The sequence below is a fragment of the Lontra canadensis genome, unplaced genomic scaffold, assembly GCF_010015895.1.
Source record: "Lontra canadensis isolate GAN:19392208 unplaced genomic scaffold, GSC_riverotter_1.0 scaffold1, whole genome shotgun sequence".
Classification (NCBI taxonomy): domain Eukaryota; kingdom Metazoa; phylum Chordata; class Mammalia; order Carnivora; family Mustelidae; genus Lontra; species Lontra canadensis.
In genome coordinates, this window is record NW_022630995.1 from 12,826,564 (window position 1) to 12,970,742 (window position 144,179).

At 35.5% G+C, this 144,179-nt stretch overlaps 3 protein-coding genes across 7 annotated transcripts in view; 2 read left to right on the forward strand and 1 right to left on the reverse strand.

Moving 5' to 3' along the window:
• Nucleotides 1-9,034, forward strand: part of GNRHR (gonadotropin releasing hormone receptor) — a 15,347-nt gene extending 6,313 nt beyond the window's left edge. Inside the window, exons 2-3 of one of the 2 annotated variants that reach the window (XM_032847787.1) lie at nucleotides 5,469-5,688; nucleotides 8,712-9,034. In XM_032847787.1, coding sequence (XP_032703678.1) covers nucleotides 5,469-5,688; nucleotides 8,712-8,956 — 465 coding nt within the window. In that variant the 3' untranslated portion in view covers nucleotides 8,957-9,034. The remainder of the gene's footprint in view (nucleotides 1-5,468; nucleotides 5,689-8,711) is intronic. The other variant, XM_032847852.1, reaches the window with a different exon arrangement.
• Nucleotides 9,035-25,047: 16,013 nt separating this feature from the next.
• UBA6 (ubiquitin like modifier activating enzyme 6) lies at nucleotides 25,048-108,654 on the forward strand. Of its 2 annotated transcripts, XM_032847603.1 has the most exons (33): nucleotides 25,048-25,118; nucleotides 27,497-27,559; nucleotides 48,461-48,555; nucleotides 49,493-49,521; nucleotides 53,603-53,697; nucleotides 54,239-54,350; nucleotides 61,058-61,138; nucleotides 64,154-64,276; nucleotides 66,128-66,251; nucleotides 67,930-68,033; nucleotides 69,773-69,835; nucleotides 70,754-70,830; nucleotides 71,453-71,519; nucleotides 76,237-76,380; nucleotides 77,986-78,053; nucleotides 79,365-79,443; nucleotides 80,536-80,616; nucleotides 84,423-84,500; nucleotides 85,783-85,964; nucleotides 87,245-87,350; nucleotides 89,615-89,704; nucleotides 89,805-89,885; nucleotides 90,651-90,779; nucleotides 92,403-92,454; nucleotides 92,543-92,606; nucleotides 93,583-93,652; nucleotides 94,780-94,851; nucleotides 98,464-98,581; nucleotides 99,749-99,942; nucleotides 100,747-100,874; nucleotides 104,556-104,643; nucleotides 104,804-104,898; nucleotides 107,046-108,654. In XM_032847603.1, the coding sequence occupies exons 1-33, from the start codon at nucleotides 25,048-25,050 to the stop codon at nucleotides 107,179-107,181; spliced, it is 3,159 nt and encodes a 1,052-aa protein (XP_032703494.1). In that variant the 3' UTR covers nucleotides 107,182-108,654. The 2 variants fall into 2 exon arrangements, with proteins under 2 accessions (XP_032703494.1, XP_032703581.1); XM_032847690.1 differs by lacking the exons at nucleotides 25,048-25,118; nucleotides 27,497-27,559; nucleotides 49,493-49,521 and having other exon boundaries at nucleotides 48,456-48,555.
• A 12,840-nt stretch (nucleotides 108,655-121,494) lies between these two features.
• The window catches only part of STAP1 (signal transducing adaptor family member 1), a 31,078-nt gene continuing 8,393 nt past the window's right edge, over nucleotides 121,495-144,179 (reverse strand). Inside the window, exons 2-8 of one of the 3 annotated variants that reach the window (XM_032848012.1) lie at nucleotides 139,316-139,429; nucleotides 136,570-136,626; nucleotides 134,110-134,279; nucleotides 132,473-132,601; nucleotides 126,749-126,818; nucleotides 123,847-123,943; nucleotides 121,495-122,214 (exon numbers count right to left, since the gene is read on the reverse strand). In XM_032848012.1, the coding sequence (XP_032703903.1) occupies nucleotides 122,180-122,214; nucleotides 123,847-123,943; nucleotides 126,749-126,818; nucleotides 132,473-132,601; nucleotides 134,110-134,279; nucleotides 136,570-136,626; nucleotides 139,316-139,429 (672 nt within the window). In that variant the 3' untranslated portion in view covers nucleotides 121,495-122,179. The remainder of the gene's footprint in view (nucleotides 122,215-123,846; nucleotides 123,944-126,748; nucleotides 126,819-132,472; nucleotides 132,602-134,109; nucleotides 134,280-136,569; nucleotides 136,627-139,315; nucleotides 139,430-144,179) is intronic. The other 2 variants (XM_032847939.1, XM_032848090.1) reach the window with 2 other exon arrangements.

The window sequence follows — 144,179 nt, forward strand, 5'->3', positions numbered from 1 at the left end:
GCATTATCTCATGTAAGGCTCCCCAAAACCCTATATATTATATACAGTTATAATCTTCATTCATACAGAAACTAAGGTTAAGAATGTTCTATAAAACGCCCAAGACTGGGGCTCCTGGGTGGCTCAGTCCATTAAGCATCTGCCTTCCGCTCAGATCATGATCCCAGGGTCCTGGGATCAAGTCCTGCATCAGGCTCTCTGCTCAGCAGGGAGACTGCTTCTCCTTCAGCCTGTGTCTCCCTCTGTCTGTTTCTCCCTCTGCCTGCTGCTCCCCCTGCTTGTGCGCCCTCTCTCTCTCTGCCAAATAAATAAAATCTAAAAAAAAAAAAGCCCAAGATTACCATCTAGTAAGTGCAGATGTCAGTCCATTCAGTTGACTCCATACTCAGAGCTTTTAGCTACTACACTATATCACACTATGCAATGTCGTCTATTTCGTTTTTTTTTCCTGTAGGAGACTAGAGAAAGAAAAGGCAGGAAAGTCTTAAGTTCAGAATAGATGGCTAAGAGCGAGCAGGTAAAGCTATATGGTAAACATTTATAAATATATAAACAAATATCTATGGATACACATTTACAAGTTGTGTGGTGTGCCTTGCAATTTTTACAATAGTAATGGTTTCAACTTGCACAAAGCTGTGTGCCAGGCATTATTCTAAGTGCCTTGCAAGCATTAACTCAAGTAATTGTCTTGACAGTTCCTAGCGGTAAATAGTATCAATGTCTCCATTTTATAGATGAGGAAGCACATCACCTAACGATAATCACCGCCGGAAAGGATTAGGTAATAACGCAGTTAGTCTGGGGTAAAGTGAGGGTCAAAAACAATACTCCAAGAAGCATCTGCCAACGGCTTTCAAGAAGGAAAACAGATGCTCTTGTTTATGGCAAAATAAAGCACACTTTGGTGAGAACTGGCGCCAAGGATGAGAAAGGAGAAACTAAGAAATTAAAGAATTATAATCCAAGGACAAAAAACAAAACACTGGAAGTAAAGTGGATCCCTATATTAATCATTCCAATGAACACGGCCTTGGAGCACAAATAAGCTAGGTTCAACTTATCCATGGGCAAGTGAGAACCTGAGTTACCCTAACACTCTTTGAGAACTTACAACAGTCTACCTTGTGTGGCCAGTGTCACCTACATGCTATACCTCCCCTACCTAATTTTAAATTCTCTGATAGCAGGACATGTCTGGTTCATGTTTCATGACAGAGAGCACCTACTATAATTCTTGACCAAGAAACGGCTTTAACAATAAGCATTTGGAGTGCCCTGGTGGCTCAGTTGGTTATGCGTCGGATGCTTGATTTCAGCTCAGGTCATGATCTCAGGGTTGTGAGATCGAGCCTCATGAAGGGCTCTGCACGCAGCGTGGGGAGTCTGCTTCAGATTCTCTCTTCCTCTCCCTCTGCCCTTCCCCTGACCCCCATGCACGTTCTCTCTCAAAACCACAAAAATTAATTAAAAATAAGCATTTATTAAAAAAAGATAACCATTAGCTCAAATCATAGTACTTTATTTCAAAGTAATTTTTTTGAAAGTTTCATCATTATGACTTAAAAATATGAAATATTACGGGGCGCTTGGGTGGCTCAGTGGGTTAAGCTTCTGCCTTCAACTCAGGTCATGATCTCAGGGTCCTAAGATCAAGCCCCTCATCGGGCTCTCTGCTCCGCGGGGAGCCTGCTTCCTCCTCTCTCTCTGCCTGCCTCTCTGCCTACTTGTGATCTCTGTCTGTCAAATAAATAAATAAAATCTTTAAAAAAAAAATGAAATATTAAAGTGAAATTTTGGCAGAGCAGCGCAGAACAGAAAGTCAAACTTGGCTCATCCGGGTCCAAGTGTGACTGGGCAGATGGGGAGAGAAGTAGCTAAGGTTTTAAAGAAATACTAGATTTTCAGGTTCTATGTGAAGTAAGCCCTCCAAAGCCCTCCAGCTCACAACATCTGTTAGGCCAGATTCGAAACTAAACTTTAAATAAGTTCAGGTTGCAAAGAAGTATGGAAAATTTAAATGGTTACTTTGTGATGTGTTAAAGTCGGTCTGGATTGTACAGTAGAATTAGCTGAATAGGTGTTTGATTTCTGAACTTTTAAATTTGATTATATGCTCATTGGGCGCCCTCTAGTGGATTAATTTTAAAATACTATTTTGCCCTTGAAAAGAGATCTGAAACTGAAAATCAACATTTTGATTAAAAATAAAAGATACAGGGGCGCCTGGATGGCTCAGTGGGTTAAAGCCTTCGGCTCAGGTCATGGTCATGGTCCCTGGGTCCTGGGATCGAGCCCCACATCAGGCTCTCTGCTTGATGGGGAGCCTGCTTCCTCCTCTCTCTCTCTGCCTGCCTCTCTGCCTACTTGTAATCTCTGTCAAATAAATAAATAAAAATCTTTAAAAAAATAAAAGATACAGCATTATATTCTATATTATGTTTACTATATTGTTTATTATATTTACATTTTATTAAATTTTTCTACTGTACAAAGAGAGTAAATAAAAGTGTTCTTTTTTTTTTAAGGAACACTCCACTCCCATTCCAATACCTCAAAAAAGAAAGAAATCCTAGACCTGTGGAATTAATTAAATTAAATTAAAATTTATTAATTCAATCAAAAAGTTTAAAAAATAAATACTATCTCTCCTTTCCCTTAAAATTTTAAAAATCCTGTAACATTTTTGCTTGAATTTACTTGCTATTAGTTTTATAGTGCTTGAGCCCTCTTTTCATTTTAATAATGTATATAGTAAAATGAAGTTTCTCAGTAGAAAAGCTTAGAAATGACTGGACAAGAAGTGTGCTTGATAAATGTGGAAAGAATGAGTGAATGTCTATTAGAACTTGTTTTTGAAAACCATTTGCAACATTTCTTTAATAGTTGATGTAATTTGTAATGTTTTAAAAAAACACAATTTCGGGGTGCGTGGGTGGCTCAGTGGGTTAAAGCCTCTGCCTTTGGCATCTGGGCTCTCTGCTCAGCGGGGAGCCTGCTTCCCTTCCCCTCTCTGCCTGCCTTTCTGCCTACCTGTGATTTCTGTCAGATAAATAAATAAAATCTTCTAAAAAAAACATAATTTCACATTTAAAGAAAGATTGCAAGAATCATACAAAGATTTCTGGAATACCTTTCCCTCAGCTTCCCCAAATATTAACATTTTACTGCCTCTGTTTATTTGTTTTATCTCCTATACGCATTTTTTTCCTGAATTATTTAAAAGTAAATTCACACATGATGTCCCTTTTAATACTTCAATGTGTTTTTTCTGGCACATACAGTACAAAAATCAAAATCAGGAAATTAACACTGAAAAAATACTGTTATTTATGGTTGTGTGAGCTATAGGAAAAAATTTCCAACCAAATATGCAGAATTCCAATAAAAAAGACTGAGTAAGGTAAAAAACAAAACAAAACAAAATCCTGTTATTTAATCCATATAATTTATTAATATCTCACCAACTGTCCCAATGACGTTCCTTTTAACATTTTAACAAAAGAAAATCCAAGATTGTACATTGGATTCAGCTGCCACATCTCACTAGCCTCCTTTCAGTTGGAACCATTCCTCAGTCTCTCTTTGTGTTTTATAACATTGATATTTCTGAAGAGCTCAGGACACTTATTTTGCAGAATGCCCCTCTATTTGATTTTGTTTGATGTCTTCTCATGGTTAGATGCAGGTTATGCACTTTAGACAGAAATACCAAAGAAGTGATAGTGAGAACTTCTCAAAGCATTATATAAGGAAGCAGCTGCTGTCCATTGGGCCCATTATTGGCAATGCCAATTTAATTATTTTGTTCTTTCTCTACTATTAAGTTATTAATTTTACTCTTCATAATGAATAAGTATCTTATAGGTAGATACTTAGAAATTATGTAAATCCTGCTTTCCTCAAACTTCACCCATGTTTTTACTATCCATTGATGATTCTTGCCTAAATCATTTATTATTACCATTTGGTAATCACTACTTTCATTATTCCTTATACATTTATTCGTTGGTTTTCTACAATAATAAAGAGGTTCCCCCCCCCATTTCTTTGTTGTTACTGTTTTGCAACCTATTATCAGCATGGACTTGTGGATCCTTAATTTATCCAACAGTTAATCATTCCTCTTTATGAGGGCTTTGTTTTTTGGTTTTGTGGTTTTGTTTTCAATGCTTACACTGTCCCAGATTTTCTTTCAAGCTGGCTCTAGAGCTCTTCTGACATACTCCACTATTCTTTTAGTACTTCCTGGCTTTTTGGCACAAGCTGTTCTAAGTACATATTGTAGTTTGCATGTGTCAGCCTTGGGAATCACCCACTTCTCCAGAGAGCTCTGGTTCCTTTTGGTAGAGAATGTATTTGTAAACAAGATCTGGGTACAAGAGTGCTGAATGTGCTTATTGCCACTAGGAAGTCATTGTTCCTAGGCTCCCAGCAGATAGACGGAGCTAGAAAATACACACACAGAGAGGCACACATGCACACGTGCACAGAAATCTACATGGAGATCTTACTCTTTTTCTGCAGGTGTACAAACTCCATTGTGCGGGCCAAGGGATTGTATTCAGCTACTGTTGTATGCATTGGTATTTAAGCTCCTTTCAATATTTTTCAATTAAAAGCAATGCATCAAAGAATAACCTTGTGCCTGTGTATTTTTCATATAATGGAAGTAGGAGTGTATCTTCAGAGTAAATTCCTGGATGTCAGATGGCTGGGTCAAAGGTAAATGCAGACGTAGTTATGCTACTTATTGCCAAATTCTTCTCCATAGGGGTTGTGCCAATTTCCATGTCTACTAGCAATGTGAGAGAGTATCTATTTCCCCACAACGTGGCCATGACAGTGTGTTGCTATTTTTCATTTTTGCCTGTCTTAAGAGTGAAAAATGCCATTTCAGTGTAGCCTTAATTGGCATTTTCTTTATCACAAATGAAGTTGAACATCTTTTCACATGCCAAAGCACACTGCTATATCTTTTTTCGCGAATGGTCTATTCATGTCTTTTGACCATTTTAATGGAGTTGAGTGTCTCAAAAATAAAATTTAAATATGAATTTTGGGGGCACATTCTAACTGTTAGACACAGGTTTGGGTGCTGCCGTAGAGTGATAGACAAAAATCACTTGCAAAAACTTAACTCAGCATAATTGCATCTGAGATTGAAATACAAACGGTGTTTAAATCCTTGGTTGATGATTGTTCTGCTAGGTTGAGATAATTTCCAAAAAATCCAAAATCCCATAGATCCATTCACATTACCCAATATACCCAAATATAAGTAAAGATCCACTTAAAACTCTTCACCAAAGCGCCGAAAGGGTAACAGCAAGGGGCTGAGCCGTTGCTTTGGGCAACACGTTCAAAGGCCTGCACAATGCAGAAGGAAAAAAGCTTTCAAGAGAACATGCAAATACTGTTTGAAAGAAAGTAACGCCATTTTCTACTTTTTTTTTCTTTCCTCACAGTTATATATCTTCAGGATGATCCACTTAGCCGATAGCTCTGGACAGACAGAAGGTTTCTCACAGTGTGTAACACACTGCAGTTTCCCGCAATGGTGGCATCAAGCCTTTTATAACTTCTTCACCTTCAGCTGCCTCTTCCTCATCCCTCTTCTCATCACGTTAATCTGCAACGCAAAAATCATCTTCACCCTGACGCGGGTCCTTCATCAGGATCCCCACAGTACGTATTCCTTGGATTTGACACTAATTGTGGATAAACAGGTTTTAAACGGCAATTTTCAGCGCAGAGTGGCTCCTACTAGGTGCCAGATACTATTCTAAGCAGTTTACGTATTTAATAATCACAGTAACTCCATAAGGTGATATTTTTATTACACTTTTATGATCCCCAATTTACAGATGAGGTAATTTGGTATCTCCCAGTGTTCCAAGTTTATATCATGAAAGTAAAAATGAAAGAACAATTACCTCATTTATCCAGTATAAGCATCAGCAAATTGATCCCCCTGGGCCCACCACAACACTGTACCAAACACCGGATTTCTAGAATATTGCAAAGAACACCTCATTAAAATGGTAGTCAAGAGACTCCTTAAAGTTAAGGTGTTCCGCTTCTCACTCAGATCCCTTTTCCAGACAACATAACCGTGCACCCGTGTGCCTGCCTGTGTTGGTGTGTGAAATACTGTTGAATATGTAACTGGCTCTTTCATCTGAATCTTCACAGCTGTGGTTGTGCCTTTTTTGCTTCCATACTCTGGTGCAGTCTCCCAAACTAAAATGTAGGACTTTGCAAAGTAAACATGGCAATGTTGGCATGACATCCAGAAGACATGTTACCGATGGCATGGCACATAAGTTATACGTGGTACAACTTAACAGAGAATCATCTTAATTATTGTAGTGTGATTACTCTCAGCAGACATTTTCTCAGGGAAATAATTATGGTAATGCTCTATAGCAGATACTTGGGCAGTTCCTGGCACAAAATGATATTTGATACTTCTTCAGAAATATACTGCAAAAACATTTGCCCTGAAAATCTTATCCCAGAGAAATTCAGTTCAATAAGGGGTGTGTAAGAAGGACATACGGAGAATAAGAAGATAGATCTCAAATAGGGATTAATCTGGAAAGATGTGAGCCAGGCAGAAGCAGAGAAAAAAAACAGTGGAGGCAGGGCACCTGGGTGGCTCAGTTGGTTAAGTGACTGCCTTTAGCTCAAGTCAAGATCCTGGAGTCCTGGGATCAAGTCCCACATGAGGCTCCCTGCTCCTTGGGAAGTCTGCTTCTCCCTTTGACCTTCTCCCTTCTCATGCTCTCTCTCTCAAATAAATAAGCAAAATCTTAAAAAAGCAAGAAAGAAAGAAAGAAAGAGCAGAGGCAAGGACCAATAGACCAATAAATATTACTAAGATTTAGTTAATTAATATTTTTCTTATTCAACCAATATGTATTACTATTCAGTATTGCTGGAAATGGTGATAGATACAGATACCATGGTGAATAAAACAGCCCCGTAACTATCCCACTTTCATGGAGTCTACAGTCTAGAAGAAGACAGACAGTAAAATAAGGAAATATGATGATATCTCAAAAGAGGTGGAAGGACCCTATGTTACAGAAGATCCAACATTTTTTCAGATTCAGCCCCTGTGCTAAGCCAAGATACTTTTTTAAATGTGTTCATTCCTACTGATAGCTTTATTACTTATGTCACTAAAGTTTACAGATATTGAGGATTAAATGAAATAACATGTGAAAAGAACAAGGTACATAGGAAATGATAATTAGATTTGTATGACAGAAATCTACAACTAATCTGTATTTAATAAATTACTGATGGTAACATTTCTAGTCAAAAATTAATTTTATAATTAAAATATCACACATGTAAATGTTTTCCTCCATATTTCCACTCTTTTGTGATCAATGAGTAAGTTGCAAAATGGCTACTTCTGAAATGCATGATCTATTTCCCTCAGGAAAAAATACAGCATGTGAAGGGTATTTTTTATTTTAAAATAGCAGTTCTGGGGGCGCCTGGGTGGCTCAGTTGGTTAAGCGACTGCATTCAGCTTAGGTCATGATCCTGGAGTCCTGGGATCGAGTCCCACATCAGGCTCCCTGCTTGGCAGGGAGTCTGCTTCTCCCTTGACACCCCCCTTCTCATGCTCTCTCTCTCATTCCCTCTCAAATAAATAAATAAAATCTTTTTAAAAAATAAACTAAAATAAAATAGCAGTTCTGGATTATGAAACATAAGAATAGATTTTGGGTGCTTTAAAACCACAGGTAAGAACTACATGCTAAACATCATGCAAGCAGCCTGTCAGCAATTCCATTAAACTCCAGTGAATTTACACACACACACACACACACACACACACACACACCCAACACCCCACATATACCACAACACATCACATATGTAACAAACACAGACACACCTCACCTACACCACACAGATGCCACACACAGGAGCTCCACACATACACCATACACACACCACACGCACACATACACATGAACTTTAAATGATTTATTGATATGAAAAGGGAAATTGTTTTGAATATCATAAAGAGAAGCACATGGTTGAGAAAGATAACTTTGGGCAACACCCTTTCATCCCTGTGTGATTTTCATCATCCTTACTGTCAGAGATACTCAGATAATAAGTATAGTTCTGTGTAAACACATAATTCAATTCAGCTGAACTTTAGTCTACTCTCTGAAATTTGTGTTTTAAGAGTTTGAGTATGTACACATTTCAGATCCAGATTAGTTTGGTGGAAACTTATTTTTAAGAGCACTGTCATCTTTAATCTTCTCTATTCGTTATATGACATAGTGGAAAACTTGGAACATTCATATCCTTTTCAAACAAATTTCGATTATTGGGGCACCTGGGTGGCTCAGTGGGTTAAAGCCTCTGCCTTCAGCTCAGGTCATGATCCCAGGGTCCTGGGATCGAGCCCCACATCGGGCTCTCTGCTCAGCGGGGAGCCTGCTTCCCCCCGCCCCCCTCTCTGCCTGCCTCTCTGCCTACCTGTGATCTCTGTCTGTCAAATAAATAAATAAAAAATCTTTAAAAAAATTTTTTTTTAATTTTGATTATTAAGGATATTGGAAATTTATTCCTATTTCATTAATTAGTTTGAATTAGTGACTCTTCCTTTTTGTCCTTTATGGTTTTGTAATAAAACTGGTCTTTAAACACCTACTTTTTTCTCTATCTAACAGAGCTACAACTGAATCAATCCAAGAATAATATACCAAGAGCTCGACTGAAGACCCTAAAGATGACGGTTGCATTTGCCACTTCATTTACTGTCTGCTGGACTCCCTACTATGTCCTAGGAATTTGGTACTGGTTTGATCCTGAAATGTTAAACAGGATGTCAGAGCCAGTAAATCACTTCTTCTTTCTCTTTGCTCTTTTAAATCCATGCTTTGATCCCCTTATATATGGATATTTCTCTCTGTAATTGATAGACTCTGTAGGACATCAGATAAAGAAGAGCGAGGTAGTGAATTTCATCAAATGGGAATAATAAACACAAAGGTGGCAGCACACGTACATACAAACAAAGCAGAGTTTACGTTTATATTAACACCCTTCTTCTTGTCAGAATCACATTGTTAGAAACTCAAATGCAAATAAAAAATACAAACACAAAGAAAAAGAAATTTCAAGAAAAATAATAAAATATCCCCTCATAATCGCAAACTTCTGAATTAACATCTGTCCTTTCTGGACTCCTATAACACATTATATAGGTTTCTTATCACTTTCTCCTTGTCTATTAATGTCTATAGGTTTAAAACAGCCACGGCCTAAGGCAAAGAGATTCCAAAAAGTAAGGCTGAGAAACCATAACACAGCTTTAACCAAGGCATGCCTTTGAGGGTTTTCCCCAAGGGGCTTAGCAGCAATTATATCTCATGCTACAATAATATCTAAAGCAGAAAGAATTTCCCCTGCCCTTAAGATCCATCTTCCTTCCTCTGGTTTAAAAAAAAAAAAAATGCAATGAATCTAATTTTTTTTTTTAAATTTCAAAAGCATTCTGAAGTTTGAAGTATTCAAGCAGCTTGCCATCCATTCCACTGTAGCTCCCCAGTGGAGAGTACATCCCAGTGTAGCTCCCAGTCTTTACATGGAACAGTGAGAAATGCCCTCCTAGAAAGGGGAGGCCTAGAGGGAGTAGCGTTTGGACGGGGATTAGAACATTCCTCTAGGCTGCATGGAAAATGGAGTTCATGGTAATTAACTGGAGTAATAACACCATTTTTAAATACAATAAAGAAAAGGCTGATTATGTTTTATACATAATATACCCTCTGTTTTAATGTGAGAGATTTTTTTTCTATCTTCTGATCTTACTGAAGTAAAATCAGAAGTTCCTGAGAAAAACAAATAAGAAATAAACCAAAAGCATAAGGGAAAAGATATTTGATACCTAAGAACACTGAACAACTACAGTTTTAATATATGCAGGTCAAAGAGACCAACAAAGTATTGAAAAAAGGAAAAGAAAAACTGTAAATGTGTAACTAACACCTACTAATATTCACATTAAGTGGTATGGTTTTCAAAATATGTGGGCATAATACCTCTTTTTTTTTAAGATTTTTTTTTTTAATTTATTTGACAGACAGACCACGAGTAGGCAGAGAGGCAGGCAGAGAGAAAGAGGAGGAGGAGGCAGGCTCCCTGCTGAGCAGAGAGCCCCATGCGGGACTCGATCCCAGCACCCTGAGATCATGACCCGAGCCGAAGGCAGAAGCTCTAACCACTGAGCCACCCAGGCGCCCCCACAATACCTCTTTTAATTCAGGCTTATTTCTACCTGTTCCATGAGAAAGGGGAAGGATGAAAATTATGAGAATATCATATACATGACAAGAAAAGTTTATAAAGGACTTTAAAGAAATTCAGCCTTCATTTAACTTCTCTAAAAATAGGCAAAATACCATTATATTCATATGAGATACGTAGTGGCACTCAAAGATGAAATGTAATTTCAAGTTTTCCAGAGCAGTGAAACTGTGGAAAGTAAATTACTAATTAAACTAATGGTAATCTTTCCTAATTTTTCTCTTCTCATACATACTCTTCAGTGTAACTGTGTGTGTGTGTTTCCATATCTTACATTATTTTCCGATTCTACTTTCACTGATCCTATTTGCCACGATTCAGCTCCTTCCTTCTACTCTTTCATTCATATTTCCTATTTTACTAAGCCCATACCTTTAATTAATCAATCCATGTGCCAACTCTACAGTTGAATTGGGCAAGGCTCAAAATTTGTAACATGCTAAAATGCTCGAAGTTAACTTTTAAGTCATGTATATTGATGCAAAGATTTAGGGTGCCTAGGTAGCTCAGTTGGTTAAGCAACTTGCCTTCAGCTCAGGTCATGATCCTGGAGTACCAGGATCGAGTCCTGCATCTGGTTCCCAGCTCCATGGGGAGTCTGGTTCTCCCTCTGACCTTCTGCTTTCTCATGCTCTCTCTTACTATCTCTCTCTCTCTCAAATAAATAAGTAAAATCTTTTAAAGATTTAACAGTTCTACCAGGTGACACAATACCATTGATAAGCCACATCAAATCAATCTTCTTCTTTAATCTTTATCATATACTTAATCCTAAATTGATGATAATTCTTGCTTCCAGATTTAAAGGCAAAATAACACACATATATAAGACGTAATTTAAGGGCTTCATTAGATATGTGCTTAATGAACACATACGTCAGCTTGGCTCTTGGATGTTTAAGAAACTGTTTTCTTTAGATATGTTCTCAGGCATTTTTTATACATTAACTAAAGGGCTATTCAAAATTTGGTGCAGGGGTTTATAACCTATGGTCCATATACAAAGCTGTATTTCAAGGCAACTGCTTTCCTCTTATTTCTATTTGTATTATTTTATGCATTCAGAAACATTATCCTGAAAGGGATTTATAGGCCAAACCACCTGCCGAAGGAGTTCATGTCACAAAAAAGGTTGAGCCCCTCATCGATTTTGTATAAGAAAGTTTCTTACAATAAAATTGTATCAGAACCTATTCATTTTAAATACATAAAAATCTTTAAAGGGGGGGGCACCTAGATGGCTCAGTCAGTCTTAGCTAAGCATATGCCTTGGGCTCAAGTCATGATCTCAGGGTTCTGGGATCACCCTGCATAGGGCTCCCTGATCAGTGGGGAGTCTGCTTCTCCCTCTCCCTCTGTGCTCTCTCTCACTCTCACTCTCTCTCCAGTAAATAAATAAAAATCTTTAAAAAAAAAAATGAGTGTATTCATTTGTTTATATGCATGCATACTAATGGTACAATTAAACTGGATTGTTTCAATTTGGTTACTCACTATTTCAGACTCAGAAATTTTTTTAAGGCTACTCATGTAATGAAAAACTTTTCAGAAATAAGTATATTATATAAATATTGCAGTCCACAAATTATAATACGGATATGTAAATTAAAATTTATAGCTCAAAAGGTAAATGTGGCATTAAATTAAAGATATACCATTCAACAGAGAATATTCACTATTTGATATTATAGTCATTTGCTCTATTTCCAATCCTAATAAAAGATGAAGATTTCTTGTAAAAAAAGGATATGATCTGTAGAGTGAATCCAATATATAGATAATTAAGATTTTATCTAGGCTATCTTCTTTTACTTAGCATATAAAACTGGCTATAATTTGGGTTTCCTCTTGCAATTCAATTTAGTAAATAAATGATATAAATGAATGACAATGAATTGAACAATGATTGCACTAATTCAATTTCAGCTTAAGAAACAGAGCTGTAACAACTAAGAAGGAAAAAAAAATACCGGAAAAGGAATGGGTATCACAAACTTTACTTTCTAAAGAGTATATATATACACATATATATATATGTATACGTATATATGTATATATATATATATAGGTGTAAATGAGGTAGGATCACAAATGAGGTAGTATCACAAACTTTATTTTCTAAGGAGTATATATATACGTATATATATATATGTGTGTGTGTGTATATATATATAGGTGTAAATGAGGTAGGAATTTCCTTAAAGTGACATGATCTCAGAATTTACTTTGTAGTCATAAAGATAGTATTTATGGGCAGTTAAAATACATTTAGAATTTCATCTGTTTTATCTTTAGCCTAATTTCAAATGTTGAGCCAATTCTTTGAGCTTGTCTAATTACTAAAATTTGTGTCCATAGGAAACTAAATAAAAGAATAAGGTTGAGTTTAATCTCTAATTAAAACTAATTTATTTAAATCTTCAATTGTTAGGGTTATTAAGTTTAAAAAATCAAGTTTAAAACTATTAGCCTAATTTTTAAAGTTATGTAATATATAAAATGTATGTATAGGTTCAATAGAATATATATAAAAACTATTGATATCGTTATCTCTGAGTGATTTTTTTTAACCTTCTTTCTTGTGAATTCCTATAATTCCAAATTTCCACAATGAACATATATTGCTTTCGTAATGAGAAAAAAATAATAAATGTTATTTGTGTGTGTGTTTGTATGAATTTTACATGTCACTATTTCTGTTAGAGTGCTTTCTGCTGTATTAGAAACGTCAGATTAGAAGTGACTTTTTTAAAAATTTTTTACTTTTTTTATTAACATATAATGTATCATTGGCCCCAAGGGTTCAGGTCTGTGAATCGCCATAGAAGTGACATGTTTTCATCTCATGTTACAGGACGTTCATAGGTAAGCATGCAGAATTGGTTAATTCAGAGCTTTGAGTCATTTTCTCTGCTTCCACAAGGCTTTCCTTAGGAGTTGGTTGCCATTCTAAGTCTCAAACATGGCTCTCTCCTTCCCAGAACTTTCAGCACCTGCTTTTAAATTAACTAGAATTGGAACACATGGCCAACTCTAAACCAATCACTAGCAAAGGAGAGGGGGATTACCTTAAACACCTTAAGGGTATGTTTCATTTCAGGGAGGCAGGGCTCATTTCCCTGAATATTTAGTTATCAGATAACAAAAATAAAGAACGCACTTCATTCTCTCTCTCTCTTTTCCCACTCTCTCTTTCTCTCTCTCCCCCTCTACTCTCCTCCTTCTCTTTTTCTCTCTCTGTCCCGTCTCTCTCTTTCTGTGTCCTAAGAGCAGAAAGAGAATGTTTTGGAGGCCAGAAAGCAGCAGTGATTTCTACTATCAAAATAAAATTGAAAATACATATACCACAAAGTTTAAATAGAATACAATTTAACACAAAATATACAGACTAAATATAGTTATCATAACATAGTCATTGCATAGTAAATGTAGCCCTAGGGGAAAGAACAGATTTTATTTTTTTTCCATAATCTAAATCCAAATATTTTAAACTCCAGTAATTGGAATGTTCAGTAGATGCAGAGGATGGCTTCTGCTCAATTTACTTTCTTGGGAACTCTTGGTCCCTGTTTTTCGTTTGCCTGTTTTTTATCATTCCACTGGGTCAGAAATTTTCATAAGTTTTTAAAATTCTGGCTATCACTTCAGATCCAGAGAATAACTGTCAAATAAATTAGTAATTTGGTAATCTGATAATTTGGTAATCTACTAATTAGTAATGTGGCAATCTGAAGCAGATTTTCCATGACACTAATAAAACTTAACTTCAAGTTCCTTACTTATTCAGTTCCCTCCTGAGGCCCTGGGAATGTCATATATTTTTATAAAATTCATAAAAATAAGATATTATAATTGCAATGGGTTAAGACTATCTCTTTCCCTTTTTATTTCCCTTTGTTGCACTCTTCCCCTCAGAGGAGTCAGTTTTGGAATGGCCATGGATATCTTTAGGATCCTGCCAAGGGTGAGTTAAAATAGGAATATATTAACATTGAATCTAGAGGGATATTATGTGGCTCTTGGTCACTTTCATGTACAGTTAAGTTACTGCTAACCGTCATAGTAAGCTCCTAGGCATAGCGCTAGATAAAATATCGGTAGCCATCATACTGATTTATCTCTCATAGTGGCAGGAAAGTGTAAGGTCAGAGGTCATGTCATGATATAAATGTGTCCAGACATACAGTACCAGAACTATGTGGGTCATGGAGGGAAAACAGGATATAAAATGTACAGAACCTGGTCTGTGGAAAATTTTTCCAGTCCTCAGAATGAACACCTTAAAGTATTTCCCAATAAATCACAACTTTGTATAATCCACTCTGAGGGCAGATGAAGCCCGTGATTTGCTTCCAACCATGCTTTACTTAAGGCAAAGCTCATGGGATGTGACCCCCTTGGTTAGGTTATAATATAAGGCAAAGGCGATGGGGTGTCATTCCCATGATTATGTTCTGTTATATAAGACTCCATCTTTGCTGACTGGAACCAAATATTCTGCTGCTCTTGAAAAAGCAAAGAGCCATGCTGTGAACTACCTCTGCAGAGAAGATATCATGGGCAGCCGCTAGGACTTATGGGTAGCTTCCCATGATGGTTGGGTCCTGTCATACAAATGCAGGAAGATGAATTTTGCCAACACACCTGAATAAACTTGGAAGTGGATTCCTCCTTAGTCCATCCTCCAGAGAAGAGCACAGCCTGGCCCACGTCTTACAACCTGATGAGCCCCTGAGCAGAGGACCCAGGATCACTCCAGGACTGTGCAGCCACAGAAGCTGTGAGATAAGAAATGTGTGTTGCTTTACGTTGCTGTTTGTGGTAATTAATTATGCAACAATAGAAAACTAATTACTCCACATGGAAAATTATAAGGAAAAGATTTGGTCCTCATCAAATCCAAGTCAAAATGGAAATTCTCTGTTCAGAAATATACTCAACAATGCAGCATATACAAATATAAACTCCCCTATATTTTTTCCTTTTTGACTGAAAATGTACAATGTACCTGAATTTCTGTATTTGTAGGACACAAGTATATGCAGTACCAAATACATCAAGTATGTCTGTTTTATGCATCTCAATGTATCAGAGGTCATTACTAATAAAGAATTGTGAAATTGAAAGAAAGCTTTTAAATTATAAACATATAGAAAGTTACATTATAAAACATTATTACATAAAAACATAATTAGAGAGTATACATTCAAAATAGCTTAGGGAAAAAAGTACTTTAGATTATGGCAAGGAATTAATGATTAAAATTATTTCATTATTTTTATAAATTGATGTTTATGGTATTTGTCAGCTTTTTATAATTTGTGATTTCCTTTCTCATTCTAACAATTTTTTTTTTCTTTTATACCCACTTATGTATTACAGAGAGCTCTCAAAACTATAAAAACTTCAGGCCCCAGAAAACATGAATCCTCTGATAGGAAGGAAATAAACCCTGCATTCTTTTTTTTTTTTCTTTTTTCTTTTCTTTTTAAGTAGGCTCCAAGCCCAGTATGGAACCCAACACAGGGCTTGAACTCAAGACACAGAGATCAACACCTGAGCTGAGATCAAGAGTGAGATGCTTAACCAAATAACCCATTCAGGCCCCCCACCCTTATGTTATTTCTAAGGTCACTTTCCACTTCCCAAATTTATACATTAGTCTTAGTAAAAGGATAAAATCTTATTTTCTTGCCAAGTTCACCATCTTGATGACCTCTCCAGAAAGTTATACTTGCTAGAATGAGGTCGTGCCTCATATTTGCCATTCTAACGCCTTCTTTCCATCACACTTGGGACTGAACTCTGTTCCTAAATCAGCTTTAACTAGGGAAGGACATGCTATCTGATTTCAGACATCACAGCTGCAAATTATATGCCAGGCTGTGTACCAAAATTTTTAATGCTGCCTGCGTTTATATAGTTCTAATTATTATGCTCCACCCACCTGATAGGATGTATCTTGCTATGCTCTCAACTACTTCTTTCCCCATTATTAGCAGTTCCCCTGAACTTCTCATTATTTATCACTAAATATATTAGATGTGTTCCACTTTCTAGGCTGAGCTTTCTATCTTTACTAATAGCTGGTTTCTCTACAAACAACTGCTTACCCCAATAGATGTAGTTCCCAGAACTACTTCACAAAGTCTTCCCAAGTCTACTGTGATAACAATCCCATAACCTGCTATTTGACAAAATACCACCACCATCAGAATAGCACTTTCACATTCAATAGAAATAGATCTCAGAGAAATACAAATGCAGAAACTGACAAAGATCCATCAGAGGAGAGATCTCTCAACTTCTCACTACTAAATCTATAAACTTTCCTCAAGGACATCTCATTCTCTGTATTCTCCTATTACAATGGAAGACTTACCCTGCTCCACTTAAAGGCCAATCCATCTCGCTCTGTTCTAGATACCATTCCCTCTCAACTTTCAAGGACATAATTTCTTCAGATCTCTTTCCTACACCATCAATCTTTCCCTCTCTACTAAATCATTCCCATTGGCATAGAAAAATACTTTATCATCTCACATCATTTAAAAAAAATCCTCAATTATGTATCTGATTCACTATCCACAATCCATTTTTCTATTCTTCACAGAAAAATGGACAACTCAAGAGTTGTCCACAGCTGATCACTCCTCTTCCTTACTTCCCTTTTAATCTTCAACACATGTTAACCTGGATTCTGTTCCTTCTACTCCACTGAAACTCTTACCAAGGTCACCAAAAATCACCCTACTATCAAAACTAATGGTGATTTCTCTATTCTTGACTTACTGTAGTGCTCACCAATATTCAAACAATTGTCCATTCTTTTTTTAAGGAGCTCAGGTGGAGAAGGACTTCATCATATGTGGGAAAATACTGGAGTAGAGAGAGATGGAAGAGTAGGCTTGACTTATGAGAAACTACATGACATGGCAGTGGGTCAGGAGATTGCCAAGCACAAGGGAGCTTCATGGAAGCTAAACTGATGTCTGAAGACCATCCTTCTTCCTTCAACTGAGTAAAGCACATTGCCCTCATGGAGGCGACCTATTGATGGTTTCCTTATCATTATCTAGTGATAGCCTTCCATTTTCAGATATCTGCACATCCTCCCTTGATCACTCATGAAAATAGTCAATGCCCTCAACAGTGCTGAGCCTCTATCTGATTAACCACTCTGTGTGGATATCCTACTTTTCATTAGTCTAGTACATTTTTAATTCCCCTTAAAAGAAAGAAGGGTAAGTTTTTAAGAATTTGAGGAGAAAGCCCAGCATCAATGCGTGAATGGAACTGGATAGTGATGGAATCCTACAGCTATTCACTTCCCAGGTGAGACACTCTTATTTCTGTGAAACCATCCCCTCTTGGTTTTCTTCCCATGTCACTCACAGTTCTTTCTCAGTTCCATTTTGTGTTCCTTCTCTTCTACCTGATATTAAATGGGCTCAGGGCTAGGGATTCTTGTTTATCTGTCTGTCCTCTCTCCCTTGGTAGTAAAAGACAGGCAGAGAGAGAGAAAGAGAACGTATACACCCATGTGCAAAGCATACACTAGAGAAAGTGGGTTAGAGCAGTGCTAAATATGGTCATAGGTCTGGCAGCACCACAGCAAACACATCCGCAGGGAATGTGTTAGAAATGCAAATTCTCTGGCCCTATGCAGGCATACTGAAGCAGGAATGCTAGGTGGGGTCCACAATCTGTGCTTTAACAGGCAAGCCAAGTGATTCTGGTATGTGCTGAATTTTGATGGCCCCTGGGCTAGAGGTTCTGGTTATCAAATTGAAGGTGGGAAAATAAGCCAAAGATGAGGAGGACCATGTGAACATTGTTTCAGTCAAGGAAAAAAAAAAAAAGGTGTAACTCTGGGAGGTAATCTGAGTGTGACAGTGAACAGTGACTGTGGCTGAATTTGGATCTTTGGAATAGGGCTTTGAATGTCCTCTATTATAAAGGGCTTTTAAAAAAAAGATTTTTATTTATTTACTTGACACAGAGAGACATAGCAAGAGAGGGAACACAAGCAGGGGAGTAGGAGAGGGAGAAGCAGGCTTCCTGCTGAGGAGGGAGCCCTATGTGAGGTTCGATCCCAGGACCCTGGGATCATGAGCTGAAGGCAGCCGCTTAATGACTGAGCTACCCAGGCTCCCCATAAAAGGAATTTTCTTTACGAAGGTGACCTTATCCTCCAATTAGGGCAGAATCTGATGCACATACAGGACATTTCCTAGAAAGCCATAAGGATCTGAAGCCTCTCTTAGGGATTTTTAGGTTTGTTACCTGTTTTCTATCAATAATAGCAGGTTAGAATTAGGAGTATCATTTATTACATTTTACCTCCAGTTACTGTTGCATAAGTAGTTAAGTCAAATAAGAAAAGTGTCTTGGAAAGTTATATTTAATTTTTAATCTATGATTTTCTATTTATTGCTCTGCAGGCAATATTTTAAAAATATTTCAGTTAAATGTATTATGTACATATCCTAATTCATAGACCATTTAAGAGAATATTCGCATTTTGTAAAGGTTTATTTCCTTCACAAAGGAATTTCTCTGGGTTCTTCTAAATAGTTAGCTTCAAGCCAGTTCAAGCTACTGTAACACCTTTGGGCAAAGAAGCCTGCCTCAAAACTCAGGAGGTTGGCTGTTTTCCAACTATGTTCATGAAATTCTGACCTCGGGACTCAGTACTTCCTATATGTGAACTATTTGATTTATAGAAATCCAACTGGTATTTAAGATTTCAGGAAGATATTCATAACAATGTACACTGTATAATGATCAAGATGGGGAGATTTTAAATGCATTGCTGTATCTTGGATTGGATCCAGAACAGAAAAAAATAACATTAGTGAAAAACTAGTGAAATACAGATAAAGTGTGTAGTTATTTAGGAGTATTGTACCAATATCATTTCCTTTGTTTTGGGGCACCTGAGTGGCTTAGTCATTAAGCATCTGCCTTTGGCTCAGGTCATGATCCTAGGGTCATGGGATTGAGCCCCGCATCGGGCTCCCTGCTCAGCAGGAAGCCTGCTGATCCCTCTCCCACTCCCCCTGCTTGTGTTCCCTTTCTCGCTGTGTCTCTCTCTGTCAAGTAAATAAGTAAAATCTTTTTTTAAAAATTCCTTTGTTTTGACAAATGTACCATGGTTATATTAGATGTTATCATTAGAGGAAGCTGAGTAAAGTGTATATAAAAATTCTCTTTCTGCAAAGACGACATCCAGATGGCCAACAGACACATGAAAAGGTGTTCAGTATCACTTGGCATCAGGGAAATACAAATCAAAACCACAATGAGATACCACCTCACACCATTCAGAATGGCTAAAATTAACAAGTCAGGAAATGACAGATGCTGGCGAGGATATGGAGAAACAGGAACCCTCCTACACTGTTGGTGGGAATGCAAGCTGGTGCAACCACTCTGGAAAACAGCATGGAGGTTCCTCAAAAAGTTGAAAATAGAGCTACCCCATGACCCAGCAATAGCTCTACTGGGTATTTACCCTAAAGATACAAATGTAGTGATCCGAAGGGGCACGTGCACCCGAATGTTTATAGCAGCAATGTCCACAATAGCCAAACTATGGAAAGAACCTAGATGTCCATCAACAGATGAATGGATTAAGAAGATGTGGTGTATATATACAATGGAATACTATGCAGCCATCAAAAGAAATGAAATCTTGCCATTTGGAACTAAAGGGTATTATGCTTAGGGAAATAATAGGAGAAAGACAACTATCATATGATCTCCCTGATATGAGGAAGTGGAGATGCAATGTGGGGTGTTAGGGGGGTAGGAGAAGAATAAATGAAACAAGATGGGATCGGGAGGGAGACAAACCATAAGTGACTCTTAATCTCACAAAACAAACTGAGGGTTGCTGGGGGGAGGTGGGTCGGGAGACGGGGATGGGGTTATGGACATTGGGGAGGGTATGTGCTATGGTGAGTGCTGTGAAGTGTGTAAACCTGGCGATTCACAGACCTGTACCTCTGGGGCTAATAATACATTATGTGTTAATTAAAAAATTTAAAAATTAATAAAAAAGAAAAAACTCTGCCTTGCATTTGCAACTTTTCTAATTTTAAAATTTCTAAAATTATGCCAAAATATTTTAAAATAAATTATTGTATTATGCATCAAATTATAACTATGAATATATATATATGTGTGTGTATATATATATATGCAGCACAGGGACACAGAAATAAAGGAAAGACCATGGATCTTTGACAGATCAAAATTGAGAAGGGAAGAGTCAGGAAATCACAAAATCAAACCACCACATTTTTTTTAATATTTCACAAAAACAGCAGAAAAGAGAGCTTTTTTTTTTTTAAGATTTTATTTATTTATTTGACAGAAATCACAAGTAGGCATAGAGGCAGGCAGAGAGAGAGGAGGAAGGGAGGAAGCAGGCTTCCCGCTGAGCAGAGAGCCCTGATGCGGGGCTCAATCCCAGGATTCTGGGATCATGACCTGAGCCGAAGGCAGAAGCTTAACCCACTGAGCCACCCAGGCGCCCCAAAAAGAGAGCTTTTTGATGTTAGATAAGTTTTATTGAAAGCTGTTGATAAGGGAACAGAGTCAAGCTGAGGACAAAGCAGAAGATGACACCCTGCAACACCCCCACACACACACCCCCCTACCCCCCACACACACACCCCCCTGCCATGGGATATATGCGACATTTCCTCAAGCATTCCTGGATGCCCTAAAGGAAAAACAAATAGTTAATTTATAGAGATCACAATCCTGCAAGACCTGAGTCTCCCTTAGTTTACAAATACCCTAGTGATTTACAAAGAGGCTTTCTTATCAATAGCCTAACTTCCAAAGACCCATAACTCAGTTCCTAAAGCCTTAATGTCATCTTCCCCTCCATAAAATGGAGGGAGGCTGAGGCACAAGTAAGTGTAAATAAAGTTAAATTTCTTCCAAACCTAAAGCTAATTTTATAAGGACGTGTAATAGCAGGAGTGTGACATTCCTCCACAAAGCTCTCAACTATCTTACTACTAATACCTTACAAAAAGAAAAAACAACCTTATCTAGACAAATAGCAAAGCTCTTGTATCCTGCGTGTCTTCTTTAATATAGGAAAGTTCTTTCAAACCCTCCCTTTTCCTTACCTCCTCCAACACCATAGTATATAATCAGCCACCCCTCACAATCCCCAGGACAGCAGCTCTTTCTACCCACGGGGCCTGTCCCCAGCTTTAATAAACCATCATTTTGCACCAAAGACGTCTCAAGAATTCTTTCTTGGCCATCAGCTCCAGGCTCTACTCCACTGAAACTCACTTATATTCTAAAACTTCATCACTGTGAGAAAGGAAAGATAAACTTGGACTAAGAATGCATAAATCTGCTTTGCCATTCATCAGGTATAGATAATAGACGCAGGTAAAGCCAGCTGTAAAGTTAACAGAAGATAATATTTTTCCCAAAAACATTCTGTAAAGTGTCAGAAAACCCCCTGACTTTGGGTAAACTGCTACTCTTTTTTTTACTCACAAAGAATCTTTTTCTCTAAAATCACAGATTGTCAAAAAGCTTGCTCTTTGAAATCAATCCATTAAGATTAAAATATCCTAATCTTAGCTAGATGACCTAAATCATTTAACACAGAGCAGCAGTCTCTACTTCCAACCCAGGGGCAGAACTTTAAAAAAAGGGATTTGTGGACAAAAGACACAACTATTTTAACTGCAGTTTCCAGGAAAACTACAGCCTGTGTCTATGTTGGAGTCCAGAAAGAATGGAAACCCCTTTACAAAAGCCTCACTTTCTTTTGAGCCTACACACCACTACTTCATTTCAATTTCTCCTAAATTCCACACTTCCCCAAATTCCTGTAACAAAAGAATTCCTATCTATTCCTTTGTTTGGTGAGGCATCCCATAGTTCTGGAATGTGAACTCCCTCCCTGCAATAAATTAGAAACTTGACTTTCTTAATATATGTTCTTTTACTAATGGACTTAGCCTTCTTGAATGAGGAAGCCTGGCCCTTACTAAAAATTTGGGAGTAATAATTTGACAAAAATGAACAACAAAAAAAGCTCCAAGCTCAAATACTATACAAAATTACTATTTTAAAAAAAGAGCATAACATCATCATTATAGATGATGAAAACATACCTGAAAGATGTGCCACAAAAATAGATCAAAACTTGTTACTACTTTTAAACTACCTAAACAAAAAAAAAATAAAAAGTAGCAAAGAACAACACGATTCAGAATTAGAAAAACTCAGCTAGATGGCAGGAATCCTTTTACAATGTATATTTTTATCAAATCAACACATTGCACACTTAAAGTATCTTACAGTTTTGTTAATTATCTCAAAAAGGGTGGGAAAAAATTCACAAATGAGGTGATAGATCTCAGAAGAATTAGTAATAAAGAACAAATTAAGGAGTGCCTCAGTGGCTCAGTCAGTTGAGCGACAAACTCTTGATTTTGGCTCAGGTTATGATCTCAGGTTCCTGGGCTTGAGCCCTGTGACGGTCTCTGTGCTCAGCGTAGAGTCTGCTTGAGGATTCACTTACTCCCTCTCCTCTGCCCCTGCTCCCAACTGCATGCTTGCTCTCGCTCTCTCTCTAAAACAAATCACCTTAATAAAAAAAAAAAAAAGAATAAACTAGAAATGGAGTGGGTAGGATGAGTAAAATAGGTGAAGGGAATTAAGAGGTACAAATATCCAATTATAAAATAAATGAGTTACAGAGATGAAAAGTACACCAAAACAAATATAGTCAGTAATATTGTATTAATATTATAAAAGAAAAAAAGGATAAACTAGAAGGAACACAAAACCTAATGCATGTAACAGTTTATGATTCCCTAGAAAGAACCTGAGCCAATCCTTAGGTCCTCTAGTCATTTTGGTTGTCTGATCTTCATTCTCTAGTAATTCTTCAGGAAGGTTTTATGACAATAGTCTCATCAAATATTGATATCATATCAAGTGTTGATAATAGTTTATATACTTTGTACATTGGAGTTGCTTTTGCTGGATAAAAATATTTAGCCTACGTTTAACCCTGGGGCGCCTGGGTGGCTCAGTGGGTTAAGCCTCTGCCTTCAGCTCAGGTCATGATCTCAGGGTCCTGGGATCGAGTCCCATATCGGGCTCTCTGCCCCGCAGGGAGCCTGCTTCCTCCTTTCTCTCTCTCTCTGCCCACTTGTGATCTCTCTCTGTCAAATAAATAAAAAATCTTAAAAAAAAAAAAAATATTTAGCCTACGTTTAACCCTTAAGTATCCTAAATATGCTGTTCCACTTTCTTTTGACAAAAAGTTTCACTGTCTAAAGTCTAGTGATATTCCAATTTTCTACATTTTGTGAATGTAATAATACCTTAAAATACGTTAAACTGGGGGTATCTGTTATACTTTTGAAGTAATGCACACTATATTTCGCTAAATCTAAGATGACCTCAAATTTAAGAGTACCATTTTTTCTGTATTGATGAAAAAGGTAAAAAGTACATTCCAATTACAGGGATATTAAACTGTAAAGAAATGTGGGTTGTGGATGAAATTCAAGCTATCCATTTTCTATTGTATAACAATGTGCCATATACATAGTACAAGCTTAGCACTACAGTAGAATGTTGGAAGATGGGACATAGACCGAGTTCCTTTTAATTATTATGTAGAAAAGGTACAGAATTAGATTAAGAAACCTGAATAATGCCAGAGACAAGCAGCATCAAGTTTCCAGGTATTTGGAAATGTTCAATTTTGAAATGAGAATGAAGAGAACAAAGGATAATGCAGTTTTGCCTCGACCCTCTCTCCACACTAGAGAGGAAGAATATTCCAATTAAAAAATATCGTACATTACAGAAGCTGATATAAAGTCAACGTACATTCTAATCTTTTTAAATTCTACAGACGTTTCTTCAAATGTAGTTGAGAATGAAAGACAAATCTTAACGTTGGGTACCACTAATTCTTGTTGTTTTCTAAGAAAGGGGAAAGGGGAACCAACAGAAAAAAAAATGGATGAGACGTCCTTAGGTGTTCCAGTACATTTTAATCTGACATGACTTGTCTGTGACCTTGACCAAGTCGCTTCGGCGGTCTGGAAGTTCTTTTCCCTCACCCATGAAGTGGAAGCAAACCGGATGACAATGTCATTCATAGCTCTAAAAATCACGACTCTATTAAATCTGTGGCAGTGCCCGGCACGTAGTAGACGCCCACAATTGTACGTTTACGTATAACGTTTTAAAATGGAATCCCGGAAACCCCGAAAATCGGGAGCTACCTACTACAAACTTTCGATTTTATATTTAATAAATGAAGGGGCTTCCTCTTACTGCTACGCAACCCATCACCTTTGCCGGCCACTGGAGCCTCTGCGCTTGCCCACAGAGCCAGAGGCACCGCGTAACTTCGGTACCTCGGCCCATTCCCATCCGCGAGAACGTCCGTCGCAGCCGAGCCGCTCACGGACCACACCTGCGGTGAGGCCTATCCCGCTCCCCCGCGGCCACACCCAAACCGGAAACCAGGACACGCCCGGGGTTGACCGGAAGGCTCAGGCCGGCGGCGTGCTTCCCCGGCCCCGCCCCCTCCGGTGATGTCATCACCCGCCCCTTGACCCCGCGGTCCCACCCCCTTCCCTGCCTACCCGTATCCAGCGGCGGCGGCGTCTCTTGGAGGCAATGGAGGCGTCCGAGCCGGTGGCCGCACCTCAGAGGGAAGAGGCGTCCTGCTCTTCCTGGGGGGCCGTCAGGTGAGAGGAGGAGTGTGAGCGCGAAGCAGCGAAGGGTGGCGGCCGGGAGTCGGCGCTGGCTTCTGCGGCTCCCGCTGGGGCGTGTAGGGAGCGCGCGCGAGGCCGCGGAGCCTGGCAGAGCCAGCCCTGGGAGGCGAGAGGAGCGCGCGTGGTGGGTGTGGCGCCGTGGGTTCGGACCTCGGCGGCTCCCCGCTTCGCTGAGGAGAAAGGCCTCTTGTCGGTCCTGTGGGCGCTTTCTCAGTTCCGGCTGGGGTCTGCCATCTCTCAGTCACCGGACATGTTTGGGGGGAGGGGACGCGAGGTGGGGGGCGGAGTGGAGCGAGCTCCGTGGCGAGTTCTGGCCCGGGTCGCTCGGTGTGAGCTTCCCAGCCTTGTTGCCAAACACCGTCCCTCCTTCCTTCGGGAAAATGAAAGCGAACAGCGCCGCTGTGCGGGATCCTGCGCCAGAATCCTCCTTTGAAAACTGTTACCAGAGGGAACTTGGTAATGATGAATCACGGGCGGTCAGGACACCCTGAGGCCTCTGTTGACTACGGTTAAAAAAAAAAAAAACAAAAAACGGGAAAAAACCCACGAGTTACTCATTCTTATTTGCCTGTTGGTCTTGAGGTTTCTCACATCTTTTGCATGCCTGCAAAATCAGGGGTGGAAATGTTCGTGTGCGTCCTTTTCAGTCGTCTTGTAATTAATACAGCGGTTAGGTCCATACCGCCCACCACCAGAACACAGTGTTCCAGAGATAGAAGTGCTGGGTACCTGAGTTTGAGCTAACGTGAAACTGTCCACAAACCTGTAGCTCTTCCGCGAGTTGGATGTTTTCAGTACCGTGATAGTGCGCAGGCCAACACTGCCACATTTACGTGGGGGATATTATGTAATACAGACAAAACCTCCCCTTATTTCAAGGATTTTTGATTGCCATATAGACGTTATTCCGAAAATGACTTTTGAAACGTTCCAGTAAGGCAGGATTTTGTGAAGAATAAGTGCCAGTCAGATCATTAAGTGACAAGGCTGGTTAGAACGGAGCTGTTCTCACCTTTACTTAGGAGCTTTGCCCACTACACTGTTGTCGTCCATGCAAGGAAGACAGTGAAAGTGTACCAGGGATAAGAAAACTGTGTAAGGAAATTTTGCTTATTTTCATGTTTCATTACTATGCCAAAACAGGGCATGTTGTGTATGTGTCTGTTTTTATTAGGTGATCTAAATACAGCGATCGCTTGGTTTGCTTTCATAATTGGAATCAAGTATTTCTAAGAGTTATCCATGTATCACTTAGGTAGAAGCTGATAACATTTTGATTGACTCTGTTTACAGATCTTTTGGCTTTTAAATCAGTACCAGGCTTAGAAAATTGGATTTCAGAACCTAAGTTTTGTGCCTTCACATTATTTTTAGAATCCTATAATTTATAATTAGAGCTTCCCAAAACTGGAATGGATTACATTTTTGCCAAAATGATATTGATCTTAGCTGTCACTGTGTCTCAGGCCAAAGTGCCCCACCTCTGCCTGGGAACCATTTCAGTTTCCCAGTGTTTATCCTGTTCTCATTTTCATTTCATTTTTGTATGCCATGCTGTGAAAAATTTGAGCTATGGTCAATGATACGTCACTTTAAGTACATCTTATCATGCTAGTGTGCTGCTTTTTAAAAAATTTTTTAATTTCCTTAAATAATCTCTACACCCATCATAGGGCTCAAATTTATAACCCTGAGATCAAGAGTCTCATGCTCTACCAACCAAACCAGCTGGAGCACCCCCCCCCTTTTTTTTTAATTTTTAAAATTTATTCAAATGATACCTGTTGAGTGTTTTCATTATGCCTACTATGAGAGGCAGTAGGCAGTAGAGCATGGTGATCAGGAGCTAGACTGCTTAGGTTTAGATTCTGGGTCTACCACTAACCTACTCTGGAACCTTGGGCAGGTTATTTAAATTAACTTCTGTGAGCCTGTTTTACTCCTCTGTTCAGTGGAGTTGGTAATAGCGCCTGTCTCATTAAATTGTAAGGGTTAACAGAGTTAGTACATCTAAAGCACTTAAAACAATGTATGTATGCTGGAGAAGGTGTATGGGGCACTCCCAACAAAATTGCTAAAATAGAGATCCATCAGATATATGTAAAACAACATCTGCTAACACCTAAGAATAAAAGCACTGCCTGTAATTTTACAATACACAGGGAGTAGGCAGTCAGTGAATTTAATTTTGACCTATTTTTTAAATGGAAATAAAGGGACGGAAAACAAAATATATATCTGGTTTGTAAAATCCCCTCTAGTAACTGCCATGTGTAATTGAATATTAGATTATAGAATGTGAATATTGAATAACCATACTTGCCCTTATAAGTTGTGTTTTATTTTTTCAGTACAAATACAAATTTGCCCATCGTATCAGCAGAATCTGTGGAGATTGATGATGCATTATACAGGTGAGAACCTTAGGGAAACTGAAACTTATTTTCCTCATTTATTGTTCTATAGTAATGGAACACTCTATTTGAAAATACCCTTAGGCCTATGCAGAGTTTTGTAAATATATCCTAAGAGTTCCTCTGAGGTTATAATCAGGGTTTTCTCTGATTTATTTTTTTCCTGCAGTTTGAAAGCTTGAATAATATTGAAATCTCAGTTGCTTTAGGTTTAGGTGATATGACAAAGAATGATTTTGTTACCCACTATAAGATATTCCTCTTGTTTTGGGATAGGAGTACATATTTATGTTCTTGATAGTGCAAGAGTCTCATGAAAAACAGTCCAGCTTTGGTTATACAGTAACATCTAGAGAATATATTTACTTCATTGTGATCTCACTGACAACATTGCATGTTTGTATGATAATAGACAGCAAGGAAATATTATGTGGTTGAAGATGATTTGAATGGAATTTAGTGAGATTCTTATATACTGTACCTTTTTATGAAATGAAAACATTTTTCTTAGAATTAAAGAGAAATTAAAAGTGTACACAAAATTAGTACTTTTTTTTTTTTTTTAAGTTATTGGTTTATTTAAGTAACCTCTGTACCCAGCATGGGGCTTGAACTCAGGACCCTAAAATCAAGAGTGGCATGTTCTTCCAGCTCAGCCAGCCAGGTGCCCCTATATTGCTATCACTTTTAAGCCTTTTTTTTAATACTTCAGATTGTTTGTATGGAAGATAGTATAATCTCGGTTTTGATGTTTTTAGATTTCCTCTCTATATAATTATGGAAAATATATTTTATGTAGAAAGAATTGGAATAATGGGCTATTTATTTTTAATTCTTTATGTTTCGTGTGGGATGCAGAGTCAATTTTGAACATTTTAGGAAGAGCTGAATCAACTTAGTAGGTTGATTTCAATTACTGCTTTGTGTTGTACGCTTGGAGAAAGAGAGAGAAAACGAAACTTAATTTTGCTTTCTGAAAATTATTTTACCATATGGTTTCCTGATTATAAATATACTTTAGAAATCACCTTCGGGAGAAAGTCAGTTATCATATGGTTTCACTTACTTGTGGAACATAAGGAATAACATTGAGGACATTAGGAGAAGGAAAGGAAAAGTGAATTGGGGCAAATCGGAGGGCCAGACAAACCGTGAGAGATTCTGGACTCTGAGAAACAATCTGAGGGTTTTAGAGGGGAGGAGGTGGGAGAATGGGGGAGCCTGGTGGTGGGTGTTAAGGAGGGCATGTATTGCATGAGCACTGGGTGTTATACATAAACAATGAATCTTGGAACACTGCATCAAAAACTAATGATGTATTTTATGGTGACTAACATAAAACAATAAAAAAAAATTTTTTTAATGACCTTAAGTTTGGACTCTGAATGTATAATTATGTTGTTCTTTTTTTTTTTTTTTGGTTAAGATTTTATTTATTTATTTGACATAGACACAGCAAGAGAGGGGAATATAAACAGGGGGAGTGGGAGAGGGAGAAGCAGGCTTCCTACCCAGCAGGGAACCTGCTGTGGGGTTCATTCCCAGGACTCTGGGATCAGGACCTGAGCCAAAGGCAGACCCTTAACTGAGCCACCCAGGTGCCCCTATAATAATGATGTTCTTAACGTCCTTTCGATCATATCCTTGGGATGACAAATGGCAGCTTCTTGGAAAAGCATTGGCTCATTTTATTCATTGTTCAGTTAAAATCCTTATGACACTTTTTTATATCCCTCCAACCCTGTAATGATTAATGATCCTAATTTTCAATAAACCAGAGATTAAATTTTCCATTTGCAGTGTTGTATAAGTAGGGCTGCAGTTTGCTTGAGTGAAAAATACAGAATATAGTAGTTTATATATGATCACATATTGCTGGATCATAAAGTAGTTCTACTTTTAATTTTTTGAAGAACTTCATACTGTTTCCATAGTAGCTAGACTATTTTGCATTTTTTTAAGATTTTATTTATTTCGTTGACACAGAGAGATCACAAGTAGGCAGACAGGGAGGAAGCAGGCTCCCCACTGAGCAGGGAGCCCCACGCAGGGCTTGATCCCAGAACCCTGAGATCATGACCTGAGCCGAAGGCAGAGGCTTAACCCACTGAGCCACCCAGGCGCCCCCCATTTTGCATTCTTACCAACAGTGCACAAGGGTTCCGATTTCTCCACATTCTTACCTTTTTATTTTCTGACATTTTGTTTTTTATAATGGCCATCCAAACAGGTGTGAGGTGATATCTCATTGTGGTTTTGCATTTCCTTGACAATTAGTAACATAGAGCACCTTTTAATACCTGTTGGCCATTTGTGTCTTTGGAGAAATGTCTGTTCTAGTCCTTGCTCATTTTTTAATTACATTCCTTGGAGGGGGGTTGCTACTGAGTTGTAGTTCTGTATATAATTCAAATATTAACCTATCAGATACATGGTTTGTAAATATTCTCTCCCATTCCGTAGTTTGCCTTTTCACTTTGTCGATAGTCTCTTTTGCTGTGCGGAGGCTTTTTAGTTTGAAGTCATCCCACTTGTCTACTTTTGCTTTTATTCCCTCTGCTTTTGATATCATATCCATGAAATTCTTGCCAAGACCACTGTTAAGAAACTTTTCTCCTGGGACACCTGGGTGGCTCAGTTGGTTAAGCCGCTGCCTTCGGCTCAGGTCGTGATCCCAGGGTCCTGGGATCGAGTCCCGCATCGGGCTCCTTGCTCAGCGGGGAGCCTGCTTCTCTCGCTGCCTTTGCCTGCCTCTCTGCCTGCTTGTGTGTACTCTCTCTCTATCTCTGGCAAATATATAAAATCTTTAAAAAAAAAAAAAAAAAAGAAACTTTTCTCCTATGTTTTCTTCATAAGTTTTATAGTTTGGCATCTTAAATTTAAGTCCTTAATCCATTTTGAATTGATTTTGTATATGGTGTAAGGTAAAGGTCCAATTTCATCTTTCACATGTAAAATTCCAGTTTTGCCAATACCATGTATTAGCCCCAACTTTCCTTTTCCTCTGACTTCACTGGCCTTACCAGATTGCTTTCTTACCAAACACAATTTATACTTTAACACCTCATTGTCTTTTCTTTAAAAGCACTCAACACCATTGGATCCCTTTTCCTTCTTCCCTCTTCCCATTCCCAAGCTTAATTAAATGCTGCCAAATCTACTCTGAACCTAAACTAGAAACCTTGATATCATCTTAGGTTATTCCCTATTTGTCATCCTCCAAATTCAGTTTTGTAAAAATCCTTTTAGTTCTTTCTAAACAACTCTTAATTCCAGCTCTTTGATTCTCTCTCCCTGCATTCAGCATCTCTCAGTTGAACTATTATTATAGCCTCTTATATGATCTCTTTAGAGCTACTGAATCTTTAATCCACCTTCCATACTTTATTCAAAGTGATATTTTTCAAATTTACCTCAAAGCTCCTGGTTTCTCTATTTAAAATACTTAGATGGTTCCCTATCATTTACAGTAGTGAAGCCAAACTGTATAGTATGCATTTAAGTCTCCTTTTCTATACAACGTACCAGTGGCTGAGAGGATAATTTTTGGTATTAGATCTGAATTTGAATTATCCTTAACTGCTGATGCTTTTGGATTGTGTCCAGGTTTGCATTATTACAAATAATGTTGCTGTGAGAATTTATATACGTTTTAAGGTCTACATATGTTATCATTTACTCTTTAATAAATACCTAGAAGTAAATGTCTGGGATGTATGGTAAGTGTATTTTTAACTTTTTAAGAAATGCCAAGCTGTTTTCCAAAGCAGGTGTACAATTTTACCTTTGTACCAGTAGTGTATGAAAGTTTGAGTTACCCCACATGTTTATTCACCACCTGAAATAGTCAAGTCTTTTTTAATTTCATGCATTCTAGTACATGTATTGTAGTATTATATTGTGGTTTTAATTTGTATTTCCATAATGACTAATGATCATGGACATCTTTTCATGAGACTATTTGCTGCCTATGTTTAGGGAAATATCTATAAATCTTTTGTTTCTCTTTTATTAGCTTGTTTTAATGAGTTCTTTATATACTATATATATCATGTCCTTTGTTATAGTTGCACATGTTTTCTCCTAGTTTGTGGCTCATCTTTTACTTTTCATAACAGTGTCTTTGGCAGAGCAGAATTTTTAATTCTGATCAGACACAACTGATGTTTTTTTGTCCTATTTTTTAAATTTTTGCAAGACTTAAAGATTTTCTCTGATGTTCTGTTCTTGAAGCTTCATAATACTAAATCTTAAACTTGTGTATGATTCATTTTAAGTTAATTTTTATATAATGTGAGGTGAATATCAGAGTTGTTTTTTTTTCCCCATATAGCACTAATGTTTTAGCACCCCAGTTGAAGATTATCCATTCTCTTTGAATTCCCTGGGTATCTATCTTTGGCAGAATTTAATAGAGTATGTATCTGTTGACTTATTTCTGGAATCTTCTTTTTCAGTGATCTGTATGTTTTACTTTACAACATCACACTGCCTCGCTTACTATAACCCTGTCATAAATCTTGGACTCTAGGAGTATAATTCCTCCAACTTTGGTCTTCTTTTGCAGAGTTGGTTTCAGTCTTCTATGTCCTTTGAATTTCCACATACATTTTAGAATCAGCTTGCCAATTCTTTAAAAAAAAAATCCTGCTGGAATTTTGTTTGAGTTTGTGTTGAATCTCTAGTTCATTTTTGGGAATACTGACATTTTGACAATATTGAATTTCAAGATCCATTAATAAACATGCTATGTCTGTCAATTTCTTTCTTTAGTCTCTTCTTGTAGTGTTATATAATTACCAGTGTGGAGATCTTACACAGCTTTTATCAGATTTGTCCCTCAGTAATTTGCATTTTTCTACTATTGTAAATGGTCGTTTTTAAATTTCAATTACCATGTATTCATTATTCTTAAATTCAAGCTCAGTTGATTTTTGAATAATATTCTTATCCAGCAAGCTTGCTAAACTTACTAGTTCTGGTAAATTTTTTTGTAAACACCATAGGATTTTTTAACAGTCATGTTTGAAAATAAAGAAGTTTTTACTAACTCCTTTCCATTCTAGATGTGTTTTGTTTCCTTGTCTTAATCACACTGATTGGAACATCCAATACAATGTTAAGCAGAAGTGGTAAAGGTGGACAGCCTCACTTTGGTCCTGGTGTACATTGGAAAACATTCATTCTTCCATGGTGGAGTATGTTGTTAGCTGTAGATTTTTCATAGATGCCCTTTATTAGGCTGAGGAAATTTCCTTCTGTTACTAGTGTGCTTAGAATTTTGTTTTGGGTTTGTGGTTTGTTTTTTTTTTTTAAGTCAGAAATGGATATCGAGTTTATCAAACACTTTTTCTTCATTTATTAAGGTGATCATATGGATTTCTTTTAGTCTTTTAATGTAGTAAATTATAATGATGGCTCTTAGATTATTATATGGCCCTTGCATTCTAATTCTAGGATAAAACCCATTTTGTCATGATGTACTTTTACAATATGTATAACAATTCTGTTAAGTTTTGCTTCTGGTTACAAAAGACTGATGAATCACTGAACTCTACCTCTGAAACTAATAATACTCTATATGTTAATTAGTTGAACTTAAAAAATGGGAAAAAAAAGAATTTTTGCATCTGTGTATGTGAGGGATATTGTTAAGTATTTTTTAGTTCAGTGATTTTGTGTTTTGATATTAGGGTGATGCTAATCTCATTGGATGAGCTGAGTATTTCTTCAAAGTTCTAGAAAGTGTATAGAATTGGGTTTTATTTCTTCCTTAAATTTTTGGTAGAAATAACAATGAAGTTTGGAGGTTTTTTGTGGGAAGGTTTTTAACTACAAATTTAACACCTAATAGACATGGTAACATTCAGGTAATATATAATTGACCCTTAGCATAGATTTTAAACTGCTCGGGTCCATGTGGATTTTTTTCAGTAGATATATTGGAAGTTTTTTTATAGATTTGCAACAATTTGAAAAAATTCAAACCACACAGCCTAGAAAGACTTAAAAATTAACAAAAAGGTATGTCATGAATGTATAAAATATATGTAGAGACTAGTCTGTTTTATCATTTAATACCATGAAATACACACTAATCTATTATTTAACAAATTTCTCAAAACTTATGCACGGGGGCGCCTGGGTGGCTCAGTGGGGTAAGGCCTCTGCCTTTGGCTAAATCCTAATCCCAGGGGCCTGGGATTGAGCCCCAAATACAGGCTCTCTGCTCAGCGGGGAGCCTGCTTTCCCCTATCTCTCTCTCTCTGCCTCTCTGCCTGCTTGTGATCTCTGTCTGTCAAATAAATAAATAAAATTTAAAAAACAACAACAACAACAAAAAAACTTATGCACATAAACACAGAATATTCACAGTGCCATTTATAGTCAGGAGAAAAGTAAGCCAACATAAAAATGCAGTATTAAATCATAACTGCATAACTAATATAACACTGTATGTTAACTAATGGGAATTAAAAACTTAAAAATCTTAACTATATAAAATTAACTATAGTGCATATACTAGTGTAATAATTTTGTAGCCACCTCCTGTTGCTATTGTGGTAAGCTAAAGTGTTGGCGAGTATTCCCTTAGAACACCATGTGATGCTCGTCATCTTCGTGCGAGCGGTTTCTCTCTTTAGTAAATTGTGTATCTCAGTAAAAAGGGATCTCACAATTTTTCATTGTGTTTAGTGGAATACTGCAGACCTTGAATAACACTATGAGTCCCATACAGGGTATCACTAATGATGCTGGAAGCACTCCCTAGAAGTAGAGAAAAATCATGACAGTACAGAAAAAGTTGAGTTACCTGATACGTACCATAGATTGAGGTCTGCAGCTGTGGTTGCCTGCCATTTCAAGATAAATAAATACAGCATAAGAACAACTGTTGAAAAAGGAAGAAGAGGGAGGGGGAGAAAGAGAGGAAGGGAAGGGAAGCTGAAGCTTACGCTCCATCAACAGGCACAAAAACCTTACAGTTTTTGCAAAATTCCTTTATATCTTGCATTGAAAATGCAGCTTTTTATGTAGGTATGAGACTTGCTCTCAGAAAAACATGCTGATACACTCTAATACGATTTGAGAAAAAGCAAAGTCTTATAAGACAACTTAAAGCAAAAAGAAGGTGAAGGAGCTAAAGCTGGAGAATTTAATGCCAGCAAAGGATGGTTTGATAATTTAGAAAGAGACTTGGCTTAAAAACGTCAACAGGAGGCAGCAGTTGAGTTCCAGATGCCTTTCAGAAAATCATTATGGAGAAAGAATATCTACCTGAGCAGATTTTTAATGCGGATGAAAGTAGCCTATTCTGGAAAAAAATAATGCCACAAAGAACATTTATTAGTAAGGAAGAGAAGCAAGAGGATTTAAGGCAGGAAGGGATGGGCTAACTCAACTATTTTATGCAAATGCAGTTGGGTTTTGATTAGCACTGCCCTTACCTATAAAGCTGCCAACCCCACCCCCCCACCTCCCCACCCCTGTCCTTGAGCCTTAAAGATAAAAAATAAACACCAGCCACTAGTCTTTTGGTTGTACAACAGGAATGCCTGGACAGTTCAACTCTGTATTCTGAATTGATTCCATCAGAGTTTTGTCTCTGAAGTTAGGAAGTACCTTGCCAGTGAGGGACTGTCTTTTAAAATTCTTTTGATATTGGACAATGCTATTGGCCACCCAGAACCCTATGAGTTCAATACGAAAGGTACCAAAGTGGTCTACTTGTCCCCAAATATAACGTCTGTAATTCAGCCTCTAGATTGGGGGTCATATGGACCTTTAAAGCTCATTACACATGGTACTCTATTGAAAGGATTATTAATACCATGGGGTAAAAACCCAATAGACCATCTTGGGAAGGATTACACCATTGAAGATACTGTTATTATAGAAAATGCCAGGAAAGCATTCAGGCTCAGAACAGTAAATTCCTACTGGAGAAAACTGTGTAGATGTTGTGGATGACTTCACAGGATTTACGATAGAGTGAATCAAGGAAATTAGTCAAGAAATTGCAGATATGGTTAAAAAAGGTGGGGGCAGGTGACAGGTTTTAAGATAAAGATTTTGGAGAAATTCAAGAGTTAATAGACACCATACCAGAGGAATTAACAGAAAATGACTTGATGGAAATTAGTGCTTCCAAAACAGTGCCAAGCGATGTGGAAGAAGATGTAGAAGAAACACTGCCAGAAAACAAATTGACATTTGACAATCTGGCAGAAGAGTTCTGATTATTCAAGACTGCTTTTGACTTCTTTTATGACACAGACCCTTCTGGGATACCAGTACTGAAACTAAAGCAAATTGTAGGAGAAGGATTGGTACCATATAAAAACACATTTAGAGAAATGAAAAAGCAAAAAACAGACAAATCATGATGTATTTCCATAAAGCTACACTGAATGTGCTTGTATCTCCTGCCTACCTTTCCCCCTCTACTTTTTCCACCTTTGCTGCCCTGAGGCAGTAAGACTACCCCTCTTATTCCTCATCCTCCCATTCAGTGTGAAGACAGTGAGAATGAAGACCCTTATGATCTGTTTCCACTTAATGAGTAGTACATGATCAAACTGCTGCACAGTTAATAAGCTGATAGTTGTACAGTTAATAAGCTGATAGTTATATATGTGTCTTCATATGAAAAACTAATAACTGTACAGAAAGAACTGTATGAGACATTTTTGTATCACCATCAGGTATTCATTGTGTAGAACATCATATACAAAACTCATAGAAGTGGATAGCCTGTCCTTACATAGGCCTAAGATGAATATGTAATACAAAATTAATATGTTATCTTAGTGTTTCATATCTTTGCTTTCAAAGAATTGCATTACTCTACAGTATGACCCCCTTTCTCTCATCATTGAGAAACTGCTTATCAGCTTTCTAATTACAAGTAAGTGGGTTTTTTAGAAGATGTAACAATGTTTCCAGTACTGTCTAGATGTATGGCTACAGTAATATATGCCATAAAAATTTTGTAAGGATTTACTCATTAATATGTAAGCTACACTACCATGAAGCAATTGAATTGTTTTTGCTAGGCTACCAAAAGCAATCCTAGTGCTGCTGCTTTGTTTTTAATATGGATTGTTAAACCTATAAATAAATATGGCTTGTTTTCACGTTATCTTTTTATTTTTGATGGCTAATGTTAATAATACAGTATCTACAGTATTTTGTATCATGCAAGACAATAAGACAGCATTGATATAGGTACTGACAGGCAGTTCATCTTATAAACAGATGATAATTTACAGTATCAATAAATATAGTACAGTACTGTAAATGTATTTTCGTTATATGATTTTTTAATAACATTTCCTGTAGCTTACTTCATTGTAAGAATACGGTATATAATACACAGAACGTACAAAACATGTTAATTGACTGTTTTTGTTACTGGTAAAGCTTCCAGTCAACAATAGGCTATTACTAGTTAAGCTTTTGTGAGTCAGAAGGTATACACAGATTTTTGACTGTGGAGGGTTGGTACCAGTCCCTAACCCTAACATTGTTTAAGAATCAGCTGCCTTTGTTTTTTGAGTGACCTTTGAGAGTTTGTCTCTTTCGGAGAATATGTTTGAATCTCAGTGGTTGAATTTAGAGGCATAAAATTGTTTTTAGTTTTCTGTGAATACCCTTTTTAATGTCTATAGAATCTGAAATGATGTTCCTTCACTCATTTCTATTATTGATCTTTTTTTTTTTTTCTCCTGATCATTCTGGCTAGAGATTTATTGATTTTATTTTATTCTCAAAGAACCAGCTTTTAGTTTAATTGATTTTCCATATTATTTTTCTGTTTTGTATCTCTGTGATTTCTGTTCTTTGGGGGATTTTTCTTTGGCTGGCTTTAATATTAATTTGCTTTTCTTTTTCTAATTACTTTTTTAGTTAAGTTTTTTATTTAAATTCCAGTATAGTTAACATACAGTCTTATATTAGTTTCAGGTGTAAAGTACGATGATTCAGCAATTCTATACATTATTCAGTGCTTATCAGGTTAAGTATACTCTTTAATCGCTATCACCTATTTCACCTATTCCCTCCCCCCCACAGACCCTCCCTTTGGTAACCATCAGTTTGTTCTCTATAGTCTATTTCTTTGTCTCTGTTTTTTTTTTCCCTTCAATTTGTTGTTTTCTAAAATTCCACGTGATTTCTAAAGTCATAGTGTTTGCTGTTCTCCGTCTTACTCTGCTTGACCTTATACTCTCTCGCTTCATCCATGTTGTAGGAAATATCATGATTTCATTCTTTTTTGTGACTAAATGGTACCCGATTTTATATACGTACCACATCTTCTTTATCCATTCATCTATAAATGAACAATTAGGCTACTTCCATAATTTGCCTATAGTAAATAATGCTGCAAGAAACAGAGGTGCATGATGAATGATGAATTAGTGTTTTGTATTTTGGGGGTAAATAAACAGTAGTTTGATTAGTGAATAGTAGAATAGTTGTATTTTTAACTTTCTGAGGAACCTCCATACTGTTTTCCACAGTGGTTGCACCAACTTGCATTCCCACAAACAGTGCATCAGGGTTCCTTTTTCTCCACATCCTCACGAACATCTGTTGTTTCCTGTGTTTTTGATTTTAGCTATTCTGACAGGTGTTAGGTCATATCTCATTGTGGTTGATTTGCACTTCCCAGATGATGAGTGATGTTAAGCATCTTTTCACGTGTCAGCCATCTGTATGTTGTCTTTGGAGAAAAGTTTGTTCGTGTCCTCTGCCCATTTTTAAATTGGAGTATTTGGGGGTTTTGGGGTGTTAAGTTCTATAAGTTCTTTATATATTTTTTATACTAGCCCTTTATTAGATATGTCATTTACAAATAATTTTGTCCCACTCAGTAGGTTGCTTTTTAGTTTCGTTGACTATTTTCTTCACTGTGCAGAAGCTTTTTGTTGTAGTTCTAATAGTTTATGTTTGCTTTTATATCCCTTGCCTCGGGAGACATATCTGGAAAAATGTTCCTATGGCCAGTGTCAGAGAAGACATTATTGCCTGTACTCTTTTCTAGGATTTTTATGGTTTCAGGTTTCACATTTAGGTGTTTTATCCATTTTGAATTTATTTTTGTGTTTGGTATAAGAAAGTGGTCCAGTTTCATTCTTTTGCATGTTGCTGTCCAGTTTTCCCAACACCATTTGTTGAAGAGACTTTTTTTCATTGGATATTCTTTTCTCCTTTGTTGAAGATTAATTGACCATATAATTATGAGTTCATTTCTGGGCTTTCTATTCTGTTTCTTTGATCTATGTTTTAATTTTTGTGCCAATGCCATATAGTTTGATTACTACAGCTTTTTAATATAATTTGAAGTCTGGAATTGTGATACCTCCAGTTTTGTTTTTCAAGATTGCTTTGGCTATTGAGGATCTTTTGTGGTTCCATACAAATTTTAGGATTGCTTGTTAATAGTTCTGTGAGAAATGCTATTGGTATTTTGATAGGGAATCTAAATTTGTAGATTGCTTTGGTAGTATAGACATTTTAATAGTATTTGTTCTTTCAGTCCATGAGCATGAAATGTCTTTAATTTCAATTTATTACATCAGTGTTTTATACTTGTCAGATTACAGATCTTTCACTTCTTTGGTTGAGTTTGTTCCTAGATATTTTATTATTCTTGGTACAATTGTAAATGGGATTTTTTTCTTAATTTCTCTTTTTGCTGCTTGATTATTAGTGTATAGAAATGCAGCAATTTTTGTATGTTGATTTTATATCCTGCAACTTTACTGAATTCATATATTAGTTCTATTTTTTTTATGGAGTCTCTAGTGTTTTCTATATATAGTATCCTATCATCTGCAAATAGTGGAAGTTTTACTTCTTACTTCTTTACTTCATACTTCTTTGATTGCTGTGGCTAGCACTTTTAGTACTGTGTTTGAATAAAAGTGGTGAGAATGGACATCTTTGTCTTATTCCTGACCTTAGGGGAAAAGCTCTCGGTTTTTTCCCATCATATATGATGTTCACTGTGGATTTTTCAGATAAGGTCTCTATTATGCTGAGATATGTTCCCCTCTGAACCTACTTTGTTGAGGGTTTTAATCATGAATGGTTATTAAACTTTGTCAGATGCTTTTTCTGCATCTTTGAAATGATCATAATGTTTTCTATCCTTTCTGTTGCTGGTGTGATGTTCTTTTTCTAATTTCTTAAAGTGAAAGTTGAGATAATCAATTTTTGAGACGTTTATTCTTTAGTAATATGTCCATTTCATGCTAAAAATGTCCCTCTAAACACTGCATTGTGGGGCGCCTGGGTGGCTCAGTGGGTTAATGCCTCTGCCTTCGGCTCAGGTCATGATCTCAGGGTCCTGAGATCGAGCCCCGCATCGGGCTCTCTGCTCGGCGGGGATCCTGCTTCCCCCCTCTCTCTCTGCCTGCCTCTGCCTACTTGTGATTTCTGTCAAATAAATAAAAATAAATCTTTAAAAAAATAAAAAAAAAACACTGCATTGTATGTGTCTCACAGATATGTCTTCATTTTCATTCAGTTCAGAAAGTTATAATTTTTTTTTTTTTTTTTTTTTTTTTTTTACTTGTAGGTCATTTAGAAGTGTATTATTTGGTTTCCAGGTACTGAGAGATTTTTCAGAGACTTTTCTGTTGTTAATCTCTAATTCAGTTCCATTGGTATCTGTGGATAAGCTTTGCATGACAACTTTTTTTTTTAGTGTTTTGCTGAAGAATATGGGTTATCTTGCCATTGTTCTATGTGCATTTGAAAAGAATGTGTGTTCTGTTGTTTACTGGATTGTCCTATCAATGTCAAATTGATTGATAGTGTTTTTCGGATATTCTAGATCATAATTGATTTTCTGTCCACTCTTTATACCAATTGAGAAAGGCATGTTGTCTTTCATTTTGTATTTGAACATTTCTCATTTCAGTTCTATCAGTTTTTGCTTTGTATAGTTTGAGCCTCTGTTATTAGTGCATGAACTTTTAGAATTGTGTCCTCAAGATTTATTGATCTTTTATCATTTTGAAATGGCCGTCTTTATCCTGGTAGTTTTCTTGGTTCTGAAATCTATTTGTCTGATATTAATAGAGCCACTCCAGTTTTCTCTTGGTTATTGGTAGCATGGCTTATCTTTTTATACTCATTTATTCCTACTTGTGTATTTAAATTTGGCTCCTTGTAAATAGAATATAGTTGGGTTTTTCTTTTTCTTCAGTCTGACAATCTTTGTCTTTTAATTGGAGTGTTTAGACCATTTACATTAAATGTGAAACCCTGATACTATTTTTCTTTCTAATTGTCATCTCTTACTAGTTTTCCATTTTTTCTGTGTTTTTTTAATAGTAGAGCATTTTTTATCATTATATTTCATCTTCTTTGTTGGCATATTATTATACTTTTGCTTTGTTTTGTAGTTATTTTATGGTATGTACCATATATTAATATATTAAAATAATCTGTCACTTCCTGTATGTTATGGGGATGTTAAAACAATATACTTGTTTCTCCTGTCCCAGGATTTCATTTATTGTTGTCTTACGTTTTACTTATATATATGTTACACATTTGCAGTTCGTTATTGTTCTGGGCTTAAATAGTCAACTGTCTTTAAAAGAGAATTTTTAAAAAACAAGAAAGTGTTTTATATTTATTCACATATTTGTCATTTCTGGTATTCTCTATTCCTTTGTGTAAGTTAAGATTTCTGCCTAGTATCATTTTTCATCTCCCTGAAGATTTAGTGTAACATTTCTTATTGTGAAGGTCTGTCAGCAATGAATTCTTTCAGTTTTTGTATGTCTAAAAAACTCTTTACTTTCTTTTTTGAAATTGAGTATAGAATTCCACATTGACAGTTTTTTCCCTTCAGTGCTTTTAAAATGTTGGGCCGCTATTACTGATCTGTAGTACTTCCCTGGAAGAAAGTCAGCTGTCATTCTTATCTTTCTTAGGTGAATAATCTGCCCTCTTTTCTCTGATTGCTTTTAATACTATCTCTTTATCCTGGTTTAAACAATTACAATATGCCTTGGTATAGATCCCTTCATATTTCTTATTCTTGGATTTGTTCACATTGTGGTGTGTGAGTTGATTGATTGTGTTCCTGGAAAAATTCTAGCCATTAGACCTTTAAATTTATTTTTATCTTTTTCTCCAGTCTCTTTCAGGGACTCTAATTGTTGTTCCACAACTCATTTATGCTCTGGGCTTTTTGGGTTTTTATTCAATCTCTGTGTTTATTTTGGAAGTCTTCTGTTCCTGTATCTTCAAGTTCACTTCTGCAGAGTTGAGTCTATTAAATCCATCCAGGATTTTTTTTCATCTTAGATATTATGGCTTTTATCTTTAGAAGTTTTGCTGCTCATGCTTCCCTCTACCTTCTTGAGCATATGGATTATATTTATAATTATTTCCAACATATTTGTCTATAAAATCTGTCATCTGTGTCATTCCTAAGTCTGTTCTATTGTGAATTTTTCTATTCATTATAAATTGTATTTCTCTACTTTTTTGAAAACCTTTTTCATATATGTCAGACATTGTGAATTTTTACCTTTTTTTACCTTTTTGGGTACTGCATCATTTTTAATTCCTCTAAATTCTTAAGCTTTGTTGAGAGACCCAGTTAAATTACTTGAAAATAATTTGGTTTTTTCAGTTTGCTTTTTAAGCTTTGCTAGGCACGATTAGAGGAGACCTAAGTCTGAGGCTAAATTTTTGCCCACTATTGATATATCCTTCTGAGTATTCACATTTTCCACTTGGGTGGAGAGGAACACAAACTATTTCTGCCCTGTTTAAATAACCATCATTGTTTCACCAGCCCCTCTCAAGTAGTTCTTTCCCCAGCTTGATGTTGTTTCTTCATATGCATTTGCTGATCTTACTCAGCTAAAGACTCAAGGAGAACCCTCTATAAATCTCTGGTGCTCTATCTGTGATCTCTCTGCTTTCAAATTTTAGCCTTCTTGAATTCACAGCCCTATCTGTTCAATTCAGGGAGACCACCAAGTTCTATTTGGGTTCTCCTTCCTCCACTGCAGCCTGAAAAGTAAGTAGCTAGCACATTCGTAAGGCTCACCTCATTTGTTTTTCTTTGAGATTACTGTCCTGAGATGCCTGTTCTCTGTGTCATAGTTCTGTTGTTTATTTATATTGTCCAGTTTCCAGTTGGTTAAGGTTGGCAGAGGATAAATCTGGTCCTGTTAATTCACCATGGCTAGAAGTAAAAATATTATATTTATTATGTATCTCTTACATGCCATTCTTTTCGATGATTTTCTTTTTCCTGTTACAGAATGCTTTTCCTTTTTTGATTATTTTTTAACTCCTATTAAGTCTTCAGAGTTTAAGTTGGCTGAAAGTCATTTGTGAAGCTTTCCATGACCTCCACTGATAGAGATAATTACTCTCTGTTCTGTATTTCAGATTCCCTTAGTTTCTAGTACTTTTGTATATAGTACTTGATAAAGAATTATTTGATTATTTATCTATCTCTCTCAATAACATGTCACAGGCATTCTGCTAAGTATTCCATATATTTTTTCTTACTTAATTTAATCCTCATAGTACCCATTTGATGTTGTTAAGGTCTCCACACAGTGCCAGTGCCTGGTTAGAGGTAGATATTTTAATAAATTTATGAGTACCTGACAAAGATAATTGAAATCCATCCAGAAGAAAGTGATTAGTGTGTTGAGGGGGCCTCAAAGTGATGTTATGTTTGGAATGTTTAAGGAACTGGAGATGTTTAGTCTGAAGAAAGAAGACTCTGGAACCCGAATACCATCTTCAAATGTTCGGAGGGCTGTCACATTGAAGAGGGATTAGACAAGTTCCCTATGGTCCCAAGGAGGTAAAATTAGGACTAGTGGGTGAAAACTGTAGGGAGATAACCACACCTTTATGAAAGGGAGAATCTTTAATGAATAGGGCTCTCTAAAAGCAGAGTAGATAACTTGGTAATTTCTTTCCACTGAATACTCCACTAATATTTTGAGTATCAGCTTAATAGAGTTAACTGTAATATAACAGTGCTGGACTTGAGGTTATACTCTAGGCTCTTTAAATCCCATCTCTACTACTTACTAACAAAATGAACTTCATGAGATTTAAGTGTCAATCTCAAAGTACCTGACATTGCCTAACACAAAATAGGTACTTAATTAGTACCCTTCCCCTTGGTGGTCAGACATTAAAAAGGTAGATAATTTAGGTAGCTGCTGAGAATCTGTCTGAGATTTTATGATTCTTTGGAAAACTTTGATTCATTTATCTTTGTTTTATCCTTTTGTCTGTAAGTTCTTTGTCATTTATAACCAAATTTGTGTCATGGCTATTCATTATTTACCTAAGTAACCTTCAAAATAATTCATGGGAACAAGTCTGAGATGAAAAACATTTTTTTAACCTAGTTCCTCTGACTCTGAACATAGGAAAAAAAGGACTCAAGTCCTCTGCCAAGTAGAACGTAAACATGTTTTTGTTTTTATGTGCCAATTTTTAACAAATTGTTTTTGTGTGTGTTTAATGTGCCAGGCCCTGTTAATCCACTGAGAATACAGTAGTAAATAAGGGAAAGGCCCTGCCTTAAGGAATCTGCAGTCTCCTAGGAATACTAGACAAGTAGCAAAATACTCTGTGATTAATGTTGTAATAGCTTGAATGTAGGATGTTATGAATGCACATAAAAGATGATCCAGCACTGTCTTGAGTAAGTTTAGGTGTCGGGAGACATATCAAGGGGGAAAGTAATATATAAGCCAAGACTGGAGGATGAGCAGAAGTTTTTCAGGCAGAAAATATTGAGGGAGAGGGATACTCCAGAAAAATATCTCATGGCCAAAGACAACATACCACGTTTGGGGAACTGAAAAGCCTAAGCCCACCTAGAACATGGAGTTTGATGGAGGAGTGACAAAAGATGAGACCAGAGAGACAAGCAGAGACTAGCTTATGAACAGCCTTGTGGCTAATATTAGAATCTAGACTTTATCATAAGGGAAATAGGAAACCATTGAAGTTTTTAAAGCAGAAGAATGATTTGACCAGATTTGTATTTCAAAAAGATTATTCATAAAATAAAATTTAAAAAAAAAAGTGACTTTAAAAAAGTAAAAAAAAAAAAAAAAAAGATTATTCATGTTAGTAAGAAGTTAATAGATTATATATAAAACTGAAGAATATGGGGCGCCTGGGTGGCTCAGTGGGTTAAAGCCTCTGCCTTCGGCTCAGGTCATGATCCCAGGGTCCTGGGATCGAGCCCCATATCGGGCTCTCTGCTCAGCAGGGAGCCTGCTTCCTCCTCTCTCTCTCTGCCTGCCTCTCTGCCTACTTGTGATCTCTGTCTGTCAAATAAATAAACAAACAATGGGGCGCCTGGGTGGCTCAGTGGGTTAAAGCCTGTGCCTTCAGCTCAGGTCATGATCCCAGGTCCTGGGATCGAGCCCCGCATCAGGCTCTCTGCTCAGCAGAGAGTCTGTTTCCTCCTATCTCTCTCTCTGCCTATTTCTCTGCCTACTTGTGATCTCTGTCTGTCAAATAAATAAATAAAATCTTTAAAAATAAATAAATAAATAAATAAATAAACAAAATCTTTAAAAAAAACTGAAGAATATGAAATAAAAGTGTAACCATGTTACTGAAAAAAAGGGGGCTAACTTTTTAGAAGATACAACTTAAAGAATTGAGAGTGGTTGCCTTTGATGTATAGAAATCTGGATTAGGAAGAGTTAGGGAACTGATTTTTTTTTTTTTTAATTATTCCTCCGGTAAACCTTATTGGAATGATTTGACTTTCTTAATCTACATTGTAGCAGAGTGGGTAAGAGTGGATGATCCCAGTGTCTTGTGATCAAGCCCACATCTGGTTCCCTGTGCAGCGGGGAGCCTGTTTCTCCCTCTTTGACTCCCCCTGCTTGTGCTCTCTCTCTCTCTCTCAAATAAATAAATAAAAATTTTAAAAAAAAAGTATGGATGCTAAGACCAGACTGCCTGAATTGAGTCTTATTTCCACTATTTATAAATTAATTAATTTCTCTGTGCTCAAGTTTTCCTTTCTGTAAAAATGGAAAAATAATAAAATTTGTAGAATTTAGTGAGGATTAAATGAGTTAATACAAGTGAAAACCTAAAACAGTGTGGTGCATAATAAATACTCAGTGTTAGCAGTTTTGCTTACATGTCAGCACTGCTGAGGTACTAATATACAAGAATAGACAAATTTACTATTATATTGGTGGAGGAGTTTAAATGTTGCTTTTAGTAATCAAGAGAACAAGCAGACAAAAAAATCAGAATGGGAATAGAATTCATCAACAGGGATATTAAAATGAATGTAACAGTGTATATAAAGAATGTTGTCTCATGACCAGCTGTTGAGTACATTCTGTTCAAGAGCACATTTGCAACATTTGCAAATTTGCAAATACTAAAAAATGAAATCATATGGATTGTGATATCTATTCACAATGCATTTAGGCTAGAAGTTAACCCAAAAGGTAGCTAGAATATTCCCCATGAAATTACAAGTTTAAAATACACTTCAGATTAACCCAAAAGTTAGAAAAGAATCGTAATTAAAACTGGAAAATAATGAAGTAGTATGTGTCAAAACTTGGGATGCTGTTTAAGATCAGTTCAAGTTTTACATGTGTATTTTAGAAAAGAAAACGTGGGCTGCCTGGGTAGCTCAGTGGGTTAAGCTTCTGCCTTCAGCTCAGGTCATGATCTCAGGGTCCTGGGATCGAGTCCCACATCAGGCTCTCTGCTAGGCAGGGAGCCTGCTTCCTTCTCTCTCTCTCTCTCTACTTGTGATCTCTCTCTGTCAAATAAATAAAATCTTTTAAAAAAAAAGAAAAAAAGAAAACCTGAAAACTAATAAATTTTTATTTCAGGAAATAGGAAAAAATAAAATAGAAGACACCAGCCAAGGGCTAGCCTTGTCAACAGGCTAATGATCAGATCTACTGTTAACTTTTTCCTACATGTTAAGGATGTGAAACTACAGGGAATTTGATAGTTGTTTGGTACACTTAAGAAAAACAGTATGGAATTATCTAATAAAGTTATCCCTGCATTTCCTCTCCTAGATATATAATGATATCTGTCTATCTGTATCTCTGTAGAAACAGCTGTGTACACATGTGTATCACTAGACATATCTAAGAATGCTGATAGTCCAACTATAAGTAACTGTCCAAAAATACGGAATAGCAAGGGTGCCTGGCTGGCTCAGCCAGGAGAGCATGTGACTCTTTATCTCAGGGTTTTAAGTCTGAGGCCCACATTGGGTATAGAGATTACTAAGTAAATAAATAAACTTAAAAAAAATTCATTCTACAAAACTATAGAATAGTTAAATTATGTTATTGCAGTAGAATAGTACAATACAGTAGAATAAAACTGAAAATCAGTAGCCATGTGCACTGATAATAAATAAATCTCATAAATACAATATCATTCAAAAGAGGGATGGCACAGAAGACAATATTCAAAATGATCCCATGTATATAAAGTTCCAAAACAGCCAATACTTAAATATATTGCCTAGAATTATACAAATAAGAGTGGCAAGACTGTATCATACACAATTCCATACATATCATAGTAGATGATCAGCAAGTATTTGATGAATAAGTGGATGTTTTAGCTCTCTGAAACAGAAATGGTAAATACTGATTTAAAAAGAAAAGTCTAAGTTTTATTTTGCAGGAATAAGGAAGGAGGGGTGCCTGGGTAGCTCAGTTGTTTAAACATCTGTCATGGACTCAGGTCTGATCCCAGAGCCCACATTGGGCTCCCTGCTCATCGGGGAGCCTGCTTTTCCCTCTGCCACTCCCCCTGCTTGTTTTCTCTCTCTCTTACTGCATCAGATAAATAAATAAAGAAATAAGGAAGGTAATAACATATAAATGATGTTTATAAAGTTTGTTCTGACTAGACAAGAAAACCGTTTTCAGGCTTTTAAATTGAATATAAATAGCTGAAATACAGAAATTAAATAAACATCTATATACTAAACAAACATACGTTAAACCAGCATGTATATTATGAATTCAAAAAAAAAGTACTTGTAAACCAAGGGATTCACTTACTTGTACTTAACTCATCTTTCGGTGATTGTTGTAAGAATCCATTGGAATGTCCATTATCTTCAAAAACTTGATACAGCATCAAGTTTTTCACTGTTCTTTCAAGTTAATTTTCTATTGCCCTTATTACTGTATCTGACTTTTTAAAATAGCCAATATGTATTTTTTGAAGTACCTGTTCTGATGCTACCTTATGGCTATTAGTATGGATGGCTTAATAAGATCCCTTATATACTTTATCAGCATTTGTTTTTAAAGTAATGTTTGGGGGAACCTGGCTGGCTCAGTTGATAAAGAATGTGACTCTTAATCTTGAGGTCAGGAGTTTGAGCCCTATGTTGGGTGTAGATATTACTTATAAAAAGATATAAATAAAATTACATTAGAAAACTGCTGTACGTCACCTAAACTCCAAGAAGGAAACCAAATTTTTGGCTCAGAAATCCCATTTATAGTGAAAGGTCTACAGGGGAGATAACAAACTCAGATGGTTGTAGTGGCCCCTGAGGTAATAAATGAAGGGAGCAGAATGGGGACTATGTCAAATCTAGAGCACATAGTTATCCCTGTCTAAACAGGACAACTCAACTCCATCTGTTTGTTGCTATGAAAGAAGAAGGGCCAGAACTTCAGTTTTCTTCAAAATATGTCATATATTTGGCAGTTAATTTAGAAATATTAAATACTGTGATCCAAACCATGTCTGTGACAGGATCTAGTTGCTATGCTATTCATTTACAAACATCTTTAAAGGATATGTAGTTTTGGTGAAATAATTTATTGTTTTTTATTGTTTTACCTATAGTCGACAGAGGTACGTTCTTGGAGACACAGCAATGCAGAAGATGGCCAAGTCCCATGTTTTCTTAAGTGGTATGGGTGGTCTTGGTTTGGAAATTGGTAAGTAGTATTTTTACATACAATTTTAGATGACACCTCGAGCAACATAAATTAAAGAATTTAATTTCTTTTCCTTGTATGTATTATTTCCTATAAAGGAAATTAGATCCAAAACCTTGAGAAGATTCAGTTTTGGGTCTTTTTCTTTTTGGGTCTGTTTCTTTTTTCTCTTTCTCTCATTTTTTTTTTTTAAGATTTACTTATTTATTAGAGAGAGTAAGCACGAGCAAGGGGAAGGAGCAGAGGGAGAAGCAGATTCTCTACTGAGCAGGGAACCGGACCTGGGGCTCAATACCAGGACTCTGGGATCATGACCTGAGTCAAAGGCAGACACTTAACCAACTGAGCCACCCAAGTGCCCCTTGACAACACTATTTCATAACACTATTTTTTTTTAAAGATTATATTTATTTATTTGACAGAGATTGCAAGTAGGCAGAGAGGCAGGCAGAGAGAGAGAGGTGGGGAAGCAGGCTCCCCACTGAGCAGAGAGCCCGATGCGGGGCTCGATCCCAGGACCCTGAGATCATGACCCAAGCCGAAGGCAGAGGCTTTAACCCACTGAGCCACCCAGGTGCCCCTCATAATACTATTATATTCTTCCACAAAGAACTGGTAATGACTCTTTCGCTTTTCTTTGTGATGTTAATGGCCATTAATTATCATTTCTGTATCTTTGATTATGATAGAGCACATACACATATATTTATAACAACCTGTCTGAAATAATACAGTAAAACTTTAGTGTATATATACCTCAGTGTGGTATGATTATAAAAAATTTAACTTTTTCCTTTTTGTTCATCTGCATTTTCTAAGGAACTAGTATTTTTTAGGTAGTAAAAAAATTAAAATTCTCCAGAGTTGTGACCAAGCTCCATCCAAATGATCTAATATACATTCCTAATATTAAGCTATTTTTCTTTCTCCTTCATAGCAAAGAATCTTGTTCTTGCCGGAATTAAGGTAAGTGAATAAACGTCCTTGATTAAAGTAGTTGTTTGTTGTAAATTTTTTTTTTTTTTTTTTTTTTTTTTTTTTTTTTTTTTTTTTTTTTTGCTCATCATTAGTGGCAATATTTTTTACACTTTGGCCTAATTATTGCTGCTGCTTCGTTTAGTAGCAAAATTGTTTTAATTCTGTATTTTCCTCTTTTTAAAAAAAACTATTATAGAAAATTTCAAAATTTTATGAGACTAGAATAATCTTAACAAAACCCCATGTACCCAGCATGCAACTTCAGTTACTTGCTCATAGACAAATTTGTTCCATGTTATCTCTTTCCCATTCCCCATTGTTCCCAAGCCACCAAATTATTTTGATATAAAACTCAAACATCCACATAGGGGAAGGGAAGGAAAAATAAAATAATTTATTATTTTATTGAAAACTGAGGAGGATACAAACCATAAGAGACCCTGAATTCAATGAAAAAGACTGAGGGTTGCAGGAGGGGAGGTGGGAGGGAGGGGATAATTGGGTATCAGCATTAAGGAGGGCACTTTGATGTAATGAGCACTGGGTGTTATTTGCAACTGATGAATCACTAAATTCTACCCCTGAAACTATTTAAAAAAAAAAAAAACCCTCAGACATCCTACTATAGCATCCTTAAATATATTAGTATATATCTCTAAATGATAAGGGTGCCTTGTGAAAACATAACCACAATACCATTTTCACACCTAAAAATGTAACCAATTCCTTAATAGCATTGTCTTAGTTAGCTGTTGCTGAAAACAAATTACCCCAAAACTTAGCAACTGAACACTTATCAGGGAGCAACTTAGCTGGTTCGTCTCTTTGGGGATCTCTCATGAGGCTCCAGTCACCATATTGGCAGGGCTGCAGCCATCTCCAGGCTAGGGAAAGAATCTGCTTCCCAAGCTCCTTCACATAGTGATTGACAAGATTCAGTGGCAGGGTAGTTCCACTTCACATTCTCACTTCAGTTCCTTGCTGGCTCTTGGTTGGAGGTTACCCTCAGTTCTTGAAATGTTACTTGTTCCATAGGACAGCTCGCAGTGTGGCAGTTTGCTTCATCAGAGTAAGCTAGCAAGAAGACAAGAAAGGGAGTGTCCTAGCAAAACAAATCACAGTCTTTTGTAACCTAATTTCAGAGGTGACATTTCATTATCTATGCTTGTTTGCTAAAAGCAATTCACTAGTTTATGAATGTTAGGAAAGGGAATTACACGAAGACCTGAATAACAGGAATTGGGAGCCATTAAGGCTTACAGTCTTACAGCCTGCCTACCTCAGTCATCAAATATCTAGTTAGAGTTCTAATTTTCCCAGTTGTCTTATGAAAATTTTATTTGTTTTGTTCTAATCAGGATCCAAGTCAAGTCCATGTACTGAACTTGATTTCTTTCAATGTAGAGATTGCCCTTCCCTGATTTTTTCCCTTACAATGTACTCGTAAATGAAACCAGGTCATTTATCACATACACATCTGCCCTTGTATTTCCTGTAAACTGGTAAGTTCTACCCAAAGATTCAAATTCAGATTTGGGTTTTTTTGGCTTTTTATTGCTTCACAGATAATTTTGTTTTCTCATCAGGAGAAAATCATCTCCTGTTGGCATCTGTTGGCCTTATTTTTCTGATTATTACTAGCTATTAATGATCATTGCCTAAATTCATTATTTCATTAGGGCTAATGACATTCTAATTCTGTCATTTTTTTTTTATTTATTAGCTAGAATAATATTTTAGACTATTTTCCATTCATCACATATTTGGTTTCACTAAAGTGTAGTTTGTACATGTTTAAAAGGCAGAATAGGGGCACCTGGGTGGCTCAGTGGGTTAAGGCCTCTGCCTTCGGCTCAGGTCATGATCCCAGGATCCTGGGATTGAGCCCCACATCGGGCTCTCTGCTTAGCAGGAAGCCTGCTTCCTCCTCTCTCTCTCTCTCTCTCTCTGCCTGCCTCTCTGTCTAATTGTGATCTCTGTCTGTCAAATAAATAAATAAAATCTTTTTTAAAAATAAATAAATAAAAATAAAAGGCAGAATAAATACTTGATTTTTTTTCACCCCTTATTTACCAGGTTTCAAAATCATTAGTTTCCTGTCATCCCCCAACAGTGACTAGTGAAATTGTGTGGCATGTGTGTGCATGTGAACATCATGACAAACATGGATTTAAACGTGTATAATTTGTTTTGATCAGTGTAGTTGTTATTCTCATTGATGCTCAAATTGTTTCATCTTGCCTTATTGGGATCTTCATCAAGTTCTGGAGTCCTTCAGATACAACCCTAGTAGCCTTTGTCACTGATGGTAAAGACTTTTCAGTGGACAGAGCTAGAAAATTCACCATGAGTCAACACTGAAATTTCTGAGTTTCAAGTTTAGGATGATAGCATTTTACCTCTTTAATTTTGTGATTTTGTATTTGTATCTCTTCTCTTACTCTGAGGGTTTGAGTCTTAATGACAGGGACCTAATTATGTATTTGCTTTATCCTATGTTGTATTATACCTATTTATGACATAACTTTAGGTTAACAGTTTATTGTTAATAACAATATAATTATTTAACTCACTTTATGATTTTCTTTTTTATCCTTAGGAAAAATCCCATCCAGATTTGGCAGGCAAATTAACTACTTTTTAGAAAGTAGTAGTAGTAGATTCTTAGGGATCACTTTTTTAAATTTAACTTTTACTATCATAAGACATACATAATTCAAAGTGGAAATAACAGTGGCACCTAGGTGACTTGGTCGGTTAAATGTCCAACTCTTGATTTTGGCTCAGATCATGATCTCAGGGTATGAAATCAAGTCCCACCTTGGGCTCTGTGCTGGGCATGGAGCCTGCTTAAGATTCTCTCTCCTTCTCCCTTTACGTACCCCCTCCCCGGCCGTATGCTCGTATTCTTTCTCTCTTAAAAAAAAAAAAAAAAAAAAAAGACAGTAGAAATTATAAAGCAAGGTTTATTCAGGTTAGTCTACTTTCTCTCTATCAAACTCCCTCCTTCCCTTATTAGATTGCCCGCCTTTTTTTCATGTTTTTAAATATAAGCAAATGCATACATACAAATATGCAAATCCGTATATGCATGTGTATACATATTTATCCCCACTTGCCTTTCTTAGATAAAGTGTCATACTTGCCTCCACCTTGCTCCTTAACACTTAACAACATATCCTGGGATTACTCCCTAATGATAAATATATATATTTCAGTCTTTTTTTATAGCTGCATGGGTATACGTGTATGGATGTATCATATATTATTACACAGTTCCTTGTTGGTGGACATTTTTACTATCTTCAGTCTTTTCTATTACAAATAATGCTACAGTTAATACTCTTGCATGTATGTCTTTTTTGTATCTTTCCCAGTGTGTCTTTGTGATAAATTTTTAAAAGTGGGATTTCTGTATCAAAGAATAAAAGCACACTTTTGCTGGAGATTGCCAAATTATTTCCCATTGAGGTTATGCCATTCTATATTCCCACCAATAATATATGAGAATGCCTGATCACCTCATTCACCAGTAGAGTATATTGTTGAACTTTTGGATTTATACATTCTGATGAATGAGAAAAGGAATTTCATTCTTGAGCAGGGTTGAACCTGCTTAAATTCTTTAATAAAAGGCCATATGCATTTCTTTTTCAGTATACCCCATGTTCTTATACCTTGTCCCTTTTTCCGTAAGATCTCTAAGTAAGTTAAAAATGTTCTTTCCAATTAGTCAGTTGTCTTTCTTACTTTGAACATAGAGCATTTGGAAATGTTTGCTTTTGTGAGTTCTTTTGATTTTTTGTATTTTGATTAATATAGCATGCTACTTTCCTAAATTAAAATTCTCTTATGGTTTAAAGTAGTTTTTCCTTTAATTTTCCTGGATTTCCAGGTGTATATGGTCATACTCTGTGTGAATGAATCCAACTTTGTATGCTTCCCAATTCTAAAGCTTTTAATTACTTTGTATTGTTTATTACACAGGATAATTCTGATACAATATAAATGGTATTGGAGATAGTTGTCTTATTCCTGACTTTAACAGAGATTTTTCTCTTTTTCAAAGGCACTTACCATTCATGATACAGAAAAATGCCAAATGTGGGATCTAGGAACCAACTTCTTTCTCTGTGAAGATGATGTTGTTAATATGAGAAACAGGTGAAGATAGGATATTTTGATGTATTATTGTAGGATTTTTATTTTTACTCTTGCAATTACTTAGAATATTTTCTGTGTCCAGAGCACTAGTTCATTCAGAGTTGTTTAACTCATCCATTTATGGTTGTGTTTAACTCAACCATAAATTCACATCACCGTAGAAAAATAAGTGTTAATATATACGTAAATAATTATATATTTGTGAAATTTTTAAGATATTCATATTGCTACCTAGAAATGAATTTAAGATTGTTAAGGGTCTTTATTATTAAAAGACTTAATATGGAACCATAGGGGTACACTTTGAGATTAATATGGTTTACTATGGAATATGACAGTATGCTACATCTCAGGATTGTATAGTTATCTGTAAAATCTTATCTTCTTTCTTCCTTTATAGTTTTTTAAATTTCCACTGAAAGTTTCTAACATTCAGGTTTCTCTGATGTTGTCAAAGTGTCCAAGTATGAGAGATTGGATATATTGAAGGAAAGAATAGTAAAAGTCTTTTCTTTTTTCTTTTCTTTTTTTTTTTTTTTAGGGCTGAAGCTGTACTTCAACATATTGCAGAACTAAATCCATACGTTCATGTCATATCATCTTCTGTTCCTTTAGATGAAACCACAGATCTCTCCTTCTTAGATAAATACCAGGTTGGTACTCATATTATATTTATATTTTGTATGTTTTATACTAGATGTTATTGACAGATTATAAGGCAAATTGTTACATGTTATTTTAGTATATAATTAATTAAACCTAGTCTTTTGAACAGAACAGAAAATTTTAAGTTAAAAGACTTCCTTTAGAATAACATTTTTCTAATGCCTCATTTTAGGGAACACCCTGAGAACTACTGACAAAACCATTACATTTAACTAATGGTTTTGAGTAATGACCATATACATGTGGAAACCCAGCTACTGTCACAGTAATGTTCATAAAAAACTACCCAGCATGTATTTCTAGCAACATGTATTTCTTTCTCCTGCACCTACACGTCAGTTGGAGTTCAGCTGTTCTAGGCTGAACTCAAAATTGCAGAGTCTGTGTTTTGTTCTGTATGCCTCTCTTCTAGAACCAAGAGTCCACCAAGGACATGGTTTCATGGCAACAAAAGAAATGTATAAAGTCCAACTATCTAAGCACATTTCAAGCTTCTGTTCATGTTACTTCCATTAATATTTCATTGGCCAAGGCGAGTCACATGGTCAAGCCCGAAGTAGAGGAGCAGGAAAGTAGTACACTGCTTTTCCTAAGGCAATAGGCAAAGGATGATGTATAATCCAATGGCAGAGGAATAAAAAATGCAGATCAACATTCAGTCTACTTTAGTTAAGATTAACTTTAGTTAACCTTAAATAGTAACAACAATTCTCCACACCTTAGATGTTTCAGAAGTGACTATGTTAACCCTGATTTTCTCTGCAATTAGATTATGATATTAACCCATTTAGAGAGAAGCACTCTGTTTCTCCTTTACTCAGTACTTTTGACACTGTGTGACCATGTGTGTGGGTTTTTACCCAACCAAGCAGTTCTCCAACTCCCAGGACACCTAGTTCAGTGTCCTACAGTTCAGTTCAGTTTTGACACTATACCTGGAGAAGATAGCTTCACATCCCATACAGTAAGGATTCATTTCCATGACAGCTCCCTTTTTGCCCCGTTTCTGACATGAATCACAAGTCAAGGTTGTTATCCTGTGCTTCTAAAGACTGGCTATAAATCAGAGATTCCCACACCCCCCTCCCAGGGTCTAATTAATTTGCCTGAGCAGCTCACAGAATGCAGGAAAACAGTTTACTTACCAGATTGGTTTATTTAAAAAGCTGTAATTCCAGAACAGTCAGATGGAAGGGATGCATAGACTAATGTATAGGAAAAGGGGCACACAGCTTTCATGCCCTCTCCAAGTATGGCAGCTTCACAGCACCTCCATGAATCCTGAAAGCTTTCTGAGCCGCTAGTTCAGGGATTTTTATGAAGGCTTCATTATGAAAGCACAATTGATTACATGATTGATCTTTAGCAGTTAAGTATATCTCCAGCCCCTGTCTTCTCCATAGAGGTCTGAGATGTAGGACTGAAAGTTCTGAATTTTAAATCACAAGGTTGGTTTCCCTAACAATCAGCCCCCCATCCTTAATGACATCCAAATGTCATTTCATTAATCTGAACTCAGGTGTAGCTGAAAGAGGCTTGTTATGAATAACGAAAGATGTTATTTCACCTTTATCACTCTGGAGCTATTTCAGGACTTGGGACAAAACTAAATACTGTGACAAAAGATGCCTCGAATGCCTCGACAGCTCTTACATAGGAAATTACAAGAGTTTTTGGCTCTATGTGCCAGGAACTTTGGATAATGACCAAAAAGTATATTTATTATTATAATATCACACCAATTTTAAAACCAGCATAGGCTTCCATTCTGGACTAGATAACTTGAAATCCATCCTCTACAAAGATGCATAATGGACTTTCTAAGTAAAATTGTTTAATAGACTTCCTTGTTCTAAATTTTTTTATTAAAGTATAATTAAAATTATATTAGTTTCAGGTATACAATATAATGATTCAACAATTCTGTGCATTTCTTAATGTTCACCATGTTAAGTGTAGTCACTATCAGTCACCAATGTTATTACAATATTATTAATTATATTCCCAGTGCTGTACTTTTCATCTTTGTGACTTACTTATTTTAGAACTATAAGTTTGTACCTCATACCTCATCATCCTCTTTACCTATTTTACCAATCCCCCTATTCATCTCCCCCCAACAACAACCATTTTGTTCTTTCTGTTTGAAGGCCAGGATTTTTGTTTGCTTCTTTGTTCATTTCTTTTATTTTTTTGGATTCTACCAACAAATGAAATCATAAAGTATTTGTCTTTGACTTATTTAATTTAGCATAATACTGAGCAGGCCCATCCATGTTGTTGCAAGTGGCAAGATCTTATTCTTTTTTATGGCTGAATAATATTCCATTATAGCTTTTCCTCCAGTTTGCATTCCCACCAACAGTGCAGAAGTTTCCTTTATCTCCACATCCACGCCAATACTTGATATTTCTTATCTTTTTTATTCTGACAGATGTGACATGGTACCTCGTTACAGTTTTCACTTGCATTTCTCTGATAATGAGTAACGTTGAGCATCTTTTCATCTGTTGGCCATCTGTATGTCTTTGGAAAATGTCTGTTCAGGTCCACTGCTCATTTTTTAATCAGATTATTTGGAATTTTGGTGTTGTGTTGTATAATTTCTTTATATACTTTGCATATTAACCCCTTATCAGATAAATCATTTGTCTTTTCATTTTGTTGATGGTTTCCTTCACTGTTCAAAAGCTTTTGATACAGTCCCAGAAGTTTATTTTTGCTTCTGTTTCCCTTGCCTAAGGTGACATATCTAGAAAAATGTTGTGGCCGATGTCAAAGAGATTACTGCCTCTGTTTTCTTCTGGCAGTTTTATGGATTCGGGTCTCACATTTAGATCTTTATCTATTTTGAGTTCATTTTTGTGTTTGGTATAAGAAAGTGGTCCATTTTGATTCTTTTACGTGTAGCTGTCCCAGTTTTCCTAGCACCGTTTGTAAGAAAACTGCCTTTTCCCCACTGTACATTCTTGCCTCCTTTGTTTTAGATTAATTGAACATAAGGGCATGGGTAAGCATGGGTTTATTTCTGGGTTCTTTATTCTGTTGATCTGTGTGTCTCTTTTTGTGCCAGTACCATAGTGTTTTGATTACCTCAGCTTTGTAGTCTATCTTGAAATCTGGGATTGTGGTACCTCCAGTTTTGTTCTTCTTTCTCAAGATTGATTGAACTGTTTAGAGTCTTTTGTGGTTCGTAGTATTTTTTAGTATTTTTGGTATTATTTGTTGTAGTTCTGTGAAAAATGCTGTTGGTATCTTGAAAGGGATTGCATTAAATCTATAGATTGCTTTGAATAGTATGGACTTCTTAACAGTATTAATTCTTCTAATCCATGAGCTTGGAATATCTTTCCATTTGTTGTATTGTGTCTTTAATTTCTATTGTCAGTGTTTCATAGTTTTACCTCCTTGGTTTTATTTTTAGATTTTTTTTTTTTTGGTGCCATTGTAAATGAGATTGTTTTCTTAATATCTCTTTCTTCTACTTCATGTTGGTATATAAAAAGAGATTTCTATATTAATTTTGTAAACTGATTTTACTGAACATGAGTATCAGTATCATGATGTATCAGTTCTCATAGTTTTTTTGCAGAGTCTTTAGGGTTTTTTATGTATGGTATCATGCCGTCTGCAAATAATGACAGCTTTACCTTTTCTTTACCAGTTTGGCTGCCTTTTATTTCTTTTTCTTGTCTGATCGCTACAGCTCAGACTTCCAGTACTGTGTTGAATAAAAGCAGTAAGAGTGGGCATCTTTAACTTGTTCCTGATCTTAAAGTGACAGCTTTCATTTTTTTACCATTGAGAAGAAAATGTTAGCTGTGCGTTTTTCACATATGGCCTTTATTATGTTTAGGTATGTTCCCTGTAAACCTACTTTGTTGAGAGTTATTACCATTAATGGATGTTGTACTTTGTCAGATGCTTTTCCTATATTTGTTGAGATTTAAATGATTGTAGGGTTTTTATTCTTTCTCTTGTTAATGTGATTTATCATTTTGATCCGTTTATAAATATTGAACTGCCCCTTGCATTCCTAAAATAAATCCTACTAATCTTGGTAGAGAGGGTTGTTGTTTTTTTTTTAAAGAGTTTTTTAATTTATTGTTGAATTCGGTTTCCTAACATTTTGTTGAGGATTTTTGCATCTCTGTTTATCAGAGATCTTAGCCTGTAGTTTTGTTTGTTTGTTTGTTTTTATAGTATCTTTGGTTTAGAATCAGGGCCTCACAGAATGAATTTGTAAGTTTTCCTTCCTTTTCTCTTTTTTGGAATAGTTTAGAAAGAATATATATTAACTTCAAGTTTGGTGGAATTCACCTGTAAGGCTATCTGGTCCTGGCCTTTTGTTTTCTGGGAGTTTTTTGATTATTGATTTGATTTTTGATAGACTTCTTTTACATGAGTATCTGAGCCTAAAATAATGTAAGGGGTGTGCTCAGAGACCAAAAATGTACATTAGCCAAAGGAAATGAACTACTTATTGGCTATGGTCACTTTTAGACAGGGGTTGCTGGTTTCAGTAACCACATTTCTTGGGAATTAGTGATAATGCAGAAACAGAAGAAACAAAATAGGTTTACACGAGAGAGAGAAATGGATTTGCAACCTACCCCCTTTGTAAAGTTAGAACCTAACTTTCCTATACAAGGAAAGTGTGGATAAGAACAGTCTTTTGCCTATCAGAACAAGAAGATTGCCTGTTTTCTTTTGAGCTCTGGATGAAAAAAATAATGATCTTCTCTGGGAATTCACAACCATATGCTTGTCCTCACCCGAGTTTGGAGATAAACTTTACTATTCATGTAATCTAAAATTTCCCAAGCTGAGAATTTAACGTACGAAGTAAACTGGTGATATCCTGGAATGCCAGAAAGAAACTAAACAAATACAAAGGAATCTACCTTCAAATAAACCATGGTATATTCCAGTATATAAAGCTCCTTTGAAGGTGAGTTCAGGATACAAAATAACAAGACAGGAAATGTAGTGCAGTGTGATCAAGAGTCAGCGGATATAACAAATAATAGAATTAACCTCCAGGAATTTCAGATAATAGAATAATTGGATACAGACTAAAAAATATAGGTGTTCAAACTGACTGAATCTTAGAAGAAGGAATTAAATATACAGTATGGAAATAAAAAACTATTAAAAACAGGCAGATATGATAAAGGATCACTAGAACTTTTAGAAAAGAAAATATAGTCTTAAAAATTAAAATTCACTAGGTAGATTAAGCAGTGGGTAGATACAAATGGAGTAAGAATTAGTGAATTGAAAGAGCTAAAGAGATTATTGAGACTATAGCCCATAGAAATTAGAGTTAAGTGTGAAAGAGAAATTAAAAGAAATGAGAGCTTGGGCCGCCTGGGTTGCTCAGTTAAATGTCCAACTCTTGATTTTGGCTCAGGTCATGATCCCAGTGTCCTGGGATCAATCCCCCCCCCCCCCCGCCAAATCTGGCTCTCTGCTCATCAGGGAGTCCACCTCCCTTCTCCCTCTGCTCCTCCCCCCGGTCATGCACACTATCTCCCTCTCTCTGTCTCTCTCTTAAATAAATAAATAAGATCTTTAGAAGAGAGAGAGCTTGAATGAAAAGGTTCAGTTCATCAGCTGAAAGGAGAGTATTAGGAAAGAGCAATATTCAAAAAAATTATGGCTGAGAATTTTCCAGCTTTGATGAAACACAAATTAGATTCAGTGAATGATAAGTCTCAGATTTTATTCTGTTTACAAACTTAGTAAGTTAGCCTGTTAATATTACTGGTTGCTGGCAGAAAACATGAGATTCCTGGGTCAGAGACTAAGGACTTTATTACTCAGAACATGGTAAGAAGTATGAGTGTCATGAGATAACTGAGTGGTTCAGTCAGTTAAGTATCTGATTTGATTTCAGTTCAGGTCTTTATCTCAGGGTCGTGAGTTCAGGCCCCACGTTAGGCTCCACACTGCATGGAGCCTACTTAAAAAAAAGTTCTATTTGCTCCAACCCAATTATACAATTAATTCATGGGAATGAGCAGCAAGAAAAAGTCTGGAATGAGAGTCTAGTTCTGCTTTTGCCACTTGATAGATGAATAACCTTAGGAAAATTTTTGACCTTTATGAATCTAAGTTACTTAAGATAAAATCTAATTATAGAAGCTGTAATTATCTCACAGGGTGATGATAAAAAGGTAAGCATTGAAAATTACAATCTGCTGGGGCACCTGGGTGGCTTAGTCGTTAAGCATCTGCCTTCAGCTCAGGTCATGATCCCAGAGTCCTGAGATCGAGCTGCATACTGGGCTCCCCTCTCCAGCTCTCCCATGCTTGTGTTCCCTCTCTCACTATCTCTCTCTGAAATAAATAAATAAATGAAAAAAGAAAAAATTATAATCTGCTATTTTAAAATAACAGAAATTGGTGGTTTCACTAACACTGTCATAAAGCAAAAGTCATATTGTGAATCTGTTGAATATCTGAAGTAAAAGCAAGCTAAGCCAACTAAGGTAACATGTTATTTTTACTTTTGCTATTCCATAACTCTGAAGGTTTTAACCTTAGGATGGACTACAATAGAATAGTATTTTTTAATAAGGAAGACAATGTGTTTTTAGCATGATACAAACTGAAATGCTTCTGATTTAGAAGTGTATTTTTCCAAACTGTTTATTTTCTAGTATTTAATTTCTTACGTTCTTCTTAACAGTGTGTTGTATTGACTGAGATCAAACTTCCGTTGCAGAAGAAGATAAATAACTTTTGCCATTCTCATTGCCCTCCAATTAAGGTAATAGTATCATTTAATAATGACAGGTAGTTAAACAAAGAAGGAACACTTCCACTATTAGAATTTGTAGTTTTTCAGTGCGTTGTATAAAAAGTTTCTTTTTATATGAGGACACTCACAGTAATATTTTCCTCCCTTAATTTTGGCATCATGTTCATTTCCTATTTTCAAAACCAAAATCTAAATTTGACTTATAGCAAATTGCCAAAACTAAGGAAGAAATAAGGTTAGGAATGGAAAGAATAGTAAATATTGACTTCATCATTTAACTTTAAATATGGCATAATGGTGGTTTTCAAGACGTTTATTGGTTCTTGTAAGAAATACTGATTGAGTATCTGCTACAGATACATTGGAGGCAGTAGGAATACATTAGTGAATAGGACAAACAAATTTTCTTACTCTAGAAAATTATCTAGTAAGGAAGATACATAGTAAAAAAGCAAAGAAATACCTAGTTTCAAGTCCGATGAAGAAAAAAGCTAGGTAAAGAGTAGAGTATAATGTCTGCATGATGTTGGGATGGGCACTAGTGCTGGTTCTCTCAAATTAAAGGTCAGGGAACTCCTTTTTGGAGAGATAATATTTGAATAGAACCCTGAATAATTATAAAGAGCCAGCTATAGAAAATGTGGGAAAGAGCATTCAAAGCATGAAGAACAGCAAGTATAAAGACTTACAAGTATAAAAATTCGCTTGGTGTGTTTAAGGAACAGCAAGACGCAAGCAAGACCAAAACGGAATATGAGTACACATTTTCAGAGGATTAGGTTAAGAGAAGTAATTAGAAGGCCATAACTTACATAACTTTGAGGATAGCTGAGTTTTAAGCCCATGATTTTGGCCTGATGTATGTTTTTTTAAAAGATCACTCTGGATATGCTATATGGAAAATAGTCTAGAGCAGTAGTTTTCAAAATATGGTGCAAGGATACTGAAAATTCTTGACATCTTTTCATGGGATCTGCAAAGTCAAACTATTTTCATCATATTATTATAAAATGTTATTTGCTTTTTCACTCTGATTTTCTTATGGGGTACAGTAGAATTTCCAAAGTCTAGATGATGTGTAGTGATACTATTGCTTTGACAGCTAATGGAATGTGTGTGTATTCTTGCGTTTTAAATGTTTCTCAGTTTTAATCTCTAACACAGCAAATATCAATAGTTATAACCTATGAAATAAAAACTCTTTCGGTCCTCAATAATTCTTAAGAACATGAAGGAATTACAAAACCAAAGAGAAAAAAGAGCCATTGAAATATAAGGGTAGAGTAGAGTAGCCCATGTGAGAGATGCTGGTGCCTTAATCAAGACAGGTAGAAATAGAGATTGTAAGAAATCACTGAATTTGAAATATGAGAATAGATGAATATGAGTTGTGAAGAAAAGAATAATCAAGAATGACTTCTAGATTTTTCTGGAGTAATTGAGTTGTGCTGACATTGGAAAGACCAGAAATAGGTTTAGATTGGAAAAATCATAATTGATCCTGTGCAGTTCCATACATATTACTAGCTCCACCTCCTTTGTGGGATTATTTGTTCCTTTGGAAAAAGAAAAAACTGTTCGTTCCTTTGAGGTAGGCACTAAGCCAACAGTCATACTCTGTTAAATAGATGTGGTGAAAATTTTTGGATTGTGGTGTTTACATAACATATTTACATTCTGTGCAACATTTATGCTGTGGTTCACAGTTTAAACAGATGAATAAGACATAAGATAGTAAACTTAAGACAGGGCACAGAAGTTTTACAAAATAATTACACTGAGTTATGAACTAAAATCTTTATTTATGTAATTGATATACACAGTCTTACTTAAAAGTTGTTCTCGAAAGAAAATGTCCTCAAGTTTACAGCTTTTAAAGTTAAAAAGTTTCTAAATTTTTGCTCAGTTTTATTTCATAAAAAATGCTGCGTGTGTCCATTTTGATAGTAAAGGCAGTACATGATCCAGTAGGAGGTAGTCTTCTATTGACTCTTTCACTACTTCATGTAATAAGTGGTATAAATTACTTTAATGGGCTACATTTTTATATCCAAATATGAATATACGAGTTTTTGTTAAAGAAAAATGACTTTATACAGGATCATATGTGATACGGAGTAAGAATTTCCCTTTATTATTTTTAACTCTAAAAATAATTTTGAGCACAAAAACAGTTTCTTTACAGATTTTTGGAATGGAGAGTATTATAAAAATCACTTTTAATAAAACAGTGATTAACAATTGTGTGTAAGAATCTGATTTTTGCCTCTCTTGACTTCGATGTATACTGTCAGTACCTCAGCCCTTTTCTGTTTGTGGCCTTCATTTTCCGCTTTTAGCTCTGTTCTAGTTTCCATTAACTCTACTTTTAGTGAATAGGCACTCTTTTTATTTTCTGAAATGGAAAGTAAAATTTCACTGCTAAGACCATTGAACCAAAATAACCATTTCTTAAATATTTTACTTGATTTTTAGGGCAAGGAAAGAATTTTTGTCATTTAAAAATCAGAGAGTGTAGGGGCCCCTGGGTGGCTCAGTGGGTTAAAGCCTCTGCCTTTGGCTCAGGTCAGGATCCCAGGGTCCTGGGATCGAGCCCCCACATCGGGCTCTCTGCTCAGCAGGGAGCCTGATTCCCTTCCTCTCTCTGTCTCTGCCTGCCTCTCTGCCTACTTGTGATCTCTGCCTGTCAAATAAATAAATAAAATCTTTTTTAAAAAAAATCAGAGAATGTATAATGATGATTGTGCCATCTTCTAATTGTGTAATACTTAGAAATATCCAGTCCCAAATACCAATATCCTTGATTCCTGAAACAATTTACAATTAATGTATTTTATTTGTGATTCATTTTATATCCCAAAGGATAATCTTTTGTTTGTTTTTGTTTTTGTTCTTTTTTTTTGTGGAGTTTCTTGGATAATCTTAATTACAAATAAACATGTTGTGAGGGGGCTTAAAATAGAGGTGGAGGTTTTTTCTTTACATAAATAGATAAGCTTGAACTTGTTTTTTATCATTTCACAGTTCATCAGTGCAGATATGCATGGAGTTTGGTCACGGTTGTTTTGTGATTTCGGTGATGAATTTGAAGTTTCAGATACTACAGGAGAAGAGCCAAAAGAAATTTTCATTTCAAATATAACACAAGTATGACTGTGTATATATATATATATATATATATATATACATATATATGTAATTGTATGTTTATATGATTAATTTTTTAATGTTGATGTGAATATAATTTTTCAAATAGTGATATTAGCAAAATGCTGTAATATGCAGTATTTTTCATTTGTTTTATAATATTTTAAGATAATTTGTAAGGGACTATTGTGTTAATCTCTTGATTACATTATAAAGTTAGAATAGACAAGAGTATCTGGATTCCTTCTAACATTAAAAATTGGTACATCAACATTTACTTATGTCATAATTTTAACTTTGTTCAGTGTGGTGCCCCTATTGGACATGAAGTGTGATTCAGTGTTTACTGAACAGTGTTTATTGTGTCAGATTGTAGATGTACTAAGTATGTCACAAGTCACCTGGCCCATCACTTGACTATAGGAGGATACATAGACAAGAGCTTTTCTAAAATTTGTTATATTTCTAAAACATCATTTGGAGGAGGAAAAAAGTTAAGAATTACCCTTAAGATCAAAAAGTATGTACTTTCTAGCCACGTTAGAAAGTTCATATCAGCCTAAGTTTTTAATTCCCTAAAAGAATTGGAGAAATCATCATGATTAATTTCTTACTTGTATTTTTTAGTTCTTGTTTTGTTTTTTTTTTTAGTCTAAATCATGACATTTATTTGCATCCTTTCTAGTCAGTTTACATTAAAGCTCAAAAAGAAGCCAAATATAAGGGAGTAATATATTTTGACCTGATAGTGTTTGTGCTTCTATCTTTATGCTTGATTTTTAACCCAGTGTAATGTTGCCTTTTCACCCCTTAGGAAAAATGCATTTGAAAAAATCATTTTCTGTCTCTCTACTTACAGAATGATTTTTTTTATTCAGCCTTTAACATTTGTCCTTGATTTTAGTTTGTCCCTGCAAATATCATACAGTTAGAATATGCTCCACGGTCTAGTATGGATGCTTGTATTACATTGGTATTTTCTTTTATTGAATAGTGCACAAAGTATGAAGGTTATCCATAAAGAATTATAAAATAACCATAAATGTTCCCATTTAACTTAACTGCAGATTATTCCTCTTTTTCAATAAAGTCCTTATGAATTTTATTCTTCTTGAGACATTAGTAAACCCACATTAGGTTAATTTTATCTACATGTTTGTGATCATGATTTTATTCTTTTCCAAATTATTCAGTCCACAAGAGAATTTTTAGAATCTTCACAATTATGAAAGACAGAGTGACAATTCTTTAGCTTTTATTAGATTAAGTTATCATTACCTTATTCAAGAAGCGTGTTGGATTATATGTAGTTGGGAAATTTTGGGGCCTTTGACCTATCACATCCATCCTGTTTGGTAAGATAAGCCAATTTCTTCCTATTTTTATCCTGGTAAGCTGGGCTATGTATTTTTTTCCTTTAAAGTGTTGGGCAAGCTTTAAACTACCAGTTTTCTGTCTTTTTAAATTTCTGTCCTTCTTCCTTCTATTTCCTTGATCTTAAAGTTAGATTCATCATTTTTGTACAGTTTTTTGTAACAAAACTTTAAAATTTAAATTTGATGACTTGAATGTCTTTCAGAAGTCACAGAAATCTTAATATCTGTGAAATATCCGAACTCCTTTGTAGAATCTCTGTCTCCCCGAAATATAAAAATTCTATTTTAAACATTGATAGTAAAATAAGATGATCATTATTTTGCAAGAATTCTTAAAAGACTTTTACCAAAAAAGGAATGTCCCAGTATTTTGACTATTTTGAGAATTTTATTTTGAGAATTTTATGATAACATGGTCCCTTTTGTGAGAGATTTAAAATTTGTACAAAAAAGGTATACATGAACTTGTTTTTAGGCTAATCCTGGCATTGTCACCTGCCTTGAAAATCATCCTCACAAACTTGAGACAGGGCAGTTTGTAACATTTCGAGAAGTTAATGGAATGATGGGCTTAAATGGAACTACACAACAAATAACTGGTAAGTTCATGTGTTTTATTAATTCATTTATACTTACTCATTATTTAGCACTTTAGTAGTTCAGACAATCTACTCAGTGCTGAGAACTCAGCATTTACTCCAACATGATCTAGTTCTTGGCCTCAAAACATTCAATCCAAGTGAGGAGATATTTACCTTGAGCAGTGATGGTATAAACAGAGTACAGGCATTCTGGGAACTCTAAATATAGCAAGGAAATCTACCCAGTCTTGGTACAGCAGCAGTAGGGACAGAATATCTTGATATTGGATTGACTTAGGAAAGTGGTGAAAAGAATATTCTATGCAAAGCCAAATAATAAAAGGCAAAACAATTCAAGGGACAAAAAGATGTAATATGGCAGGGTGACAGTGGGAGTTGAGGTAGGAAGGCATTTTATCTTAAGGCATTTAAGAGGAAATTTCATGATCTAATTTAGTAAGGAAGCAAATATTGCAACATGGGCAACTTACTCATTTAGGGAGTGCAAAAAGGGAAGTTTTGAAGAGAAGGTAAGGTGGAAGGACAGTTACGGCCCGTTGTAAGGTGGCTATGAACTATACATGGAAACATGTTTTTATTCAGTGGCTTGGATGGATAAAATGAATGGCTGTTATTGCAGGCAAGTTTGTGGGTTTGTTGGCAAAAGCCGAAGGAATTTGTTTTTTTTTAATAGACTAAGATGAGGTCATTGACCAAAGGAGAGGAAAGGTGCCACGGTTAGAGATTTGAGGAGAGTAAACATTTTAAAAAATAGAAAGATTTAAAAGAAAATAGATTATCAGTCTTCATTTAGTGCCCATTTGAAGTTGAAGATAGTGAATTTTTAGCAGTGTTAATTTGCATAGTTTGTGATTTTCCTCCAGCTATGTTTAAAAGATTTAAAGACATTGCTAGACATCTTGTAACTCAAAGGTGGCATGTTTACACCTGTTAGCTAAGAACGATTCATGTTAATCTTTAGGACATTTGAAAGTCTAATTACGTAATTACTGTATAGACTAGTAAATAGATTACTTTTTTTTTTCTTGTAATGACTGCAAAATGGATCCTTAGGAGAGAAAAAAATTAGCCCTGTTATGAACTATTTATACTAAAACAATTTTGGATCTACAGTTAGTTAAGCATTCTTTGGTAACAAAATTACTGGATTTTGTTCCCCAGACTATATCCAGATATGTAAAATACAGGTTAGATCATTAACATGAAAGAATTTTTATCTGCTTTTGCAGAAATCGACTCAGCTAATCATTTAGAGTTATTGTTATTTTGGGTTCTATGCCATGGGGGATTGTGATAGTTCAGAATCTTGAGGCGACCATTTGTCTGCCTATGTACTCATTAGCCAGTACCACATTATATTTTAGTATTAATTGTATATAATTATTAGTTATCAATATTAGTTATTGATGTTTTATAAAATATTTTACTATTAAGTAATAAGCATCCCTCATTACCGTTATCCCCTCTGAGTTTTCTTGGTTATTTTTAAGTCCTTGAGTTCACATTGGAAAAATAGTGTGTCTAGTTTTCCACACTTTCTGCCCCCTCCAAAAAAGATTTATAATGGGATCTTCTAATTGTATAAATTAGGGAAAATTAAGATCTTTATTATGATAAGTCTTCAATTTTTAAATACCTATATCAGTATATAATGGTTTTCTTATTTTTCTTTTAGTGGTATCACCATTTTCTTTCAGCATTGGTGATACTACAGAACTGGAACCTTATTTACATGGAGGCATAGCTGTCCAAATTAAAACTCCTAAAACATTTTGCTTTGTAAGTATTTTTTTTTTTTTGCTTTAAATGTATTTCTTTGCAGAAGAATGCGAAGAGAAAAAAAAGTAATAGAATAGTTAACCAGACAATTAATTCAGTAGATTTAGTAGCTGAACAGATTTTTGGTTTTGATTTGTACATACTTGGAGGGAAATGGGATCAATTTAGGGAAATAAACTGATAACAATAAAATAATTTTATATCTAGAAAAAAATATTTTATATCTAGAATACCAATTTATATCTAGAATACCAATGCATGTAATTGAGGTATAAAAATTACCTCAGAGGAACTCTACTTTTTTGAATCATCAAAGAGTTGATCATTCTTCTTATTCCCTAAGACAAAAGATAAAACTAATATATGTTTGAAGGATTTAACAAGCATTGAAACTATGTTTTATTACTCAATTATTTACATTTTTAAAGTAAAAGGAATATTTTTCATACTTAGTTCAAGTTTTTAAATTTTAATTCCAGGAAAGAGTGTATATGTTGGAAATATAAAATAAGCCTATACAAACTGGCGTTGAAAGGAAATTTGTAAGTTTCTAAATAGAATATAGCAGGGACATCTGGGTGGCTCAGTCAAACATCTGCCTTTGGCTCAGGTCATGTTCCCAGGGTCCTAGGACTGAGTTCCACATCTGGCTCCTTGCTCAGAGGGAACCTGCCTCTCCCTCTGCTTGCCACTCCCACTGCTTGTGCTGTCTGTCTCTGTGTGACAAATAAATAATATCTTTTAAAAAAGAGACAGAGAGGGGCGCCTGGGTGGCTCAGTGGGTTAAGCCGCTGCCTTCGGCTCAGGTCATGATCTCAGGTTCCTGGGATCGAGTCCCGCATCGGGCTCTCTGCTCAGCAGGGAGCCTGCTTCCCTCTCTCTCTCTCTCTCTCTCTGCCTGCCTCTCTGTCTACTTGTGATCCCTCTCTGACAAATAAATAAATAAAATCTTTAAAAAAAAAATAAAAAAGAGACAGAGAATATAATAGCTACTGTGTACTGAGGAACTAAGGAGTTTCTTGCCACTTAAATCCACAGGCCCCTTCTCATTATAAGCTGTCTACTACATCTCTATATTTTCTTGTAAGTTCTCAAGGTTTAATTTGATTGCCTCTTCTTTCCAGAACAATTATTAACCATAGTCCTCTACAAGGCTTAGTCCAAGCCAAAGTTTGAAGAAAACAACAGATTAAAATATAGTTCATCAAATCTGCCCCAGCATTATTTCCTCTTGGCTCTGTTCCCAGTTTTTAATAATGCCTCAGGTTTAAACCCCAAGTAAATTTGAGATTGAGTAGGTGTTTGAGGAGATGGTTGGTTGATTGGCTGGGTTTTTTGGTCTTCGTGTGTTCTTTGCTCCACGCAGAAAATTTCAGCTTTGAGTATTTATTCAAGTCTTATCAGGCATAACAAATCTTGATAATTTGATATCAAAAATAATACGGTAGTTTTTTGATTAAAACAGTAGTTTTTTTCAAGTATATAGGTGTTTTCACCAATTCTTCCCAAATATAGTAGCAGGTTGTCTAATTGAATTTAACATTCAAAAAAATGAGGTACAGTTGTTAAAACAAGGGACAATAGGGAATAGTAACTCTTTTATATTTCAATTAAACCGTATTAGCCCAACCATCCATAGTTATTTCAGGTCTTTGAGATAGATGTATTCCTTTTAGTGCTCTATATTTTGTCAAGGAATCACTCACTTGCTCTGAAGTAATAGTTTTTGTTTTTTTAAGGAGCCATTGGAGACTCAGATAAAACATCCAAAGTGCCTTATTGCGGATTTTAGCAACCCTGAGGTAAATAAACACTTTGTAGTTTTTAAAGAGGAAGCAAAGTGGGGTTGGGAATTGGTAAGAGACATTTTAAAGTTGAAGTAGGCTAACCATGTATATACCTTTCTGTGAGGTTTTTTTAATAAAGGTTGGATTCACATACCTAGAGTTGATTCCCAAGGATTAAAAACAGGAATTTATTTCATGGAAAACTTTTTAAAATAATAGGAATATATGTTAGTTTAATAATGATGTATTAGCTTTGGTATTTAAAAAAATGATTTCAGTAATTTATGCAGATGAGTTTACTAAAAGATTTTCTGAACCATGTAGGGTTTTTTTAATTATTTTTAGTAACATATAATGTATTATTTGCCCCAGGGGTACAAGTCTGTGAATCATCAGGCCTTTCACAGCACTCACCATAGCACATACCCTCCCCAATGTCCATATGACCCATGTAGTTTTATATGATACATGTTTCTTCCTAAAAACCTTGGAAGCATTTATTCTATACTTTTAAATCCCTGAATATAATTGTGTAGCAGTGAATTTATTTGTGGTAAAGAAAGAATTATTATATGAACAGTTTCCAGATTTATAAACATTGATCAAGGAAATGGATTTGGTGATATTGATTTTATACAAATTTTTGTTGTTGTTGTTAGTTGATATTACTCTGACTTTCATGCAGATAATGTACTAAAACCTGGGATTGACACTCAGATATGTTATTTAAATAATAGCCTTATGGCCTTGAAGTCAACTTGCTTAACTTCTCTAAGCTTCAGCTTCCTTATCTGTTAATTAGAGATAATAGTAGTATTAAGGTAATTGATTTATTTTAAGAATTAAATAATGTTTACAAATTTTAGCACAGTGCCTGTCTAGCACATGTTATGCTGTCAATAACCATTGAGCAATTTTTAATGTTCTAAACAGGCACCTCTAGAGATACACACAGCAATGCTTGCCTTGGACCAGTTTCAGGAGAACTATAATCGCAAGCCAAATATTGGGTAATGTTTTCTGTTTTAAATAACTTTTTTTGTATTATAAAAGCAGTATTTTGGAAATGATAGTTTAAAAAATTTAAAAAGTAACTAAGGCCCCTTAATAGTTGCAGTACTACTAGATACACCAAACTGTATAAACGTTTATTATGACATGTTCTTTGTTCTGGTGGATCAATTTATAAAAATGGATTTATGCTAAATAAGAATTTTCCCATTTTGAAGTCTTCAGAAGCTACAACTTTAAAATAAAAAATCTGAGAATTACTGAATTATGAGTCCACTATGTAATTTTTTCCTTTCTAGCCTATTAAGTCAGAAGTATTGTTGCAAATAGTTTCTTCCTTGTCAATTTAAAACTAAATCCTATTATAGGATTTATAATAGGATTATATACCGTCATGATTTTTAATTAATGCACTTATTAATCAGCTACCTTTAAGTCATGATTTTTAATTAATGCATTTATTAATCAACTACCTTCAAGTCAGAGAAGCACTTCATGCTACCTGGTGGCAAAATTCCACTTTTTTTTCTTACATATTTCTTAAATTTTAGTTTTGAATATGACTTACTATTTATAGCATTTCAGAAAATTAAAATTAGGATGCTTCATTTTGAATCCTAGATGCCAAAAAGATTCCGAAGAGCTTTTGAAACTAGCAACATCTATAAGTGAGACCTTGGAAGAGAAGGTGAATATTCAAAGTTAATGGCCATCAAAAAAGGTGTAACAGAGATACATTCTATATATTAATATTCTCTTACCTTTCAGATCCCAGCTTTGCTGCTTATTGACTCTGTGACAGTAGGCAAGTTACTTGAATTTGTTCTGCTTTAGTTTATAAATCTATAAAATAGCATTAATCTGCCTTGGGTTTATTATGAGCATCAAGTGATTTAATTTTGTGACATGCTTAGAAGAGTATGTGGCATATAGTAATTACTATTTGCTATTGCTGCTATATTTTTAGTATTAATATTATCTCTTCTGATTTACTTAGTTGGTTAACCCACAGAAACTCACTGTATAAAGTTGTAAGCTCTCTTATAAATCATCTCTCATCCATTATATATTCATATTTCTTAATTGCATTTTGCATATCATGTTTGGACATTTCACCTAGAAAATGTCTTTTTCATGTTATGATGCCAGTGCCTGCTGGCCAATAGTTTTATTTTAGTAGATACCAAAATAGCAATGTTTGTGCAAATTCAATTTTTTTGTTTTCATTATTATACTATAAAAGTAAGAAGGAAATGAAAAGTCTTCACATTTGTGGTTAAGTGAATATGATCTCATGTTCTACGTGATTAAACAAAGAAGGAAATAATGTACTGAAAACAGTGAGTCATTAACCACAAGTTAAAGACCTTTTATGCATTTAGTGGTTACAGAAAAAGTCTGAAAAGCTAGAAATAGATTGATGAAGTCTGTGATTAAAAGGAAGGATATGATTAAGAATTCATCAGGTTTATTGAGATAAAACCTAAAGAAAATTAGACCCTTTTTAGATATTATAGTACACAAAATTCTATATGCAGTTAAACTGTGCACAGTTAAGTCAAAGTGTACAGTCATGTCACCACCACCAGCATCAAGATCTAAAACATTTTCGTAGTGCCAAAAAATTCCCTTATGCCTCTTTATAATCATCTCCCACTCCCCCAACCAATCATGCCTTTTTCTTGGAATGTCATGTAAATGGAATCATGTAGTATGTAGCCTTTTGAGTCTGGATTCTTTTACTAAATGTAATGAATCTGAATTTCATCCATGTTGTTGCATTTTCATTCCTATTTATTGTTGAGTAGTATTCCATTATGTAGGTATACCACAATTTGTTTTCCCCTTTAGCAGTTGGTGGACATTTGGATTTCCAATGTGAGCAATTACGAGTAAAACTCCTGCAAGCATCCATACAGATTTTGGTGTGGACTTATGTTTTCATTTCTCTTGAGTAAACACCTGGTATTGTGTTAGAGACTGAAATGATGGGTATACGTTTAATTTTTATAAGAAACCGCCAAATTGATTTTGCAGAGTAGCTGTACCATTTTTTGCATTTCTACCAGAAATGTATGAAAGTTTGAATTGCTCTGTATTATCTTCATAATGGTATATTATCTGTTTGTTTGATTTGAGCCATTTTAAAGTTTATGTATTGATCTTGTTTTGGTTTTAATTTGCATTTCATAGATGACTTTGCATTTGGTATCTTTTCATATGCTTTTTTGTTACTCCTATCTCTTCTTTGATAAACTGTCCTTTCAAATCTTTGTTTTTTAATTAGATAAGTTGTTTTCCCATTGATTGAGAAAGTTCTTTATTTGTCCTGGATATCAATCCTTTATGGGATACGTGTTTTACAAATATTCTCTTCCAGTCCATGGGTTGTCTTTTCATCTTATTATAGTGTGTTTTAAGGAGTTTTTAATTTTGATAAACTTCAGAGTACCAGTTCTTTTGTGTGGTTTGTATCTCTTTTTAAATCCAAGGTCATATGTTTTCTTGGAGAATTTTTCTTTGTCCTTTGTTTTCTTTGGAAATTTTTATGGTTTTATGAGTTCATTTTTGTATACATGGCAAAAGTATGGGTCAAGTGTATATAATTCAAATTTTGTATTCATTGGGTACAGTTTTGTGCTTTTATGAGATTTTTTTATACCCTGCCAGGCATAGATTAAGGTTAATTTTTAAATATATGAATATCCAGTAGTTCTAGCCCACTTGTTGAAAAGGTAGTTCTTTCCTTATTCAATATTCTGGGTATTCTTTTTCAGTAATTTATTGAACACCTATGTGTAGGACTACTTCTGAACTCAGTGTTATCTTCCATTGGTTGTTACTGTCCTTTTGCTAGTACCATCCTATCTTGATTACTATAGCCGTATGTTAAATCTTAAAATCCTAGAATATTTCTTAAAGCTCAAAATTATGTATTTTTCTGATTCTTACATGTTTTAAATGTTTTCGGTAGTCTCCATGCTTGAAAGACAACTTGGCTGAATATAAAATTCTAGGCCTTACTTTCTTCAGTGGTATCTTGCTTTGTGTCTTACTGTTGAGAAATTTTGTTAAGAAATACAATGCCAGCTTAATTTTCTTATTCTTATAAGTAGTTTGGTATTTTTGCCTCGTGACTTTTTATATTTTTCATCTATAAAGTGTAATAACTTTACCTGGTTATATCTCAGAATTGATCATTCAGTCCATTTTCTCAGATATACTGAGTCCATTTTGATACATAGATTTAGATTTTATTTATTTCTTCCCCCTTTTGATCAGTTAGGGGGTGTTTGCTGGTGGAATGGATTATTTTGATACTTAGTTATTAAATTTCTGATTCAAAGTGAGGTGTTTTGTGTTTTCCCACATCTCCCAAATGTTGGTTAAGGATGTATGAGTCACTCAATCAAATTTCATCTGCCTTGTGATTAGTTTGGAGGAGAAATTTTCAGTAGCTGCAATGTTTTGATTCTAATTTTCTGTTTCCTACTTACATTACTTTGGTATAGTAAATTGGTTTTTCTCCATACTTTTGGTTCAGGGCAAGGGTTTTGGATGCTTTTTCAGATTACTACTTCTAAAACCCTTATTCTTTTAGGATACTGGAGTTTCTTTAATAGATTCTTTAATGGGTTTTTGTTTTGTTTATTTGTTTTAGAGAATAGGTGTTGGTGTCTTGTGGATCTCTTTGATTTCTGTTAAATTCCTTAACTTCCTCTCTTTTTGTTTTAGCCTTTTGTGTCAAAGGATGTCTCCCTCTTTCTATTTACAACATTCTCTCCCAGATAAATTCTTACACTATAGTCAGTGCTGAGATCTGGTAGATTTCATAGGTTTTCAGTATTTTTTGCACCTAATGTGGGGCTTTCTGTTTTCTTAGAATGATTTGTAACTGTTAGGCCTTTCATTCTGTTTTCTGTGGTTACACACTTCCTGCTCTCTCCACAGCCTTGCAATAGTATGATGTCCAAAGTAGTTTTGTTGGAGCTTAGTACTTATTTTTCTATTTACAGGTAATTTGAAGTTCATAATGTTCTGTTTCTTAGTAATACTGAAACTCCGCCACTGGTTTATTTCTCTTCTTACAGATACATACCTGTTTTTAGAGATTGTGTGGGGAAGTTTAGATTTAGGCTGCTGTCATTATCCTGAGGCAACCAAATATTCCCCAGATTTGGCTGTTTGTTAATTAAATAATAGTAGAATCTTGGGAGATAGTGTAACCTAATGGTAATTTGCACTTTTGGGGTTCAGATTCTATTTTATTAGCTATAAAATCTTAAGTAAATTCCTTTTTCACAGTTTCTGTTTTCTAATTTGAATGATAAAAATTATATTTCCTAGGATTATTTTATAAATTACATGTGAATTTAATATAAACTCACAGTACGTGCTCAGATTACCTACTTCTATTCGCATTCTCATCGTTTTTAATATTGTCACTACCACCAGAATCTCTGCATTCAGAAACGGCACAGCTTAAATGAAATCATGATCTGAGTTGCAGTTAGTGCTAAGTAGTTGAAAAATAATGAAATCTAGAATACTGAAATGGAGTGGGTGGAAGAGTAAATAGATAGTAACCTCTTTTTGTATCACAGATGTCTTTGAGAATATGATAAGAGCCTTCCCTGTTTCCCCCCAAATACACAAATAGTGTTATTTTACATAGGGTTTCAAAGCAGTTGAGCCCTATTTGATTTTAAGGTTAAGATTTAAGGTTATTGCTATTGAAAGAATAGGAAGAGAAAGAGAAGCCAGAGCTCATGAAAAGATCTTTCTCACAAATAAATTATACTAATAATAGCTCCAGAATCCAATTCCCCAATATTTCCTTAAAAATACTAATATATAAGTCTTATTTCAAGAAACATCATTTCAGCTTTAAAATATGATAATGATAACTTCATGGTGATTGGTCCTTAAATTAGTGTGGAAAATTGCCATTACTCTCCATTTTTTTTTCTAACAATGTATTGCCTCATTATTTTTGACCCTTTTACTTTTTATTCCTGTAGTTTTCATTAAAACACTTTTCTTAAAATTCTGGTTGTTTATAAATATTGACTGACATCACAGAACTGCTCTTTAACAAAAACTGTAATGGTAGATATTCCAGTTAATCTTAAACCTTGCCCTAGTGAAACATAAAGATTCAAAAACTAAAAATGGGCAGTTATCGATATAGAGAAATACTGCTTATGGTAACTAACATGCAATTGGATCTTTTACTGTGAGATTGGAAATTTTTTAGGACTTAATATCTATTTAGTAGGGAAATTGAGTAGCTTTTTACAAAGTTAAGCTACAATAATTTAATAATTCTCACAGTAAGCCATTGAAATTTTGAGTGTCTCTGTAAAAACTGTTAAGATTGTCATCTTTCATGGCTTCTGTTTCAGCCAGAAGTAAATGCTGACATTGTGCATTGGCTGTCTTGGACTGCTCAAGGTTTTTTACCCCCACTTGCTGCAGCAGTAGGAGGTGTTGCCAGCCAAGAAGTATTGAAAGCCGTGACAGGGAAGTTTTCTCCGCTGTGCCAGTGGGTTAGTTCTGTATTTTAATATTGTTTTATACTTAAAGGTTGAATTTCCCACCCATACAATGAATGTTTGTTATGAATTATAGTATTAATATATTATAAAAGCAACCTTAAAATGTTTTTTGATGCATGAGTTAGATGTGATATTCCACCAAAGTTTAATTCTCTAATTGAAACTGACAATATCATTGGTTGAGGCTACTGGAATATAACCCCAGGTTGCATTCTAGGGTATATTTCCCTCATTTGTGAGAGTGAAGGAATGAATTTTCTTTATACTTAATTTTTAGTACTATTAGCTTAGTATTCACGGGCTCTCGGGACTTTTAAACAGTTCCACGGAATATTTGGGCATCAGGAATCTTTAAAATTCCTTCCTAGTTTTAAACTAAAAGTAAAAGCATGGGAATGGTATAAGTATGAGAATGATATATATAGGGTAAAAATATCTCAAAAAAGAACTAAAAAAATCCTTATTTCTGTTACCAAAAGGAATAATTGGCAGAGGGTATCAAAGGATACTCTTCAGGCCCTTTCCTTTTTGAAAACACTAACATTTTGAATATAACATTTATGTTTTAAAAAGTACCACATAATTCTATTTTGCTGCTGAATTACTTGATTTATTTTAACACAGAGTACAAGTTCAGTTGTAAATGTCTAATTTAGATACAGCGGTTAACAGTATGGGGAATATAAGTTGTTATTAATAGGGATTCTGTGTTGCTATAATAAACAGCCATTTAGGGGGTTAAGGGGGTAGGAGAAGAGTAAATGAAGCAAGATGGCATTGGGAGGGAGATAAACCATAAGTGACTCTTAATCTCACAAAACAAACTGAGGGTTGGGGGGGTGGGTTATTATGGACATTGGGAAGGGTATGTGCTATGGTGAGTGCTGTGAAGTATGTAAACCTGGCGATTCACAGACCTGTACCCCTGGGGAAAAAAATATATGTTTATAAAAAATAAAATAAAATAAAAATAAATAAAAAATAAATAAATAAACAGCCATTTAGTTATGTTCAAATTTGCCACATAAGTTACCTAAATGAAAATGAGAGTGAATTCTTTTTTTAATGAACTTTAACATGGTATTGTTTTAAATGCTAAAATTGTGACTTCCTAAATCATTTCCCTTCTGGTATATGTAATTATAAATCACATAATATGCCCAAACTGGAAAATAAAACAGAGTAGGTACTTTCTTATCTAAAAGTAATCAGATTATTTATTCAAACGTAGCTGAAAATGAATGGGGCTTCCGGAGTTTTTATGTAATTATAAATAGATTTGGAGGTGAAATTTCCTTTGGTTTGTTAAAATTAAAATGTATCAGTTTTAAGATGGGTAAGTGACATGAATCAAATTATATCTTTTTAACAGTTCTTCAAGTTTAACCATTGTTTTAATAAAGTAATATAGGGATGTATATCGTATAAAAAGCAACAAATTTTTTTTAATGTATTGTTTTACTCGGGATTGGTATTTTTATCATTGTTTTCCTTAATGATTATTCAGTAACTACAGAAGAGAAAAATTGCTTTTTTTTTTTTTAGCAATTTAATGTTTATACATAGTAAGTTGTGTTTTTATCTTCTACTTTAAAGTTATACATTGAAGCAGCGGATATTGTTGAATCCCTAGGTAAACCAGAATGTGAACAATTTCTCCCACGGTAATTCTGAAATTTTTCTTGCATTTTTCTTAGTTGAATATTTATAAGAGATAACAAGGCTAAAAGAGTTTCTGCTCAAATATGCATTTGTTTTAGAGGTCTTTTCCCGTAAGTTGCTGACTTCTACAGTTACTTTTTTCTCTACTTAGAGCTTATTTTTAAGTGTCAGAATAATGCAGAATCTCTTTATCACTTTATAAATAATGAATATAAAGTTTTAAATTATATGCCATGAGAATAGTTAGCATTTAAAATACCATTCCGAATTTAGATGAAAACAGGGGCACCTGGGTGGCTCAGTGGGTTAAGCCTCTGCCTTCGGTTCAGGTCATAATCTCAGGGTCTTGGGATCTAGCCTCACATCGGGCTCTCTGCTCAGCAGGGAGCCTGCTTCCCCTCTGTCTCTGCCTGTCTCTCTGCCTACTTATGATCTCTTTCTCTCTCTCTGTCCAATAAGTAAATAAAATCTTTAAAAAAAAAAATAGATGAAAACAATTGCTATCTGCACCTTTTATTTGTATCATTCTTCATCTTTGAGTCACAAAGCTCTGAGAATCTGATAGAAGCTTATGGATTATTCCCCCCAAAATTCACATGTCCCAAAGTTCTGCCTTCAATTTAAGTGCATTAACAACTCCAAAGCGCTACCGTAGACTTCTCTAGGAACCTTTATTAAAAGTCCCTACCTGGGATTCCTGGGTGATACAGTCAGTTAAGTATCCAACTCTTGGTTTCAGTTCAGGTCATGATCTTAGGGTTGTGAGATCAAGTCCCACATCAGGTCCACATTCAGTGTGCAGTCTGCTTGAGATTCTCTCTCCCTTAAACCCTCCTGTTCATACTCCGTCTCTCTCTCTCTCTCAAATAAATAAATCTTAAAAAAAAAAATTCTCCCTTACTTGATCTCAAGATCATGAGATCCAGCCTGGCTTCAGTCTCCATGCTGGGTGTGGAGCCTGCTTAAGATTCTCTCTCTCCCTCTGTCCATCCCCCTCCATTTGTGTGTGCATGCACTCTCTTTTTAAAAAAAAAAAAAAAAATCCCTGCTTTAGAAAATTGTCTTTTCTAGATAAACTGAAGTCACCTTTACTTAAGTCATTTGGATATAGGATATTAAATGGAGAAAGAAAAACTGATTTCTTAATATGGTTTTTGTCTTTCAAATAAGATAATTGCCTTTTAGATTGGAGGAAGTTCAGAGTATACTATTTAAAGTACAACATTAAGTTGGTATTAACATTAAGTTGGTGAAACTAATCTTCATAATGTTTTTATGCCTTTCTGGTTTTTGGTATATGTTATTTTCCTCAGAGGAGATAGATATGATGCCTTACGAGCTTGCATTGGAGACACTTTGTGTCAGAAGCTACAAAAGTTGAATATCTTTTTAGTAAGTATAAATAATGATGAGAATAAACAGTACAACCAAACTCCTATTGTGTATCCTCAAGTTCATTTATTAAAGCAAATTTGAGTCTAAGTGAGTACAATTCCTGACAGAATAGACATTTAGTAGAAGTTTAAGATAAGCCAGATCCATTCTGCTGCCTGTTTTTGTAAATAAAGTTTCATTTGGAACACGTCCAAACTTACTAATTTATGTATTGTGTGTGGCTTCTTTCATGCTATAATAGCAGAGGTGAGTAGTTGAGAAAGAGACCATATGGCCTACAAAACAAAAAATATTTACTATCTGATCCTTTACCAAAAAAAAGTTTGCCAACCTCTTGTATAAAGAATTAATACATTCAGAATTAAAATATGAGTATAATAAGTTTTGAAAATTAAATGATTTTCTAGAAATACATTAAAAATTAGATTTGGGGTGGGTTTTTTTCCTCCACCATTTAAATTTTTCCTTACCAAATCAAGGAAGATGTAGGTAGAATCTGTCTTTCTTGAATCTTAATTAGTGCTTTGGCAGGATATCTCTCCTCAGAAAAAAAATTCCTTTTCCTGCCATTAATGGGGTTTTTATTATTACAATCGGTTGTGAAAATACTGCTGATTTTGTAGTAATTGTTTTTTAAATAATGTTTTGAGTATTATAGCTGTTGCTGAACTATGGAAAGTCTTAGAGTATGTAACTTCATCAACTGAATTTTAAAGATTATCTATAAACAAGGAATCTTTTTCATCAAAATGTTGCACTGGTGTTTTGTGTTTGTTTCTATTTCATACAAATAATTAGCTCAATTGTTTGCTTTTGTTGGAATAGTAAAATGTCTTCTATTTAAAGGAATTGTAAATATTAAGCTTTTCCCTACTTGATTTATACATTTTTTTCCTTTAAATGAAACAGTTAAAATAGTATAATAAACTAGTTATGTACTCTAAAGTGAATCACAAATGTTCAAATTATTTTAGAAATCATATGTATATATTAAAAATTGGCATTTGAAGAAAGTTAACATGAAATTTCCTTGTAGTAAGTCATCTTAATTGTATTTAATCTGATATATTTCATTTTTCTCCTATGTAGGTGGGATGTGGAGCCATAGGCTGTGAAATGTTAAAAAACTTTGCTTTACTTGGTGTTGGTACAGGCAAAGAAAAAGGAATGGTAAGATATAAATCCTTGAGAATTAAGTTTATATTTCTGTTGCTGTTCGCTTTTGTACTATATTTGACTGCATAGATCTGAAATACTAATTTTTGAGGAGAGAGAATTATGCTAGAAATTGGGAGATTCTGATTCTATTCTGACAACTTTTTTGAATGTTACATGATCTTGTGGCAAAATACTTTTTAATTCTCTGTTCCTCAGTTTCTTTTTCTAATACTATGAAACTGATATCTCTACTTTCTACCTCATAATGTAATTATGAAGATCAAATTCTTTTGAAATGGGTTTGCAAACTATAAAGCATAAAAGAATTGTTATTTCTACTAAGATTCCTTACGAATTATTAAATAAATCTTAAAGATGGGAGCAGCTAACATTAAAGTGGCAGAGTTCTCAGATAAAGTTTCAATTAGTGATTATCAAAAGAAAAGGAAGGGGTGCCTGCGTGGCTCAGTGGGTTAAGGTCTCTGCCTTCGGCTCAGGTCATGATCCCAGGGTCCTGGGATTGAGCCCCGCATGGGGCTCTCTGCTCAGCAGGGAGCCTGCTTCCTCCTCTCTTTCTTTGCCTGCCTTTCTGCCTACTTGTGATCTGTCAAATAAATAAATAAATAAAATCTTTAAAAAATGCAAAACACATTTAAAAAAAGAAAAGAAAAGGGAATAATAAAAACTTCGGTGTAGTTTAAATTCTTAAGATGGTAAATGTGAGTTAATTGGGAAGCCATGTCATATATTTAAATAAGAATATATTTCACTAATTTGTTTTGTCTTTGATATATAAACTAGCTTCCAAGAGTAGTAATTTCATAGATTTTTCATAGTGATTACTAGTAATGAAATGACTAAAATTTATATGCTAGTTCACAGTTTATAGTTATATTAACATTGTCTTCATATTCCACTTAAAAACTTACTATCACAGTTATAGACTGATATTCTTACATACATATTTTTCCTGCTTAGCATTTCCTAAATTGTGTTTCACAAGCCACTGTTAGTTCTAGTGGTTTTAAAAGGTATTTCTAATTTAAAAAAAAAAAAAAAAGAAAATTAAGAAATCTTGGTTACCTAAGTTTGGGAATCACCTGAATATCTTAACTTCTTGGAAATTCATAATGCGTATCAGCATATAAAGGTACTGTAGTAAATGTAGTAAATAATCCTACTGATTTCAGATGACAAAGCACAGTAAGTTAATGTGCACAGATTTCTATCCTGCAAATACATAGACTTGCCATATAAATTATTCTCTTTTATAGTGTTTATAAGTGTAGCCCGACTAACTGGGAAGAAGGAAGGAGAGATCCCCAAGTTCCAGGAACCAAGAGAGAAATTAATTTCTGAGCTAAAAGCTGTGGTTATTCACAAGTATATATGAGTATATGTCTAAAACATTAAATAGAAAAGGAAGTAATTTATGAGAAACTGTTAATGAAGAGTATGTACCATACTGGTGTGTAGAATCCAAAATTATATCTTACAAAAACTTCAAAGAGAGAGATGAATATAAAATTAAGATCATTGAAATCTCCAGAGCGCTGACAATAACAAATGTGGAACTGCATTGTGGTGATAAATAAACACCGAAAGTATATAGAATTATGCGAAGAAATTAACACCCATTCAAGACAATTTACAATAAAAAAGGAGAATCCATGAGAAAAAAAGTACCACCTGGAAGAATAATAAGTTAATGAAAATAGACGAACTAGATTACAGGAGTGCTACAAATAATAGATCAAACTTTAAAATAAACTTTAAAATGACCAAAGATTTAAAAAAAAAAAAGGGAGGGCTCCTGGGTGGCTCAGTGGGTTTAACCTCTGCCTTCAACTTGGGTCATGATCTCAGGGTCCTGGAATCAAGCCCCACATCAGGCTCTCTGCTCAGCGGGGAGCCTGCTTTCCCCCACCCCCATCCCACCTCTGCCTGCCTCTCTGCTTACTTGTGATCACTGTCTGTCAAATAAATATTTTTTTTTTTAAAAAGGAATAGAAACACGAGAGAGAGAAAGCACTAAAATTTTTACAGAAAACCAAATAAGACTTTTTGTATAGTCAGTGAACTTAAAATTCACATATAACTGAAATGAGAATTGATGCATAGAAGTTAAAAACCCAGAAAGCTATCTTTCTTTTTTTTATGAAAGCTGTCTTTCTTTAATGAAAGAGGATTCATTTGCATAGTCAAACAGAAGTGTAGTAGAATTTTCAGAGAGAAAATAGTATACTATTTAATATTAATTATATAATAATAATTATTATTATATAATTAATTAATATACTATTTAATAGTATACTACATAGTATAGGGGGAAATTATTATCAACCTAGATTTATATACCTAGCTACGTTATCTTTCAAGAGAGGTAAAGATAACTGACAGGTGAAATGATGAAAGATGATCATTTATTGGTTCTCACTGAAAGAACTATTAGATAACATGTACAGTGCATGAATCAAGGGTAAGTGGAGGCATTTGTCAGCATTCTTAGATTTAAATAAACATTGGGGTTTTTTAAGCTTTAATTAAAATATTGACTTTGGGGATGGGATGATTAAAAATAAGTAAAATGTTCATTGATATTAAAAGAGAGAGTTCAAATATCCTCTAATTATTCGGGAGGAAGATACTGTCATTAATTTTAGAGCTTAAGTCACATGTGTGTGTGAATATTTTGAATATAACTGTATAAAAATAGATGGTTAACTTCCAAACCAATTTAGTAAGGATTGAGGGGGGACTGGAGTTAAGAAAACTTAAGACTCCCCCAAAAGGGAGTGAATAAAAAAGTGGGGTGGGGGAGGTAGAAAAAAAGCCTTATATCAGTAATCACATAATTATATATGATTATAAAGTTTTTGTTAAAAGACATTTTCTATTTGATGCCTTTTCTTTCCTATTTTAAAGAGACACTCTAACACATAATTGTATAGTGATGTTGAAAACAAACCCCCCAAAAAACAGAAGTATTCAGGTAATACCAGCTAAAAAAAGTGAATATGAACATCAGTCAATACCTAACAACTCAAACACAATATAAAGTTGATATATAAACTAGCTTCTAGCAATACTGCTCCTAGTCAGATCTTGTACAAATGCTAACCTAAGTGACAAATGCATACTTTTCAGATTATCTTGGATCTGTTTATTTTCATTTTGCATCCCTTAGAATGTCTGCAGACTTCTTCTTAAAGGACCAGATTGCAGCTATTCTAGACTTGTGAACCAAGGATCTCTGTCACAACAAGTCCGCTTTCCCATTACAACATGAAAATAGACATAGACAGTACTTAAAACAAATGGCATGACAGTGTTCCAACAAAATTTATTTACAAAAACAGGCAGGCCACCTACACTGTAGTTTGTAGACCTCTGATGTAGCAAGAGTTCTTTCTAATTGAAACATGGAGACATTCTTTCCAAATTTGTTGCAATTGAAAATAAATATGTTTAGAAAGAAGAGCTAATTAACTTCTTTATGGCTAGTCCATCACATGTTTCTAAAATGTGGTGACGTTTTAGCCTCTTGTTATGAATAATTAGAAAAAAGTTTTGAACACGAACTGTCATCAGTTTTAGCAGTTTTGTTTGACATGTTCCCATGCTGAGCATTAATTATAGATGAACATAGTATATAAATATTAATATTGGTAACCATTGGAATATTTGTATTATAACTTCTACCAGCTAAAATAATTTAGAATAACTTGTGGGAATTATTTTAGTTTTTCTGAGAAAAGCAAAATAGATGTAAATTTTTCTCTTACCTAATGTTAGCTTTTTTCTATTCTTGACATTAGGTTACAGTTACAGATCCTGACCTGATAGAAAAATCCAACTTGAATAGACAGTTCCTATTTCGTCCTCACCACATACAGGTTTGTTGCTACTCTGTTTCAAATTTAAAACATCTTTTCAAAAAAGAGGGTTTCCATTTTATAAATAGAAAACGGTGCATGAGCAAGCATAAGGTGTTTTTGTATTATTAGACTCTCTCAAACTGTCAAACATTGGGAATGACATTTGCGACAAATATAAAATTTAATGTAAAAATTGGTTTTTATATTGATTTTGGATATAAAATCTAAGTTGTGAATCATGGGAAGTATTTCTTTCATTATATAATCAAGATGTATCTACATATTTAATTTTAGAAACAAAGGGTACAGATTTCCTAATTTAAAGTTTTAATAGCTCACACATTTGACAGTGTCTTTTTTGGAGTCTTTATTACAAAATAGGTAAAATTTCACACTTAGAATTTTTTTGCTCTTTGATCTTACTGTTTAACATCCTCTTTATTGTAAAATAATGCCGGTTTTCAGTCTTTTTATGGAATTCAAAATATTGAGGAAAAGAAGCATTTTAGTCAGTGAAACATACTTGCTTTCACTTTAAAAATATTTTTGCAATTTATTTTTCAACAACCCATTGATAATCTTGGTCAGCTAGGGAATGTAATTAACCAAAAAGTAACTACAAAAGCAGGTGGCATAATTGCCTCACCTATCCAAATACAATAAAAAAATTAACAGCGTCTGTCAGGAACCAAAATGTATGTCACACAATTCCTTCACTCTGCATTTTACTTGTAGAAGAACTTTTAAGGTCTGTTTATTTTACTGAGTTCTGACAAAACTTATAATTTGTATACTTAAAGAGCACTGAGAAGTAAAAACGTGTCAGGGGAACTCTTATAAAACTGAAACATATATAATAGTTTTTTAAATATTTCCATCCAGAAATAGTAATATATTTATAAGATTTCAGTACCAAAGTGTTAACTTCCCATACCTCTTAGAGCTCATTTTCTGCAGTTAGGATTGCTAATTAACTGAATATGTTCTTATTTTTTTCTAGGCACTTACCAGGTTCAAACCTTAGTCTTAGGAAAAATGTACTTTTAATAACTGATATTTTAAGAACCCTAAAGCACATGGCTAAAATAGAAGTTGTTTAGGTTTCCATTAATAATGTGTTAATTATTCAGACTAACGTGGGTTATTAAATGTAATGTGACCATGGTGAATGTAATTTCCATTTACTCTCATATGAATGTAATTTCCAATTACTCTCATATGAAAAATATGTAAGTTCAGTGATGGCCTGGCTTTTCTACTTAACATTTATTTCTTCTGTTCTTATTTGTTACTTGTTTAGAAACCTAAAAGCTATACTGCTGCTGATGCAACCCTGAAAATAAATCCTCAACTAAAGATAGATGCACACTTGAACAAAGTATGTCCAGCCACTGAGGCTATTTACAATGATGAGTTCTATACTAAACAAGATATAATTATTACAGCACTAGATAATGTGGAAGCCAGGAGATACGTAGACAGGTAAGTTCTTGAAATTCAGGTTCATAAAAATTTTTTCTTCTGTTTGCTCTCTTTTCTACACCTGTTTATTGAAAAGTTACCCATTTTTCTGATCATTCTTTGTGTTTCTTTTATAGTTATCAGGCCCAAATCCTTTGTGTGATTTCCCATTATACCTAGTATAAAATTCAAAAGTGTTACATGGCCTAAATGTTTTTCATAGAGTGTCTGCCGTCCATCTACCACTCTAGCTTAAAATTTACCTATCTTCGCTGGCTCCCCTCATCCCAACTATACATTCCTTCATTCAGTTCTTCCAGGGCATCCAGCACTTTCTCACCTCAGACACTTCTACATACTCTCCTTCAGACTTGGGAAATCATGCTTATCCTGTTCTAAAAGTCCCAACCCCAAATCTACCAGGTTTGGTTTTTTTGTTTTTTCCTTCCAGCCTTCCAGTTTCATCCTAAGTATCTTTATTCAAACAGACTTTTGTTAACCACTAAATTCTGTAGATCCTCCTATGGCAGTCTTTCACAGCACTCTGTTTTTTCCATTATAGTGCTGAATTTTATTGATGCACTTACTTAATTAATATTTGTTTTCTCACTAAATCATTTCTTCAGGGACCATTTTTTTTCCCATCACTGTATCCTCAGTGCCCAACATATGTCATTCAGTAAATAGTTGTTAAATAAGTAAATGAGTGAGTGACTATAATGTGTACATCTTACATAATTTTTCTTACATCTTTTTATGACTTGAGCAGATTTATTAACAGAAAAATTGGCCAGTGGAGAGTGTAGTTGAAAGTTTGTTACCTTGGGCAGAGGAAGGAAGAATTAACACTTTAAGAAATTAAAGTATATAGAATATAGGTATTATAAGTATTAAGAAAGAATGTTAATACTGTTTGAGGTAAAGAGAACATTGAGAAGATACAGTAGGACAGAACTTGTAGTCAGAAAATAACCAAAGAAGAAATAGAAAGCAAGACAAGAAGGGTCAGTACATTAGTTAAGAGTTAACCTAGAGTAAAAGAAAGTTGAAGCCCAAAATCTAGTAGTAGTGGTAGTAGTAGTAGTAATAGAAGAAGAAAAGGACAAAAATTAATAGGTTGAGCAACAAAATTTGTGGGAGGAGGGGGACAGAAAAGATAAATGCATTATTTGGAGGTAATGTATCTGTTCCCTGATATTACATTCAAAAAGTGATCACTGTGTGAAATGATTAACAGAAGGTGCTAAGATGTTCCCTGCTTACATTGTTACTGCTCACTTAAATATTACCTTTTCAAATAGCCGTTGCTTAGCAAATCTGCGACCCCTCTTGGATTCTGGAACAATGGGCACTAAGGGACACACTGAAGTTATTGTACCTCATTTAACTGAATCCTATAATAGTCATGTAAGTGAACTGACATTTTTAAATAAATGTCTCTCTTCTTTATATCTCATAATTTTTATATCTCATTTTTTCTCTTCATTAGTCAGCAGATTTGATTTAGCTTTCCTAATCTGTTGGTCATCTGTCAGTAATTTGCATATATATGTACATAGGCATTTTTTTAAAGAGGTTAAGTCATCAAAATTTTGTTTATAGCCTTTTTGCAGTCTTATTCTTGTGTTTACTGTTCATTTCTCAGAGGTGGTTAATTGATTTTCTAACAACATTTGAACTGACCCATCCAAAATCTTACTGAAAACTCAGGTGATCCATGGGCAGAATCAGGCTATCTATGTATATACCAAACATATAGATGTAATTTTTTTTAACCTCCACAAGTGATTTTGATACACTGCCAAAGCTGAAAAACCCTGGCCTAGGAAATAATTGTAGGCTTTAGGATTTTAAAAAAGACCAATCCAAGTTGTAAAATGGAAAGAGTATTTTTTTCGTTTACAAGTGTAAATATCACTTTAATAGTTATGTTTGCTTTAGTAAAATTTTTAAATATTTAAAAGTTTTCCCATTCTCATTAAATCAGAAGTTTATATAGTAAAAACATTATAGTAGACAAAATTTATAAGTTTAATTTGAAGGAAGTTTGAGAAAATCATGATACGCTGAGGTCATATTAGATGATTTTCAAAATAGGGAATGCTTGATTCTGTCATTCTACCACATTTTTTCCAGACCTTTTCCTATCTGACTTTATACTCAGAAAAAATGGAATTCTCTTCTGGCTTCCCTCTTTGGTTTATAAAATATTTTATGGTATTTCATATGAACAAACTGAAATATAAATCTCTAAGTAAAAAGAGATATAGTGAGTCATTTTAGATTTGTTAAACCAATAAGCCTAAGCCAAGTGTACCCTATAATAGAAAATGGGTCTTTTTCCTGATATGAAGAATTTGAGAGGCAACATGGGAGGTTTGGGGAGTAGAGAAGGAAAAAATGAAACAAGATGGGAACAGGAGGAAGATGAACCATAAGAGACTCTTAATCTCACAAAACAAACTGAGGGTTGCTGGGGGAAAGGGGGTACGGAGAGGGTGGTTGAGTTATGGACATTGGGGAGGGTATGTGCTATGGTGAGTGCCGTGAACTGTGTAAACCTAGAGATTACAGACCTGTACTCCCGGGGCTAGTAATATATGTTAATGAAAAATAAAATTTTTTAAAAAAGAAAAGAAAATGGGTCTTTTTAATGATTTTTTTTACATGAGAAACATAGATATTTGCTGTTTCTTTTCTTTATTTTTTGGAAGTTCTTTTTATTTTTTTAATTATTTTATTTTTTTAAATTTTGGGGTTTTTTTTTAAGTTTTTATTTAAATATTTAAGTTTTTATTTAAGTTTTTCTCACATTCTAGAAGATACAAACTGGACACAGTTTTTTTTTAAGTTTTTATTTAAATATACAGTGTAATATTAGTTTCAGATATACAGTATAGTGATTGAGTACTTTATACAACATCCTGTGCTCATCCAAGTGCACTGCTTAATCCCCAGCACCTATTGAACCCATCTCTGCACCCCCATCCTCTCTGGTAACCATCAGTTTGTTCTCTATGATTGAGTCTGTTTCTTTGTTTGCCTCCCTTTTTTTCCTCCTTGTTTCATTTCTTAAATTCCACATATGAGTGAAATCATACAGTGTTTGTCTTTCTCTGACTTATTTCACTTAGCATAATATTCTCTAGTTCCATCCATGTCATTGCAATGGCAGGATTTCATTCTTTTTTATTTGTTGTTTATTTATACACACGCTCTGTAAGGGACTTACACCAAGCATCAAGGACATATGATCCTGCTGCTAAATTTTTTTCTCCATGGAGAAGGGAACTCATGGTATGCTGAAAACTGTTTGGGGGATTCTTAAATTACTTTTCAAAGTAGGGAATTGCAAAGTTTTCAATGTCACCTTGATTCTTGGAGAAATATATATGGGAGCCTGCTGTAAGTACCACATGGTACCAAATAAGTGCACAGATAAGTCATATAAAATTCATGATTTTTGTTACATTGCTGTTAGCAAATGGGTTAAGTGTCTCAAGAATTCATTTTTCCTCTTATTTGCCTAGGAGAAAGAAGATATAAAAATGTTAGATTCATTTTATTAATACATTTTATTTTTTAATGGTCTTAACACTCAAGTAAATTCAATCAATGAAAAATTGCCATTGCTTTTCTTAACTATCTGTTGTCATATTTTATAAATTAAGCGGGATCCCCCAGAAGAGGAAATACCATTTTGTACTCTAAAATCCTTTCCAGCTGCTATTGAACATACTATACAGTGGGCAAGAGATAAGGTAATAAAGATCTTTATTTTGTTTTTATTTGAAGTAGAAGAGAAGATATTTCCAATTTTTAATCAGACTTCTATTTGTAACTTTTTTTTTTCCTTTATAGTTTGAAAGTTCCTTTTCCCACAAGCCTTCATTGTTTAACAAATTTTGGCAAACTTATTCATCTGCAGAAGAAGTATTACAGGTAAAAATCAATACATTTTAATATAATCCCAACACTGTGTCAGTGTAATCTTATTTGCAAATTGCCTATAAAGAGTTTATTTTACCTCTTTAAAGAAAGTATAGCATCATTATTGTACAGAGTAAGTCCATGAGGAATCAAATTAGCAAGTCAGAAATGACCCCCTTTTTAGTTTGTATGAACTGTGCAGAATGGCCAATATTTGACCATGTTTGAGCTACAGAAAAGAAATTCACATGATTTAACCTAAGAAAGATAACATAATAATAAAACAATAAGTAGCTTGTTAAATTCTTTGGAAAAACACTGAGGTGAGTTCCAGTGAAAATTTCATGAGTGGATAGTAATCTCTGAGACTTGAGAACAACTTTAAAGATGTTTTCTTACTTTTCTTTATTCCTGTACTAAACAGGTCAACTTTTTAGTATAAAATGTTATTCATAAGCACTTCTTATATTAAGTACATCTGTAGTACTAACAACTTACAGCCAGCAAGACATGAGGCTAACTTGTCAGATAAGAAACTACCGTTGAAATTTCATGTGCTGTCTTTTCCCATTCTTCCTCCCATAAAAAAGGAAAGAAAGAGAAAAAAGAAAAAGGCAGGGACAAGGAGCTCATGGTGAAAAAATTAAAATCATAGGTCATATGAGCTGGCACTTCAAACTTTGGCTTATACTTCCTGGGAATGGTGTGGGTGGTAGGTGGGTGTTCTTTGTTTAATTGAAATGTATTTATTTGGGTTTCTTTTTTCTCACATTCTAGAAGATACAAACTGGACACAGTTTAGAAGGGTGTTTTCAAGTTATTAAGTTACTTAGCAGAAGACCTAGAAATTGGTCCCAGTGTATAGAATTAGCAAGATTAAAGTTTGAAAAATATTTTAACCATAAGGTAAGTGTGTGTTATAAAACATTAGGTAAGAGATATGACCTTGGCACGTTTAATTGCTACCAAATTAATGTCATTGGACCAAACATCTGTTCTTTCTTTTGGGAATCTTTTCAGAAATAAGTAGAGAGTTAAGTGAAAACAAGTGCAGGGCACACAACTGATTTCTCTTTGAATGTTAAAAGAATGCACTTAATAATCTCCACACATTGGTTTGTCAGTCGTACATTTACTTGATCCTTGTCTTTCTTTGTGCAAAATTCCTTTTCAGATAGGGCTTCCCTCTGGAGAATAAAGGATAATTTCATCAGTAGTCTAAAAGAAGTTTGTTGTTCAGAATAAAGCAAGAAACTGAGAAAATAGAGATGTTGAATAAGAAATTTTGTTGGATTTTGCCTTGCCCACCGATACCCAAAATCACATTTTATGTCTGTTTTGTGTCTGTTTCCTCATTTGTAAAATGGGGATAATAAATTAGTACGTAATTCATAAGGTAGTGTAAGGATCAAATAAGTGAATAATACATGCACAGCATTTTGAGCAGAACCTAGCCCATACATGCTCACTAAATATTAGCTGTTATTCTTATCTCCCATTACTGACAGTTGCTAGAATGTGTTCTCCATTCTCTTGAGTCTCTCCCTCTCTTTAGGCTCTTACCTATTGGAATATAAAGTAAGTTCATCTTTTCTAAAAAGTCTTTTGATTATACTTATCCTTGCTTTTCACTTCCTTGTCTCTGCTGCTTAGAAAAGTGGTCTTAGGGACGCCTGGGTGGCTCAGTTGGTTAGGCGGCTGCCTTCAGCTCAGGTCATGATCCGAGCGTCCTGGGACGCTCCTGGGACATCGGGCTCCTTGCTCAGCAGGAAGCCTGCTTCCCCCTCTGCCTCTGCCTGTGCTCACTCTCTCTGACCAAAAAAAAAGAAAAGTGGTCTTATACTTACTGTTGGCTACTTCCTCACCCAGTAAATGCGTCTTCTTTCCTCACTCCTATTCAAATTATTTTTACCATAATTACCAATGACCCCTTGTTTCAAAATCTAAAGAACTCTTTTTAGTCCTTACCTTTTATACTTTTTTTAAAGCTTTTGGTTATGGAAAAATTCAACCATAGGAAGTGGAAAAAATAGTATAATGAACCCCCACATAATTTTCACAAATCTGTCACCCAGGTTTAATATTTATCATCTTGTTGATAATCTTGTTTCATCTATATATCCTCCCCAATATACCCTCCCCAGATGGTTTTGAAGCGAATCTCAAATATCACGTGTCATTTCAAAATACAGAGAATGGTATATTTTTACTGGTTTCATGTTTGTTTTAAATTAACTCTTTGAAAGGAGCAGAATGGTATGTAAGATATGCCACTGTGTAAAAATTGATAACATAATGTATATTCATTTTGCTGTAGATACAAAGAAAAGAAAAGAACTGTAAGCATTGATTAAAAAATAATAGTAGAGGTTATTCCACATTGGAGGGGTGGCGATAACAGGAAGATGGATAGAGAGAGTACACAGGTAGCTAGAGGCTTCACTGTGTATCTTTTTATGCATTTTGATTTTCTTTTTTTAAGCTCAGATAATACTAAGTAGTGATTTTTATAATTGATTTTTTCTTTAGGCTCTTCAGCTTCTTCACTGTTTTCCTCTAGACACACGATTAAAAGATGGCAGTAAGTGTGACCAACTGTTGAGAAGAACGTTTAATATAATTTATAAGTAGGTCCCTATAATGAAAATAATATTTGTATCTTTTGTTAGGTTTGTTTTGGCAGTCACCAAAGAGGCCCCCTTCTCCGATAAAATTTGATTTAAATGAGCCTTTGTAAGTATTTGTATCTAGTTTTATATGCCTCCTTTATTGTAAATTTCTTAACTGTCTTATCAGTCTACATTGCAGGGTGAAAACCTCAGGCTCTGGCAATGTTAAATTATTGCATCCCTGTTACTCTTAAGAGTTAGTATATTAGTCTGGCCAACAAAGCCAGCCACAGTCCTCCTCCCCACACATACATGAATCTGTTTGTTTAAATGGTAAAATAACTTCATTATTTTTATCTTAAATGAAACCAAAGTATTACCTCTCTGATTTTATCCATAAGCAAAAACCATAAAATGACAATAAATGTTTTCCTATTAAATGAAGCCAGTATTTAAGAAACTTTAGTTAAATGGGGGGAATATTGTTACTACTAAATGTCTCCCTAAATTATCTCAAATTAATTTTCAAAGTAGTTAATGTTTAGACGGACATTTTTATACATTCACACAAACACACACACCCATACTTATATGCTATGTATTCCAATTAAACACTCTCCTTCCTATCAACAAATAACTCCCACTTAGTTTTCTTATGTGATGTTTATGTTAGGCTTCCAGTCTCCTTATCCTGACTGCTTCTCCTGTAAAGCTTACCTTACTTGTGTTTTTAAACAAACTTCATTTGCTTAATTTGAACCTAATGTATGTTTTTTAAAACCAAATTTCTAATTTTTTTATGAATTAAAATGAATTTTCTTTCACTAGTCTAATTTTTCTCCTTTTTGCCACTCCTCTCCCCAAGCAATCACGATCATTTCCTGAATATCTGTACTTAGAAGGATAAATACCTAATGTTTCTTGTAGGTTCTATAATTTCTTTGTCTAAGCCAGAAGTTCACTGCGTAACTTTTAAATATTCCTATAACAAAAGTTCTGTGATTACTTTTCTTAAACATCTCAAAGGCTGTAGTTTTTGGTGAATTAAACATCTTTGGAACTGTGCATTCACACTTTGCCTTACTTTTTAATTTCAAAAGGCACTTCAGTTTTCTTCTGAATGCTGCAAAACTATATGCTGCAGTCTATTGCATTCCACTTACAGAAGAGGTAAGATAACCTTAAAGCTCTAGGAAGTGATACAAAACCAGGTAAAAATTCGATAACCTACCAGCTAATTACATCATCAAAATACGTTTTTATGTTACAAGAATCATAATTCTGAAAACGGAATGTGAAGGATTTCATAATAATTTTTAAATATTCCTTAGAGATTTTCTTTGTTAACATTTCTTTGATTTATTTAGTGAGAATAACTTACATCTTCAGATTTCAAGAAATTTAAAGTGCTATCCCATATTGACATTTCTTAACCCTTATCCTACCTGTTTCCTTAGACATCATCCTTATTGACTGACATCTAAACGGTCTAATACAGTTTTGAGAGGTAGACCTGCATTCGTGATTTTTTTCTTACAGATACAAAATAGAGCCAAATTAATTGCTATCCTTTTAGATAGGCTGAATGGGGAAGTAAGAACCAGAGCCATAATTAACACTGGCAGTTTTGGACCCAGATAAAAATGCCTACTGTAAATTAATCCTTTTTGGAGTTAATGATAAAATATACTATAACTCTCTGGTTAAAATAGTGCCATTCAGTCTGGTATTCTTTTTGTAAAAAGAATAAAAATATTTGTGGCAATTTTGTGATGAGTGTAGGTGACTTCAAAAGCAGTATGTCTCAGTTTTTCCTAAGCAGCTTAATAATGAATATAGATCTGATAGTCTTGAATTCATCTAGGTTCATCTTGAACCATTTAAATATTTTTCTGCTTCCAAAAGTATGAATTCCATTTACTTATATATTTTATTTATTGAGTGTAACTTTGTTCAGGAAACTTTGTAAAACAATGACAAAATAGTCCCTGATCACAGAGCACTCAGTCTGATACAACAAGCCCTTAAACCACTTTTTTAAAAATCTGTGGGAAGAACTAAGATATCAGGTTTGCTGACTAGTAAGTAATTTTTCATATACATCACCCCTGCCTCCCACCCTTTATGAATGGTATTTTATAGAATAAGGGCTAATGTCACAAGTGGATGTGGTCTAAATAGTCTGATGATAAATCATCCAAATAGTTTAGTATGATAAATGACCTTTTTAGGATTTAGCTTTAGAATTCAGAATTTTAAAAAATGTTTGTTCATAAAATTACTCTTTAAAAATACAGGACTTATCAGCAGATGCCCTCTTGAATATTCTTTCTGAAGTAAAGATTCAAGAATTCAAACCTTCTAACAAGGTATGTTTAGAAATTTATTCACTCAGCAAAGAGTTACTGAACTTTTACTTGTATCAAGTCCCATTCTAAACCTAGAGAATCCCACATTGAACACAACAAAAGTCTTGTTCTTATGGAAGTTATAGTCTACTGGGCCAGAGGTGGACTATTGAAAAGAAATGCTATTACATAATATTACACTATGGGCATAATGCTAAGGACTAAAAATAAAACAAGGAAAAGAAATAAAGAGTGATGGAGCTGGTGTCATTTTATGTTGGGCTAAAGGAGAAAGTCTCTCTGATACAATACCATTTGGGCAGAAGTCTGAAAGGAAGTGATGGAGTGAGCCATGCTATTATGTGGTGAAATACAAGCAGGAACAAGTTCAGAGAAAGGCCTTGAAAGACTTTGGAAGGCCAGGATTTTTCTGAGGGAGAATATGCAAGAAGAGTGGTAGACAGTGAGATAAATGAGATACTTGGGGTTATGATAAGTACTTAATGTTTTATTGTGAGATAAGCCAGTGTGATTTTAAGCAGAGTACGCAGTCTGGCTTATATTTAAAAGGATGATTGGGGGGGCTCAGTCGTTAAGCGTCTGCCTTCGGTTCTGGTCATGATCCCAGAGTACTGGGATCAAGCCCCACGTCAGGCTCCCTGCTCGGTGGGAAGCCTGCTTCTGACTTTCCCACTCCCCCTGCCTGTGTTCCCTCTCTCACTGTATCTCTCCCTATCAAATAAATAAAATCTTTTTTTAAAAATTTAGAAATAAAATAATAATAAAAGGATGACTCGCTGTTGTGTTAAGAATGATCATACAGGACACAAGAGAGGAAGCTTGGAAAGCTCAGTTATAGGCAAAAGATGGTGGTGTTTTGAATGAAGTAGTAGGTAACAGGTAATTTGTGATAAGGGATTGGATTCTGATATATGTTGTAATAGTCCTGACAGGATTTGAAAGGGATTAGAATTGGATAGTAAGAGAAAAAAAGATTATTTGCTTAGTTGAAGTAAGAAGCATGCTTAAATACTCTACCTGATGAGGACGTGAAATTAAAGGAAGGAAGTTTGAACAGAGGGGGGGAAAATGTGTGAAATAATTGCTCCGGGGGATGGGAAAGTTACTTACTAGAAGATAGAGTAGAATTTTGAGACAGCATTGAGAATCTACTTAATGTTAACCCACTTAATGTGTTAACACTAAATGTGGCTGGGGAAGAAAGGAATTTAAATGTCTGGATGCTGCTTTAGAATAGCTGGAAAATTGGATTGAACAAAGGTTGGGGTTTTGCTGGGCAAATATATTGGAAGGAAAAAGAGATAAGGAGTATTAATAAAGATAGAACATGAAATTTAGGCAGGATAAATAGGAAAGTTTTAAAATATGAAGTATTTTTCTTGTTCGCATGCTTATTATATGCCTTTTTCATACACTTTAAAAATCATCTACAAAACAATCTTTTGTTACCCTTACCCTCTAGCTGTATTGAGAAATATGGAATAATGATTGCCTCCCTATAAAATTCAAGCAGAAGCTGGTGTGTGCAGTCTTCCACTTGCACTGTTATTTTAGGGCAAAGGAAAATTTGTAGCTGTTTGATATTGTACAAGTAAATGGGTGTGCTGAATGAAATGTTCATGACTTGTAGCTTATCAGGAATTAAACAGAAAAGTAAACAGAATTCCTATATTAAGGAGTTTCCAATTATGGAATGAATAAACAAAGGGAATAAAAGACAGCATAGGGAATACAGTCAATGATACTGTACTAGCATTGTATGGTGACAGATGGTAACTATACTTGTGAGCATAACATAATTTATGGAGAAATTGAATCACTATGTTGTACACCTGAAAGTAATGTAACATTGTGTATCAACTATATTCAAATATTTTTTTAAAAAGTTTCCTACCACATGTTCCTAGTAGACAGAACTGCTAGACAGAAGCCAAAGAAACATGTATGAATAACTTTACTAATTTTTATTGCTCTTCAGTGTTTTGTGGCTTGAATTGCTTCTTTCTCTATCAGAGTTTTGGGGTAATAAATTAGCCTGAGCAATTTAGCTATGGTTTTAGTTTTAAAATGAATTATGAGTTTTTCACAACTCCCTGAAGCAACTCACACTGAAACTTTAGAGTGTAGCACTGTTAGTTAACAGATGCCAAAAATATCAACTAGACATTCTGGCAGATAAGTTTCTGCTTCCTTGACTCTTTACTATTTCTTAAATACTCATAAGAATACTTAATCTGTAAAAACACAAGTTGAATGTATACTATACAAAGAAATAGTATTTTTGATTAGTGATTAACTATTTTTAATTAGTGCCCTTGTAGAATGTCAAATAAGTAATTTCTTAAAGATAGGTTACTTAGGGGCACCTGGGTGGCTCAGTGGGTTAAACCCTCTGCCTTCGGCCTGGGTCATGATCCCAGAGTCCTAGAATCCAGCCCCACATCTGGCTCTCTGCTCAGCGGGGAGCCTGCTTCCTCCTCTCTCTCTCTGCCTGCCTCTCTACAGATCACAAGTATGTGATCTCTGTCTGTCAAATAAATAAATAAATAATCTTTAAAAAGATAGGTTACTTAGATGTGCTGCTCTGAGTATGCATCTATATGAAGGAAGACATATTCTTTAGGAAACAGCTTCTTGTAAGCAATCAATAAATATTTAAAGGATACCCATCATACATATTTTATGGATTTCTTTGGAGATAGAAAACAGGTCTGCACTAGTTAGAGCTATGCAGTTTGGTTTGAGATAGATTTGTCAGAATTGCGGACTGTTCATTAATATTAACTTCATTCTACTGTGGAATTTTAAAAGAGATCTGTACAAATGCAGATCTTACAAGCTATTCAGTGAATATTTTATTTTACTTTATTTTATTTTTAAAGATTTTATTTATTAATTTGACAGAGTGAGACACAGCGAGAGAAGGAACACAAGCAGGGGAAGTGGGAGAGGGAGAAGCAGGCTTCCCTCTCCTTGCAGAGCAAGGAGCCCAATGCGCGGGGCTCTATCCCAGGACCCCTGGGATCATGACTTGAGCAAGAGGCAGACGCTTAACGACTGAGCCACCTCAGGCGCCCCTCAGTGAATATTTTAACACAAGCAAGTTTGTTTTAAATATATTGAAGTTCTCTCAGTGCACAAGGTAAAGATCCGTCTTCTAATTTACATGTCAGTGTGAGGAGATAGATAATAAAACAAATACTTAAATAACATAATATTATTTAACAATGGAAGGTGTAAAATAAATTGGACCATAATGATTAATAATGTGATTAAATTATGGACACCTGGTTGACTCAGTCATTAAGTGTCTGACTCTTAATCTAGTCTCAGGTCTTGATCTCACCATTGTAAGTTGGAGCCCTGTATTAGGCTCCACGCCTGATTTAGCGATCTCAAAGCCATTGTTTTCAGATCCTTCAATAACTTCATTTTCCTGAATTTTTCTTGTGTATTTCAGTGATTTAAAAACATATGTAAAAAAAATGATGTGGTTAAGCTGGATAAAAGGAATATCTTCTCTGTATGACTGATTTGATAAAACAGATAGGCTAATCAAACTTAGGTACAGGATATGATAACATTAATGAATATATGTCCATGTATTTAAAGGTTGTTCAGACAGATGAAACTGCAAGGAAACCAGAGCATGTTCCTATTAGCAGTGAAGATGAGAGGAATGCTGTTTTCCAACTAGAAAAGGCTATTTCATCTAATAAAGCTACCTCAAGTAAGGGGAAATCTTTATAAAAATGCTTTGACCTGGAGGGAGTTTTTATTTTCAATAAACTCTATACCCAAAAGCTTTTGGGACTAAATGATAACTATGATAATAATAATGATGTTAATTGATTTCGTGATCATATGAAAGTCACTGTTCATTTTTAACTGTGACTAAATTCATTATTTTTTTCACCCTTGCCCTACCCTCAATTGCTGAAATGTAAGTCTGCTTTATTGTCATTGTTCTGATTGGTTTAGTCCTTAAGAGTCTACTGTGTGATTCATTTTTAACTCATGGCCAGCATAATGAGCAAAAAAATGGAGTTCCTGTATAGACTAACACTTAGACCCAGTGAAGTCACTTTAGAATAAAAAACCATAGACAGAGTTCTTCCTGGCTTATTAGTCTCCATAGTTACACACAGGGAATACAACTTGACCTGTATACATCCTTGTTAAATGGTTTTAAACCTAAGGAAACCAAACTTGAATTCCTTAAAAACAGCACCATTTGCTCATTTTTAGACCTGCTTACCATCTTTTATTACATAAATCAGCAGTTTCCAGACTTTCGGGATATTTATGCACAAACCAGTAAAATTCAGGAAAAAAGAACCTAGGTTAGCCAACTATTTATTTTGTAAATAAAATATGTTAATTTAATCATTACAGTTCTTTAAAAAATTCCATTTCTGACTTTCTCATTTCATAACATATCAAACTACACCTATCTACAGAATGATTTTTGAGAGCCACTAATCTAGAAATATTTCAAACAGATACATATTTTTATTAGACTATCTGACCCTGTACTTATTTATCAGAGGCAAAATGTTTCAGACTATGTATTTATGGAATCAACTTTAGAACACTACCCAACGTTAATATTTTTTTTTTTTTCATAAAGAGCTTAATAGCAGATGTGGTACATAGCTTTCTTGTTTTCTGTGTTTTAGAAAGAATTTTTTAATATAGAAACTTCTCTGATTTAGTGATTTCAGAACCATCATTTTCATATCCTTCAATAACTTCATTTTCCTGGATTTTTCTAATATATTTCAGTCATTTAAAAACATAAAGGAATATTTAAGAGTAATGAATCCACATTGCTTTTTACCTAATAAAATCTTTACAAATTACTACAAAACTCTATTTTTCTGGTTGTTATGATCAGGTGATCTTCAGATGGCAGTGCTTTCATTTGAAAAAGATGATGATCATAATGGACACATAGATTTCATTACAGCTGCATCAAACCTTCGTGCCAAAATGTATAGCATTGAACCAGCTGACCGTTTCAAAACGAAGCGCATAGCTGGTAAAATTATACCTGCTATTGCAACATCTACTGCGGCAGTTTCTGGCCTGGTGAGCTGTTTATTCTCAGAATGGAAATACTTCTTTTTCATTTGTGTCTTACCTGTTTTCCCCATTGTACCAACCTAGCAAGTCCCTTAGACGTCTTAGAGAAGGAGCTATCCATATTGATCTTAAATTTCAAGAAATTTCTGAAGATTTCAGTAATCCACATTTTGAAGCTTTACAGCTACATAGATATTTTAACTTGAAAATTAACCTCTGTCAAGGCAGAGTACAATTTTTCTTATAAGCAATAATCCTCTTAGTCTTTCTTGTATCCTCCATACAAAGCAGATACTATATTTTTCTTGAATAAGATGAACTGCTCTAATGGTTGCTCTCTGATTGTATTGGATTTTAGTTCTTTGCCTTAAAAAATATAATTAGTGATTAATATTTCTTATAATTTAATATTTTCTTAATGATTCAGAATCCTTGGGCTGGCTCTAGCTGTTTTGCTGTACTGTAGTGTTATACTTGGAAGCTGTGTAATTATCTGCCCTTACATTAAGTGATTTTAGACTGTTGTATTTCTTGAATTCTGGTATCTTTCAAAACAGGAAGATTACATGATCAAAATAATTTTTAAAGTAACTCTGCTCACCCCATGTAGAACAGGTGAAAAGTTTGAAAGTATAAGATATGCTAAAAGTGGACAGGTTTATAAGAAATTCCTATTATTTCAATCCATTAGCTGCTTTTACTCCTTACCAAGAAATGCTTGAGAACAATTAAGAAAAATTAAATAGATGCATTTAAAGTCATGAATAGGTTTGGGCTCCTTCTATAATCAGATCACCTTCTTTTATCTAGGTCGCATTGGAAATGATCAAAGTAGCTGGTGACTATCCATTTGAAGCTTACAAAAATTGTTTCCTTAACTTAGCCATTCCAATTATAGTGTTTACAGAGACATCTGAAGTAAAAAGAACGGAAATCAGGTATGTGTGAAGTTCTTTTTCTCTTGCATAATGAAAATAAAATTTTTACCTTCTTAAAGGAAAAAATTGTAGTTTCACCTCTCCCTTTCATATATATATATATAAAGTGATCCTTGCCATCACTTCAAGACTATCACTTCAATCCCATCTTCATGAAGCATCTCTTTTTAATTAATTGACAAAAATTAAATGTAATTAATTAAAATAATTGGTATGCATTAGGTTAGTTTCAAGTGTGCAACACAAATGATTAAGTACCTGTATGTATTACGAAATGATCACAGCAGTAAAGCCAGTTAACATCATTACCATACATAGTTAGCTTCTTTTTTTCTTTGTAATAAGTTATTTTAATATCTGCTTTCTTAGCAACTTTTAACTGTGCAGTATAGTATTACTAACTATAGTCACCATGCTGCATATTACATACCCATGATTAATTTTCTCAGCTGGAAGCTTGTACTATTTGACTCTCTTCACCCATTTTGCTTATTCCCCAACCCCACTTCTGGCAACTACCAATCTGTTGTCTGTATCTATGAGCTCAGTTTCGGGGTTGTTTTTTTTTTTTTTAAAGATTCCACATACAAGTGAGATCATACAGGTATTTATTTTTTTCTTTTTGACTTATTTCACTTGGCATAATGCTAATGTTGTTCCAAATAACAAGATTTCTTCTTTTGTGGCTGAAGCGTGTGTGTGTGTGTGTGTGTGTGTGTGTGTGTGTGTGTGTGTCACATTTTCTTTATCCATTCACCCATTGATGGACACTTACGTTGTTTCTGTATCAATATCTTAGCTACTGTAAATAATGCTTCAGTGAACATGGGGTACTGATATGTTTTGGAATTAAATTGCTTTCATTTTCTTTGGATAAATACCCAGAAGTAGAATTGCTGGATCCTATGGTAATTCTGTTTTTAATATTTTAAGGAACCTCTGTACTATTGCCAACACTTGTTATTTCTTTACTACTTGCCGTTCTAGCAAGTGTGAGGTGATACCTCATTATGGTTTTGATTTGCATTTCCCTGATGTTTAGTGATGTTGACACCTTTTTGCGTACCTGTTGGCCATCTGTATATCTTCAAGTTCTTTATATATTTTGGATACTCACCCCTTATCAGATACATGATTTTCAAATATTTATTTCCATTCCATAGGTTGCCTTTTTTTTTTTTTTTTTAATTCAGACAGTTCATTACTTCTGGCATGGCAGGTAACATGAGCTTCATGTTTGGATCATTTTCTCTTGCTCTCTAAGTCCCATGGGGATAATTCTGTGGAACCAGGTTGATAGTGCACATACAAAAGATCTGTGTCACAGCTAAGCAATACTGAGCTTAAGAACACGCCAATTTTATACAAAGACTGCTGGCAAATCTGAGCAGTTGCTGCCCAGCAGACAGGTCTTATCTTTGTTATGTTGCACAGGAATCAAAACTGGCCCCTGACCTTTAGGGAGTTAGTATTTCATCATTTAGGGCTGTTTATTCCGAAAACATCTTTGAAAAGGTATTTCTATTTTTTGTTTGGTTTTTTTGGTTTGTTTTTCTTTCTTCCTTCCTTCCTTTTTTTTTAAGATTTTATTTCATTGCAAGACAGAGAAAGAGAGAGAGCATGAGCCAGGAGCACTTGGGTGCCTCATTTGTTAAGTGTCTGCCTTCAGCACAGGCCATGATCCCGGAGTCCTGGTATCAAGTTCCACATTGGGCTCCCTGCTCAGAGGGAAGCTTGCTTCTCCCTCTCCCATTCCCCCTGCTTGTGTTCCTGCTCTGGCTATCTCTCTCTCTCTGTGAAAGTAATAAAATCTTTATAAAAAGAGAAAGAGAGAGCATGAGCCAGGGGATAGGGCAGAGAAGCAGACTCCCCACTGGGCAGGGAACCTTATATGGGACTCAATCCCAGGACCCTGGGATCATGACCTAAGCTAAAGGCAGCCGCTTAACCAATTGAGCCACCCAGGCACCCTGAAAAGATATTTCTAGATAAAAGTTGTCATATGACATGTAGAAATGTCATGAAAAATTGCCTCCTAATAGTGCAAGAAGCCTGGATCACTAGCAACTTTATGAAACAAATGAAACACCCCAGGTTTGCCTATTTCTAGATTTCTTCTATGTAAGATTATTAGTTTGTGCAGTTAACCACTGTTCATTTTTATCTGCCCTTTTTTTTTAAGATTTTGTTTATTTATTTGACAGAGAGAGGGGGAAATGGCATAGGAAGAGGGAGAGGGAGAAGCAGGATCCCCACTGAGCAGGGGGCTGGATGTGGGGCTCGATCCCAGGACCCTGGGACCATGACCTGACTCAAAGGCAGATGTCTAACCGACTGAGCCACCCAGACACCCCTTGTCTGCTTTTCCATTTTGTTGATGGTTTCCTTTGCTATGCAGAAGCTTTTTAGTTTGATGTAGTCCCATTTGTCTGCTTTTACTTTTGGTGCCAAATGTGAAAAAACTGTCACCAAGACTGACATTAAGAGGTTTATTGCCGGGGCGCCTGGGTGGCTCAGTGGGTTAAAGCCTCTGCCTTCCGCTCAGGTCATGATCCCAGGGTCCTGGGATTGAGCCCCGCATCGGGCTCTCTGCTCAGTGGGGAGCCTGCTTCCTCCTCTCTCTGCCTGCCTCTCTGACTACTTGTGATCTCTGTCTGTCAAATAAATAAAATCTTTTAAAAAAAAAAAAAAAAGAGGCTTATTGCCACCTTTTGTTTTCTTCCAGGAGCTTTACAATTTCAGGTCTTATATGCAGGTCTTTAATCTATTTTGAGTTAATTATTTTTTAAGATTTTATTTTTAAGTAATCTCTACACCCAGTGTAGGGCTCAAACTTACAACCCCAAGATCAAGGGTCATTTGCTCTACGAACTAAGCTAGCCAGGAACCCCTTGAGTTAATTTTTGTATGGTGTAAGATAGTGGTCCAATTCTATTGTTTTGCTTTTTGATAGCATTTCTCACTAAACTAGCCATAGAACTCTCAGAGCATTTAATCTGCCACATAATTTAGCATTGTACTTTCTTATGGTTTTATCTGTTATCCTAATTCGGTTGAGTTAGAAGGCACTATAAAGTCTGACTGATGTTATCATGAGATTGAGAATCTGGTTCCAGAAATTATGTGACAGAGCAAAACAGTTCCCCTGGACCTCCATTTTTCACTTTCAAATTGACAACTACCAAAAATTTAAAAAATACCTATCTTGGCAAGAGTGAGATAGCACTCTCCTCATACATCAGTACTGATAGGAGTGTAGAATAGTATAATCCATAACAGAAATAGAGTGTAATATTTCAGATTTGCAGACACATTTGTACTCATCTCAAATGATATATTTATAAAGATATTCATTCTGGCATTGTTTATTATAGCCAAAGATTGGAACAACCCAACTGTTCAGTAATAGAGAACTAGAACATCCACACAGTGAAACCCATGTAGCTATTAGAGAACTCTTGCTAAGACACACTTATTTATTATGAGACACTGGAAGGATCAATAAAGTGTACAGATAAAAGTGGTTACCTCGTATAATGTAATGGAGAAATAAGCTGTATTTTTCTTTTTCCCCTATGTTATTATATAGCTAAATCACAAATAATGGACCTCTGGGGCTTTTTATTACTACTAAAGAGAAAAATACTAAAATGTTTTGTTTTGAATATTTTTCTACAACAGAAATGGAATATCATTTACAATTTGGGACAGATGGACTATACATGGTAAAGAAGACTTCACCCTCTTGGATTTCATTAATGCAGTCAAAGTGAGACATTTATTTACTTAGTTCATCAGTTGGAGGTTTTCATAAATAATATTTAGCAGAAATTTGTCTGCTGTCTTTTTACTGATTGTAAAACATTATCACCCAGTCTTTTATATCTGGACATAGCTTTGATTGTTTTTCTTTGGGTATTTACTTTTAGGAGAAGTATGGAATTGAACCAACGATGGTGGTACAGGGAGTCAAAATGCTTTATGTTCCCGTAATGCCAGGTCATGCAAAAAGATTGAAGTTAACGTAAGTATTGAACCTTATATCAGAAGATTCACAAGGATTAAAACATAAGGTGATGCACACTGGGAAATCAGATAGATTGACCTCTGCTAATTTAACCGGTTTGTTAATAGCACTGTCTCCTAAAAATCAGGATCTTAGTTGATAGCATCAGTCTTACAATCATGAGCAGTAGGTCAGATGACACATGTTAACTTGTATTAAATAAATAAAAGCTAGCATAAAAATATTTGACATATGAATCTCTGCATGATAGGTGCTTTAACATATGCACATTTTAACTATGATTATCTATGAGATTAATCTCTTTTAATTACTATAATCCAAGCTTAATGATCTATAATTTAAAAAAACAAAATTGCTATTACATAAAATAAGGCACTAATTTGTCTTACATTATTTGTCATTAGGATCCCTGAGTATGTCTTGGATGCATAAATAATGATATTTCCTGTATACTACATAGATGAGAGTAGAAGGTGCAGTCCTGAAGCATATTGATTAGTGGAATTTAAAATTTGTTGCAAGTAATTCACAATAGTGCTTTATAAGTTGGCCAGTATTTGGAATCTCCAGCATGATATACTTTGTGAATGGTATTTTTCATTTACCAGATATTTACTAAGTACCCACTAAGTGGCTAGGTGAGCTTGGCTTCAGGAAGACCTGGATTCACATGTCCAGCTACTTCTTTTGTCACATTGAGTAGCTTATTGAACTTTTTTGAAACTCCGTTTTCTGTCCAGAAATAGGAATGACTGTGCCCATAACTATTGAGCATTAAAATAATAGTAAAGATTAGTAGTGTAATTGCAACTGAGAGGTAGCCCATAAATATTACTCCTATTAATATTTTTCATTATACGTCTTTATCAAGTAACCTGCACCCTCAAGGAATTCACAGTCTGTTGTGACAAAGGGACATGTTAATCATTAAAATGTAATTGAATAATTAATATAATAAAGGTTTTTACAGACTACCTTAGGTACTATTAACTCAGACCTTCCCTGTAGGTAGATTTCATTTGAGCTACCCTTGAAAAAGGATATCAGGCAAAAACAACAGTTTATGCAAAAGCATACAGCTAACAATGAGCACGCATGATCTGTTTGGGAAATCAGTATTTTGGAAGAACTTAAGAATGAGGTGGTAATAAATGGTAGAAAGAATAACAAGTTATAAATGGGACGAATTTCTTTGTAAAATGGGAAGAGCTATTATTGAGGTTTAAATAGATCACATAGTTCAGAGCCTGCCATGAGATCAGTACATGGCATATGATAGATAACATTATTAGGCAAGAAGGTAAAATCCAATTTACATTTTAAAAGGATCTTGGCAGCAGAGTAGATTGGAGGTAGGAGGCAGTGGGCTCAAGGCTAATCTGCTAATCTAAGAATATACAGATGGTAACTTGATTTAGGGCAGTATCAGTGACAAGAACGCCTGGGTGGCTCAGTCGTTAAGCATCTGCCTTCAGCTCAGGTCATGATCCCAGGGTTCTGGGATCAAGTCCCACATCAGGCTCCCTGCCCAGCAGATTCTACTTCTCCCTCCTGCCTACCACTCCCCCTGCTTGTGCCCTCTTGCTCGCTCTCTGTCTCTCTCTGGCAAATAAAATAAAATCTTAAAAAAAAAAAAAAAAAGACCGTTTAGTGACAATAGCAACAGCAAAGTGGTTTTTTAGTGAATAGGATATAAGAGAAAGGTAAAACTTTATGTCTTTCACTGTGATTAGCTTGTATTTGAAGATTTCAATCTAGTTTGCTTTTTACTCTTTACATAGAAATGCTTGAGAAGAATTTATGATGGCCTCCACACTTTAGGGAGTATGAGGATTATTCGTTTTTAAAAAACATTGCTTACATTTTGGATTTGTGGGTGGGAGGGATTGTCTTTTAACAAATGGTTTGTATCCTTTACCAATACTAAGTAGTCCAGACTGATTCACTGTTAGATAAATGAATGTCTTGAGTTTAGAGCTTTTAGTAAAGAAAAAATATAACATATGAAAGCAGGTGGATTATTAGATATAAAAATAAATATAAAGTCTAGGCACACAGGTTTGGAATCTCTGGGCAACATTAAACAGCAAATCTCTCATTTTATAGAATTTACCAAATTATTTGTCTTTGATTATCTTTCTTAGAATGCATAAACTTGTGAAACCTTCTACTGAAAAGAAATATGTGGATCTTACTGTATCATTTGCTCCAGACACTGATGGAGATGAAGATTTGCCTGGACCTCCAGTAAGATACTATTTTAGTCATGACACTGATTAACAGAAGTTGTCTTAAATTTACTCCAGGACTACTTGATTTTGGAAAGATTGCATTTAATTCAGGAATGAAAAAAATCAATTCATAATACTATGGATTTCTCTCTGATGAAGCCTTAATTTAAAGGAAACATCAGTAGAAAACTACAGTGAAGAATTTTAAAGCATTTTGGAATATAATCTGTATTTGTCTAGTGCTTCATATGTGGATATGATCACAAGCAATTTTGAACTGGACTGACATTTTATAATGCTTAGAAAAAATTTGTGTATTAACATCTCTGGATGAAAAAAAGGAAAAAAGTATGTATCCATCACCAGAAGAGATAAAAAGATCAAGAAATTGAAAGTAACAAATGCAACTATCCAAAAAGTTTAATCTTTTGTGAATTTTGTTGTTCACTATCTGAGACCCAATTTTTCTACACAAGTAGTGTTTGGCACCCCGCACCTCTTAAAATTAGGCTTTTGAGTTTAACACCATTGGGAAGAGGAGAGATGGTAGCAGTAAATGAAGAGCAGCCATTTTAAATTGTACATACAGTTACAGTTTACTGTCCTGCTAATTTAACTGGCATTTGTTAATATCACTATCTCCCAAAAATCAGGATCTCTGTTGATAGCATCAGTGTTGTAACCCATGAGCAGTAGGTCAGATGACACATGTTAACTTGTATTAAATGTTAACAGTATTATATGAACTCTGACAACCTTCTTAGAGGATCCATGAATGTGAACAGCTAAATGTAGCTAATCATTTTGATTCTTCAATATGCCTTCTAATGTGGCTGTTTTATTTATTCGGAACTCTAAACCTGATTGTCATAGTATATAAGACTAAAAGGTTTTGTAAAGGGAGTGCCCTTAGAAGTAGATGAAAACTAGAAATTAAAAGAAATCATTACTAGTTGAGTCTTGATTTTTTTCTTCCAGCAACCTAATGGATAGAAAAATAACATTATTTTAAAGGGAAACATACTATTTTATTCTGCATTCCCAGAAAGGGAGTTGACAAAGATAAAAATTTATTTTTTTAGGTCTTTATTGATAGAAACTTTGTTTTCTGATAGGAAATATTACAGAAAATTCATACAAATGCTTTCATTAAAATTATGTAAAATGTACTCAACACTGTAAATTTGGTAAAAACAGCAAGTATTTTATTTCTAAGGCTGTCATGCATTCTAAAGCTATTGGCATTTTGTAACCACAGGAAGTCACTTCCCTCTAGCTGCTTTTAGTCTGATCTGTTGAGGCCATTAATAGGTACTTTGATAAACTCAAGACTAGATTTACATCAGTATTACTCCTATTTGGTATCTTTTTATACTCCCTACTTAACTTCCCTTTTATTTCATTTATAAATAGTTGAAATTACTTTGTCAACCAACTGTATTGTTTCATTCTTTTGTAAAAGTATAATCCAATTGGGAAAATTCTATTTGGGAGTGGAAGGTGAATTTTTATGAATAAAAAAGAAGATACTCTGCATTGGAAGCAAGAATAGATGGACGGGATGAATTTAAAGGAAATGGATACCCTTGAAATAAGTAACGTTTATTCAAGTGTAATGTTTAAAATTACTTAAAATTGAATTCAGGAACATCAGAGTTCTCTGTCTTGGAACTCTTGATGCTAGCAATAATAAAAGGACTTTTCTATAAGAAGCCTTTTCCCCATTTCCACTTTGCTTTGTATGATAGTAACTGATGTTTTCCAGGTACCCATTCAGTAATCCTCAACTATGATCTAATAGCTTGCTTATATTTTATCTAAATCTCCATATCTTTTCAGAAGTACATTTGGAACCATGCTGTCAGTTCTTATTAATAGTGATCAGTGCTTTAATAGACAAAACCAACAAGGATTAAGTTCATTTTGTCATTACACCTGAAATCATTTTATCATTGCCTTTTTTTTCCCCCAGTAGGTAATGGTAATTGCCATTAATAATCTCTGTTCAGTTCTGCTAAGCTGGAAAGCCAGGGTGTGAAGTTAATGATAGTTTTTTTCATTATTTGTTTTATTTCTGTACCATGAGATCACTTTTGGTGAAAATACTAGGTGCAAAAATTATTTGATTTTGTATGGTACCACTGAGTGATTTTTTACTTATTAAAAATAAATTAAGAAATTTGACAGTATCTTTGTAAATCCTATTCCATGGTTGACTCCAGAGATTCCAACTTTGCTGTTCATTTTGTGAGTAATGTTTCTTTAGTGTTTTCTGATTTTCAAGTTTCGCAATCATGCAGATGTAACAGTCACTGAGTGTAGAGGAACGTTACTTAAAAGTGCTTCTGGCTTCTGGAAATTCTGTTAAAACAATTGAAAAATGGTGACTGTGTAAAACCATATATATTGGGGGGGGTGGTATTTTATTTTCAGTAAGCTTCACATCCACTGTGGGGCTTGAACTCACAACCCTGAGACCAAGAGTCACCTGCTATACTGACTGAGGCACCCTTAAAGTATAATCCTTTTTAGAGTTCAAAACTTTTTTGATACTCGTCAGTAATTTCCTCTAAATTGTCCCAAAGCTAGAACTTAGAAATAGATATATATCTTCGTTTTTATTTTTTGTTTATTATAACACTCCCTACTGATGCCAATGACAAGGCATAAAAGTCAGCAATGTTTAGAGTCCACTTTTTTAGTAATTTATAATTAGTAAAATGAAAACAGAAAATGGTTCTTCTTAGACCTTAAGGAAAAATCTCTTGACCTAATAATTCAATTATAATGAACAAAAATTAAAATTATAAAAATTCATTGTGATTGTAAGTAAATAATCATTTTGTATACAGTCAGCAGGTATGGGTTTAACTATTTTATTTTCAACAAATCCAAACCGAAGTGAGGAAGTTGAAATCATGGGGATTAGAGTAATTAATAAGTAATTTTTAGTGTTCATTTTTCTCTTGCTATTTCTTAGCTTTGTTTTTTGACTTGAGAAAGATATATATACAAGAGTATATAGAATATAAATACACAATTTAAGAATTAATTTTAAAGTAAGGGTTGTATAACCACCTGTCAAATTAATAGAACATTGGCAACAGCCCAGAAATGTACCTTGTAGCCCCTTCTCAGTCGGCACCAGCTTCCCTACACATATCCTCTAGCAATAGCACTATCTTAACTTTTGTGATAATTCTTTGTTTTTATTTATAATGTTAACCACCTATCATGTACTTTACTAATATAGTTTTACTTTTTGTTGGTTTCTGAACTTGATGTAAATGGAATCAGACTGTATTTTTTTGTGTGTGTGGCTGCTGGTTTTTTCAACATGAGAATCATCTGTGTTGTTGCTCATAGTCACTTTACCCATCATTATATAGTTTATTTTTACATTAATATACCACAACTTATTTATTCATTCTATTAACTATGGGATGTTTATAGTTTGGGGCAATCACAGTTCTTAATTGAACATAGTGTATGTATTTCCTAATGCAACTGAGGTATATACCTAGGAATGGAATTACTTGGTCATAGGTATTCCCATCTTTAATTTTACTGGACAATAACAGAGTATTGCCTTAGCAGTAGAGATAGCCTGTATGTCCACACCTTGCTTGACACTGGTATTAACAGATTTTTTTCAATTCTGTGAATCTGGTGCACATGTAGTTGTATGTCATTGAAGTTTTACTCTGTATTTCCCTAACTGCAAATGAAATTGAGCACCTTTTTCTAAGTTTTTTGACCACTTCTACTTTCTTTTTTTGCAAAGTGTCTTCTCAGTTCTTTTTCCCATTTTTCTGTTGTTAGTCTTTTTCCTCATAAATCCTGTTTTTAGTTAGCTATACATTTCCAAATATCTTCTCCCATTCTGACTTGCCTTCCCCCTCTTTATGATGTTCTTTGCTAAAAAGAGTTTCTCAATGGTTAGGTGCTAAAAGGTATCACTCTTTTGTTTTAAGGTTAGTGTATTTTGTGAGTTGCCTAAAATATTGTACTCTTTCCAAGGTCATGAATGTACTTCCCTATATATTGTCTTCTAAAGGCTTTAGCTTTGCCTTTCACATTTTCAGTTTTCAGTTCATGAGGAATTAATTTTGTGTATGCTTGGAAGTGCCTCACCACTATTTATTGAATTGTGAAATATGTCCTTTTACTGAAGTATGTTCTTTTTTGCATTGCCACTCTTCTACATTACCACCAAAATCATATATCCATTTATGTTTTTATCTCTGAATTTTTTGTTTCTTCTTTCCTATCCCTGTGCTAGTCTGGTATTTTCATCACTGTAACTGATGTATTGTTTTTTATATTGGGCAGAACAAATCCTCCCAACTTACTGTTCTATAAGAGTATCTTGGTTATTCTTAGCCCATTGTGTTTTCAGTTCTCCAATTTCTAATTACAAATATGCAAATTTTGTCACTCTTGCAGTTTCCAGTTATCTTGCTAAAATTTTTAATCTTTTATTTACCTGAACATGAAAAGCATTATTTTATTATGTGTGTTTAATCCCAAATCTGGAACTCTCCTGTGGGCCTCTTTTTATTTTTCTTCTGTTTCAGCTAATCATTATCTTACATCATTTCTAAACATAGAGTTTAGATTTTAGGTGTTCTTTTTAACCCAGTTTGATGATCTCTACCTTTTAACTGAAACACCTAGGCCATGTACATTTAATGTAATTGCTGATATATTAGGTTTAGCTCTGACATTTTATTTTATGGGGTTTGGTTTGATTTTCTTGTTTTTCTTTTGTTTTTTGTTCTGTTTGTGTTTGTTTTTGTTTAGCCAGTTCTATGACTCTTTGTCTCTATTTTCTGGCCTTTTAAAAAAAAATTTTTGTAGTTTTTTGTAGTTTTTTTGTAGTTTTTTAATATTATATCTTAACTCTAGATACCCTTTCGTATTCTGGAACTTTGCAAACTGCATTTCTCTTTTGCCATTTGGCTTCCTTTACGTTCCATAAATAGATGGCACTAAGAGGAGGACTGGGGGGGCGCCTGGGTGGCTCAGTGGGTTAAAGCCTCTGCCTTCGGCTCAGGTCATGGTCCCAGGGTTCTGGGATCAAGCCCCGCATCGGGCTCTTTGCTCAGCAGAGAGCCTGCTTCCCTTCCTCTCTCTCTGGCTGCCTCTCTGCCTACCTGTGATCTCTGTCTGTCAAATAAATAAATTTTTTAAAAAAGGACTGGGAAGCTGGCAAAAGGGAAAAGGATTTTTACCCTTGCCATTTGCTTCCTGGCATTGTCAGCATCACCTCAATAGCGGCTTTTTCTTCCAGTAGTCTCTGGTTAGTTCTTAGGCTCTAGCTTTTCTCTGGCACTCTGCAGGGTATCTCTTCTAGGCTTCCAGGTTCTAATAAGGTCACCCTCCTCCCTTTAATAGCTGTGTCCCTTGCTGTTGTTTTCCCAAACCTATTTACCAATTCTTCATGTTAAACTCTTTCTTAATATACATGATGTGGTTTCTCTTTTCCTAAGCTATACACACTTTTTTTCTCTTTTCTAGTTCAGTACCTTTTGTCTTTTGATGATTACTCTGTATTACAGTTTGCACATTCAGGTTACCCAGACGAAATTTAATCATTATCTTTACTTTGGTGATGATAGTTTTCAGAAATGGCCACGACAATATTTCCAGTCTCACATGCTCTTGCAGAATCTTGCAACCTCCTCAAACCCTCATAAGAGACCGTCTATTTTCACTCTCCTTTGAACCTGAACAAGAATTTATGATTGCCCTAACTAATATAACAAAATGCCTCATATGTAACTACAACTTTTCAGGTTAGGTCACAAAAGGCTATAGCTTCTACTTTGCGCTCTCCCTCATGGAAAGCTCACCCTTGGATTCTAGACATCATGTCACAAGGAAGCCTAAAGTAACCCACATGGAGAAACTGAGGTCCCCAACCTGTAGCCAGCATCAGGTGTCCAACATAAATAAGCACGTTCAGCTGATGCCAACTCCCAAGCTTAATGGAGCATAGACAAACCATCCTTTCTGTCCTGCCAAATTCTTGACCCACAGAATCCATGAGCATGCATGGTTTATGTTAGTAAATTTGGGGGATTATTTTGTTACACAGTTGTTATGTTATAATAACTAACTACTCTAATTCCTAGTTTGGCTAGGAGTGATCATGTATTTTATTTCTGTTACTACTTTAATTCTGTTGTCATTTATATAAATGTCTTTTAATTCTGTTATTTTGTTTATAAAGTCAGTGTTTGTATTTACCCATATACATATTTCACCTTCTTTGCTCTTTTTTCTTCTTTTGTATCTCAGGCTTACCATCTGGGCTGAATTTCTTCCTGCCTGAAATGCTTTAGAATTTCACTTTGTGGAAGTACACTGGTGGCATACTTGCTTATGATTTCTTTGTCTGAAAATAAATTTGCCCTCATTCTGCAAAGATACTTTTGCTGAATGTAAAATTTTAATTTGGCCTTCATTATCTTTAATTGGAGATATTTTTTACTCTCTTCAAACTTCCCCTGTTGCTATTGAGTCAATCATCAGGCAAATTAAACATTGCAGCTTTAAAAGAAATATTTACCTGCTTTCATTACAAAGTTTAATTATTATATGTCTGGATATGGATTTCTTTTATCAATCTTGTTTGGGATTTGTTCAGCTCTTGAATCTAGATTTGGGTCTTTCTTAATTCTAAGAAAGTCTCGATACTTCTTCTTCGTATATTGCCTCTTTCCCCATTCTCTTCTATGGGGGATTCTCATTAAACACAGAGGACTTGGGGCACCTGGGTGGCCCAGTAGGTTAAGCCTCTGCCTTCAGTGCAGGCATGATCTCAGAGTCCTGGGATCGAGCCCCACATTGGGCTCTCTGCTCAGCGGGGAGCCTGCTTCCCCTCTCTCTCTGCCTGCCTCTCTGCCTACTTTTGATATCTCTCTCTCTTCTCTCTCCCTCTCTGTTAAATAAATAAATAAAATATTTTAAAAAACACAGAGGACTTACTCTGTCTTCTGTGTTTAAAACCCTCTTTTCTGTATTGGCCAGTTCTTTTTGTCTCTTCATGCTTTATTTCTGCATCATTTCTCCTGCCCATATTCTAGTTTACTTCATCTATTTTTTTATGTTACGGCCATCTGTTTTGTGTTTTTAATTTTGGCTGTATTTTTCAGTCCTTGAAGTTCTTTTTAGTTCTTTTAAAAAAAAAAAAAACTGCTAGATTACCTTTTATAGTTTTCTATCCCCTGCAGAACTTTTCTAATGTCTACTATTTAAATTGTAGGGCCATCTTATGGTCTTTGTCTGCCAGTTTCAATTTCTGCAGTTTTTGTGGCTCTTTTTCTATTGTTTCTCCCAGCTCACTTTGTTGGTGGTCTTCTTTTAGATTCTCCTTGGCCAGACCCTCAAGTGTTTCTGTGTCCCTCATCCATTCTTTTTCACTTTATTGCTGTAAACGACGTTGCCTCATCATCTTTAGGAGTCTATTTTTTTAAGTATTCTATATTAAGCCCTTCATTCTCATAGAATGCAAGAATTCACCCTTAACATTTTAAGATTGTTGCACTTTGGAGCTCTTCAGTATCTTATTTATCAATATTTGGACTTAATCGAAAGGCCCTTTAGAATATGAGACAGATTTGATAGATCTTTTGTAATCTTTGCATCAGTGAATCATTTGATATCACAGTAGATTTTAAAGAAATAGTTTGCATACCTGATGTACATAACAGGCTTTTTCATGTATGATAAAAAGGCAGATTTCTGGATCAATAATCCCCAGAAATTAACTCTCTAAATTTGAGAGAGGCTTAGAATTCTGCATACTTTCAGGCATCCCATACAATTCATTAAGTTGGTTTGCCAAGACTGCTACAATACCACAGACTAAGTGGCTTAAACAACAGAAATTTATTTCTCATGAATTTTGGAGGCTAAGCCTGATCAAGATGTCAGTAGAGTTGATTTTTTTTTTTTTGAGGCCTCATTAGCTTGTACATGGTCATCTTCTCCCTCTGTCTCACGTTGTCTTCTGTGTATGTATGTCCTGATTTCCTCTTCCTTTCAAGACGTCTCTGTATAAATTGTTGGAGCTGAGAGGACCTTAGGGATCTATCCTAACTCAGTTTTTTTCAGATGAACCAAAGAAGCCAAATAAAACAACCAAATAATTAGAACCAGGAGTAGAATATAAACCATACCTTTTGACTCTTACTTGATTCCAAAAGTGATTCTCAAATTTGATGACCATCAAAATCAATTTAGAAGCTTGTTTTTCAAGAAAAAAATTAATGAAAATATATTTAATTCAGTAGATCTAGTGTGGGGTTAAGGAATTAGTATTTTTAAGGAATTCTGTGTGATTAAAGTCAGTCTGCTACTGTGTTGTACTTGTGAAATGGGTGATCACATACCCTTTTACTATCTTTGTAGATTTAATGTTTTTACAAAAGTATGGGTTGATTTTAAGCTAGCAAAATGACAACATCAGGGAAAACATGGAAATTGATCATTTTTATTTATTTCCAGTAAGAGAAAATGGCATAGTTTTTCTGTTAGAAAAGAGCTTCTAGTACATTTCATGTCTCTGATTTCTAACTAGATATTAGAAGGATTTATATTTGATAAATTCATTAAATCAGATTTCACCAAAAGCTACTGAGGCTTTTTTGGCATTGCTAGAATTTAGGAGAGTCTGCTGTGGAAAATTGTGTAGAGGGAAATGCATTTAACTGAAGCTTAAGAAAAAAAATTCATTTAGAAAGAACCATATGTTTCCAACTTCTATCATTACATAAAATGTATATATCTGTGAGTTACCCTCACAGCCATATTCTGTGGTTTCCCCTATTGATTAGAATAATCAAGATAATCCAATAGTATCAGTAATTAAGATAATGAAATTAAATAATGTTTAATTTTGCTATTGAGGTAAGCAACTTGGTAAGCAACTTGATCAGGAAAATAGAGGTAATTTTCTTTACCAGCAAGATCTTCCTTTTAAAAAATAAGTTATCAATATACATAAAGCTAGTTTTCCTATTTTACTTTCATGCAACATACAGATTTTTCTCCTATCTTTCTCTCCTCCCTTCTTTGGTGGTTTCTTAGCCTAAAAATTGTGAGTAGAAATGCTTAATTAAATAAAGAACCAGTATCAAGGCACAGGGCAGTTCTTTATTTTTAAATGTGAATGGATTTTCCTGTTGTACTTAGAACATTGGTGGTATGTTTAAGAAATGTTAGTTAATTAAATAATGAATATGCATATGCTTTTTAAATTTTTATTTTATTCTTGTGATTTGGCTCCTAATAAATTTTCTCTAGGGAACATTTTTTTTCTTCCTGACTAGCTTGGTACCAGTTACCAACCCTACCATATTTTAAAGTGGCTTTTGGTTTTGTTGGTTGATTGGTTGGTTGGTTGAAGATTTTATTTTTAAGTAATCTCTATACCCGATGTGGGGCTCGAACTCACAACCCCAAAGACTGAGTCGCATGCTCTACTTACTGAGCCAGTCAGGCGCCCCAAAAGTGGCTTTTATTTAAACTGCTGAGTTCTGAAGTTGAGAAAAATAAACTGAGGAAATATCTTTGTTTTGGTTTTGTCTTTGTTTTTCCTTTTGGTATTGAAGAAAAAGCTGAATGCTGACAAGGGTTAACATCAAGGATCAAAGAGAAAAAAATATGTTTTTGGAAACTCTTTAATTTTCTCCAAGTTTCCAGATTTTAAACCTTACATGTTCTACAACTTCCTGTTTCCTAACTCAAGGCAAAAATAAAGCTAAGGGCTCCCAATCCCCACTGTGCCCCATCAGCTATGGAGTCCAAACTCCCTAAAACAGTTGTACGTTTCCCCAACGTTTCCTTGAAGCTTAAGCACTATTTGTCAAGATGGGTTTTGGTGTTTTGTAGTTTTGGGGTTTTTTTAAGTCCTTTCTCCATATCATGTACTCTTCCAGTTTACTCTTCCATCATCTTTCTGCTTTTCAAAGAAAATACATTACAGAAGATAGTCTGATTATTTGAAGTCTCTCTCCATGTGATCATGTAATTCTATCTGTTCATATGTCACTTCCTCACTCTTTTAATAAGGGAATCTGAAGTGCAGGGAGGCTGAATAATTTGTTTCTGATCACAAAGCTAACTGAACAGTCCAGCCAGCAGAGCAATAGTAATTTGGTTGTTTCTAAAAGCATTGACATTTTACATGAACAGCCAATTTTTGGGTATTTCTTTCCATGCTCCCCCCACTTCTGGCCCTGCTCTGAGGATGGCTCCATCTCACAGTGCTGCACCGGAGCGATAGAGGACAGCAGAAGCACCTAACACCCCCAAAGAAAGCTCATCCTGGCCAGAGAACCTGGGAAGAGTGGACCCTGTAGCCTGAAGAATGGGTGGGTGGGGTTTGGCGAGGAGAAGGGTTGGAATACTTACTAATTTTTTCTTTCTCCTCTTTTAATGTCTTTTCTTCCAAGGGCAGTCCCAGTCTCCACAGAACTATGTGGTGGCACAGGTGGCTAAAACTCTTAAGAAACCCCATCTTTGGAAGACCAGGAAAAGGACCTTTTTTTTTTTTTAAGATTTTATTTATTTATTTGACTTAACCTTTGGCTTAACCCACTGACCCACCCAGGTGCCCCAAGAAGGACCTTGGATAGCAGAAGAGTGGGGGGAATCCTGGAGAGGTGAGAGAAGTGAAAAAGCATCCCCTGGTTTTGTGTACGAAGTGACTTAAGTTCCAGGCTTACCTCTAAGCTGCGCGCACACAGAATATATAAAACGTAACGAAGGCTTTGAGAAGTAAAAACTATTGAACTATATAAGGTATATATAGTTTATCTATATACATATTTTTTTGTATATATGAATAGTTTATAACTAAACTATAAACCACTGCCTAAGTCCTAGGTCAATCCCTGATACATATATGCATTGGACAGACCCAAACCAATATAACAAAGGCTTTGAAAACTGAACTGATACTGGAACTTCTTCCCACAAAGAGTAAGGCAGACAGAACTGGTTCAATCTAATCAGGATGATTGTCTGCTTTAAAATATAAAAAAATCTCCAGGGGCACCGGGGTGGCTCAGTTTGGTTTAGTGTCAGACTCTTGATTTCACCCAGATTGTGAGTTCAAGCCTTGCCCCTGCAGGTGCTGGGCCTGGAGCCTGCTTAAGATTCTCCATCTCCCTCTCCCTCTGCCCTCCCCACCCAACCCCCCTCTCAAAAAAAAAAAAAAAAAATGCAGAAAACCCACCTAAGGGAGGCCCAAACTCCCAACCGAAAGAAATAGGAAAGGATAAGGTGCCGGGAGGAGAGGGGTGGAGAACATGAGTATCTGTTAACAAATATATAGCACCAGAGATGTGACTCACTGAGTATTTTAAAAAAGGCTTCAGAAATAAACATGGGTTTGGATTCTAACTTCATTTACTAGTTGTGTTTCTGACCTAACTTCTTTAGCCATATGTGAAAACTACTTAGGTGGTAATTATAAGAATCATCTCATTTCTATTTCTCTCAATCTTAAAAGGAAAGTAATTATCCTTGTTTAATATGACAATTCATATAATCATGGCAGCTCACACAATGCCTATCACAGAGTAAATGTACAGTCACCCAGGCTCTAGTTACTTGCAATGGTCCTTTCCTATTTCTAAACGTGACAGTTTTCTTCTAGGAAGAATGGAGGATTGTTTCCTCCTTCCCTAATGTTTTGGTTATTCATTCACTTATCTCTTCTACCACTGTCCATCAGCTTCCATTCTGTGCCAGGCTCTAGGCCAGAAGGCTAATTTAAGGACTTGGGGGGCGGGGGGGGTGGGGAAGAACCACTTCCTTAAAAGAAATTACCAAAATTCACTCAAGAAAAAATAGATAATCTGAATTCTCCGACACCTATTCAAGAAATTGAAATCATAGTTAAAAACCTTCACCAAAGAAATCTTCAGGTCCATATGGCTCATTGGGTGAATTCTACCAAGTACTGAAGTAAGAAGAAAAACCAGTTCTACACATATTTTCCACACCACAGAAGAAGGAATGCCTCCCAGCTCTTTTTTTAATGACAGCATTACATTAATACCAAAACCAGACAAAAGGAAACTTTCTCAATCTGATAAATCATCTTTTTAAAACCTACACCAAATACTATACTTATCAGTGAAAGATGAAATATTTTGTCCTTTAAAACTGGAAGCAAAGAATCACTGCGTGGCTCAGTCAGTTAAGCGTCTGCCTTTGGCTTAGGTCATGATCCCAGAGTCCTGGGATCAAGTTCCACTTTGAGTTCCTTGCTTAGCAGGGGCCTGCTTCTCCCTCTGGCTGCCTCTCCCCACCGCTTGTGCTCTCCATCTCTCTGACAAATAAGTAAAATCTTAGAAAAAAACAAAAAAATGACAAGGAATCTAAAAAAAAAAAAAAAGCTTTTAGAAATGAATGAAAGTGTAGCAAATAGAATCTTGGAATTATAAGATCAATAAATAAAAAGTGTATTTCTATATATTATGAAAAATTGGAATCCAAAATGTTAAAAACTACCATTTACAATAGCACCAAAATTTAAATAGGTGTTAATCTAACAAAATATATTCAGAATCTATATGCTGGAAACTATAAAGAACTGTAAAAGAAATTAAAAAAAAAAAAACTAATTGGAAGGATCTATTATTCCTGAATTGGAAGATAATGCTGTCAAGATGCCAGTTCTCCCTGAACTCATCTTAAAGCTTCAACAAAATCCAAATCAAAACTCTGGAGGATTTTCTATAAGTACCATGCTAGTTCTAAAACTTCTACTAAAAGGCAGAGAAACTATATTGGTCCAAACAATTTTGAAAAGAAGAACAAAGTTGGATTTATATCTTCTGATTTCAAGAACTATAAGCCTTCAGTAATCAAGATAGTGTGGTATTGTCAAAAGGATAAGAACATATATCAATGGAAATTGATCCACAAAAATACAGTAAATTAATTTTTTTTCACAAAGGTACAAAAGCTATTTAAATGAAGAAAAGATAATCTTTTTTTTAACTAATGGTGCTCGAACAATTATATATCTAAATGCAAATAAAATGAATTCTGCCCTTAAAATTAATTTGAAGTGGGTCATAGACCTAATAATGTAAAATACAAAACTGACGCTTATAGAAAAAATCATAGGAAGAAAAATGTTTGTGATCTTAGATTAGGCAAAGAGGGGCGCCTGAATGGCTCAGTGGGTTAAAGCCTCTGCCTTCGACTCAGGTCATGATCCCAGAGTCCTGGGATCAAGCCCCACATCGGGCTCTCTGCTCAGCGGGGAGCCTGCTCCCCCCCGCTTCCTGCCTCTCTGCCTACATGTGATCTCTGTCAAATAAATAAATAAAATCTTTAAAAAAAAAAAGGTTAGGCAAAGTGTTCTCAAATACAACACTAAAAGTACAACCTATATACAGAAGCAAAAATTGATAATTTTTACTTCATTAAAATTTAAAACTTACGCTTTGCAAAAGATACTATTAAAAGAATGAAAAAGCAAACAGTATTTGCAAATTATACCTGACAAATGACATACTCTGAATATGTACTGAATAATCAAAATTCAGCCACAAGAAAACAACCCAACAAAAATGTGGGCAGAGGGTTTAAATACATATTTTACCAAATGAGATAAATGAATGTCAAATAGCACATGAAAAGGTGCTCAACATAATCACCAGGGAAATGCACATTAAAAGCACAGAATGCCACTACACATTTATTAGAATAACTTTTTTTTTTTTTTAAATGATAATACCACCAGAGTGTGTGGCTGGCTCAGCTGGTAGAGCATGCAACTCTTGATCTCAGGGTCATGAGTTCAAGCCCCATGTGTGATGTAGAGTTTACTTAAAATTTCTTTTAAAAGTTAATGACAATACCAAGTGCTGATGAGGATTGCAACTACAACTGTCCAGCACCAGTGGCAGATGTGCAAAAAGGTAGACCTGCTTGTGAAGAGAGTTCCACAGTTTCTTACAAAGTTAGATGGACTCTTTTTGTATAACCCAACAATCTCATTCCCAGATATTTTACCCAAGTGGAATGAAGACTAATGTTTACACAAAAATCTGCACTTGACTATTAATACAGTTCAGTAAGTAATTGCCAAAAACTGGAAACAACCCTAATACATTTTAATTGTTGGATGGATAAACAAACTAGTTCTTCCATACAGTAAAATACTATTCAACAATAAAAAAGAACAAGCTAATAATATAACACTTACGTGACTCTAGACATTATGATGAATAAAAGTAATCAGCCTCAACATTTTTCTATACTGTGATTCCATTTATATGACATTTTGGAAAATGCAAAACTATAGGAGTGGAAAACATCTGTAGTTGCTAGGGATTTTGGGTGAGAAGAAGGGTTGACTACAAAGAAAGAACATCGGGGCATTTTTTTGAGGTGATGGAACTTTCTGTATCTTGATTCTGATGGTGGTTGTCACAACTCATTGGACTGTATACCAAAAAGTGAATTTTATTGCATGTAAGTTAAATTTTGTAGAAAGAAAGAAGTTTAGCCTTTGTACATAAGATATATCACACTTGGATCCATTTATTCAATTCACAGTTTCACATATACTGAAATCTCCCAACAGGGCCATACTTGATCCTTTAACGCTAAGAATTTCTAGCCCAAGGACTTGAGGTTTGCTTCACCTCTTAACAAGTCAGATCTCACATGAGAGAGCCTGAGCTAACTCCTCAAGTATTAGAGAATACGTGAGGAGAGTGGTTCAGCCAGCTCCAGTTGGCCACCGGCACCAGATGTGTGAATGAGGCCAACTTGAAACACGCAGCCCCGGTCAGGCCATCAGCTGGTTACAGTTGTGTAAGTGACAGCAAGTGAGACTAGAAAGGAGCTGCCCAACTGAATCCAATCCAAATTACCAATGCACAGAATCGTGAGCAAATAAAATGGTTGTTGATTTAACTACCATGTTTTGGGGTGGTTTGTTACATAACAGTAGATAAGTGACATGAAGCAAATTATATCAGATTCACCATCACTTAAACTTTTTTTTTTTATTTTAGAGGTGTTACAGGAAATCCTTCAGTCTCTGAAAAAAAAATTGTATCAATAGTTACTACTTATATTAATAATCATATTAATAGTTAATAGATTTCTGTAAATGGTGTTTTCCTGAATTAAGCCTGTGTAATATATTATTCTGGCCATGTCTGTAGTAATGTGTTCATCCTCTGTAATTATATTTTAAAAGAGATGTTCGGAAATTAGTATACAGAAAAGTTAAAGATGTGGTAAGAGGGCTGAAGGAACTAATAACTTATCGAGGACAGAGAAAGACTAAGGGAGGGGGGCGCATTGTGGCTGCTTTTCTGTATTTGATGGGCTTTTTAAAACCCTGAGTTGTTCCAAAACCAGAAATTGGATTAATACATAGAAGTTAAAGGAAGAAATATTTCAGACTTACTATTAAGAAAGAATTCTCTAAGATGAGCACTAATCAAAAAGGAAGTGTGCTGCCTCAAAAAGCAGTGAGGTGACCATCATTAGGAATTTTCAAACAAGCTGACTGGTCACATCTTTTTTTTTTTTTCTTTTTTTTAAGGTTTTAATTATTTGACAGAGAGAGAGAGAGATCACAAGTAGGCAGAACAGCAGGCGGGTAGGGGGAGGGGGAAGAAGGCTCCCCGCTGAGCAGAGAGCCTGATGTGGGGCTCAATCCCAGGACACTGAGTTCATGACCTGAGCAGAAGCCAGAGGCTTAACCCACTGAGCCACCCAGGTGTCCCTGACTGGTCACATCTTAGAGATGTCTTCTGTACTGAGTGTGCAGGTGATTCCTATATACAGTGAGACACTGTACTGGACAATTTCCCTAAAGTTCCTTCAGGCTCAGTTTATTTATTTGGCATCACAAGATTCATATGTTTTCAACTTTGGACTTTTAAAGTTGTGACTTTTTAAATTTAATCAGACTTTTCAGATATGCTGTGATGCAGGTAGCCAAACAAAGTTGTTTTCCCTCATAACCTGTAGAATAGAGACTTACTTTGTTATCTGACACTCAGGCCTCTGCCTTTATGGTGGAATTAGCCTCTCTCTCAAATCATCTACCCCCGGAGGGCCAATTCCATCTTCATCCATTTTAATCTGACTAGGGCATTTGATGTTGTTAACAGATGATACGTTTAAATCCCGTTAGGTTTCCAAGACTCTATATATGAGTATGGTTTTTTGTCTTATCTCTGAACTTATTTGATAAAGACAAGTAGAAGGGCACGTGGGTGGCTCAATCAGCTATGTGTTTGCCTTCGGCTCAGGTCATGATCCCAGGGTCCTGGGATTGAGCCCCGCATCAGAGCCCCTGCTCAGAGGAAAGCATTCTTCCCCCTCTCTCTCTCTGCCTGCCACTCCCCCTGTCCTCTCTCTTTCTCATTCTCCATATTATAAATAAAAAATCTTTAAAAAGAAAACCAATTAGAATGATGATTAAATTAGACACAAAATACATGCCTATGACTTTTCTTTCTCTAGAATGGGCCACCAGAATATATTGGTCCTCCCTTAGTTTCATAGGGTTAATGATAAAATGACTTACAAATAGATAAATTTAAAAGCTAAACTACATTCCTACCTCGTTGGTATTACAAATCATTTATGGGGTTTGGTGGGGGAGGGTTATTGTTTTGCTTTCCTTAATACAGCAATGAAGTGAAGAACATACCAAAGGTTTCATCAGCTGAATATATAAATGGTCGTAAATTTCCTCGAGTCTCTTTCATGAAATAATCAATGACACTGAAAAGGTTTGGGAGTGTTACCTGTAAGAAGAGAGTGAGAGAAGGCTCAGTGTCATCCATGTGAAGAGAGTTAAAAAAAGCTCATGTGAAAAAAAAATTTTTTAAGATTGATTTTATTTATTTGACAGAGACACAGCGAGACAGGAAACACAAGCAGGGGGAGTAGGAAAGGGAGAAGCAGGCTTCCTGCTGAGCAGGGAGCCCGATGCGGGGCTCAATCCCAGGCCCCTGGGACCATGACATGAACCGAAGGCAGACTCTTAATGACCGAGCCACCTAGGCGCCCCAGGTCATATGAAATTTAATGAAGATTACTGTGAATTTCCTGATCTTTAGTAAAACATGTCAATACTTCACTTCAACAAGGTACTGAATGGCCAGTGTTTCCCACCCATGCATTTTTTTCTTTTATAATATCTAATTCCCTGTTGAAAAATTCCCCCCCCCCCACTGTGGGATATATTTTGGTGGACAATAATTTGGTTCTCTGCACTTTCCTAGTTATTGCATGAGAATGTGACTCAGGCCAGAAAATACTCCCTTCCTGAAGTCTGAACTTGAGGAGAGGAACCTGGAAGAAGAGCAGGTTCCTAATCAGAAGGTTCTCACTAGAACAACAGGAGTTAGGGATGCCACCCACTCTGCACTCAAAAATCCGCATAATAACTTTTGACTCCTCCCAAAATTAAATACTAACAATCTACCATTGACCAGAAGCCTTACCAATAACGTAGTTAATTGACACATATTTAGTATGTTATACATTATTATATACTGTATCCTTACAATAAAGTAAGCCAGAGAAATGGAAATATTAAGAAAAATCACAAGAGGGGCGCCTGGGTGGCTCAGAGGGTTAAGCCTCTGCCTTCATCTCAGGTCATGATCTCAGGGTCTTGGGATCGAACCCCTCATCAGGCTCTCTGCTCAGCAGGGAGCCTGCTTCCTCTTCTCTCTCTGCCTGTCTCGCTGCCTACTTGTGATCTCTGTCAAATAAATAAATAAAATCTTAAAAAAAAAATCACAAGAGAAGTATATTTAGCAGTACTATTCTGTATTTATCAAAAGAAAAAAAAAAACCCACATGTAATTGGACCCATGCATTTATGTTGTTCAAGGGTCAACTGTACAAGTAACTGCTTCCTAGTCCCTGGAGGTCTTCCAGCTGTCCAGTCATTTCATGGGCTTCCTATGTTCTTAAATCTGTCTTTACTTAAGCTAGTGATTTGGTTTCTTCTGTTTGAAACCAAAGAACCCTTTAAAGCCAGAGAATTTACCATTTTAACATCTCACTGTAACAGGATAGTTTACTTGGCCAGGAGTAGCTGAAATGGCTTGCCACCCCCAAACCACTATTTTTATACAAGTAAAATCAGGCTAAACCTGAATACCCCTGGAATTCATAAAATGTCAACCTGGTTGAGGGCTAAGGGAGGGGGAGTGTGAAAGGTGAAAGAACAGCCCAGGCAGTTAACTTTCCTCATATTGGGGCCTGTTCGGACTACTTAGAGAAATGAGCCCAGTTCACCAGTCACAGAGGCACCTTCTTCTTCCCTGACTGTTGCTTCCGGTCAGTTGGTTATTTACGTTATCCTTCAGCAATCTAGTTGTTTGTTTCCCTCATTAGAATTTTTGAAAAAGCCCCAGCAGGCATGGACCTGAGAGCCGAGGAGCTCAGAGAGGCATTTATGGCAAAGAGGGAGGTGAGCTATAGAAGTCATCAGCTTCTCTCTTCTTGTCAAAAGTCACTAGTGCATTCTACGAAGTAGGGTCTAAACATAAAAAATTCAGGGACGCCTGGGTCTGTTGAGCATTTGCCTCCAGCTCAGGTCATGCATGATCCTGGGTGGTGGGACTGAGTTCCGGATCAGGCTCCCTCCTCAGCTCCCTCTGCTCAACACCCCCCCTGCTGGTGCGCTCCCTCTCTCCCTCTGACAAATAAAGTCTTTGTTAAAAAAAGAAAAAATAAATAAATAAATAAAAATTCTGCCAGACTGCCCCTTTGTCCATCTAATCAACACAATGGGCTTGAAGAGGCAGAGGCACTAAGAGCTCAATTTTAAAGATGTTAAAATAAATATCTTCAAGACAGTTCCATTTATGTGATATCACTTCCCCAGTCCAGTCTTCCCACTGATGCAGCCTAAGATCACAGAACTAAATTCCCTTTTTCTGGCACCTGGACCATAGCCCACATCACTACATTTTCATTGGTTGAGATGAGTGTAAGTACCAGTTTTCCCACCTGTATCATAGGCATCCCTCAGGGTCACGGTGAAGATTAAGTGATACATGTGAGGTACTTAGCTGTCTGCCTAATACCGCGACCTAGTGATTATATCATGAGCCCCATGGTACCGTTGAGAAGGGTTGCAGACCAGGAAGGGACTGTTTCTTCATGATTATGTTGCTAGTATGTGGGGGATTTCTGAACTTCTGCATGACGGGTATTAGAGGACTAGGCATTCACAGATTTTTTGTCCCCCATTCGAAATGATCACATTCAAATACGTATCATTGGAGGATGGAAAACAGGCATCTAAGAAAAAAATCTTCCCTCCCTGAAATAATCATATTGATAAAGATTACAGGGAAACAAAAGTAGAATTGTTAGCAGAGTCTCTCCTGAGCCTCCACATCCACCTGTTCTATGTCACGTCTCCCCCTGGATCTCTGCCACTTTCGGGGCTCCTTCACATGGCTGCTTCTCACCACACTATGTTCCTGGGCAAGGGGTCTGCTTTTCCACCTTTCTTTGAATTCTATAAGGTAGATTTGGGAAAAAGCAGGAGAAAATTCCTCAAAAACAAGGAAATAGCTACTTACGGGTTTTTCCAGTTCAATAGTGTAGTTTTTTCCTACACTCATCACTTTATAGTGCTTGATTCTTGGCATGCTAAAATTAAAAAAAAAAAAAGGTTTATTCTCCATTTGAATATACTATTGGACCAAATCAAACTAAAGTGAATATAAAATATCTCCTCTATAATAAAACCTACATTCCCATTTCTGTAGTTAGGCAAAAAAAATAATAATAATGATAAAAATAAAAAACTTTAAAATGGTGGTTTTCATTTTGTTATTTTCCCAGTTCTCTATGTCTGTTTTTGGAGGGGTTATACATTATGGATTCTGAGTCATCGAGTGGGTGATGGATAACAGGAAAAAAGGAATCAAGAGCTGAAAATCTTTCAGGCAGAAATTATCATTTTTAAAGCCAGTAATTTACAAAGCAGGCAACATTATAATATCCTAAGTAGGTACGTACAAATCAGATCTTTATTCTCTAGATTAAAAGGAAAGTAGAAAGAATTACTGAAAGCAAATGACTTTCTATTCTACATCCTCACTATTCCAGTGAGAAATCCCTGAAATTCCTGCTAACTCACAGACCACCTTAGGTATCCGCTCACTTTAGGCTGACTCAGGGATCTGGAAAATGCTCCAGGAGAAGGTGAGCACAGTAGATGAAGTGTAATGTCTCCTCTTCTATGGTCACATAGTTTTAAATTATTACCACCCTAAATACATGATATTTTATTAACTAGAATTGATTAAGAACAAGAAGCACAATCTATTCACCTTTGTCTTCCAGCATTAGGCACACGATATTTACGCAACTGAATTTTGAAAATACTACAAGCCCATCTTACAGTGCTATTGGCTACAATTAATTTATACTGAGAGCAGAAGTGAATATGTCTGCCTTGAATTCTTTTGATTCACGTGACAACAGTGTCAGGACCAAGAGTTTCTCTAATGTTGAAAAATGTAAAGCATTTATTACACTGCCATTTGCTTGAAAGAGAAACTAATTCAACATCTGTCCGATTTCCAGAAGCAGTCCAAAGCTGTCTGTCAGGTTGAGTTTGTCGGCAGGGCCCCCCCACCTTCTTTATCACCCGTCTCTCCACTTACGGGTCGCATTCCTCTAGGACTGAACTACAATTCTTTTCAAGGGACTTTTTCCTCATCTACCATTCTATCCAATATTCTCTCAATTGAATGTCATTGGAAAACAGCTAATAATTTTATTCTAGTGTTTTATTCTAGAACTTTACTTTTAAGACATGGGATAAAACCTAACTGAAACTCCTAAACTCCTAAAAAATACCAAAAACTAAAAACTAAAACTCCTAAAAAATAATTAAAAATAAAAAGTATTCTTGATTGCCAATCCTTCAGGAATCACTAGCAGACTGGTAAAGGAAACATTTTTGGACGAAGGTCTTACAAGTACCTTCTCTTGGAGTGATTGGCTCTGGCTTTATTTTTATCCCTACCTGAAAAAGACTTTGATAATCACTTAGTTACTTTTGAAATCTCTCATCCTTTCCAATTAGATCTCCTATATTTTTATGAAACAAGTGATTCTTATTCCTTGGAAGACTAACAGAAAGCTTGAAGGGCATGGTCTTTATCACCAGAAAGATTGAGGTTCAAATTCTGGTTCTATGTGTAAGTTCTCAGCCTTCATTTCTTCATCTATAAAATGGAGATGGTAATCCCCTTCCTCACAGGACTGTTGTGAATTAATGTCTGAAAAGTCCTTAGCACAGTATCTTGCACATGTAGACATGTCGCAAATTATAACTCTCTTTACTACGTTTTAAATTTATGGTTTTAACTTAGTAGCTTCTTTAAGGCTTAGCTGCTTCATTTATAAAACATGGAAAAAACGGTCTCAGTTTTTACTGTGCCTGAAGGAAATGCTTGTCAAGCACCTAGCTCAGCACCCTCAAATGGTACCCTGGAAGTGATGACAATGATCGTTGTTAGTAATGACTATTATATCATCATCATCATTATTCATGACAAAGCTGTGGGAGGAAAAGCAGCAAAGATTAACAGACTCTCTTGGAACTTTTGACTAAAAGGACTGAGTTCTGGAGCAGAAAGTAAGGTAGAAAAAAAAAATTCCATTGAAGTTGCTTAGGCTTTGAATCTCATTTAAGACCTTTGCTTTTCTTTCATATTTTGTTTTGTTTTTCCCAAGAAATAAAGATAGAGGAAAAAATGATAAAATTTTCTATACTGAGGTTTCCTGATTATGACCTCAAAAAAGAAGTAACCTGTCTTTCAACAAGTGTGTGGCCTTAAATGTGATATAAATACGTGTATTTAGCTTCTTACCCAAATTTCTGCAAAGGCATTAATTTGGGGTCAATATTTTCTACTGTTTCCTTGGCTAATGGCTTTCCAAAGTATATATATACTACTAGCTTGCCATGTAGTCATAACAATTTTAAGAAAACAAAGCCAAACCACTAAGTTTGTTGTAAGAATAGCTCTGTCTTATGAATTCACATACCACTGGGTTGGGTAAAGTGAGGTATTTTACATCAGGAGAGGGTCACCTGATAATTGGGCACTGAATGACTTTTGCTTCTTCGCAAGAACTACAATCTTCCCTCCTACAGCTGCTTTGTTAACTGATGGAGATAATTTTACTTTCAAGCACTGCTTTGTAAACTAGTCTGTCCTTTTCAGCTAGTATTTTGCCAGACACACCTAAATTTGCATGGCTGCACATTTCTCCTACAACCTGTAAGAGAATGAGTTGGTCCTGTGGGTTATTACCCACCTGTGTTCAGGTGCTTCCTAATCGTCTAGATTTTTTTGTCAAAGTCTTTACATTAAGCTCTATAGTCTAACAGGGTAACATTCTACTATTCTCTGTAACGGCTACCTGTTAAACAGAAGATATAAAATCTAGGCTTCTAAAAGTTCTATTTTGAGGGAACCTGGGTGGCTCAGTTGGTTGGGCATCTGCCTTCACCTCAGGTCATGATCCCAGAGTCCTGGGGTCGAGTCTCACATCGGGCTCCCTGCTCAGCGGGAAGCCTGCTTCTCCCTCTCCCTCTCCCCCTGCTTGTGTTCCCTCTCTCCGTGTCTCTGTCAAATAATAAAATATTTTTAAAAAATATGAAGTTTTGTGGAGAGAAAGATTCGTTTTATGAAATGTTATGTTTTTAGGACCATCAGTTGTACAAAAGCATGAATTTTTATATGAATTCAAAATGGAAGTGATTTTACTAAAATTACAATTATAGAAGTTTGATATGAATTTCTTTGCCAGGCTCTTTCTTAGGAGTTCAAATATAGCTTAAATACCATAAGAGATATAAGTAAAAACTGTGACGGTCAGTTCATATCCTAAGTATAGAAACTCATTGCATTCGGTCAAAAACCACATCGACATCAGAAAGCGCTATTATTTCTGACAGCTCACGTTTACAGAAAATAAGGTGCAAAAGCTGGGCTAATTTAGACCTTCTTAAAAAGATCAGGTTGCTATTGTGCAGAAAATATGTGGTCTTTTATTAAAGAGTCATTAGGTCTCAGGGACTTTGTTCATTTCATACAGAATAATAATGCAGAGTTCACATGCTAATAGATCAAACGCTCAATCCAACCAAGAAAAGAATAAAATGAGGGGAAAAAAGCTTATCACTCCCTTGTGTGATTTAGCTTTCCAGCAGTTAAATTTCATTTTAAAACAAAATCTGAGAAATGGATTTTAATTCCGTTTTATATGCTCTTAAGTTTTAAAGGTATACTCAATTCAATTTCCTAAAACCCTGAAAAAGAATAAGCTCCTTGACCAGGATGTACTCAACAGAAAAATTCACTGTTCTCCCAGCATTTCTTCTAAGCTCACTTATATGTGAGGGCAGTCACAATTTTTATTTCTTTTGGGTTTGTTTCAAAAGAGCCAATTGAATTATAAAGCAAATAAATTAAAATTGAGTAATCTGTGATATTCTATCTACCATATTAGTTGAAAATATATTAACTCCAAATATCAGTCTTTATAATAAAAAATAATAAAACAACAAGAAGGTTAAGTTGACATAGGTATTCATTATGGAAAATCAAACACACATACTCACACACAGAGCTCTCTCACTTAACACACACAACCGGGACCTGATATGCCTCTAACATTCTTGCCATCTATTCAGGGCACACGTCTGGTGTCTAAAGATGAGCTTCTGTTTATATGGAGTAACTGGCAAGTGATGAAGCTTGTTGGACCATGGTGCATTGTAATTACTTTCTTTTTACTGCCTTTATCCATTGTCAGTGTCTTCATATTTAATATATTTAGAATTACTGATATTTATAGTGGACTGACTGGTAAACAGATGCACCGACAGATACGTTACAGCTAAAATAATTCATGGAATGTTATCCCCAGAAAGAATAGCAAAGTAAAGAGTCAAAGTTCTGGTTATGCTTTTATATGAAAGATAATTACTTATTGAACATTTTCACTTAGGACAAAAAATGTCCTCATGTTTTAATTTCATTATCATTTGTCAAAGAGTTAATAACGTGGAGTGCTTATTTATTGACATGCAAGATTTCAAAGACTCAGAGCTGGAGTGGACCTTAGCAGATCCAACCACCTTAGCTACATGGAAAAATCAACTATTGCATGTAAGTATTACAGACTTCATCAAAGGTAAACCATTTTACCAGAAATTCTTAACCTTGACAAGAGGATCCAAGTTGTCCTTTATATGGATGTCAATTATGTCACTTCTTCATGCATCACAGTCCAATGGCCTCTCATGTCGTTCAGAGCATATAACTGTCCCTCAGAGGCACGCAGGGCTCAGAGCGATCACTCGCTACCCTCCTCACTGTGGAATCTCGTTAGCACTGGTTGCCTGCTCACTGCATTGCAATCACAGGGACCTCTTTTTGTTTTTGAGCAAACTGAGCCTTCTCCTGTCTCCAGGCATGTGCATTTGTTGCCTGAAGTGCTCTTGCCCTAGATACTGGCTTGATTTGTTCCCTCGCTTCCTTCAGGGCCCTGTTTAAATGTTAGCCAATAAAGTAGGCCTTCCCTGACCACTCTGTATTAAAACAATAGCAATCGGAAAATGTTTCTGAGTGTTCCCATCTCCCTCATCCTATTTAATTTTCTTCTGTAGTCCTTATTACTATACATATGATTTTTTAGTTAGGCATTTATTTACAGTCCATGTTGCCTTATAAGAATGTAAACTCCTGGGGTGCCTGGGTGGCTCAGTGGGTTAAGCCGCTGCCTTCGGCTCAGGTCATGAACTCAGGGTCCTGGGATTGAGTCCCGCATTGGGCTCTCTGCTCAGCGGGGAGCCTGCTTCCTCCTCTCTCTCCCTGCCTCTCTGCCTGCTTGTGATCTCTCTGTCAAATAAATAAATAAATAAAATCTTTAAAAAAAAAAAAAAGAATGTAAACTCCTTACATTGTTATTTTGTTCACTACTCCATCCTCAGTATCTAGAATATTACTTCTTCTCATAATAGTCGTTCAATAAAGATGTGTGAAATGAATGAATAAGAGAATTATACCCAGGATCAAAGTAATTTGCCCATTCTTCCTACTGCAGATATGAGCCTTGGCTCTGCTTCTATAACATTCTCTCCCGATTCTTATGTTTATATTTTTAGCCCCAACAGAACACATAGCAGGTGGTGATCTTGTGCAACTTGTGCAACTTTGCTTTCTAAAGTGATACCATGCTTTTAACAATTCCATACTTTTTTTAATTAAACATACTCTATCTCCTGCCGGATAGTGATGGAGTAGCTTTTGCTGTCACTACCAGGTCTCAGGATCATATTTCCCAAAGAAGGGTTCTTCTCAAGCATCTCAGTTGCTTCTTTTCGGGACACGGTATAAAAACATCTACAGAGGTGAGACAAAAAAAAAAAAAGGATTTTTTTTTTTAACTGATGAAGATCATTACTTTGAAAAATGCTACAAAACTAATTCTAAGAGCTGCAGTTATTAACTTTTCTTAATTCCCGGCTTTATTATTGTAATTACAATTGTATAATTACTGTTATTACAGTCCTAGCCACTATTAAATACACTTTATGCTTAAGGCCTTTACTCCCTCATCCCTGCAAACCTCTTTCTTTAACCAAAGAAGACCTGAAAAGTTATCTGTTGGTCAGTATGTAATCACCAGTACCATCTAAAAATCTAAGACAAGAATTAATACTGTATTCCCAGTTCTTAATCTCAGTTTATAATAAGCTCTTGCAAAAATAACATTTATTGGTGGTTTCTCTTCAGGGACACAAAGGATTTCTTTATATGTTTCTCTTGTATGGTCTGTTTTAAATAACTGGTATTTAAGGGTATGTCTGAATTCACTCCCTTGGGTATAATATGACATTCTAATGGCATTGGTGTTATTTTTAGTGTGTAACATTTTTAAGAAAGCCCTTCCCATTTTTATAGTAAATATTGTGGTCAATGAAAGGTCTGTTTTATCAACAGAGAAATATCTGGCAGGATATGCCATACCCTGAAATGTTAACAGTGAATATGTCTGACTGGTAAGACAAAGAATGACTGTAACGTTCTTTTTATCTGGCTGTAATAAATGCATATTACTTGTATGGAGGAAAAGAAAAAAGAAGCAGTCTTTGTGATGTCTAACCCATCAGTCCATCAGATGTCACTGGTTTCAGTCGAACGTGATGGTAGGCAGGTTTCGGCAAGTATGGCACAGCTGGACTATATGTGAGAAGCTGATGTCACGGGTGGTACCAGGACAAGATTCCTGGACAAGAAGACCACAGTTCCAGGAGGAAAGACCTCACCATCTTAGTCACAATTTACAGCAAGTTAAGAGTAGAAAATAAAAGTGTTGCTGACTTAGGCCTGTCTGTGCTTCTTCTTTTCCCGAACACCACCTTACATATTTTACACTTGGCCTTCCTGAAGTACAAGTTCAGTGACCACTCAGTGACAGGACAAGTGAATAGAACATTCAGAGACTTCCAATTCTTTGGTATAATGTTCCGACAGAAAATCAGTCCATCATGGAGTTGCATGGTGGAAAAAAAAAAAAAAAAAAAAAAAAAAAAAAAAAAAAAGCTCTTCCTTCTTTCTACATAGCAGTTTTTATTTAGGTTTGAGCTTCGGGAAAAAAATATTTAGTGTAAAGGTGTGGGTGGAAGGGGATTTCCTGTGTGGTAAGAGGTTGGCCCAAACCTGTATTTTGCTTCTCGTTGATCATGACACGGAAGAAGAACTGTGGCATCTCCTCAAGAGATGTACTGTTCACCCACAAGACAGCTTACTGTCCCCGCTTGAATGAGGTCAAGGGCTCACTCTCTTTGATAATTAGAAATTAATATTAACAATCCAGTGACAAACCCCAGAGTTTGCGGTGCACTTACGCTGGCATAGGGCTCAGTACATCTGCATAATCTTCGGTTGGTTCCTTCTTTTCCACAGCTGAGCTCGGCGTCTGCTCTGTCTCAATCCTCCTTTTTCTCTCTCTCTCTAGGACTTCGTGCAGTCGAATTACTTGCCCAGGGAGGAGGGACACGTGTAGGGGAACTGACAGCTGAAACCAAAGAAAGCAGTAGGCAAACAAGGACAGCAGAATGACTGACTGGTGTTAGCGAAAAGGAGACCGCTGGGGTTCTCAGAGGCTTCAGTGACCTGATACAGATGGAGGGACGGAATCGTGAATAGAGGATCTTGGTGTCTTAACTGCCTCCAAACCAACCAAAGAACTCTAACCTGCGCACGGTGCCCAATCTTCCTAGAAGTGTTCCTTTTAGCCTGGCACACAGCGCAGTATACCCGCCTTGCACGACAAGCTAATTCAAGTAACGACTGACTCTCGTTGTTCATGCTGAGCTCACTAGTTCTTGCTGCCAGGGAAATCCCAGAGCACCTGCAAGGTGCTGTGTTCTCCCACAGCTAACCTGGGATTAGCTCTCCCCACCATACGACAACACGGAGTAGAAATGGAACTCTTCATCAGATGACTGAGAATTGGGAGTCAAAGGTCCATACTGGTGTTTTTGTGTGTCTATTTCAAACTGGCATTCACACATTAGGATTATGATACTACCCTACTTCATTTGGTTGACCTTTTCTGGAGAGAGATTTTGGACTGAGCAATCTATGCCCTCCTGATATTCATACCCTGGGTTTACATCTCCTTATGACCTATTTACATGTTCTTATTAATCCTATTGTTTCTATCTTATCTATATGCATATATATGACATTTGAAATAAAAACATAATAAGGGTATACAATCAAAAAGTTATTCTTCTGAATAACTAAACAAACAATCAGTAAAGTTATTTCCTTATATACCAATCCAGAAAAAAATAATAGAATGAGGTGGGGAGCCTGGGTGGCTCAGTGTTAAGGTTAAAGCCTCTGCCTTCAGCTCAGGTCATGATCTCGGGGTCCTGGGATCGAGCCCCACATTGGGCTCTCTGCTCAGCGGAGAGCCTGCTTTCCCCTCTCTCTCTGCTCTGCCTCTCTGTCTACTTGTGATCCCTCTCTCTGTCAAATAAATAAATAAAATCTTAAATAAAATAATAGGATGAGGTGAAACTAATGAAAAACTACTGCTTATCCATCGCCTATTACGTCCCAAGCATTGGGTTATTCCAAATCCTCACAGCAATACTATAATAAAGATATTGTTATCTTTACTCCACAAGTAGAAAAAAAAAGGTTCAGAAAAATTAAATAACTAGTCCGGGGTCACACAGCTAGAAAGTTGTGGGCTCAACCTCCAGTTTATTTAATTCAAAAGCAAATTCTCTGCTCTTTCAACTACAATCTGTGTTTCTCAAGCTTCTGGTAAAGTTCTCCTCTAACAAAAGCAAGGTGTGAATATACACGGAGTGTTCAGGGAACACAATAAAAAACAACATTTACAGAACACAAAATTAAAGAATAATAATTTTTCTTCTCTTGGAAGTTCAGGTGAATTGTATTTTGTATTCTAAATATATCTATGTACACGTTAATATGAAAACAATGCTTTTTATCCTTACCTCAAAGAAAAAAAGCTAAGAACGTTTTTTTTTTCCCAAAATAATTAGTGTGTCAGGAAGATGCACCCCAGGGCTTTCCAGTGGTTTTAGTGTTCTCCTTCATACTACTCACATGCCCTTGGAGGACTTGGATCTCCGTGTAAGAAGTGCCATGCCACACGATGTCTCTTTTCCACAACACTGATGCAGTTTCCCCAAGAGTTTCTTCCTCGTCACAAGTCAGCATGCCTTTCACATCTTTAACCAGCCCCCTTTTCTAGCCTCCTGTGACCTCCCTGCATAGGGAAGTCCTTGTCTCTAATAAGATGCCGCAGAGTTGAACATGTAAGCATTGCTTTGTCTTAAGACTCACTAAGCAAATGTTTAAAAGGTGAATTTTCATTTTGATGGGCTCTCTGTTATATTGTTTATGTCATTCACAATATTCATCTCTTAGCATTTTATAAATATGTATTAAGTGAATTAGAAAGTAGTTTTGGAAGATGCTATGTAAGCTATAGATATTAGCATTAGAAAGGACCACTGTGTCAAGGGATAGGACCAAAAAGTAGATCTTCCCGACCACCTGTAGCTCTCTAGCTAGCACAAGGCCCTGTTTACTTTCGACATAACAATTATCACAGTTTTAATTTATCTTGTTCATTTTCTTTCTTCCTTTCCATCCACCTGATAAAAATATAAATTTCATGAATAAGTGTAAGGGTTTATATCTCCTCTTTTCAATTCTTGTATCTTTGACCTCTTTCACTCTGTATGGTTCATAGCCAGTGTCCAGTAAATAGTTGTTGAATTTATGAATCAGTCAAAACTAAGGTCTTTCCTACGTACCTCTGTTACTGTAAGAATGAAGCCTCTCCATTCTTCCCCACTTTCTGTGTTCTCTGTCTAAACAGGAAGACAAAAGACAAAGACAAAAGAAGAAAAGACATGAATATAAACATTCATACTTTTATTAACTTCAAATAACTTTAGAATTTCATACGATTATTTTCTAAGTCTCAAAACCCGGCAAGATTGACAAAATGCATATTCTTCTATTGAAGCACATTGTTTTAAAAAGTCAGTTGTAATTTTTTAAAGCACTTTAGTCGAAAGGAAGAAACAAATCATTTTCCTTTTTGCTTAAAACTGTTAATGTGCATTTGTTATGAAATTTCAATACTATTTTCTTTTGTCACAAGTATATAGTTTTGAGCTGTTTGCTTCTTCAACAAGTAAAATTATACAAACTTACTTAACTCCTAAAAATGTAAATGTTAGGACACTTATTTCCACAATATGTCAATTAATGGTCCCCCCCACCCCCCGCCATTGGTATTTAACCCTGACTGGCTTTAAGTTTGGGGCAACTGGGTAAGACCAATGTAGTTTCTTTAAGGAAATTTTTGAGGAAAAATTTCCGGTTCTTAACTCTAAATCCTACTAATGCAGCCAATATTTGTTAAGTACTTCTACGTGGCAGCTCTAAGTACTTCCATGTATTAACTGATTTAATGTTCATGGCAACTCTGCAAAAGTTTTAAAATTTTTATTTTATGGATTTGCTCATTTAGCATATTTATTGAGTGCCTTTAAGTTCTAGACACTATTCTAGGTACTGGTTTGCATCAGAGAACAAAACAAAAATCCTTGTTCTGATGAAATTTGGGGTCTAGCAAGGAATAATAAGTCATAAATATAATTGTGAGTAAATGGTACAGCTTCAGAAGGAATTAAATGGGAGAATAAAATGTATAGCAGTGTAAAAGATATTGGGAATGTCTTGAGGGGTTCGGGGATGGGAAAAGGATTGCAATTTTAATAAAGCGGTTCAGGCAGATCTCAGTAAGAGGGTTACATCTGAGTAAAGACTTACTTCTGGATGAAGAAACCAAGGCACAAAGAGGTTAAGTGACTTGCCTATGGTTACACAGCTAATGAATAAAATAGCCAGAAATCAACCCTACGTTTCTGACTCCAATCTTGTGTTCTTAACCACCGCATCAGAATCATGTGTGAAGCTTGCTTAAGACAAAGATTCTGAGGCTCAGGGTTAGGGGCAGGGCCTAGATTTCCTAAGTAAAATGATTTCTAGTCCAGCAGTCCCCTTATTTGTGTGAATACATTGCAAGATCCCCAGTGGAGGCCTGACACCACAGATGGTACTGAACACTATATATACACCATGTTTTTTTCTTATAGGTACATACCTATGATAAAGTTTTATTTATAAATTAGACACAGTAAGAGATTAACAACAATAATGTAATAAAGCAATTATAACGATAGTCTGTAATAAAAGTTCTGTGAATGTGATCTTTCTCTCAAAAAATCTTATTTTGCTGGGGTGCCTGGGTGGTTCAGTCCATTAAGCGTTCAGTTCTTGATTTTGGCTCAGGTCGTGGGAGGTCATGGATCAAGCCCGGCATCAGGCTCCCCGTCAGTGTGGAATCTCCTTGAGATTCTCTCTCTCTCCCCTCCTTCCCCTTCCCCCACTCGTGCTTTCTCTCTCTCTCAAAACACATAAATAAAATCTTAAAAAACAATCTTATTGTACTCTACTCACCCATCTTCTTGTGATGATATGAGCTGATAAAATACCTAGGTGAGGAAATGATATGAATGACATAGGCACTGTGACAGAGTGGTGGGTTACTATGGTCCCTCTGATAACAGGTCAGAAGGAGGATCACCTGCTCCCGGACCACGGCTGACCACAGGTCACTGCAATCACTTCAAGTGGAGACTATGGTTCTGTGAATCTTATGATCAGAGCTTGCAAGACCAACTCCAACATCTTATTCAACGCCAAGGCATTCTCTTCATGCTATTACTATAGTTGTTGGTTGATTTTAATTGGCTCACTTTGAATGTCCATTCAAGAAAAACATTTTTTCTATGGAAGTTCTGGGTGTACAGTGACGACTTTAACAAACGAGATCTCTGCTCCTGTGAGGTTTAGAGTTGGATGAGTTGAATACCGTTTCACTGTGTATATCTAGCACACAGTTCTTTTTGGAGTTTTCCTAACTGTAACAATAATGTTCTTTATCATTTTTTTCCTTTTCTAATACAGAATCCAATCCAGGATCACACATCGCATATAGTTGTCACACTCCAATTTCCAAAACTGGCAACAGGTGTCCAGTGTTCCTTTGGCTTTTCTTACAGTGGTATTTTTGAATACTATAGGCCAACTGCCTTGCAAAATGTGTCTCGATTTGTGAAATATGGGTTTTTCTAATTTAGTGGTTCCCAACATGTATCATGTTGGACGTGTCTCAGATTCATCTGGGAAGTTGGTGAATGTCAATTCAAGAACAACTTTTTAAAAACACCAGATGGGATCTCTGACTTTGTTGGAGGACAGAAGTATATGGTTTCAACGTGCTTGTATACTAAACAAGGGAACATGCCCTTTCAAATCCCTATTTAGAAAACTGCAGTTTTTGGCAAAAGGCAAGAAATATTAACAAAGAATGAGACTTGTCAGCTCCTCTTAGAATTCCTCTTTATCTCAGCTGCTGGGCTGTGCAGCAGCCACTGCTATTTATAACTACAACTTGTTTCCAACTAATTGCTTCTCCTTACTCACCTTCAGTTGCACTTCCTCTTTTGGCAAAACAAGGGTGAATTTTGCACAATTCTTTACAGTTGAATTCTGGTCAGTAAGACATGTGAGGTCTATTAGGTCTAACTTGTCAACATACTGCAAAGATAAAGGCAATCTCATTAAATTATTTCCTGGGTAACATACACTAGGTCTGGCAGGCAGGAATAGAAGTCATCTCTTCCCTTCAACTGATTTGTGCCTTGCATGACGCCCTGGTTTTCAGCTGGGCGTTGCAACCCTTCTGAACCAAGAGGGCGTCTGGAAAATGTATTATGTGGCAGTGTGCTGGACCTGACTCATACAGGTTCAAAAAAGCTGATTTTTTATTTTTAGGAATTTTGCAAGCCAGTCGCTAAACACAGCCTTTATTAAGAATTAAATGATATAAACATAAAACTATTTTAAAACAAAGGTAATCAAATTCAAAACTCATTATTTTCCAATTATATTACTGGATAGTATTCCTGCTACACTCTTGAGGTTGTTTACACCTTCGCCTCTATTTGATGGAAATGCCATCTAATGGCACTACTGGACGTTTCTTCCCGATTCACTGAAGTCACACTGATAGGTTGAAATCAGCTATGATGGTGGAAGTATTTACATCCTGGAAATTGGCAAATCTTACAAATTAGGGCTTGATCTACTCTTTTGTTAGTTGTCCTAAGGGCCAGCAATTTTTTTTTTTTTCCTGCAGAGGCTAGGTAGAAAATGCATCTGGATTTGTGGACCACACAGAGTCTCTGTTACAAATTCCTATTATTGTTGTTGTTGTTTTAATACTTTGAAAGGGTCAAAAATATTCTTAGCTCATATTCTTTGAGCTCTTAGCTCAATTCAGGCCACTGGCTAGATTGGGCTCAAGGGCCACAGTTTGCTTGGCTCTGGTTGAGACATAAGAAAGTGAAGGAGAAAAATGTTAATAATGCAGGTGAAACTTTAAAATTTGTTGTGTCTGAAAGTTTTTCATTGTTAACAGAACAGAAAGTTGACAAAATATTCTTCCATAATTCAGAAACTATTGTTACTCAGAGAACTTGCCCATGTCACCGACAAAGAGATGACACACATAAATATTGCTTTGCTTTCCTCTTATTCATTAATGTAAACAAAAATATCACCAACGTTCATTTCAAACGTCATATTTAATGACAATAAATTTATTAGGGAAACAGCAGACTGGAAACAATTTCATTTGTCAAATCACGATTCAATTACAATCATAGTTGGCTATGGACCCGAATTCAGAAAAATCAATGAAAGTATTCTGTGAGAATCAATTGACTATATGGAAATTACAATAAAGAACATTGTGTATTTTATTTTTTTAACTGTGTACCACACATTCTTTTTATCAGTAATATTTACAATATATTTATATACATATATTCATAATACACAATTTTTTCCAGAATGCTGGACATTTATCACATGCCACTAGTTATGAGAATCCTATTAAGAAATTCCTATCTTATCCCAATACAATAAAAATACTTCTTCTGAACAACTGGTATATATGGGTTGGTCTGTATGCAACTGGGCAGACTTGCATTCTAGTAGTAGACCAGAACCACCTCCAGTAAGCGCAGTAAAGTTTTTATGGCATAATTTTTTCTGAATTAGCCTCATTCCTGACTTCCTTATATTTTCCTCTGTTTTGCCCAATATAACTTATTTTTCTATGTTCTTGTAGGTCTTGTTTTATTTTTCTGAATAAGGTAAGGCATAAAATGGGGCGCCTGGGTGGCTCAGTGGGTTAAGCCTCTGCCTTCGGCTCGGGTCCTGGGATCGAGCCCCGCGTCGGGCTCTCTGCTCAGCAGTGAGCCTGCTTCCTCCTCTCTCTGCCTGCCTCTCTGCCTACTTGTGATCTCTGTCTGTCAAATAAATAAATAAAATCTTTAAAAAAAAAAAAAGGTAAGGCATAAAAATAAGTAAATTTTTTTCCAGACCTATTCCTATGCTGATGGAAGTTAAGGGAAATTTGGGTTGGCCAACTCATTTTCAATGAACAAAGAGCTATTTAGAATGGAAGGGAAGGCACAAGGGAAGCAAGACAGAATTTCAAATTACACAAGATCTTTTTCCGATGGATTATCTACATCAAGCTAAGTGAATTTTGCTGAGACAAAGGAGGAAGCAACAGAGGAAGAAGTGGGCAAATTAGAGAGCTGTAAACTGATCTACTGATTAGAAGAAAGGAAGTTCTATCCTTTTTTTGAATTGTAGTGTTGAAAAGAGCCTTAAGGTCATCTGTCTAATCTACTGCCATCTGATGTCTGAACTCTCCTGCAGGGCATCCCTCCATGTAGCCATCCTCAAACAATATCTCAAACAAGAGGAAACTCATGCCTCCTATGCCACTCTTAGCAAGTTTTTCCTTGTTTTAATCCACAGTTATTTCTCTGGAGAATTTCCATCCATCGGTCCCAGTCCCCTTTCTCTATAATAACATGAAACAAATTCATGGGTTCTTTCATATGACCTCCCGATAGCCTTTCAAATAAAAGCAGCTTTAAATTCTTCCCCACTAACCGCTTAATATCTATAGTTCTCACCTGTTCTACCTCTGTGCTTTCTCCTGAGACTATCGACCAACACAGTTCCTAAAGCCTGCACCCTCTTTTAACAAAATTGGTAGACGGACAGTTCTGCGGTATTTCATTGTAACAGTCTCTTCATGGCATAATGGTTAAGAATTCAGGCTCAGGAGCAAGATCTGGATTTTACCCCTTTCATTCTCTGATCTTGCACAACTTCTGAATCCTGAAATTTGACTACTCTCATCTGGAAGTGGTGATTGAAACAGTACCCACTCTAGAGTTGTTTTGAGAATTAGATGAGATATCGCATATAAAATGTCTGAATGCAGGTGCCTGGGTGGCTCGGTTAAGTGTCTGCCTTTGGATCAGGTCATGATCCCAGGGTTCTGGAATCAAGTCCCATGTCAGGCTTCTCGCTCAGCGGGGAGTCTGCTTCTCTGCCCATCCCTTGGCTTGTGCATTTTCTCTCTCTCTCTCTCTCTCAAATAAGTAAACTTTTAAAAAACTAAAAAAATTATAAAACGTCTGAATGCTTACTATGTGCCAGCTATTTTCTTGTCTTTACGTTCACTACCTCGTTTAATCCTTTTGATAACCTCATGACACGGACTACCCTTTTCATCCTAATTTTAGAGATGTGAAAATACGCGTGCTGGACAAGACCTTTATTTGGTCCTCTAGGTTTACTTTTATCTACTCACCACACAGTGCTATGCACCAGGACAGAGACTGATGTGGACAACATCTGACTTCCTGTTGGGTGGGACCCTGGTTAACACTGGCAGATCAGAAGACTGAGGAGAATGAGCTATTTATGATCCCATACAATTGTTTCGTCAGTCAAAGGTCATACTCCTCTGAACACACTCATCTTCGCACACCTCTGTTCACTCTTCTCCCACTTTTTTAAATGCATCTTGGGCATAAGAGTAGGGTGCTGTTACTAGCCTCAAAGTTCTGCTCTACCCTTTGTGGTTTTCCTACATCCTGTCCACAGCTTTGAATATAGCATCATCATTATACTTCCTTCAAAAACGTCCAGTTTGAGGGGTGCCTGCCGGGCTCAGTCAGTAGAGCATGAACTCTTCATCTCGGGGATTTAAGCCCCATGTTTGCTGTAGAGATTACTTAAAAATACAATCTTAAAAAAAAAATGCCCAATTTGAGACGTCATCTGTTTGCTACCACTTCCCTGTCTGGTAGACTTGAGACACAGAGAGGTTAGGTAACTGGCCTGCAAACCCACAGTTAATGGCAGCAGGGCCATCATAAACACCCAGGCAGTCAGCCTGAAGAGCAGGTTGCCATCCCTAAGTGGTACCGCCTCCTGCCAGGGAGTGAGAGAGCAGTAACTGCTGGCTCGCTCGCCCACTTACGTGTGCTACACAAGGTGTAGGGCAGGGGCTGTCACAGGTTTACTGACATCAGTAAGCAGCTGGAAGGCACAACGGCAGAATTAGTTTTATTAAAATTTATTACGGTATTTGGAAACACCTTTACACAAGTCTTGCCTATCCAGAATTCCGGAGAAAGATGATTATTTTAAGTTTGTTTTTCGTTTTTTTGTGTTGTTTTTTAAATGACTTCTACTGAGTTTATGTAATGGCTCTGAAATGGCCCTGAAATGCGTCCGGGTGGAATACATCACAAAGGCTCTTTTTCTGTTCCTTTCTGTTATATCGGGACAGGTAATGATGATGCTCTAAGAACTGGGAACTACTACATCCATGGTCCAAAGTGTTTAAACAAGTGACTAGATCATAAAATCTTCTATGGGCGTAACATTCCAAGGTAGGCAAGCGTTTGGCATGAAAATGCTACATTTTATTTGTGGAAAAATGAAATACACTGTTTTCGATTTTTGTGGGAAAGTTGAAATATAAATCAATTATTTAAAATTACTACTAATAAATTAATCCCAGAATCTATTGTTATTCTCATGCTTAAGCTCTTAGCAGTCCTTATGTTTTTGTCTCCCTAGGACAATTAAATTGTGACATATCTTATGTTATAAGGCTTTGGGGGTCATCTAGTTCCTTTCAGATTGTAACTGCATGCTACAGCAAGATAAAAAGCTGGGGAAATTAAGGCTATCCCTTGGCATAAACAAGTTGTATTCAGATATCTGGTTAAAATATTCACATTTTAAGGCACCCCAGTGGTTCCGTCCGTTAAATATCTGCCTTAAGCTCAGGTCATGATCTCAGGGTCTAGGAATTAGAGCCCTGCGGAGTCGGCTTCTCCCTCTCTCTCTGCCCCTCCCCCTGCTTGTGCTCATGCTTTCTCTCTCTCTCTCTCTCTCAAGT

What these genes read in the sequence shown, in the direction of transcription:
- UBA6 (XM_032847603.1), top strand. Translation starts at nt 25,048, where the DNA reads ATGGAGGCGTCCGAGCCGGTGGCCGCACCTCAGAGGGAAGAGGCGTCC. An exon ending in CTGCAGAAGAAGTATTACAG is followed by an intron (nt 89,886 to 90,650) that starts GTAAAAATCAAT and finishes CTCACATTCTAG; the next exon opens with AAGATACAAACTGGACACAG. An exon ending in CTGCGGCAGTTTCTGGCCTG is followed by an intron (nt 99,943 to 100,746) that starts GTGAGCTGTTTA and finishes TCTTTTATCTAG; the next exon opens with GTCGCATTGGAAATGATCAA.